The following is a 144,179-nucleotide window of genomic DNA, read 5'->3' as shown; positions in this document are numbered from 1 at the left end:
CTATTTAAGGACTTTGGTTCTTGTCCTGGGGAAGTTGAAGTGTCACGATCTGACTTACATTTGACTGGCATCACTGGCTGCTGGATAGAGAATAGATTGCAGTGGCAGTGGGAGGGGCAAGAAGCAGGTAGGTGTCGTAGTCAGCATCCAGGTAAGAGCTGCCACCAGCCGGGATGGGGAAACCTGTGGGGGAAGCAGGCAGAGAGAATGACCAGGAGTGTAGTTTGGAGTGCAGGGCAAAGATGTAAAGGAAGCAGTTGGACATAGGATTCTGGACTTCAGCAGAGAGGTCTGACTTGGAAATAAATATTTGTTGTCATCAACATAGAGATGGTGTTTGTGTTAGTTATCTATCACTGTGTAACACACTATTCCAAAGTTAGCAATCCAAAATAACATTCATTTACATGTACAGCTTCTGAGGTCAGGAATCTGGGAGCAGCCTAGTGAGACTGCAGTCAGGCTGTCGGCCAAGGTGCAGCCATTGCAAGGCTCCGTGGGGCTAGAGCATCCACTTCCAAGCTCATTCCCTCATTGCTGTCAGGCCTCGGTTCCTGGTTGGCTGTGGGCCAGAGGCTCCAGTTCCCTGACATGTGGGCCTCTCTATAGGGCTGCTCACACAACATGGTAGCTGGCTTCCCCCCAGTGACTAATTCAAGAGAAAGGAAAGAGGAAAAAAGGCAGAAGTTGCAGTCTTTTTTCATAACCTAACCTCAGAAGTGACATAACCACACTTCTACTGTGTGACACTGGTCACACACAGCAACCCTGGTGTGCTATGGAATCTGGGTTCCAGGAGGTGGAGATAGTTGGGGGTCATCTTGGAATCTGGTTGCCTTATTGTAAAGCCCTGAGATGGAAAGAGATCACCAAAAGTCCCTTTCCCCCTTCCTTCCTTTCTTCCTTCTTTCCTTCTGCCCTTTTTCTTTCTTTCTTTTTTCCTTTTTTATCCTCCATCTCTTCCTTCCTACCACACGGTTGCTGCCTACCTCCTATGTGACAGGCCTGTATAAGGGCACTGGGGTCAGAGGCGACTTAAACATAGTCCTTTTTCCTGAGGAACTCACGAGAATGGGGAGGCCGGCAAGTAAACAAATACACACCAGCACCATACTGACCCAAAGCTGGGCAGACAAGGTGCCCTGTGGCTCAGAAGGAGAAGCGGTGGATGCGGGGATTCAAGGAAACTTCACAGAACAACACAGAGTCGCTGAAGGGTGACCATGGGGGTCTGAACAGACAGAAACAGCTTAAGGGAGAAAGTTGGGGACCACAAATAAGAGGACCATTGTACTCCGTACTTATGGGGAAGGTGAAACCAAGATCTTCCCCTTCATCTCTGGGTCAGGCTCTGTCTCTAAGGGTGGGTTACTCCCCACTTCTAGAAACCCTCCTGTCAGGACACGGACGCTCACTGCCATCAGTGGTGGGGCCTGGGCATGCCAGGCTGAAGGAGTTTGTGAGGCCAAGAGCTGGGTGCACCTCCACACAGGTGGGAACTGCAGTGGTCTCAGAACTGAGCATCAGATCACATCCAGACCCTGCCTCTAACCCCATGACAGCCGGCCCCGCTGGAGCCCAGCCAGGCAGCCCCATCGATCCCAGACCACGCCAGAGAGCCTTTGAAATACAGCTGCCTCTTCCTGGGCCTGCTCCCCGCACCCCCATGGTGTCATTTCCAAATCCATTACATTCCAACGGCTTTGAGATCTTTTAATTACATGTGACGAAACCTCACCATTGCTGGAACGAGACGGCCTGTGCTGACGATTTATAGGCCTCGGCTTTCACGCAAGCAGGGTAATAAATAACACGAAATGGGCCCTTCAGTATTAAAAACTTCAGAGCTACCCACTAAGCCATGACAGAAAGAAAAAAAAAATGACTGGGGAAAAAAATACAAAAAACAATAATGCCTGTGTCTCATGTGTTTAAAATACTGTATGTGAAACAGGGAATGTCAAAAATACGGGGTGCTGAGCAATAGGCAACTCATAAAATTTTATCTCTGGTATGAGGATTTCCAACCACATAATGAGGACTTTCCTTTTTTTCTCTCTCTCTTTTAATCCTGGGCAATTCAAGCCTGATGAGGTGACTGAGAGGGAAAATTGCCTGGCACATACATTTGCTTCCCCAGATTTAATGGCAGGGTAAGGACTGTAGGGTGAAGCAGCCCCCCGCTCCCAGCTCCCCCAGCACTTTCCTCGTGGCCCCCTTGAGCAGGCTCGTTCCCTTCCTCAGGCTCCTGCTGGCAGATGCTGGCTTGGGGAATTACCAAGCCCAGCGGTGCTCGTGGGCCTTATCTGTCCTGCCAGAGTGGAAACTCCCCAAGGGGCGGGCCGGGCCTCCTGCTTCCTTTCTGTTCCCTCTTGGCACCTGGCACAGGTCTGAGCACACAACAGAAACCTCACAAAGCCTTTAAGATTAAGAAGCCAAGAATCAGGAATTCAGGTGGGTTCCAGTCCAGAGAGGCAAGAAAGAGAGAGAGAATGGTGAGAGGGAAGGGACAGGACTGGAGGAGAAGGAGGAAAGTCTCGTCTCAGCCCTGCGCACGGGGAGGAACATGCGCTCAAGATGCCTTGAGCTCAGTGGGGCCTCCTCACCCACAATACAAATGAGAATCGAAGAGAATTGAGATCCAAGGCCTTTGGGGAGGCAGGGATATTTTGTGTCCCGAAGCTGCAGAAGTCTTTGGTCTTCTTGCCACTGTTCTGCTTCTCCCATGATTCCGCTGCGTATGTGTGTCCTTCTCTGCTCCCACTCGCGACAGCCTGATGAGCACACAGCCCACTGAAAATCACGGCCCAGTGAAGTCACCTTGGCCCTTTAGGCAAATCTCTCAAACCAGGAGCCCCTTGTAGGTACCTGACCAGCCTGGAGACAGGCTGGCCCTGGATCGGGTGCCCACCTTAGTTCAATCAACCATCTGTAAGGGGTAGGTTTACAGGCACCAGCTTAGCTGCTCAGGGAAAGGAATGGACCAGACGTGTGTCCACTGGGGAACTGACGAAGGACAGGCTTCTCTGGGGTCTCCACTACAGAATGGCTTGCAGAAGAAGGTGAACTTTGTTTGAGTCTTAAAAGTTGGTCCCAGTGTAAGTAAGTAGAGGTAATTCTAGACCTGAGAGAGTCTAAGAGCCAGATCCAACCCTGTCTGATGGCCGTGACATCCAAACCTTGTGGATGAGAGAAGGTCTAGATTTTCAAATGTGAACGAAGGGAGAGAATTGGCAGAGGCCCCCAGGCAGGTGAGGGTGTGTGAGGCCACTGGGCAGTCTACTTTGCCTATGGCTGAGGCTTCTTGATGACGCATAATCTCCACGTGAACGGGAGTCACGAGTGCCACGTTCACTGCTGTGTTCCCAGGGCCTACACAAAATAGGTACTGATGTGTTGAGTGAATTAGTAACATTGAAAGGCAGAGCCCTCTTCCTGACAGCCTCTCACTTCTTTGACAGGCTTTACCAGGTGCATCTGTCCTCGGGGCTTGTTAGATGAAAGAGAAAAGGGTCTTTTGGTTTTGGGTCCCCCAGGCATCAACAATCAGAAAGCCTAGCTTAAGTTTTCAGCTTTCTTGCCTGAAATAGCCTCCAGGATTATTGCAAAGGTATATTTCCCTGCTTAATAATAACTTTCTAATCTCTGTGGGCTAGGAATTCCCAGAGGGCATGGCTGAGAACTGCAGTTAGTGGCTTTGGAGGTCCCAGTAGAACAGAGAGTAGATAATCAGGGCCAAAATATCGTCACCAAGGACTGCCTCTCCTGAAGGATGGGCAAGGGGAAAAAAGAGAATCAGGCTAACTCAGCAATGCCAGTATCTCAAGGGTGAAAGGTATTTGCTCACTGTACTGCCCACAGGGAGTAGACATGGCCTCTGACCTCTGGGCTGTTATTTATTTAATATTATTTAATATTTGTAATTTAATATTTATCTTTAAATTGAACCACTTTTTAAAATTAGACTTACCCTAATAATATCTACAGTAGCAGGGTTTTATGAAGATGATAGCTAGCTAGCTAGCTAGCTATAGATATACACACATATATATACACATAGTATCTATAATATATTCTAAAATATTGTATTATTAATTTTATATTATATATAACTGCATATCAAAATAAATATATAAACATTAAAATATGAAATATTCATCTATAGACAGCCTAAAATCATTCTGCATACCACTAGGGTATATGCTTGCCCTTTGGAAAATACTAGACTAAATGACTTTTATGACCCTTTTTAAGTTTAAGGTTCTCTGATTTCTGAAGAGAAGTTTGGTTTTGTGAGTATTTTGTGAACACCTAGAACACTTTTCCCTTTTCTCTCCTCTTTCCTAAATCATGGCCCTGCTCATATCGCACCTCCCCCGTGAAGGTTTCTGTGCAGAAAAGAGATAACTTAGAGGCCTGAGATCACCATCTTCAGAAAGACCTGCTTGCAAGGTTGGCCTTTGGCTGGCATTTGGGAACTTGGATTTTCGGAATGTTCCCACCATTCCTAACTGTTAAGCCTGGCTTCCTATGCCTAAAATGGTGTACAAACAATGCAATTTATGGTGAACACCTGCTTCCCTCTGGGGGTCTGAAATTATGGTATGTGCTAGGCAGAGGGTGTCTACGTGACCATCCCCAGTAAATACCCTGATCTCTGCATCTCTAATGAGCTTCCCTGGCAGATGACACTTCACATGTGTTGTCACAATTCCATGCTAGAGGAATTAAGCATGCTCTGTGTGACTGCACTGGGAGAGGACTCTGGAAGCTCACTCCTGATTTCCTCCAGACCTTGCGTCATGTGTCTTTTCCCATTGCTGTTTTTGCTTTGCATTCTTTTGCTGTAATAAATCTTAGTCCTGAGTGCAGCTATATGCTGAATCCTGAATCACTGAACCTGGAGGTAGTCTCGGGGACCCCACATACAGCTTCCTTCCATGACCATTCCACCCTCCGATTCTCTTCCTATTCTGAGCCCGTTGAGCAACTTAGATAGAATCATGCAACTCTCCCCTTTGTTTTGTCAGTTAATACATCGCTAGTAATACATGTTATCTCTGTCCCACTCATTAATAAGCTCCTATAAAACCAGGGACCATTTCTTACATGACTTTGATTTGTATTTGTGTTTTTGATTAATAATGTCTTCTTTATAGAAATTGTTCTAGGTTTCTTTCTTTAAAAGAATGCAAAACAAAACCAAATAAAAATTTTAGGTGCATTGGTTATTGTAAAAATAATTTAGAAAATACAGAGAAGCAAAAAAGAAAAATATTAAAATCATCCAAGATTCCCTATCCATAAATAACCATTTTAACCACTTGGTTATATATCCTTTTAGTGCCCTCACTATCCATAAAGGGTTTTTATGAGAATGGTATCATGATTTTTTGTTAGTTATCTTTTTTTTTACTAAATATTTCATGAGTATGTGTTCTTGTGATCATGTGTTTATTAATAATGTCATTTTCAACAGTTACATAATAACTCATTGTGTCCCAAACTGGTGACTCTCAAGCAAAACACCACCTACAGACATGCTTTTGTTTGGGGCAGCATAGTACTGACCTACACAATATATATAAATAATATGTTAAAATTAGTTGCCAGTATCTGAATATTGGGAGGCTTCACATAAAAAGTCTGTATTTTCTGCTATCCTTTAAAACATGACCTTTAAAACATTCCCATCAGGCCTTATGGATGGAGCAGGGTGGAAGCTGCCCTCTTTAGGTGGAGCTTGTGCCCCAGCCTCCCCAAAACTGAAGCTGTGGGTGAGTTGCTGTTTATCCTGCTCTTAAACTGATTATCTTTGGCTACAGTCAAGAAAGAAGAGAAATCCATCGTGTACTCATATGTCTATCAAAAGCTAGACCAAAAGAGACAAATAAAGAAGGTAGTTTTTTTCAACAAAATGGAAGAGAACATATTTCTGCAGTCCCCAAACTGTGTGCCCAGGAACTCCAGGGTGCCACAGGGAACTCACAAAGGTGCTGAAGGATATTTTTAATTATCAAGGAACACACCGTGATACCTAATCCTGCCAGATACTGTACGAACTACGGGCTTGTGGGAGTTCATATGATATCGTCATACCTGCAAAAGAAAGTACCACACAAAAATCCATGTGGAACAGGAAATGAGGGTGGCGATGTCCAACCCGATTCCAAGGTTTGACTAATTGAACAATGCCCAACAGGTGCATACATCCTATTAGTAAATAATTAGGATTATTTAAGAATAAAATATAAATATTATTTTGCTTTCAATTTATGTGTAATATTTTTTTCAAACAGCTACTAAGTTGTTAGGACTTAAATACTAACTAGTTTTCTTGGACCTACATACTTAAACCTAACTATGAGGCGTTTATTTTGGCCTAGGGGTGCTGTAAAAAATATTACTGAGACAAAGCTTGGATACCTTTGGCATATTCCTTGTAGACTGAAAGATAATGCACTGTGTGGTTTCACTCCTGCCTGACTGGTATCAACCCACATGGCCACTATGTCTCTACAGCCTGTAATGCCTGTATTAGCTACGTCTAGTGTCTGTCAGCTATCCCTGAGACCTTTACATTGCCCTTCACTATTTAATAAACAAAGAGAAGCTTCTTCATAGCTAATATTCCCATACATTCAAGATTATGTTCTTAGAATAAACTCCTAGAAAAAGAATTGCTGAGTCAGATTAACCATACTTTCAAGCCTTTTGAAAATTATTTCTGGATTGACTAAGTTTAATTTGAGAATCCCCAAGACAGAGAAAACTTCCTGACACACAAGTAGCACTGAATTTGTGGGAACTGAGTTCAATCAAATCAAATCACAACGAAGCAAATCCAATCAAATTGAATCTCTAAAAGCACAGGACTATGCTTTTACTTCTCTTTGCCTGAAGCTTCCTCTACCTGTGGTACAGGCTCTGGCCACAGCAGTCAACAGCCCTGGAACAGGAGAGCTCTTGCTGTGGAAAAGGAGTCTGTGGACAGATTCTTTTACAAAAGAACTTGTCTGAGTCCTGAAAAGCCAAAGAGCTTAAGACTTAAGTCTGGCTTTGAAGCCAGACTGATTTTAAATCCCCCATTGACTAGTTGTTGACTTCGGGCATATTACTTAAACTTCTGTGACTTAGTTTCCTCATCTGTATAATGGGAATAAAAATAGAACCTATCTCATGAGGTTGCGATGAAGATAAAAATAACACAATCTAGGTAAATGCTTTGTACAGTGTCTGATATTTTAAGTTCTCAATGATAGCCATTAATTTTATTTGTTCTCCTGGATGCTGTTGGATGTCCTCAAAGCAAGATGCACCTGGATTTCCATTGCTTCCTATAGGCTCTCTGCTCTTGCTGTTGGTCAAAAACGTAGGGAAGACACAGCAGTCTATGTCCAGCCTTCTTATCCCAGGAACTAATCCATTTCCTATCATGGTCCCTGGATCCTTTTGAGCCTCCCTGAACAGGAGGCACTTTCTAACCCCCTTCTGATTAGAATACTGGACAGGAGGTCCAGGGATTCTTGTCCTGGGTAGAGGCAGCTACCAGAGCAACCGGTTCATAGAGTAACAAAGCCAAGACTATTGCCACCTGAGCTAAGCAAATGGAAAACGAAAAGAAAAATCGCTATTGATTTTGGCTTAAGAAGAAGAAGGGTTTCTTTCTGGTCTTCATCATGGTTAGTGACCCATTGCTTTGAGCATTAGAGGGCTAGGTTTCCACATGTAACATGTACTCTCAGGGAGAATTTTCTCAGGGACATTTAAAGCCTGACTTTGTGTCCCTGAAATGCCCCATGCTTCATGCCTCCAATCCCCTCCTAGTCTGTCTCATCCTGCAGAGATTTCTCTGAAGATACCACTTGGGTATCTTCAGAGAGCTATGAAGTGGGAAGCAAGCTCTCTAGAATACACTAAGCCAGCCAATGGGGATGGCCACAAGCCCCCCAGATACTTGAGTTTCACAGCCTATGCTGCACCTGATACAGCTCTTAGCTTGGAACCCAGGAACTGCATGATTCCCTGCCCTGCGCCTTGTGGGCCCCCTGACGACAGCTTCGATCCTCATTTTATTCACTTTTAAAATGGGGGTGATAATGTCTATGAAAGGAAAAATGGAGATAACCTCCACGAAAGTGCCCTGTTAAAATATATATGTAACTATGAGGAATTTTAATTAAGAAAAAAAGTTGAAGCCCACTGTGTATTGATTGATCAGGCCTATAGGAAGACTTCTTGTAGAAGAGGACTTTGGATACCAGAAGGGCTGCATAGCAGATGGATAACGAGAAAGTCTATGAGGGCCAGAGGGCCCTGGTGGGGATTGGCCTGGGGTGGACAGGCTAAGACTGAAAGATGGACAGGGTAGGTAGGAAAATGGATCCAAATAAGACTTTGTAAACCAGAAATTGGAGTCTTTTCTGACTAATCAATCATTCAAAATATTGTGATTGAGAACATTCCAAGGGCTCAGCATGGTGCCAACTTGATTACAGCTGTCAGGGAACTCTATAATCTGTTTGTGGGAGGTGAAATTGTCAGAGTCAAAACAACCAGAGATGATCCAGTAGGGGTAGTGGATGCAGAGCTAGGGGTCCAGGGGTGCTCTCAGAAAGGAGGAAGCTGGCCTGAGGTTGCTCTCGTCCTGGGCTCAGGGCTGGGGACGGGGTGAGAGGGTGGGGCTGAGGCTGCCACAATGTCCCTATTAGCTTTTCCCAATAGCGTATGACCAAGATTTCCTTCAGTGATGGACAAGGTGCTGAGAGAAATGACCACAGGAAAAATGATTTTTGACGAGGAAAGATTAGTACAGGAAGGAAGTAAAGGGTTCACAAACTTTAGAGCCGGATGGAGTCAGTTAACCCCAACACAGGGCTCTCATTGCACACAGACTGGAGCTTTGATGGATGACGTCACTTAACCTGGAAGTGAAAAGCAGGTCTCCAGCCTCATCATTTGGCAAACTTTCTACTCCTTGATGATAACCTAAATGGAGCCAGGGCCTAAGACCCTGGGCTACTATGGGGACAGGCCTGGATGGCATGCTGGGACATCTGCAGTGGGAATTGTAAATCCCTAAGCAGCCAGACAAAGGTGAAAAGGGACCCCAGGGAGAGAAGAGAGAGCAACACTCTTGATCGGTCCTGTAATAGTGCCAAAGCTCTGCCTCACCCCCATCTTTCTTCCTACACAGCCAATTCCCTGTGCTACACAGCCAGGATTTGGGATAGATTATCTTGAACCTTGAGTGGAAGTAAAATGGACCAAGGGCTGGAAATACGACCACAGTGGCTCCTTTACCATTCTTTAGATTGGAGCAGGTAGAGAAATAGGAACTTGGCTTCTGATCCATTGATGCTCTGCCCCCAGTGGATACCTGGAGCCAATAAACTCCTGTGCCTCAAATGAAGGGCTATGATTTGTTGCGCTTACAATTTATGCAAACAATTGATATTCAGATGTGCCACAAGCATGGCAGGGCCAGAGCCAGCTGAGGTGTGGGAAGCATTTGAGAAGAAGGCTGGAGCAGCTGCCTTCCAAACTCCCGCACGCCAGCTCTGCACGGCCACAGCTCTGCCTTCCCCAGACAGGAGACAGCATGTTCCAGAGACACTTGTTAACATGAAAAGGGAGAGGGAGGTAAGCAGAGGGGAAGAGATCTGTTCCACCTTGCAGCTTTCCATCTATAGCCCAATGGAGTGTGGGTCATTTGTTATGCTTAATGAGCTAGTGCCACCTTATGTGGAGGCAAAAATGCCAGTGGGATGATTGGGCAGGTTGCTATGGGAGACCAGGGGACCTCCCTGAAATTTGTACAGCCTGGCAAAGGAGTTTTCAGAAGAGGAAAGCTCATCTGTCTCCTTCCGTCAAGGTAATAAGCCCTTGTGTTTGTACTGAGTTTTATGTATTTCAAGGCTTTTTTGCATCTATTGTTATAATTGAGCTTCATAACCATCCAATACACTAGGTGGGTCTATTGTTATTTTCCCTATTTATCAGGTGAAAAGACTTTGGCTCAGAGGAGTTAAAAAAATTGTCCAAAGTCATGAAGGAGATAGATGGATATATCTCAGAACACTAGTTTCCAGATGTTTTTCTATATGTGTCTTTTTTTTAAAGAACACATCACCAGGGACTTCCCTGGTGGGCCAGTGGTTAAGACTCCACGCTTCCACTGCAGGGGGCGCTGGTCCGATCCCTAGTCAGGGAACTAAGATCCCACACCACATGCCACGTGTGGCGTGGCCGAATAAATTGATTATTAAAAAAAAAAAGAAGAAGAAGAACACTGATAGCAATCGGGGGAGCTTGACCAATTATACCAAATCCCATAGCAAGATGGAAATGAACAATTTAAGGTGAATCAAGGGAAGTCCCACTTCATAGAGGACAAATCCATAGACCTCGTTACCAAAGAGAAATTTAGATAGATATCTGCACTCAATGCATCTGGAAGAAATGACCAAGGAAAGCTGGGGTGGGAGTCTCTAGCTGAGCAGGGTAGGGTTCCTTGCCCTGGCCCTCGTACCTTTCTAGGCCAACCTGTCAGCACTGCCCCAGCCATACAGAACCACAGCTGCTCCTTGAATCCATCAGACTCTTCCCACTTCTGTGCCTTCTTGCATCCTTTTCCTGAAACTTCAAGTTCTAACATCAAAAAATCTTAAAGCCTGTAATGAGTTCATTGCTCCCTACTCTGAAATCACATTGAAATGCTGGGATGTTCCCCATCTATCTCTTCCACTAGACTGTGAGCTCTTTGAAGGTAGGAAATGTGATTTATTCATTACTCAATCCCCAGCATCTAAGGGGCCTGACACTTATTAGGATCCTAGCAGATGTTTATTAATTGAATGGTTCCATCATCATCACCATCTTAATTTAAATCAAAATCATTCATTGAGCATCTCCCTTGAACTGTTCATTATGTAAGTGATGGGGTGTGTGATGTTATCTCCACACTCTAGGGCTTGTGGAGACCTTTGGCAAAGCAAAAAGAGCATGTGCACCATATTGAATTCAAATAATTTAATTGACATAAGAGTCTGAATGGGGTGAAAATCTGAGCTGTTCAAGGATCTGAGGAGCCTTGAAGGAAGAAAAGGAGTTCTGGGACAACCTAAGACTTGATTGAGGGCTCTTCCAGGGTAAGTTCTACGGCAGCTGCAAGATCAACATGAGGCAAAGCCCAGGTGTCACCAAGCTGAGAGGTACAAAGGCAACACAGCTGCAGCAAAAGAAGAAAATGAAGGACTATTCTAAGGAACTATTTCTGCCATGGAGGTATCAGAGGAGTGAGGACTAGAGTAATAGGGAAGGCTCCATGGAGGAGGTAACATGAACTGGGCTTTGGAATTTATTTAGATAAACAAGATAGATAGGCAGTCCTAGAATAAGGGACACCAGTGGGCCTAGAACCAGTAATTAATCAATATGGCTTGGAACAAGCAACGAGTAGCTCTAAATCTATCCTCTACTGTAGGACAGATTCCACTGCAGGCAGAAAAGACATGAAGATATGATACCTTTCTTCGCACCAAGGAGCTGTTTTTTTTTTTTTTAATATGAAGAACTGAAGAAAAAATAAGGCCTCCAGATGGATTTTAAACACAGTGAGGAATTGGGCGGTGTGACGGCAGATGGCTATTTCAGCTGCACATGGGTAAAAATAATTTCAACTCCCCAATACCCAGGACTGCTCGGAACTTGTGAAAACCTCTTCAGGAAAAGTCTCAGTGTGATGTGCAAAGCCCAGAGCTGCCGCAGATGGGGACCAGGGCTCAGAGCTTCCCGACAAGAAGAGACCTACCTCTTCTGGAGCAGTAGCACCCAGACCATTTAAGGAGGCTCCCTGCTCACAAGACTCTGCCAGGGCTGACCCTCCGTGTTAGTCCAGCCTGAAGCAAATTCTCAGGCGTTTCTTCCCTTGTGTTGGGAGAGAGGGAAGGGAGATGGGTCAACTTGAGGGCTAGGTGTGGGGCTGTGGGACGAAGACATCAGGAAGCAGAAACTATCTGAAGGGTATAGTGGTGCGTGTGTGCTCATTGTGGAGAAGACGGCCCTGGAGGAGGGCAGGGTGGTGACTTTGAAGGTTGGTACGTCTGGGTGTCTGACAGCTGTGGAGTTTGCCAGACTGGCTTTCCTGGGGCAGGCTGGGTTTACCCACGTTTACTGCCATCTGCATTTCACCCCAGAGATGGAAGAGGAGCCCTATGTGGAAGCTCACTTTATCCATGTGACTACCACCTTCTGGAACACTGACCTTTTGTCACACTATGCTGTAGAGGCTGCAGGAATGAGCCGCCCACAGAAGGCAGCCAGGCCACCAGAGCACGATGAAGCAAGCATGCTAGGGCTCCAGTGCCAAAGAGCAGACAGGCACAAGTAGGTAAAAAACAGGAAGGACATGGGTCTACATCCCCCAGGAGACTAAATTCCAGAGGAATCATGTAGAACAGGAATGATTGACAGAAGCTCTTGGCTAGTTGTTCTGTGGTCCAAGGTCCAGAAGGTCAAAGGTCCAGGCAGGAGACCCTGAGGTGAGCTCTGACCCTAAACGGAGACAGTGCTTTCTGCCCTGGGTAATAGGTCCTGGTGATTAGGGACCACATTCATATATGATGTGTGCCATGGTTTCCTGGACAATATGGACTTGGCTGGGCAGTATGCTAGGTGCATATTAGCCAGAGGACACAAGTCACAACATGACAGAAAGGCTGGGGGCACACTGTGACATCAGGGAAGACTGAGTTCTAGAAAGGACTCATTTACTTGTGGCCCATCCAGTTTGGCCTTCCCATTTAATGGTGGGAGGATGAAGAGGACGGGGCCATGGGTTTATACACAGCAGTGACTCTCAGTGACAAGCACAACAGGAAGGTCTCTCCAAGTGGACTCAAGGGACCCCAGGGTCAGGACCAACCCCAAGGAGAAACAAGTGAGGGGATCTGTCTCAGGGTCTGGCCTATGGACTGGACTGGGGCTGAGGGCTCAATTCCAGCTGAAGAAAAACGAGTGTGCCTTTCTTCACATGCCACACCATCGAGGGCAAGGCAGAGAAGTATTAACAAAAGGTACTGTTGCTTTGTTGGTTCAAAAGGAGCCTTAACGGCTCCTTGTGTTTACGTGTGTGAAGGATGCTGGGGACCTGAGGTGAGGGTTATGTCTACCATGCTGGCTCCCGTACAGCCAGGCTCCGTGTCCAGCTCGTTCTTATCAGCCATGAGATCCTGCTCTCCCTTCTCTTGCTCTCAGCAGCCTTGTCTGTCAGGTCAGGGTGGACCGAACACCCTCGAGAGGCTTCATGTGACCCGCTCTGCCCCTTGTCAATCTCATTTCTTCACTCTCTCCCCAAGGCTACTACAGACACTTCCCAGTGATGTCCTCTCTCCCTGCTTCCCCCAGGGTCAGGGTCAACCACCAAGAGGAGGCAATGCCTTCTGACCCCAAATGGCAGATAGATATGATACTGGGAACAGAGGAGGTCATCGGGTGAATAAAGAGACACTCAGGTATTGTGGGTGGTGGGGTTGGCTGCCCGCTAAGTCCGAGTCAGGGTGGGCAGTGCTGAAGCTGCCTCACGTGGGAGTCAAGGACCCGTGAGGAGGCAGAGGCTGGGGCTCCCGGGCAGGCTCTGCGGAGGAAGCAGCCCCTATGCAGCTGTGCACAAAGGGGGGCCTTCAGAGAGGTGGGTAAAGGGGAGCACAGTCACAGATTTGGCATTTTTCTCAAGGGTCCCTGGCAGTGCAGTAAGTATTACTGCATAGCATTCTCAAAAGGGCTTGGAGTTAATTTGCATCTGATATCCCAATTCATAATAAAATCAAACACTTAGATTTTGAGATTTTCAAGACAAATCCTTTCATCTTGTAGATTTAAAAACAAGACCCAGAAAAGTGAAATAATTTGTTTGTGGCAGATCCGTGACCTTTACAGGGCTCCCAGTACCAGGCTCTGGTCCATATATGTCCATCATCATCAGCTCAGCCTTGTCTTGAGCTTGAAAGGTACAGCAGAGAGAGGAGAGTGAAATGGACCCTAGCAAACCCTGTGTGACTGTCAGATGGGAGAGGCAAGGGCGTCTTCTCCACTTACGGACCAGGCGAGTAACTCCTGGTGCCCTTACCACAAAGTGGGCACCAAGCGTGGCTGGCTCTTCCATCCCCCAGGCTTCTCTCCTCCCCTCATGTGCGTGGTTTTCCCTCCTCCTTTCTTAGTCCCCCAGTGCCCTGGAGCTGGGTCCTCACTCATAGAGTACAGATCGCCTAAGTACACACTGTTTGCCTATCACACACTAAGGATTCAGCAGTGGACACCCCAGACAAAGGTCCTGTTCTCAAGGAGCTGGTAGTCTGTGGGGGAGATATGGTCAAACACAAATAAATATGAAGTCAGGAGGTGCTGGGTGCTGTAGAGGAAGTAAAACAAGGAAGAGGGACCAGGAGAGCTGGTGGTGGCGGGAGCTGTGTTAGACGAGGTGCGAGGGAAGGTGGCTCCAGTGAGGGATGACAGCAACCCGGAGGGGGGAGGGAGACCAGCCACTGGAACACCTGGGACAGGTGCACTTATGGGCAGAGGATAGCAGCAAGTGAGAAAGATGTGGGTGGTAGCTGGGCCTACATGTTTGAGGAGAAGCTGGGGGCTGGGGTTGGGGGCTGGGTCTTGGGCTGGGTTGAAGAGAGCAAAGGGGAGAATAATAACAGATGAGGCCAGAGCAGGAGGCCATGGCAAGGCTTTGACCTGGAGCAAGATGGCAGCCATGGGAGGGTTTAAGCTGAGGAGGATCTGACATCTTAAGAGCACCACCTGGCTAGAGTGTGGGGGAAGGGACGTGAGGGAGAAGCATGCTCAGGTAACAGTAGTAATCAAGGTGAGATGTGATGGGACCTGGATCAGTAATAGGGTAGACAGGGGCTCCCAAACTTCCCAGCTCAAAGACCCCATTTTTGCATTAAATAACCTCCCAGCATGATAACAGTTACCTTTTTTTTTTTTTTTTTTTTCGCGGTACGCGGGCCTCTCACTGTTGTGGCCTCTCCCGTTGCGGAGCACAGGCTCCGGACGCGCAGGCTCAGCAGCCATGGCTCACGGGCCCAGCCGGTCCGCGGCATGTGGGATCCTCCCAGACTGGGGCACGAACCCGTGTACCCTGCATCGGCAGGCAGACTCTCAACCACTGCGCCACCAGGGAAGCCCAACAATTACCATTTTGATATCTGTTGATCAGGCAAACACTTAAGGTCCACATTTCCAAATGAATATTCACATTTCAGCAGCATTTACATACATCTGAGAGAGCCCTAGCAGATGCCTGTGAGTTGCACTGTTTATTAGGTCTGCAGACTATTCAATGAGTAGATGATTTCAGACCTCCTCCCCACATTGTCACCCCAAAATTGAGCACTGAAACTTCACTCTCTCACCTTTCCCGTTGCTCTGGCCAGCCTAAGCCCTGCTTCCTCAGACCTCTGATAGAAGGCTCCAATAAGCTTATGTGGGCCAGGGTGGCAATGGCAATGATAACTGAGCAGGGATTCATGACTTGGAATTGATCCACAGGTGGGATTCGAAAGATCCAAAAACAGCCCAAAACTGTAAGCAAAATATCAGTGAGCTTGTACTATTTAAAGTCAGCTTCCATTCACTTCTCAATGGTCCTTTACTAAGAAAAAGAAGGGGGGAGGGGTAAGAACCACAAGGTAAATCAGTTATTCTTCCCAGATACTATATATGCTTTAACAGGGACTTTCAATGCTTAACCCCTAATCATGAGCACCAGATAGCAGAGGATAGACATTTTATAACCATATCCAGAAAGACCCACACAAGGTATAGATAAAAATGTAGTATCTCTGATTCCAGAAAGGCAACTTTCTTTCCTTCCTAAAGTCGACCTTGAACCCTGCCTCTAACATGCTTAAAACAATGTAGGAGATGAAAAAAGGCCATAGGAGTGTTCCCATATGAGAAACAATATAAAGGCAAAATCATTCATAAGAAACTCAAGTATTTGGAGCAATAAGTAAATAAATATTCCATCCAAAGCCTGTATGCTCCCTTTGGATAAATTATGCTTGATTTGAAGGTCAAGAGCATTACAATGCCCTGCTTCACCAAGGTGTTATGAAAGCTGAAGCTTGTGGTTTGCTAGAAGAATTTGCAGGGTATAACTATGCACCCCTTCAACATCCCCACTGCCTTCCACATGATGTGAAACAACGTGTCACAGTCCTATACAGTCAAAGCAGTAATTTACAAGAGTCAGCTATTCCACAGGGCAGGTAGGCCATATTTCAAAATGGGAAAGGGAGCTGTGGGGAAGGAGTGGGGGACCAGCAGATCAATTTACAAAGATCCTGTTTCTCTGCCAGTCTCTTGACCTTTCAGGCAAGACCTAATGCCAATTAGCTCAGTTATAAAGTCCATAATTCTTGTGGGGAAGGCTGTGTGTAGCACATGATCACTTTACAACGTTTGCCCTAATTTGCAGCCCCCGAACATGGACTCCTGGGGCTGCAAGGTGGGGGTGGGGGCAGTGTGTTGGCAAGCGATGGGAGCAGCTGGAAGGGATCACAGAGCACAATTACTGTCTGCGCATGGCCACATCTGGAAAACAGCTCCGTGCTGGCTTTAAAACGCTATTAATGAAGAATGGAACCTTGTGCTGGGAAGGATGGGGTGGGGGGTGATAGGAGGAAATAACGGGGGCGCCCTTCTACCCACCTTGGTGGGGATGAAAAAACAACAAAGGAAACAGCAGGCAGGGTATAAGACCAAATCCAAGGAGGAGTGGGTGTTGACAAGAAAGGGGAGGCAGAGAGATGCCGTGACTTTAGGGAGAGGTCTCTAATCCTTCTCATTTTTGCCAACTTCAAAACTGGGTATCCACACAGGACCGGCCCTTTCTGCATTGACTGGGCAGACATTTGTATATGGTGTGAGATTTTAGTGGCACCTGGAAGATTCCCAACTAAAAGAATGTACCCCACCAGTACCAAGTTCTACCACTAAACATTCAGTCCTGTGGTCAAGGGGTCCCCTCTCCTGACATAGATTTGAAAATGCAGATGCACCAGCTACCTTTGGGATCCCAGGCACATAGTATTTGCTCAATAAATATTTGTTGACTAGAACTGAATGAATGGGCTGAATAAGTCATTTTGTGACTATGACCAAATTAATTCATATCTCTGGTTTCTCAGCTATAAGGGTTACACTAGACCAGTGATGTCAATGTGAGGGCAGAGGGAAAGGGCAGCAGGTCTTTCCAAGGGGGTAAATCAAATTCCATGGGGAGGGGAGAAGGTAGCATTTGTGGTTTGAGAAAGACCATTCAATAGTATAATGTAGTTTTAGTTTGGAAAACTGAAGAATCTGCTCCTAATATTGATACAAGAGACTTCCTTAATATAATCCACAGAAATAAATGCTCGACCAAATCTTCCTGGCTGGTGAGGATTCATAAACTGACCTTAGAATTCAAAATGGGCACTTTCCATCCCAGCAAAAATCAGAGCATCTCTAGATCTCCCAGGGAAGGAGGGGGATTTATATTATCATGGATCAAAAAAAGGCTGAGGGCTTCCCTGGTGGCGCAGTGGTTGAGAGTCTGCCTGCCGAGTCAGGGGACATGGGTTCGTGCCCCGGTCCAGGAAGATCCCACATGCCGCGGAGCAGCTGGGCCCGTGAGCCATGGCCGCTGAGCCTGCGCGTCCGGAGCCTGTGCTCCACAATGGGAAAGGCCACAACAGTGAGAGGCCCGCGTACTGCAAAAAAAAAGGCTGAGAAACTCTGAGTAGAGGGATTTGAAGTTCCCGACTCCAATCTTTTTCATTGGGCTGTTTCATGTTCCCACACTGATCAGACAGATCAGCTTCTCAGGTTCCCAGGGACTAAGGTAAATTTAAAGGGACAGGGCTTCCCTGGTGACTCAGTGGTTAAGAATCTGCCTGTCAATGCAAAGGACACAGGTTCGAGCCCTGGCCCGGGAAGATCCCACATGCCGCGGAGCAACTACAGCCCACGAGCCACAACTACTGAGCCCGTGTGCCACGACTACTGAAGCCTGCGTGCCTAGAACCCGTGCTCCGCAACAACAAAGGCGACAACAATGAGAAGCCCGCGCACCGCAACGAAGAGTAGCCCCTGCTCACCGCAACTAGAGAAAGCCTGCGCACAACAATGAAGACCCAACACAGCCATAAATAAATAAATTTATTTTTTTAAAAAAACTTAAAGGGATAGTAAGAACACATTGCAGCGAGAACAGGGAGTCAGGGAAATATAATCAAACTTCACCTTCCTGGCCTTTGTGTCTGTTTCTCCGCCTGCCCGACACTGCATCTTTGACATTGCACAGGGGTGTGGAGGGCATGGCCCTGAACTTAGCATACGTTTCAGTGTTTGCCTGAAAACCCCGGAGGCCAGACCATAGACCTGTAGAGGTGAAAGGAAGCCTATCCACCCCTACCCGTGAGACAGAAATTCCCCATCAGTGTCTGTACAAGACACTCTACACCGTCTCATTAGATACCTCCAGTAAAACATAGAAACTAAGACCTTCAAGCAGCCTTGGGCTCAAGTCCTACCTCAGCCATCTACCAGAGAAGTGACCAGAGAAGGCCAATTTACTTAACCTTTCTATGTCTTGGTTTCCTTTTCTATAAAATGAAGATAGTAGTACTCCCCATCATGGGATTATCATGGGGATTAAATGAGATAATATGTGTTGTGTGATTTCCCTGCTGTTTGGAATTCTACATTATATGCAATCTGTGTGTGGTCACATTCAGGATGAGTTGAGCGTGTGTGCCGAAAATGACGTAGGCAGTTATTTCTGCTTAGAGTCGACCCCTCACATTTAACACCCATAGAGGGCGATGTTTGTGTCACTTTCCCACTCTTGAGAGCACAGGCTTCTGCATGCTTTTACCAATAATAAGTATAAAAGGTTTATACACATGAGAATTCTTTAAAATACTCTTACCAAAGAAAGCATTCCCCACATGTTCCAAATAAGCCCAAAATGACATATCTGCAGACCTGAGCGCAGCCAGCTTTCTGCTATAATGAAATATAGCATCAGGCCCCACCCATAAGTTTTAAGAAAAGAGCAGACAATACTAGTTCAGACAGCACCTTCGCTGGTAGTTCAGTTCTTGTTGGGAAACCTGCACCCTCTAAATGCCTACTTCTGCCCCCGTGGGAGTACTACCCACAAAAGGAGAAGCTCTCACCCAGATGACAGTTCACTAGATATGTGACAACCACAGTGCTGTGCTCTCCATCTCTCACCCCCATCATCATTTCCCCATGCCTCCCATTTCCCTTCCCTAACAGTTCCTGCCACCTCGATCTGGATGTTCCCTGTGCCAGTGTCTCTCTTAAAAAGGACGTGTACACTCAGGCAGGCTGCGAGCCCTGTTAACATGTCTAAGTTTGCATTTACTTTCCTGCCAGCCCTGTCATGCCACAGCTTCAGGGACTAAAGCTGTGCACACATAACTTCCTAAGGAAAAGGTATTTGGAAACAGCCTGGAGCAGTTGGGTTTGATTCACAGTCTCCTGTTGTCCCCCCAAAATGTCCCCAACACTGTTTCTTTCAGGGTCCCAATTCCCAGCATCTCTGGACTTGAATTATGGCCATGAGAAGTTCTTGCCTTCATAAGACATGTCAGAGGCCCCACTTGTTGGGTCTGGGGTCTGTGGGTAAGCATCACCCCAGTGTGGCTTCCTCTCCTACTTTTGCCTGTTTTGTCTGGAGAGCTTTCTCTCTTTGAAGCACTGGGAGCCCAGCCATAGTTTCTTGCCCACTTAGTTACTCTTGCCTAGAGACCATTCACACTCCTAAAGCAGGTAAGGCACATAGGTGAGACTATCCCCAGACCCACATGGGTATGGACCTATGAGGATGCCCTCTTCCCAACTCCCAGTGGGCTGTAAGAGTGAATTCAGCCTGTGTCTGACGATTTGGGTATTTCCAAGAGTGACACAGGCATAAACCAATCTGATTGTCCCTGGCCCAGCACAAGGTGGGCACTCAGAAACACTTCAGGTATAAATACTTTGTCAGTATGCATAATTCCCAATCCTGGCCCACCATCTACCTTTTTGACCCATCTCTTACAATCCTTTCCAGCCACTCTGTTAGTTCACTTTTCCCAGCACTTTTTGCCCTCTCGCTTCCACATCTCTCTTTCTCTCTCCTTCACCAGTCCAAACCCTGCCTCAAGGCTCAGATCAAGCACCACACACTCTGTGAATCCCAGGACCCCACCTGGAAGAGAGCTCACCTCCTTAAATAGCCATGCCTTGTGTCACTAGGATGACCTTGCCTCGAATGGTGTTAATCTATGAATCTGGTTTACTCGACCCCACCCCAGTGGAACTGCAAGACCTCGAGTATCAGGCACAATGCAGAGAAGGTGGAAATGAGAAAGGAATCGTGCTGAGGAAGACAGCCTCTGGGCAACCACCTTGGGCGTGAGCTTGTTTCTCAAGAGCCGGAGGAAGTGGTTAGGAATTGAAGGAGTGTAGAGGAGAGAAGAAGCCACAAAGGCAGCGTCACCATGGCAGGATCACAGAGGTGCTGCATGTTATGTAGGGAACAGTAATGAGTCTAGCCTCACTGGGATAGGGGGACGGGGTATAGGGAGGTGGGAGCTGAAGCCAGGTGATGGTCACGTGTTAACGCTTGCACCTTGGAGAGCATGAAAAGTTCTAATTCCCAAGTGTCCATTTGGTCACAGACACCAAGGGACAAGGTGTTAGCTGGTCACTAAGGACTCTATCTTCCCAAAAAGTCATCAAATATTTTTGGTTTCCCTATGTGCCCAGTACTTTCCTAGGTGGATTAAAGGACACACTGAATTATAAACCAAAATAGTCAGTGTCTTCAGAGAACTTAACGGTGTAAAAGAAAAGGTGAGGCACTGTGAAACAGCCACGATGCTAGTCAAGGAATATTGAGTCAGGCGGAGGTGGAGGCACTGAGCATTCCGAAGCTTAGGAATGGGAGAGTAGAGTGGTGGAGAGCAAAAGGTGCAGGTGAAGTTGAACCCCTTAACCCAGTGGCAAGAAGATGGGGTTTGGGTGGGGCTCTGATGATGGAACAGAGCGGGCTAGAAAGAGAGAAACAAGAAGGTGTGTTAAAGTGGGTTGGGGTGCTCAGCTCCACTCAGCAGAGAGGAGGTCTGTGCAGGGCGGCCAAAGTGGGAGGAAACACCAGAAAGACCTTCTGGCCGGTTTGTGGAAGGTTCCAGGGTCTAATTAAGAGGTTCAGATTTTCTTTCCCAGGGAACTAGGAAGTTGGGAATCCCAGATACATGAAGCCCTGTGGTATAAAATGTGTCCGGTCCTTACATTCTCCTCCCAGGTATTTCCATCCTGGATTTGATTCTGGGTCTTTCCTAATTAACTTTATGATTGCTGGTTATCTTCTAAACGTGTGGCCCTGGTGCTCTGTGTGCCATTTGACCAGATTACTAAAATCCAAGGGGCTGCTCTGTTTCCCATGTCCTCTGTGGAGTCGACTCAGTCCTGAGCTCTGATGGGGGTGCTTGAACCATCAGTGTCTATAGAGTCTTCCTCTGCCCGCATATCCCCACCCTGGGTCTCTAGACCAACTGTGAGCCATGCCCCTCCAAGGTCTTTCACTCACTTGTCGCTCGCCTATTCCTTCAGACTGGCCTGCGTTGGTCTGGCGTCCATCGTGCTGTCACACTGATGGCATTTATTTGTATAGCACTTGGGGTCGATAAACACTTTCACATATTTTACTTGTTTACATCTCAGCAGCCCAGCAGAGTTGTATCATGCCTTTTCTAAAAATAAGAAACCTGAGTCTCAGGGACGCTAAATGGCTTTGTCCAAAAAATAAAAGGTCAAAAAAATCTGTAACTTACCATTGCTACCCCACAGATGAGGACCCCATCCCCGCTGCCAGGACTTCCTCTCCACCCTGGTCTCCCCCCTCCCCCCCACCTGCCTCTCTACCTTTAAACCCCTGGGGCTTAGCCCAGTTCCCTCTCCTTCCCAACCATGGCCTCCCATCCTCTCCCCTGAGTCTTCTCTTCTCCTAAGACTGGCTGACGACTAGGGTGCTGATTCCTGATGTCTCCTCACCTTCCCAGCTGCCTCTGAAAGAAACAACACCCCTGCATTCTATGGGATCTGATCCAATGTCCCTCCAGAGAAGGGTTAAGAAACCCTGGCTGGAGATAACCTTGATCTTCTCTGAAATGAGAATGAACCTCAGCCTTAGCCTCAGGTTCGGAACCCTTGTCCCTAAATCTCCTCGTAGGGCCTTCCATGCTTCGCTCTCTCTTCCAGTCCTGCTTGTCCCCACCCCTCTCCAGGAAGGATCTCTTTTACGCCGACTCTAGAAATTCTGAACAATGTGGAGTAGGCCCATCAGACTTGCAGAGGACACCGGATTAGGCTCTGGTATTCTCGTCCCTTTGCTCAGCACAGAACCAGTCAACTTAGGTCCTTCCCTGACAGAGCGATACAAAGATAAGGCATCTTCCCTGTCACCAAGACAGAAGCGACAGCACAGAGCAGTTTGCGGTTAAAGCCAAACAGGCAGTGCAGATAGGAGTTCTGAGGACTGGAGGGGAAGGGGAAAGGTGGCATGTGGAGTCACAGGCAGGGCCTGGGCCAGGCAGAAGACGTTTATGGTTCAGAGCACTGCAGGGGGACATCCGGATGGGGAGCAGGTCAGGAACGAGTGAGGTATGTTTTGGGGACAGTGAGGAAGCCAGGCAAGATGAAAAAAGGGTGGAGGGCCTGTCTGGGGGCCCAGCCAGCAACTGGAGACTTCACCCTCATCTTGCAGGCCGCCAAGGTCCCTGGACTTTGCTCAGTGGTCATCTTCCCTCCCTCTTCCTGTTCCCTGCAGCCCAGCAGAGTCTGGGGAAGCTCCCTTGGGAGGTCACAGCAAAGTCAATGACTGGTTTGCTGCCGACCCAGCCCAGGTGTTCCAGGGCCAAGACAAGAAGTGGTATCTGTCCCTGTAGCCCACATGCCCCAGCCAGACCGAGGTCACGTAGCTGCAACTCACTACTGAGGAGGCTGGGAAATGGGGTCCGGGACTGGGCTGGGAAGAGGGGCAGCCCACTAAGAGGACACCTCTCCAGTCGCTACCTCATGGACAGCCATGTACTCACCAAGCCAATCTAGCAAATGTTAACATTCTCTTATTTGCTTCAGATTTTTATAATGAGAAGAAAATATCTAGAAGGAATTAAACAGTCTGGGGTCCCGTTCCCCATTCTCTCCCCTCCCTCTGCAGAGGCAAGCCCTACCAAGATTTACACGTATTTCTTTCTCACCTCTGTGTTCATACATGGATATATTCACATGGCTCCATAAAACGCTGTGTGGTATTGGTTTACGTGGCATTCAATCTACATAAATTGTATCTTAACCAACATATTGTTCTACAGTTTGCCTGTTTCACTCAACATTTCTGTTCTGGGAATCTATATATATTGATAACTCAACTCCATATTCTTTATTTTAATTGCTCTAGAGCATGTTATCATATACCATATTCTTCTTATCTGTTCCCCATTGATGGACATTTTGCTCAGATTTTTTTTTATTTTTTTGTTATTTATTATTATATTTTTTATTTTTTCTATGCAAACAATGTTGCATTGAAATCCTATTTCCAGAGGCACACAGGTCACTATCCTGTTGTAGAGAAAATGCTGAGACTCTCCATTCCAGTCCAAATGCAATTATTAAGCCTCTATCCCACGCAAAACACCAAACTAAATACAAAGGATGCACCCAGAAGAGTTCCCGCCTTGGAGGAGCTTACAGTCTGGATGTAGGGATAAGCCTGTTAGAAGTGTGTGTGTTAAAAACTCTAGGACAGATGCAGACAGCCCATATGCAATTAAGAGATAATGCGAAGTTGACTCAATACAGAGGAGCTGAAGGCAGTGAGATTAAGTGGAAAATCTACACGGAGATGGATTTTATCAGGAAAGCTTTCTTAAAAGAACTTGATCTTGATCAGGGCCTCAGAGAAAATATAAGATTGAAGTGCTCAGGGCTAAGTGCTCATGAACAGGAGAGAGGGCATTCCTGGCAAGGGAACCTTAGGAGCAAGTGCCCTGGGGCAGGACTAAGTGTGGAATGTGAGATGTCTGGTTTGGCTGGAACGCCTGGCGGAGATGAGCGGGAGCCGTTCTCTCATTTTCAAAGTTGAGCTCAGGCCCACATGCGGGATGGTGTCCACGTGGCCTGTTGCCTAGGGCAGCCAGCCCGGGTGGTATTTTTCCATTACCCTGAGCAGGGAAGAAGTTCAGTCACTTGTTGATAGCAATGTGACCATTCAAGGAGAAAACAATTAGGGATGCTGACCTCTGGGCCCTCGAGAGGAGGGAGGGAAGGAAAAAATTTTCCCCAGAGGGAAGGGGCCCGGGTGGGAAACATCCAAGAGGGTAATTGGTAAATATTATTGTTTCATACCATGTTTGCCTGCTCCGCTCAGGTCCCTCTGCAAGTGGTGAGTTTAAATCACAGTCTGACTTTGGCAGGTTTAATTGAGTCGCCACTGAAAAAGAAATTAACCCTGTGCTATTAATTTTTATAGTTCCTTAGGGCTTTTAAAAAGTGTTTGGATTTTCTAGGTCTTTGAAAATGAAAACATTAAATTTTATTAAAAGGAAACACAGGGGGGCTGGCAGGGCCCAGCCAGGCCCTGACCAGACTGTTGGTGGAAAGGTTTGGGCCCTCACAGGCAGCGTAACAAAACTTTTGTCCCATTTAGAATTAGAGTTAGATGGTCTCCAAGGATGTGTGATGTCAGCCAGGCCCGTGTTCCCCACCGGCTCACCGTGGGTGCCCTTGTCAGTGCCACCCAGACCCTGTCCCACATCCAGACCTCCTCCTGCTGGCAGCCACAGGCCTAGGAACAGCTGTGCGAGGGAGCTCCTAGCTGGGCCAAGGGGTACATAGGGCAGACCCAGCTTGGGGGGGTCAGAAAATTTTACAATTTGGGGGACCCTTTTGAAGAAAAAGCATTCAAAATTCCAAATACAAATTATGTTTGAAGGTGAGATTATATTTATAAAGAGAAAAAGCAGTCACAACAAATTACAAATTTTAAAAAGCTGACAAATTCCAGGCATCACAAAATCTAAAATAACTGTCTGACACTCATGTGTAATACTTTTCTTCCTACTTTTTTTTTAGCGACAAACTCTTTGATCATCTCTTTAAATGAGTATCATTTTTCAATCTCATTTTTATAGATAGAATACAAAGATAATTCAGTCTCTCCTCTAAGAAGTTGATCCAATTTTGTATTTTATTATTCACGGTTTGAAAAGGTTTCTTTCCGTCTCACAATTTGTCATTGGTAATGCCACGTGAATTTCCAGAATTGTTATCAACTTTGGAAAAACCTCTGTCAAGTACCTTTCATGCATGAACTATGAGATTTCAGGGCATTTCAACTTCTCTTTTTCAGCAACAAATCTAAGATACTCTGTGAATTTATGAAACTTACTACCAGATTGTCATCCAAGTCCTCATTGTAGTGGCGTATAATGAGTTTTATGTTGTCTCCGTCAATGTCACTATTTCCTGTCAAATCAGCAAGACATTTAAACATGAGAATTCTGATAAATTCGATGTCAGTAATTCCCATCAAAAAAGAAACAAAATGAATCGTGCATTTATGATTATATTACTTTGCATGATCAAATACATTCCTGACAAAAGAGAGCTTTCATTTTAAGGAGGCAGTGATGGGAACAGAATCCTCTGCCCACAGACCTGACGATTGGAGGAATCTCCAACCCACCTACTGGCTTCTGGCTCTGTATGTGTTATACTCTCCCATTCTCCGTGCACTTCCATGTCCCGGCACCATAGGACATGCTCACTCAGGTCTCCCTCTGTGGCCCACACAGAGTCTGTCTGCACAGGGAAGCAGGGTGTTCCTTGAAGACTTCCCCCACAGTGACAGCTAGCCACATGCAACTTACAAGAGAATCGACTAAACACCATGTAAATATGTCCCACTAAACCCAAACCAACACACCCCCAACTCAACTGCCCCTTAGGTAGTTTCCAAAGGGGACACTCTGATGCCACCAAAATGAGGATAGTATGAGGGGGATAAATCAGAGGTGAAAGAAACAGTGATATTAACAGATTATAACTGATATTTTTTACATTCACCAGCTACACGAAAATGTATGACCATGAAAACACACTGTGCTGATGGGGGCCCTGAAGTTGAAGTGTCATTAGCATCACAGAAAATTTACTTCTGCACACTATGCAAGATCTGGGGAGAGGACCTTGAATTAACTAACTATGCATCTGGAGACATAAAAAGAGCACAGGACTACACAAAACGCAAACATGACAAGGAAACTGAAGGGACTTGGTGTGGGGCTGCCGTTGAGGTGTAGACAAGTAGGTGGTCAGGGTGTGATGGAGCCCAGGAAGGCAGGAGGTGGACCTTGACCTGATTCAGATGGTGAAGAGGAGTGCAACTGTGTGTGTGTGTGTGTGTGTGTGTGTGTGTGTGTGTGTGCGCGTGTACCTGTGCCTCTGTGAGCCTGTATGCTTGGGCATGTGTCATGTGGCCACGTGAGCACGTGCAGGGAGGAAAGTAGTAAGGGATCAGCATGAGGTCTGCAGGGGGATCAGCCTGGCGTGATGGTGGACATCAATCCGTCACATGAGGAGGACTCTGAGGCCCAGGAAGGTGAGGGAGCTGGGCCCAGCTTCCACAGGTGGTCAAGGGTAGAACCCAGAGCCACACCAGGCCTCCCGACACCACGTCCAAGGTGTTCTCCTCCACTTCACACCCCAGCTTGGACTCCTTTCCAGGGCTGGACCAGCGCATCCTGACCTGCTTCTCCACAGAGAGCACCCTTCTCAGCACAGGAAAGATGCAGGTGAGCCTACAGTCATCCTGCCTCCTCCTGAGGGTCACTGTTGCCGTAAATCAACCAGCCAGCCCTGCCCTCTTACCCTGTCCCCATTTAAAGCCACAGGCACTGGGTGCCAGGTGGGCGTTGAGTTCAGGGGAGATGTGCCTTTTGCTTCAGTGGCAGAGTAGTGGTGTTTTGTGTACTGCTTCCTTAAGGAAACAAAGTAGGTGGGGGTCATTTCTGTCTCAGAAGTAAGAACTCTAGGTGATTTATGCATTGTTTCAGGTGAGGAAACAAGAATGTGGAATAACTCCAATATCAGTTCAGGTAGAAAGTAAAGGAATAATAGTAACTTTAGATTTCTAGCCCTGTGCTAGGCACTCAGCGTTCTCAACCCTATAACGGTAATTCTTTGATCATGCCCATTTTATAGGCAAGGAAACTGAGGCTTAGAGAAGTGAAGGTGTTTGACCAAGCCACACAGGTAGAAGTAGCAGAGGCAGGATTTCAATTCAGAGGGTCTGCTTTCAGAGCCTGTGTCTTAACCACTATGATCTACTGCCCTCAATGGAGAAAAGTGGGATAATGCTCTCATAAGCACAGAACATTGACCAAACCCCCTAAAACATGGGACCATTTAAAAACCCTCTAAACAGAAAGCTGATGTCAGCCCTCTCCCTGCTATCTCTGACACACACACATACATAACACACATATACCACACACACACACACACACACACACACACACACACACACACGTCCACATCACTGCCTCCCTGATCTGGCCAGACGTCCTCCCCGTGGCTGTCCCTATCCTGACAATTAAGGCTCCAGCCAGTCAGCTACCGATCTTTGACTCTTGTTTAATCTCCACATGAACCTTCAATACTTGCTGCTTTCGCCTTTTAATATTTCAGTGTATTAAAGGAAAAATCTCAGGGACAGGAGATTCTATCTCCATTAGCAGATAACTGCAGGACAGGGCAGGCAGAGAATACTTCCAGCTTTGCTCAGAAGGTCAGGTTTGCGAGAGATACCAGAGAGGGGGAGGGGGCAAGGTGAAAGGTTTTCAGAATGTGTGTGTGTGTGTGTGTGTGTGTGTGTGTGTGTGTGTGTGTGTGTTTTCAAGGTATTTTCATGTAACACTAAAGATGCATCTTTTAGTGGTCAATGGGAGTCTGGTGACTGATTTGGGTTGAGTATTTGAGAAAATCTAAATGTCAACTACTCTATTGTTCTGTCTCATTTTACAGCTGGTGTATGTGCACATAGCGTGTGTGTGTGTGTGTGTGTGTGTGTGTGTGTGTGTGTGTGCAACTCACAAGGAGAGAAAGGACCAGAGAGTTAGCCTGACACAGGCTGAGGGATACCAGTTCCAAATTTTCTTCGTAACTCTGTTTACCATTGTTCATGCCAAGAAGTAAAGGCCAACGCCTTCTCCCAGACTGAAGTCATAAATCTCAGGCCTGTGGGAACAGGGCCCACCCTTCCCAGCAGAGATAGACAGAGACACTGGCCCAGACACACGGAGTGTGGAAACTTCCACTGGCCTGCATTTGACCTCCTTACCTCCAAGTTCTTGAATCTTAAAGGGCCCCTGGCTGACAGAGAGCAAGCTGGCTGGACAGGCAGATCCATCTGCCGGTTTTGAGCTGTTGTCCTTGAGCAGGGGGCAGCTTCTCTGTCTTATTCAACACCTAGGATGCCTGAAAACTTCGGAACGACTCAGAGTGTCCCTTACATGCAGAAGCCTGAGCTTATTTTTACTCTACTTCTGAAAAAGCTAAGCTGTGTCTGGGGGTTAGCTGGGCGAGTGTGAGGCACACAGGGCATGTGCGGAGGCAGGACCCCTGGGCCTCGCTGCCCTGCTCTGAGCCAGCTGCTTGCCTTCTGGGCCTCCACCTTTGCCAACCATTTCATTGGAGAGTTGTTGAGTTCAAAGTCAAAGTGGTCAGTTATGTCAAGAGGAAGCCTGTTTAAGAAAAAAAAAAAAAAAAAACCAAGTAAGTGTAGATAATTCGTGAATAACAGACCCAAGCCACCCAGAGTCCTCTTTAGAAGAGAGCAATGAGGACATGGAGAAGGGAAGCTATGGTCTCTCAGAACCTGCCCCTCAGAATCACAGGGCTTGACCCAGGCTTGTCCTTCCAGTGTCCTGACACTAATTACTGCAGTTGAACCAGGGTGGGTGTTGAGCTGTCCTCATCCCCTCAGCCAGACACTCACAGGATGCCCAGCTTCTGCTCCTGAGAGGTGCTGGGGGACTGGGCCTCTCACAATGGCAGCGTCAGTGCCCCCATGATAATGGGCAGCCTCCTTTCTCTGTCTTACTGCTTGTTCCTCATGTCCCCAAACCCTTCCCTTCCATTGCCACCCCCAACAGGACCTTGCCCGACCCATTCCCTGCCTTGTCTGCCTTCTGCATTTTGTGGCCTGTGGCCGTGGGGCCATGCTGATTGGTGAGCTCTGTGGGTGTGGCTGGCACACCACTTCTCGTGCCTGGCACTGTGGCTGCCCAATACGGCACCTCTACCAAGAAGCAGGAGCCCGGCATGGCCTTGCCTTCAGAGAGCATGTTGTCTGGCTGGAGGACTGTGGCAGTCATTAGCACTGTTGGTTAAATATGCATGGGCCTCCCCCATCCAAGGCGTGTAGTAGGATTACTCTTCCTGCTGTCTGTGGAGCGTAGAGTTCCAGCCAATGAGTTGTGAGCAAAAGCGTCGTGTCACTTCCAAGCCAGAACATCTCATTGCTGAGGCAAGACCTCACAAACGTTCTCTTATCTTTGGCATGAAGACCAGCTGCTTCATCAGCCTGAGTCTCTGAAGAACAACGTTGATCAGAGCCCACCACCCCTAACCCCCATAAACCACGTCAGACATTTAGTATGAGGAAGAAATAAGCCTAGTTTTTTAATCCACAGAGATATGGGGGGGCTGTCACTGCAGCACAACCTAAGCTACCCTGACTGGTACAGAGACACTTGGAGTGGAGGGAGATCTTGGATGAGATGAGAGTAATAAAGGGATGTGCATGGTCATATTCTGAATGTTACAGAACTGGTGGTAAGTGCCAGATGCAGTGAAAGAAGAATTTATCACAAGCTGGCATGGTCTGAGAGCACTTCCAGGAGTCTGAGTAGGATTTTAATTAGGTTGATGGGAGAGGGAGGAAATGCTCATCTCCCCAAGTTCCCCTTAAAACTCAAGCGCTTATTCCAGCCACAATGCACTTGCAACATTTCATTAGTCAGGAGGGCATCAGGCTTCACCTGCATCCCTCATGACCCCCTGCCCCCATCTCAACTGCCTCTCTACAAACACCTTCAATCTTCTATGTATTTCTATCTTCTCTCACCCTTACCTCGAGTCTGAGAAAATGTGGTGCCTTCCTCCTGTCCACATCCAATCCACCCACCAACGCTCAGGGGCTCTACTCTCAATGATCCACCCTTCCCTTCTCCTGTGTTCATGCCTCCCTCTCCACTTGTTCCTTGTCAACAGCCTGTAAATGCTCTCAAATGCTTCCCTATTTGAAATAAAAATCACCTCTAAGCCTTGAATCAATCTCTGCTCTAGTCTGAATGATTAATTAATATACCAATTCTATACTTCCCTATTCCTTTAGAATCCACTATGAGCTTCCTCCTTACAAAATCAAATTCAAGATTTAGGAATCAAATGCTATAAAAGCAACTCAAGGTATATTTAGCCCAGACTTCATATCTCATCCCTGGCAAGCGTTAGCCACATTGCAATATATCTGGGAAATCAGTATTCTATAAAATAGGGATTTCAAGAGGAAAGTTTACTTTGGCTGGCTAAATGTGGGTAATTAGGCATGCGGTAATGACAACAGACCTGATTTACTGTGAAATGCTCATGCCATTATGGTAAAATAATTTGGCTCATTAAATAATCTGTCTACCAAGAGTACTGGTCCACACCCTTACCCACTCTCAATGACAGTGGGAGATAGAGCTCTGGGGTGGAAGTCAGGAGTCCTTGGTTCCCAGCCCCTCCACCAGCTAACCAGCTGTGTGACCTTGAGCCCATCATGCGCCTTCTTCAGGCTTCAGTTTGCAGCCCACCCACCTCCACCCTTAATCAAGAGAGCTTGACTAAAATCCATGCATTGGTCTTTAAAACTGCAAGACTATTTGATTCTTTCTCATCATTCTTTTCTGTGCTAAATTATAGTGTTGTCAAGAATGAAGAAAGAATTGGAACTGTATCAGTTTGTTCCAGATAAGCAGGAACAAAGTATCTTTCATCCTGTAGCAAGTGTGCCATTGAGGGGAACCAGCTGGTGAGGGATTGACATGAGCTGGTGTGTGGTTAATATCTCTTAATAGAGAGGAAGTATAGGAAGAGCACAGCACCCTGTTCTCGTCCCAGCAACACCCCTGTTAGCTGTGTGATCTTGAACTTGTCACTTAACCACTCTGGGCTGCCTTTTGGCTCTAAAATTCCATGACATCTTACATGTTCTTGAAGACCCAATCTGCAGTCTCCCCAAACCCTCACCTCACTCTCACCTTGAAATGAATCTTTTTTTGGATTATATAGTTGGCACTTAACCCAAATAATGGATCTTAAAGAACCATGGCAGAGGTCCTTCTTCTCATCTCCCAAAGCAGACTGCCTGGGCAACTTCCTACTCTAAGACCAACCATGCCTACATGTACCCAAATACTGGGGTCTGAGAGTGACAGGAGAGTAGAACAGCAGTTTAGAGAATTCACAGCTTACTCAGAGTCCACTGTTTTCTGGCACACAGTACATTAGTAACTTGGAATTATAAAATTCTTATAAAAAGTAGCCATCCTTCATATTTACATTGGGTTGAAGTCTGCAAGTAGTGTGACGCCATCATTTTAATTGATCCTCACAAGACTCTCCTGGGACTTTTGGCAGTATCACACGAAGGGCCAGGGACCTGGGCCATGGAGCCTCCTACAGCGCCGTTTGACACCAGAATTGTGAAGCAAGGGCAAAGAGGGTGTTAAGAAATTGGAAGATGTAAGTGTTTCCTTGTTTCTATATTAACAAATGCAGATAAATTAAGGAATTTACCCTATCTCCCTCCACTAGAGTAGAAACAACACAAGACCAGGGTCTTTTTATTGTTGTTGTTCTTTGTTGACTCCCAAGTGCTACAGTAGTGCCATGCATATAGTAGATACTCAGGAAAATTTTGATGAATGAATGAAGGCACATAGTATATGAATTTTTAAGCTCAAACTTGAGACTTTGGGGAAATGGTGTCATCAAAGACATGTCACTTTAAGCTCTAACCCTAGGCTCCTTGAAGTTCATTAGTTTATTTGCCCGAGCCTATGGGGCACTTCCTGAAGACTGGAAATTAAGAAGTGATTTATCCCACTTTACAGAGGAGGAAGCAGAGCTCTATGAATGAAAAACATGCTCAAGGATACACAATCCGGAAGGAATGGAAGCCAGGACTAGAACACATGTCAACTTGACAATCATTTATTTAATAAATTCTGTGTGCTGAGCATTGTGTAAGTTGCACTTTTAAATACAAGGGAGCCACGAGGGACTTCTGTTCCCAGCTGGCTTTCTTCCTGGCAGCCCTGTTCTTTTTATTCTCTTGACAGCTGTCCATACCCAGGCCTGGCCTGTGGGTTCCTGCCATTCAAGATGTTATGCCACAAAGCCTTCCATTTTTCCTTTCAGACCCTGACAACAGGCTTGCCATCCTTTTTCAATTCTAAAGATTTACTGGTAAATTCTATGGGGATACACAGAGGAGTATAAAAAAACAAACATGTGATAGTTATAAAGTCTAAGAAATTGGACAACATTTTTACAATTACAGTCCTGATCTGTAGCTCCTGACTGGTTATTAGGCATTATATGGAAGTCTTCAGATGCCTACACCCAGAGTCCTTTCTACTGCTCCACCATACCTTCTCTTTTCTTTTCTGGGTCCATATTTTTTAATATGCCAGCCAAGATCACTTATGTCTGCCAGACTCCCCAGCCTGCCAAGACCATGGCAATCTGCTCCATTATTTGAAAAGCCACCAAAACTCAGAGACAACTGATATCTGAAGCAACAGAAACATTTCCTCATTGAACACTATCTGTGCTGGACCCTCCTGGGGCAGCAGTTTACAACCCCAGCTGCACATGAGAACCACCTGGGGAGCTTTGAAAATATAACAGTGCATGGACCCCATGCTGGACTAATTAAATCTAGATCTCTGGGGTAGGATCCATTTGCTTTTCATTTTTATCTTTTTTTTTTTTTTTGGCCACACCATGCAGCTCATGGGATCTCAGTTCCCCGACCAGGGACTGAACCATGCCATGGCAGTGAAAGCCCAGAATCCTAACCACTAGGCTACCAGCGAACTTCCCTGAGGTAGGGTCCAGATATGAATTTCTTAAAGCTCCCCTGTGATTCTAATATGTAGCCAAGATTGAGAACCACTGCTGTGATGAACTTGCTCCCTTTCCTCTGGGGTATCTGAAATTTTGTGGTTAGACTAGTCTTTAAAACTATTAGGAGTTAAACACATAGACTGGCTCCATGGAGCCAGCCAAGGTAGATTCCAAGATAAGTTTCAAGGGTTCAGGCCTCAGACTCTGTCTTCTTTCCTGAAAGTATGTGATCAGATGCCCCCAACACAACACCAACTGAATATCCCTTTGACCTTAGAAAAATCTAAAATATTACTAGTGACCTATCATGCCAGTTTTCTCACTCGGAGTTTCCAGATTCCTTTGCCCACTAATAAGACCCTCAATACCTGGCCCCAACATCCTTTTCAAACTTTCACTCATCCCTCAACACAGACCCAACTGCTGGTAGATGGTTCCCATCTGCAAGCCCATTTTAGTCTATGTATTTAATCCTGGCATTCACCCACCTGGGCTGATCAAAAGTGCCCTTCCTCACTATCTGTCTCTCCACAGCTTATCTTTAAGTCTCAACTCAAAACCCATTTTTGATATGTAGCATTCTGTGTGACCATGCCAGCTCTCAGAAGCTGTTTTCTCTTTGAGTTTATTGTCCATCACATGTAGCATTTATTCTGACACTTCAAATACACTATATGGCCAAGTGAGTGTGCGTTCCCCAATGGGCTGTAACACCTACATGTGGTAGAAACCAAGATTTCTTGATTGTGAATCCAATGTAATATAATAAGAATCTGGGCTCCCTTGAGAATTCTGAGAGATTTTTAAAAGAATGCTGCTAGAGTGTACATGCAATGAATTATTTGATCTTTAGAAAACCTTGTAAATAGCGTTGTTATTTTCACCATGTCACCAGTCCAGAAAACTAAAATGAGAATAGTCCATCTTTATCCCCAAATATACCAAAACAGACAGAAAAACTGGCATGAGGAAATTAAGACTTAGAGTGAGTCACACAGGCTTTTAATAAAAGCGGCAGAACCAAAATTCAGGGTCTCCACTGCCAGCTCAGTATTTTTCAACTAATAGAGAGGTTCTCAGACTTTATCATACATCAGAATCACCTGAAGGGCTTGTTCAACTAGTAGATCTGGTTGGTGCTGATGGGTATTGGCTATCAGCAGTACCCATCAGATGGATACTGGTTCACAGATGGGTACTGGCTCACACTTTTGAGAACAACTGTTCTAATACAAGGTATTTCCTAAAAGAAAAACAGATAGAAACAGAGATTCTGTTAGAAACTTAAACCAAAGTCATATGGAAATAATAAGAAATAATAAATGACTGGGCCTATTTATTTCAACATATGCTTGTCTATGAGAGTAATTTGTTATAAATTGCAAATAAAAACTCAAATTTGTAATAAAGAAATCATTCTTATTAAGACTTCAAGCCAAAATATCAATATGTTCAAAGGGGTTGAAATAAATTCTAGCATGATAGATGCATAATGGAATAGAAATAAACCAATGGAATGATTTAAAAAAAAAATGGCAAGGGGAGAATGGAAGCCAGACCACCTGAGCTCTTTGCAAATTTCTTTATGCGGGAGGGAGGTTGGCAGCTAATCAACTGATCGCTCCACCAATCTGCCTGTCACTTAATCAGTTGAACTTTGCTGCATATCAACTTTTTATCATTATACTCTGCTGACCAAGGAGTGGAATATGAAAGTAGCCCAACAGAGAGTTCCTGCTCGTGAGAAATATGTGATCCAGTTTCAGATACAAAATCTACAACTAAGAAAATTTGGAGAGCGATGTAGAAATTTTGTTAAAATTTAGTCACAATAATGTTATACGAAGAAGAAATTAGGAAAATCAAGATCAGGGTGAGTTGAAGTAAAAACAAAGAAAGAAAGAAAGAAAGAAAGAAAGATAGATAGATAGATAGATAGATAGATAGATAGATAGATAGATAGATAGAAAATAGATAGATAGATCTTCATGGCTGTAACCCAGGAATTGGTACATGCCAGAGTTTCACTGATTAATTATTCAATGAATTAATTAATGGATAAAAAAAGTTTAAGAAGTTCAACTTGAACTAGATCGTTTTGGCCTTTCCCACTGCGGAGCACAGGCTCCGGATGCACAGGCTCAGCAGCCATGGCTCACGGGCCAAGCCGCTCCACAGCATGTGGGATCTTCCCGGACCGGGGCACGAACCCGTGTCCCCTGCATCGGCAGGCGGACTCTCTACCACTGTGCCACCAGGGAAGCCCACCCTGAACTAGATCTTTAAAACTGGGTAAGATTTGGATGCGTGGAGAGCAGGAGGAATGATATCTGAGAAAGAATGTGTCATGAGTAAACTGAAAGGAAGGAACCTGCTCACGTGTGTGTGTGTGTGTGTGTGTGTGTGTGTGTGTGTGTGTGTGTAGTAGAGGAGAGTAGGGAGAAGCAGTGAAGAAGTTTATACTTACACACAGAAGGTTCATGGAGGCAAAGAGGATAGTTGTAGGAAGTAGGTTTAGGACAGTAGATTAAGTCCAGAATGTTCCGTAGGTCTTCAGAGCTTTTCCCATATGAGAGGAGCCTTTGCTGACCCTTGAGCTGAGAAGATTTATGAGAGATACTAAAATTGAAAGCAACACCATCGCACACATACCATCCTACCCTCAAGGGAGAAGGCTGGAGAAAGGCTGAGCTCCCTGCAGTTGACACAATAGACTAAAGTCATGCTCTGTCTCCGTCCTTTGCACAGACCCTCTCCTAACATTTGCAGGTCAAGGCAAGAGTGCATATGGAGGCCCATGTGCGCCATATGGCTACATAGGTCAGAGTTATACATCAAGATAACAAACGTCAGATATTCAATACAATATGTCCCCTCCTCCTCCATTCACAGATATACCTTTATATCAACCTGAAAAACCAAGTTTGAGTTTAGAATACTCAGTTTTCTGTACCAAAGCCTAAGGAGGTATAGGGTCCAGGCTCCGGCCTATATCTCTTTCCTCTTCCCACCCTTGGCTCCATTCACATTTTAAGGGCCTTGTGCACGTGCATGTGAACATCCCAGACCATGTGTCCCAGCTCCTCCTCCTATAAATAGCCACCACCTGGCCAACCCTCAAGTCTTGGGAGGGACACAGCACCTGTGTGGTCTGTCCTCAGAAAGATGAACCAAAGAGGAGGCCCATGCAGCCCCTGGGAGTGGGCTTGGAGCCATTTGGTCAGGGAATTACAGATCCCAGGTACCCAAGGTGAAGTCTAGAAGAGGACAGTGGGCTACAAATGAGCATGTCTTTGTAGTCCTGTGGGTTTCTTGCCTAGGTGGAAGGTGTGGCTGGAAGGGGGCAAAGTAAGGAGCCTGGATCAAAGGCTCCTCTTGCCTGGGTCTAAAGGTGATTCAGCCCCTGACCTGCTGTGGGTCTGGATTGTACTGTTATAATCCACTGCCAATCAGTCTGCTTCCTCCACAATCCTGTCATTCTCTCCATGCTAGAAATTCCTCCCTTCCAGCTAATGAAGGAAGGGTCAATAAATCAGAATGCCAGCCTGGGCCCTCAGATGCACTGTTTGATAGAGAGCTCATTCTATGGGGAGCATGCCAAACAAAGCGTCCTGCAGGAGTCTCACCTGCGGAGATTTGTAGCCCACCCTTCACAGGGCCCCCTCCCCACACTCCAGACGCCTGCATATCGAGGGCTTCAGAAGCCCATCTCATCACTTCCTTTTTAATCTCCATGTTAGCACTTGTGCCCTCCTTCAAGTGTTCCAAGGTAATTTTAAAGAATACCTCATTTTGCTTTCATTTTGCTCTGGCCTGGCCTTCCCATAAATCAGGGCTGAGGCAGGACTTGAAAGGACTGGGCTAATCAAGACTTCAATCTCGAGAAATGTTTAAATATAAATCAAAAGACTTGAAGGCTCTCCAGATCCTCAATTTTCTTTGAAACCCTGGTTTGTCTCATTTTCATTTTCTCCCCTCTCCTTTTTTTTCTTATTGGCCACACTGAGCTCTGAATTTTATCCTGGTGCCCCTAGAAATATTTCTAAATAGTTTTAGATATTTTCTTTGAGGCATTGCACCAAGTGATACAAGAGGGCTATTACTGGTGCTCTGGGGTAGTGGGGTAGGGGCAGTCTATAGAATCTTGCTAGAACTGGAGGAATTTCAAATTTCAGGAATTAAATGATCCTAAAAGACATGAACAGTGATTCGGCAGTCAGAGGGAACAGGAATGAAATCAGCAGAACCATGACTTTGATCATGCCTCCTGTTTCAGATACCTTTGACTCTGTAACAAACCATCCAAACTGAGCGATACAAAATAATAGTCATTCTTTATAATTACCTCTCACGGGAATTGACTGGCAGCCCTTGCTAAGGGTCATCCATGAGGTTGCAGTCAGAAGGTGGCTGGAGCAGGGGTCTTCTCAAAGGCTCCCACACATATCTAGCACCTGGGTTAAGAAGGCTGCAACATCAGCTGGGTCTCCTTGGGCATCTCCTTCCCTCTCTATGTCATGTCTACATGTGGTCCCTCCAGCATGGTGCTTTCAGTGTACCCAGACTTCTTACCTGGTCTTTTAAAATGTAGGTTTTTTTTTTTAGATGTTGGGGGTAGGAGTTTATTAATTAATTTACTTATTTTTGCTGTCTTGGGTCTTCGTTTCTGCGCGAGGGCTTTCTCTAGTTGCGGCAAGCAGAGGCCACTCTTCATCGTGGTGCGCGGGCCTCTCACTATCGCGGCCTCTCTTGTTGCAGAGCACAGGCTCCAGACGTGCAGGCTCAGTAGTTGTGGCTCACGGGCCTAGTTCCGCGGCATGTGGGATCTTCCCAGACCAGGGCTCGAACCCGTGTCTCCTGCATTGGCAGGCAGATTCTCAACCACTGCGCCACCAGGGAAGCCCTAAAATGTAGGTTTTATTGTTATTTAGGTATGGTAAGATCAGGAGACAATTTCCATTGAAGAGATAGTTTAGTACACTCACATATCCCAAGAGGAGGGGGCACATGGAGAGCCACAAGAGGAAGCACCAAGGTCTGTTAGGGGTGGGGGAAGGGTGGAACGTAGGGAAGAGCCTCTATTGCATTTCTGTGGGAGGAACTGGTGGTGCTTAAGACTGGCTGGTTTAAATAACCTCAGCAGGCTCAAGGGCATAGGAGCTGTCCCTAGTTGTCTGGTATCAGGCACTGGTGTCATTAGAGTAGGTAAATAATGGCCCAGAATGTGAGAGCCCAATAAAGGAGGTGGCTGGGGACATGGACTGTATTGGTTAGTTTGAATATGAAGTATGTGCTCCCAGGTGATTTCCTTGCTGTCTCTAGGAATTAGCTAATTTTGGAGGGACAGCCCCTTCAGGGTCAGCAAGACATCAAATATCAAAGCATCAAAATGCAGAAAATAAAAAACACGGTTAATACACATGGTGACTCAGGGCTCCAAAGACGCATGTCCAAAGCTACAGAGAGCCAGGCAGAAGCTATACTGCCTTTTATGAGCTACCTTCAAAAGACCTGCAGTTATCACTTGTCACTTTCTACTTATAAGAAGCAAGTCACTAAGGTTAGCCCATAGTCAAGAGGAAGAGAATCAGCTTCACATTTTTTAAATTTATTTTTATTGAAGTATAGTTGATTTACAATGTTCTGTTAGCTTCTGGTGTATAGCAAAGTGATTCAGATATATATATATAAACATATATATATATAAACATACATATATATATATAAACATATATATGTATACATATATATATTCTTTTTCATATTCTTTTCCATTATGGTTTATTACAGGATATTGAATATAGTTCCCTGTGCTATCCAGTAGGACCTTGTTGCTTATCCATTCTATATATAGTTGTTTACATCTGCTAATCTCAAACTCCCACTCCATCCCTCCCCCACTCTGCCTCCCCTTCAGCAACCACAAGTCTGTTCTCTATGTCTGTGAGTCTGTTTCTGTTTCATAAATAAGCTCATTTGTGTCATATTTTAGATTCCACATGTGAATGACATCATGGCATTTATCTTTCTCTTTCTGACTTACTTCACTTAGTATGATAATCTCCAGGTCCATCCATGTTGCTGCAGGTGGCATTATTTCATTCTTTTTTATGGCTGAGTAATATTCCATTGTATGTATATATATATATATATATATATATATATATGTGTGTGTGTATATATATATATATATATATATATATACACACACATATATACCACATCTTCTTTATTCATTCATCTATTGATGGGCATTTAGTTTGCTTCCGGGTCTTGGCTTTTGTAAACAGTGATTAATGGCTTAAAGACTTAAAAGTAAAACATGGCACCATAAAACTCCTAGAAGATAACATAGGCAAAACATTCTCTGACATGAATTGTACCAATGTTTTCTTAGGTCAGTCTCCAAAGGTAAAAGAAATAAAAGCAAAAATAAACAAATGGGACCAAATTAAACTTAGAAGCTTTTGCACAGCAATGGAAACCATAAACAAAACGAAAAGACAACCTATGGACTGGGAGAAAATATTTGCAAACAATGCGACCGACAAGAGCTACCTTTTGATGGAAGGATTGCCAAAGAATTTGTGAACATGTTTAAAACCAGCACACCTCCCATAATAATCTCCAAAACTTTAATGGCTAATGGGCCCCTTTCCCCATACCTTATAATCCGGAAGTCTTAGACTCAAAAGCTGTGAAGTCTAATTGTCCCTCTCTGTTAGCATCACATTTCCCCAGCCACAATGCTAGGCAGGGTGTTGTGGTCAGAATAATCTTCAGGACTTCCTTAAATGGCAGGAGCCAAGGAGAGGAATTGTGATCCCAATGCTGTGAGTTACAGGAACTTGGCACAGTGAAATTCATCACGTAGTCAACATACAAGTGTCAACTCTCCCAGTAGACATCCAAACTGCAAGGATGACATAAAGAAAGGAGGAAGCCAATTCTGCCCTCCAGGAACATGCTCTCTGGAGGAGGAGAAAAGTCGTGAAACAATTAATGCAGGACGTGGAGTTAAGACAAATGATAAACTAGTCTTTGGAGAGGTATCAGGGAAGGCTTCATTGAGAATGTGGGCCTTAAAGGACTTCTCTGACATTGTCCCACTTTCATGATTAACTCACTCCCTTCCAAGGCCCAGAAGCCCTTTTAGCCAGAAGAACCAAACCTCCTGATCAGTCCCACAAAAAATAATGCTCCTACCTTCCCTGGAGCCATATCATTCTCCTCCCTAAGAAGGCTCTTCCCTCTCTCCTTCACTCATTAAAATCCTATCCTGCGTTTCAATGCACCTTTTCCATGACCCCTTTTCTGACTACCCTCAATCAACCACCACCATCTCTACCACACTCTGAAGACATAGAACTTCTACCAAAAATCTCATCACATACATGTCACCATTTTTATATTGTTCACCATTATTTCAGGCTTGATCTGTTTTTCTCCCACTAGATTGAGGTTATTGGCAACCATAAACTACACATTCTGCTTTCCCTGAATGCCACCAACTGTCTCAAGGCCGCGTCTAAGTAGTTTATATATAGTATACTGGGCCATGATGTAAATATACAGTTTATTTAGGGCCCTGTACCAGCTTGAATGGAAAGAGTGATCTTTTGACTAGTTTTCCATATTGGGACCCTACACAATTTGACTTGAACAAAGGACTCTGTGACCAACCAATTATTGAAAGGCATTGTTGTGGAAACAGCATTGAATTAGGAATTGAAGTTTTGGATCATCAAGCCTCCCCATCTATAACTGCCATTCTTGTCCTACTTCTCTCACAGGGAGTGTATCAGTTAGCTAGTGCTGCATAACAATCTATCTCAAACTTAGAGGTATAAAAAACAATTAGTTTAGCTCACAAACTGAAGATTGGATTGGGAATGGCTGGTCTAGGATGGTCCTGCTCATGGGTCTGCTGGCACATGGAGGGTCAACTACCAGTTGGCTTTGTGAGCTTGTTCATGTGGCAGAGGTCTTGGCTGGGATGAATCAGCTGGCTCAGTTCTGCTCCATGTGGCCTCTCATTCTCCAGTAGACTGGCCTAGACTTATCACATGGTAGTCACAGTGTTCCAACAGAGAGAACAGAAGCCACAAGGCTTTTGGCGGCCTAAACTCATGTTTAGCACAATGTCACTTCCACCAAGTTCTACTGGCCAATGCAAATCACAAGGCTGGCACAGATCCATGGGATAGGGAAGTTTATTCCACCTCTTTTTTTTTTTTTTTTCTTTGGCAGTACACAGGCCTCTCACTGTTGTGGCCTCTCTCGTTGCGGAGCACAGCCTCCGGACACACAGGCTCAGCAGCCATGGCTCATGGGCCCAGCTGCTCCGCAGCATGTGGGATCTTCCCAGACCGGGGCACGAACCCGTGTCCCCTACATCGGCAGGCAGACTCTCAACCACTGCGCCACAAGGGAAGCCCTATTCCACCTCTTGATAGGACAAGATACAAAGGCTCTTTATAAAGGGCACAGATACAGAGAGAGATGGAAAATTGGGGCGATTTTTGCAGTCTGTCTCAGGGAGTTTATGAAGATCACATGAGATCACACATATGGAGGTCTTTGAAAGAATATACGACTTTATGCAAGGGATAAATATTGTCATGGGAGTTTCCTTTTTCTCATCAATGGGTTGGCCTGGTAGTGATGATCTAAGACACATTCAGGTGTTCACATTAACAGGGATGTTCAGAGAGCAGGGAACTTCCCCTCCTTAAATGGTTTTCTAAGTTACAGTTATTCTCAAATGTTTTAAAATTATGTTTCCTTCTCAAAAAGGGGGAAAATATGCTTCCACGATTGCAGATTTGCTGTTGCTCAGTATATGTCATTGCCATGCCTGCAGCTTCCACGTTAGCAGCATAGGAGCAGGTGGTTCACCCATTCATTTACTAGGCATGGGCCAGGCACTAGCTCTGCACTGGGGCTGCCATAGGCACTAGAGCTACAAGGACCAATAAGACCCATCCCTACCCTCAAGGTGCTTATAGATTAGTGGGGGAAACACAGTGCAAAGTACTGGAAGTATAAACTGAAACCTGTAGGAAACATAAAAAGGAGCAGTTAATTTTTCTTGGGGGGAAGCAGGAAAATCTTTGCAGCAAAAGTCAACTGAGTGCTAGAGAAAGAGCCTATGCACCATGCAGAGAGCTGAGAGAAAGGTACACCTGATGGAAGGAGGAGTATGTGCAGAAGCGTGGGGCTGTGGAAGGGGATGGGGAGTTTGTGGAGCCCTGAGATGTGCCTTGAAACCGGAGTGTATGATGTGTAGGATGGTGTGTTGGGATATTGATGCTGGGGAAATAGATTGTGGCAGACCGTAAAGAGGTCACAATACCTCAATCTTTAGGCAGAGCCATGAGATCAGACCTGGAAGATGTCTGCAGGCATCAGGGAGGCTTTCAGTCATGTAGGAAACCAGACAACGTGAGCCAGAACCATAGCGGGGTCAGTAGGGGATAAAGTGTCCGTGAAATATCATCTTTCTGCACTGGGAACACCTGAATGTGTCTTAGGAATAAGAAAGGGAGCTGAGAAGAGAGGGCAGGAGGGTTGAGGCCCCAGAGAGGCACCTGATAGGCATGGGCCATGTGTATGCCCAACACTCCCAGCAGAGCTCAGTACCGCAGGGCAGGGCTGCAGGGTGGAAGGACAGGCATGGGATGACATGGGAGCAAGGGGGTCCAGCGTCCTCGAGAGAGACCCCCTGGGGTGACCCGGCTCAGGATCCAAGCTAAGTCGAGAGGCCACAGAGCAGAGAGTCCCAGAGCAGCAGGGGGACAAGAGAAGGTGCTGAGAAGTAGCACTCTTCATGGGCAGGCTTCACAAGAGAAAAGGAAAGCCAGAGGCTGAACAGGAGGAGAGAGTCACCATGCCACAAGCATTAGGCGGTGGCCAGAAGCCACACCCACATCTGCTCTGAGTCAGAGAGACCGAGCTGGAATACTGCTCGTACTGCAAGTACACCTGGGGCAAGTGCTGTATCTTCTCTTAGCCTCAGTTTTCTTGTTTGCAAAATGGATATAATAATAGTTCTACTCACACAGCTGTGGAGAAGTGCTTGGCACATAAGCAGTCAGTGTGGGCCTCTGAGTCCTGAGCCGGCCTCCGGGACAGTTATTCAGTCTAGTCTCCAAGTAGCACAAAGAGAACCACAGTCTGAGCTGCTCCTGGTCTTCCAGAGAAGCTGCCCTCATTTTCCTATGAGTCTGGGGAATAAGCCCTCCTGTCTACACTCCCTTGCAGACACCTCTGAGGGTTCTGTGGCGCCCACAGCCCAGGGCCCACGGGACAGCCCTACTTAGAAATTTCCTTCCTCCCTGAGACCTCCACTTCCTTCTGAATGTCTACAGCCTCCTTCCACCTTCCAGCTCCAATAAATCAACCATCTGCCACCCAACAGCCCTTAAGGTGTTTGAAAACAGCTTCCGTAACTGCCACCACCTGAGTCTTTCCGGTTTTTTTTCTTAAAAATATTTATTTATTTATTTATTTGGTTGTGCTGGGTCTCAGTTGCAGCACGCGGGCTGCTTAGTTGCAGCAAGCGAATTCTTAGTTGTGGCGTGCATGTGGGATCTAATTCCCTGACCAGGGCTCGAGCCCGGGCCCCGTGCATTGGGAGCGTGGAGTCTTAACCACTGTGCCACCAGGGAAGTCTCCCTTCCTTTTTTTTAACTAAACATGCTCAGTTCCAAACAGACCTATGTCTAAGTTTTCCTGTTTGCATGTTTATTACAGAAATAGCTTGAGGGAAACATCACTGGAACTACTGTCATGACACTTAATCCATCACTGAAGGTTCAGAGCACAAGGCCTGGAAGCGGCACCTGGATTCCACCTACTTCCTGGTCACTTACTAAGCCCTTCAGCTCCTGTTTTCTATTGTCATTTTGATCCTCACAAAATGTCTGTGAAGGAAGACAAGGAATATTATTCGCCTCTTATAGACAAAGCAGTTAAGGTGCCAATGAGGCAGAAATGTGTTCAGGGTCACGCGGCCCATTTGCAGGCAGGCCAGCACCCTACAGGATCTCCGCACTCCCAGACCCACTGTATGCTTTGGAGGGCAAGATGCGGACCGGGGGGACCAGGCAAGGACCCATAGCAAGCGTCTGTAGGTGCTCAGAGGATGTTCAGGGAAAAGACTTGAGACTAGGCAAATTTCACAAAGAGAGAACTTGAAGGAATTGAGAGTCAGAAAGGAAACGAGAGGTGTCTCTGGAGTTGGGTGGGGGGCCGGTGATCAAGTCATCAGGGTGAGGAGAGGAGGGTCTTGGGAGCAGCCTGAAGGATGGCTAGAGGAGAGCGATGCTGGAAGAAGAGAGCCTCCTTCACCCAGTGGAACTGTGCCCTCTGACTCCCCAGGGTGCCACTGATGGCTAGAGGGCAGAGAGAAAAAAAGCGAGACAAAGCTGTCATTTAGGACCACTTTCTGACATAGGTGGGCAGAGTGACGACAAGTGAGGTACAGATGAAAAAGGAAATGGTCAAATAGAACACCCGTGACCCCGTCCAGTTCAGAAAACCTTTGCTCTTGGCCCACTGGTTTCTGAAGCAGCACGAGCCCCAGCCACGGAGAGATGATGAAAGGAAGGGCCCGCCCTGGGCACCTGGTCCAGGTAGCTGAGTCTCTGCATCTAACAACTAAAGAGTGCAGCCCCTGATCTCAGGATAGACTGAGACAGCCCCTGACAAGTGAGGAAGGAAATGGTACTGGGCCAGAGATGAGAAAACTTTTTTTTTCCTTATGTGCTACTGACCAAAACCACAACAATAAAAAAGAAATTAGGGTTTATTTATGAGAAGTAGAAAATATTCTTAAAACTTAAGAAGAGGATACAGAAAATAATCAACAAATATCATAAATGTTGAAACATAGAATTGAATCTAACTTGCCCATTTTAGAGATGAGGAAACTGAGGTCCAAAAGAGGGGGTGATTTTCCTATTATAAACAGCGAGCCTCTGGCCATGTGCTCTTTTCACCATCCTTTACTGTAACATCTCTATGCTGTTCCTACGCTGCTGCTGGCACCAATGGACAGAGATCTTATTTCACATTCACTCTGCACTTCCAGTGAGACACCCCTGTATTCCAAAATTACCCACCCCCTTAGGAACACTCCAAACGATGAATTACCCCCCAACTTCCACACATGGAGTCTCTGAGTCCATTGCCCTTAGAGGGGTCCAGTCTGATCTCCTCACCACTCACCAGGGTCTGACATTTGAAGTCTGTCTCCTGCATGGAATCCCTGACCCCTGAGAGGTGAGGCTTGAAAGGTTAAACGCTGTACATTCCAATTTTCCATTATTAGGAAGAGACATTGGGGAAGGGGAGAAGAAAGGAAAAGAGAAAATATGTCTGAGGCTTCTTTGCGTGTTATACAAAGCCTTCCTTGTTGTGTTCCAAAATTCTCTTCCAGTCTTATCTAACATCACTCCCCCATCCTGTTTCCCATGCTGTGCCAACCCCAAGTTACTTGGCAACCTCATTCCCCCTGGAATGATCTTTCCCAGATTCTCTCCTGACAAACTCCTATTCATCCTTAAAGACCCAGCTCAAATAACCCTTCTTCTCTGAAGCCTTTCCTGCCCCTGTGTCTCACCCCTGTCCAGGCTCTGCAGGCTGTCCTATTTATTTGACCCCATCTTTACCACTGTCAGAGTGGTCTGCCCCAACTTCTGTTCTCACTCCCACTAGATCCTGAATTCCCCAGGAGCAGGACTGTGATTTATTCATCATAAATCTTCATGGTCTAAACCTTATACATAGCACTTATTCAATGATTGTGGATGAAAGAATAACTAAATAAAAACAATAGTACAGGCACTAGGGAAAAGAGACAGAGGAAAACACACAAAACTCCCACATTCAACCTGCACACCCAGAAAGGAAATCTTAGGAAACAAAACACCTAGAATAGAACTAACAGTGAAATATAATGTGAGGAGTGGTGTGTTGATAAACGAACTCTTTAAAAAAAAAAAAAATCCCTAATTTCTAGCACTTGCCAATTTCCATGGTGTTAAAAATCCCACCACTACTGATTCCAAGCCACTAACCTGACCTCACTAAATACAGAGTTGGGAAGAAAGGGCACACAACTGGCTCTCACAAGCTGGCATAAGCCAGTTCCAGCGACTGCTGAATATAAGCCACATATGTAATTTTAAATGTTTTAGTACTCCCATTAAAATTATTAAAAGAAACAGCCAAAATTAATCTTACTATCTTAACTCAATATATCCAAAATATTACTTCAACATCCAATCCTTATAAAAGATCATTATTAAGATATTTTACCTTCTTGATTTCATAATAAGTCTGTGAAATGCCAGTGTGTATTTTATACTGCAGGACACCCCCCACCCCCACCCAGCCCTGAACTGTACATGTGGCTGGCGACCACCGGTACTGACAGCACTCGTCTCGAATCAGAGTCAGAGCAACACAGAGTGACAGGGACATCCTGCCATTTTAAGATTTTGTCAATGGTGATGGTTTTTAAAATGGCCTTGTCTTTTTACAACTCAGGCAGAAAGAGTGCTTGTCCCGTGGGTTGGATTAATTCAGAGAGGCCAGATCTTCTGCACCTTAACAGGACCTCAGGCCTCCTCTCACCCACACGCCTGAACCCTCGGGACCCTGAGCGCTTACTAATTGCCACACATTCCTTCCAGCTTTCAGTATGCGAGACTGAAGGCTGCTAATGAACCCAGCTACACCCTCCCCTCCGCGGGCCAATTTATCATCAGAAATGGCCCTCCCCCTAGGGCTACTCCTCCCCCACGCCACTACTGGAGAGTGCTGGAGCCTGGGGAAGGGGACTGGAATTCTCAGAAGCTAGATGTCAGTGGAAGCACTCAGAAACGCACCTGTCGATTAGCCAAGGAGGCGAGTTACCGCGAGGAGCCCGCAGGGAGATGCCAGGCCTTCATCTTTGAAAGGCGGGTTCTGCGACTCTAAAGTGGTGGCCTGGCGGGCATTTGCAAGTCAAGGGTTCGGGCTCCAGCTCTGTATGACTTTCAGAAATCCCTTCGTCTCTGAAGCTCGGTTTATGCTCCTGTAATCTGACACTGAGAATCTGGCAGCAGGTTTCTGCATATAGGACAAAATGATGTTTGTGAAAAATGGTCTAGAAAATGTTACATGCTGGAATATTGAGATCAAAATCAGCAGGCCTTAGTAAGGGATGCACAGGCTGGAAACTGGAAAGCCTGGGCTCTTTTCTTGGATCTGTCAGAAACAGGCTATGGACTAGTCGTTTTACCTCTCTGGACCTTTTCCTTAGCACTAGAATGAAAGGGTCCGTCTAGGTGACCGTTGAGACAGACAAGACAAAGTTCTCTTCCCTCCTGTGACAGAGACAGACAATAAACAAATATGCTGATAAATATATAATACGCTATTAGGCGATGATAAATACTATGAAAAAAGTGGCATGATTTAGGTACAGAATGTCAGGGAGTGCTGCCCTAGATGCAGTGACCAGGGAAGACTGCCTTGTGAAGACCTCAGTGAAACAAGGGAGTGCATCACATATCTGGAAACAATGCGTGCAAAGGCCCTGAGGCAGGAGTGTGCCTGGCTAGTGCAGGGAGCATGGAGAATGCTAAATGGCTAAGGAGCGGAGCACAAAAGGAGAGGGGGCGAGAAGTTAGGCAGGAAAGATAGCTGGAAGCTAATTCTCATAAACCTTAGAGGCCTTAGCTTGGATTAGGGCCTTGTTCCCAGTGCATTGGAAAGTGATTGAAGGATCCAGAGCAGAGAAGCAGCAAGATCTAATGTTTCTTCTGGCTGCCGCATGGAGAATATTCTGTAAGTGAACAAGAGTGGAGGCAGAAGGGCAGGCCATCGCCATAGTCCAGACGATGCTCGGTGGGGGCTCGGACGGGGCCCTGACTGGCTGCACTCCCCGTGCCTACCCCAGCCTATTGCAGGCTTGTGCACCCTTTGAGGACTTGCTCTTCCTTCAGAGCCCACAGGTCTCTTCCCTCCATCCTTCAGTCATGTGTCAGTGGTTGGCAGGCACCGGCTACCTCCCCCTGTAAAATGAATGGGGCTCCCACAGACCACACACTCCCAGGTGAGAGGTGGGCGTCCCCAGGAAGGGATTGGTGGGGAAGGGTTCAGTTTTGGGGAAGCAGTGGTGATTAAATGCCAGCTATAACTTTGACCCTTTACCGCTTTAAGAACCTATAATAGAATGTGCATGACTGAGAATAATGTTATAGAAAAATATTCTTATTCTGCTTTATTTTTTTAATTACACACTCACAAACACAGTCCCTTAACTGTTACTGATAACACTTGGCTTGGAACATACCACTGCACAACCAGTTGCTTTCACCAGTGTGGCAACATTGGGAATGAGAATCCCCTTCCAGGATACCCTTTGGGGGTACATGGTTATAAGACGTCCTGCCCTGTCCTCTGATCCTGTCCTCGTTGTACCTCTTGTCTCATGAACCAGAAGGTAGGTTCCCAGCAGGCAAGAGCCACATCTTCTTCTTCTTGGTCTAGTGCACTGTCGGCACCAGTTGATAGATAAGCAGAAGGCAGTAGGATCAGAGATACAAAAGCTTCCAGGTCCTTGGCTCCAGTTGGCATCAACACCTGCCCTTGTGACCCTGTTAAACTAGAAGGAATCTTGGAAGTCATTTAATCCAGCTCTCTGATTTCCCAGAGGAAGAAGCCAACCCCCAGAGAGGTAAAGTGGCTGGCCCAGAGCCACCCAGCTAGGAAAGGCAGGTGAAGATGGTGAAGAAGGAGGGGAGGCCACCCCACTCTCACCAGCCAACTGTGTTGGTGCTGAAGAAAAATGCAGCAGAACAAACCTCCATGTCAGGGCCGTCCTCAGTCATTCTAGGCAGTGGGAACAAACGGCAGAACTACCCCTATTTTGTAGGTAGAACAAGCAAAGACCAAGATTGTGCTGAGTGGTCTAGACCATATATTGAATTGGGGTTGGGGGGAAGGAGTGACTGAAAAAGCTGGGCTGGTCCTTTCTTAATCCTTGGAAAGGGATGGTTGGGATGAATATGATAATAATATGATATGGATACAATGATACAATATGAATATGATAATATAATATGAATATGATAATGTGTGATATGAATATGACTGTCATTCAGAGGGATTGAATTCTATGTAGCTTCAGAGAACAAAATGAAGGCCAGCAAAAGCAAAGAATGAGAATTTGGATCTGGGCTCAATAGGAGAGACAGCTGTCTGATCATTAGAGCTCTCAGAATGTAGAAGAAACTGCCTGAGGAGATGGTGGGCTTTCGATTGCTGGAAGTCCTGGACACTGTCAAGAGGACCCCAGCTCTTCAGGCGCAGCTGGACTGGATGGCGCCTGAGGTTCCTTCTAAGCCTGATATTCAGCAGTTCTATGCAAAAGGAACTAGGCATTGGGTTTCCTCCCTTTGAAACCAGAAGGAGTTGCTCCTACCCGCTTGGCTGGAGGCAATCTCCCCAGTGAAGTCGTACCAAAGGATGACATCTAAAAGTCTTTCACTTCCTAAGGATGTGATGAAGAGAAATGGCCTTAGATCATGTGACTGCCAAAGGGCCTGTGAAAGACTTCCTATACTGTAAGCTTAGAGATGGGGTTCAGTTGCCAGAGAGTGTTACACAAACTCCTCTCTGGGTGATCTCTGAGGAGAGGTGGCTACCCATGGACCTCAGTGCTGTAGATAAAGCAGTGTGGAGGCAGGGGGATGGACTTCGCGACCTCTCTACGTTCCCGCCAGCCCATTCCAGCTATAATTCAATGATAAAACCATTAGAGGGTCCAGAGGTGGTTTAGCCTCATTTCTCTCATCCTGGTGATTGAACACATTTTTTTAAATCCCATAAACCCTAAGCCATAATTCTTTTACAGCAGAGGGAAAGACAGGACAGTCATGCACAGTTTGAAGCAAGGGAGTTGCGGGGAGAGGTTAAAGGAGAGGAAGTCTTGTTTGGATTGTGGTTGTCTTTTTTCATTTGGGGTTGATTGGGAGGGGATGTTAAATGTGAAGTTTGATGACCGAACAAAAGCAGAGCAAAAGAGAAAAAAGAATGTGAAAAAACTCAAACCTGCAGTTTTCTGATACATAGAAAGGAAATCCAAACTCCACTCATTATGGCGCATATTTCTGGCAGATCATAACATTAAATTACAACCCCGCAGCCTCGGCCAGGACCGGGGAGTTCTTCCCATGTGCTTCCAATTAAGCGCGTTTGAAGTTGCCCTGGATATTTATTTGTAGGGGATTTAATGCACAGAACGATTAAAGTTTGTTCTTGTTAGGAGTTTGGAGCTAGTTTGGGGGCCAGGGAGATGGAAAAGAAGAAAGCTAGGGAGAAAGGGGGACGTCCAGGGTACCCCCATGAATACGTGTGTATGTTAGAAAGTGCACAAAAACACATACACAAGCGCCCTTTGTTTCCAACATGGGGAGGGTCCAACATCTCTGACTGTGATTTTGTTTATAGGAAATCCTTTATAATGCACGTTTAGTGTTTCCATATGGAATTCTCTTAGGACATTTCCCCGCACCACCCTCCCCCCTCCCCTTTTTTATTTGGATAAGGCAAGAGAAAAGGGACTGTACATTCCAAAGATTCATAGTCATTCCGGATCAAATTCAATGGATTTTGGCAAGAGTTGAAAAACCCAGATGCAGGGCTTCAGTCTCCCGCTGAGCCGCCTCCAGCTGCGAGTGTCTGGTGGAGGTACTTTGTAAAATCATGAAAACCCTATTAAATTCATGAAATATGATATACTGTCATTTCAGACTAACTTTCCATTGAACTGTCCACGAAGAGAGAATTTGGTTAACTTGCAGAAGAAGGGGGAAGTGGCAAGGCTGGGGCAGGGTGGGAACAGGAGGCTCTATGGAGGAAAGTGCAGAGAGGTGCCGGGAATTCCTAAGAGGCTGCACATTCGGGTGGGTGTGGGGAGGTATGGGAGCTCCTCCAGACCCCAGCAGCACCAGGCTTCCTCAAGGTTTGACTCCTCCAGAAAGGGGGTGGTCACCACCATTCCTCTCCCTGTCAAGATGCTGACCAAGACTCCAGCTAAACCGGGGGATATTTAGGTTGCAGACCCTTGTTTTATACCTGAGGGACCCAGGATGGAGGGAAAGAGGATGATTCACCCGAGGTTCCTGAAAACCCAGGGCTCCTGAATCCACCAAAGCATGCCACCTCCCTGCACAGACAGGGCACCAGCTCTCTCTGTCTCAGATCAGAGCTGCTGACATTGTTTTTTGCAGGAACTCACAGACCCAGACTCCCCCCAACTATGAAATGACCCATCCTGAAGGAGTTGAATGCTCTTACTTCATTTCCTATTGAACTATAATTCACATCATAAACTGTTACATGTTTATTTTCAAACAAAACAGGGTGAGGACTCCCTGGAGATGAATTGGTTTTGTTTTCTGGAAACTGCCCCAGGACATGGCAATGGCAGGAGCTCACTTGTGTGTTCAGAGTTCGCCTTGCAGGAAGCCAAGTGGGGCCCTCCTTCCCCAGGCCTTGGCACCCTAGGGACCCAAAGTCCAGACCCCTGGAATGGAAGGGTGCACAGAGCATCATGACTCACTTGTCATTCAAGCGGTGGTCCCTAAAATAGGAATGTCACACTCTGCAGGCAGCGACATCTCTGACCCAGTTGTCAGGGGTGGCTTCATGCATGGAAATGATCAGAATAAAAACTGACTTTAATTAAGGATGTGCAGTGTGCTAAAGCGCTGTTCTAAGGGCTTGGCAAGAATTAAATCATTTCATCCTAACAACGACGAGATGATGTCGTGATACCATTATCCCCATTTTGCATATGAGAAAACTGAGGCAAATTGCCCTAGGTCTCAAAAGAGACTAAGATCGCGTAGCTGACATAGTCAGAGTCAGTTTTTGAACCTCAGAAATCAGGCTCCAGAGCCTAAGCTCTGAAACTACCCACCCCCCTCCCCACCCCACCCCCTCACCACCCCCGCCCAAACACAGACCTAATTACCAATGTCAGACACAGGTCTTAACTCTCCCCTTCTCACCCCATTGGAGGTATACTTTTTGAAATAAACACTTCACACTCTCTCCTTACCCTTTTGTTGTGTAAATACCCCCGAATGCAGCAATGAATTAAGTCACTAATACCCTAAACCAAGGCTTCGCAAGTTGTAATGAGCACACAAATTCCCTAGCAATCCTGCTGAAAGGCAGGTTATCATTCAGCAGGTTTGTGGAGGAGCTGAGAGTCCGCATTTCTAACAGGCTCACAGGTGCTTCTGCTGGGCCACGGAGGCACTTTGAGCAGCAAGGCTGCAGGCTATTCACCTGGCTATTCACCTATTCACCTACACCAACAGAGACTTCCCCACGAAGGCACACGCACAGGAGGCAGCTGGCAGGGCCAAAGCCATTTCACTAACGTCACGGCTGTGACCCAAACTAGCCCTACTGCCACCCGTCAGTAGAGCCAACAAGTTCCCAAGCTTCAAGTCTCGGGCACTGGGAGACCTGGGGAAGGTGCAGAGTCTTTGGGGCCATGAGAAGCCCTTTGACTGAAATCTTTGCAGCAGCTGGCAACAGCCAGGCACCGCAGGAACAGAGTCCAGTACCTCTACATCCCTGGCAGGGGTGGGGATGAGTGTGCTGTAATCACTGAGGTCAGGAACAGTCAGCACCAATACCTCTCCCACATCTCGAAGGGAAGGCTGCTCGCCAAGAGACACTGGCCCAGTGTGGCAGCTTCCACCTTCTTGATGGTGAGTTTGGGCAGAAGTTGAACCTTTCTGGTTCCATTATTTGACATGTAAAACGAGAGGATCATACTAGAGGATCTTTCAATCTCTTCTCTCCTTCCTATCCCAATCTATGAGTCTCTAAATGCCTGTACAGTAAATAAAACTTCAGCCAATTGTCTGCATGTCTAAATATTCTGATGTCTTGTTGTCAGTGCCACACATCAGGATATCAGATGGAACCAGGTTCCTTTCCATCTGGAGGCTGAGTACCATAAACGCAGCTCTCCCACGAACCTAGGCATCCCATCCCCATCCACATCTTGGGAAGCAGATGCAGGAGGTTGATTGCCACAGCCAAGCCTGCTGCCAGAGACTGGAAGGTGGAGCCTAGTCCCCAGGGCTCTGCTTCACAGCCCAAACACACCAACTGTATTGTGCCTACCAGTTCTGAAGGCTTCACTCAGCCAAGAGAAACAGGCATTTTAGATCAGGAAGGGACAGCACTTGACCCCTGGCCTCCTCCATCTGGCTGTCTCTGACAAGGAGCCTAGTGAGGGGCAGGGGGCCCAGTGGACGTCTGGTCCACCAGAGCTGGGCTTGGATCCTCACTCCCCCAGATCTCAAGCTCTGTGATCTCTGATGTCACTGTGCATGTCATTCCTTATAAGACTAGGTGCAGAGTAGGTAGGCAATAAGGTGAAGCTATCCTTTCCTTCACATGACTGTTGATAATAAATCAGACACTCCCCAGATCTGTTCTTCAAACTGACAGAGTCCAAGGGTACCCCTGGAACCAGCATCATCAACCAACCAACGATCCAGGGTTCTAAACCAGCACTGTCTAATAGAAACATAACATGAGCCATTGATGTGTGTTGCATACATAATTTAAAAGTGTTACTAAAAACAGTTTAAAATTTTTAAGTGTATTACATTTTTTAAAAGTAAGTTTTAATTAATTTTAATAATATATTTAATTGAGCCTAATATATCTAAACTAGTATCATCTCAACATGTAATTGACATTAAAACCTATTAATGAAAATTTTCACATTCTTCTCTTGTACTAAGTCTTTGAAATTTGGTGTGTATTTTACATTTACGGCACATTTCAATTTGGACTAGCTGTATTTCAAGTGTTCAGTGGCCACATGCGGGCAGTGGTGACTTACGAAACAGTGTGGATACAGAGAACCGGTGGGGGCACCATGCCAGGGGTAGCGTTTAGCCTTCCCATCATCTCTGACACCACGCCCCAGCCATTCCAAATAATAATCCTATTAATAACAATAAAACCCTAAGACTAATGTTCTTAGATACAATGACTAGGCATTTCCTCAATCTTAGGTAAAAGAATTTTTAGAAAAGTTTGCTATTTTTATTTATCTCTAGGATTCCAGCTAAGGAAAAACTCTGGGCTTGCTCTTCACATGCAACTGGAAGGTATTAACACCTCACCCTCCCAGCCAGACTATTGCCCTTAAGCTCCTTCAATAAAAAATGTTTGAAACTATGACTGACCAGTGGAGAAGGCAAAAAATGTACCTGCGGGAGCTCCTCACTGAAGTGTTCAGTGCTGTTTACTTTTTAAAAATGTTATTTAAATGAGGACCTCGAACACCAGAGCAGAGGACACTGGTAGGATAGACTGCATGGCTGCAGGGTTTACAACAGTCAGGGCACTGGGGGCAGAGGGAAGCGTTCGTGAATACGAACGGCACAGATTATTTGCTACTAAACTACAGATTTGAGAAGCACCACGGTATAGATTCCAGCACAGGATACCAGGCTAGACGACTCAAGGATGCAGAGTATTAGGGGTCTTGCTATAGCGATGAAGGATTGAAGTATAAGACACATCACAGAATATTGGGCATTAGATACGAGACTCAAGGGAGCCAGGGCCTGGGGTGAAGGGAAAGCAGAGTCTGAACAACCCATGGCCTCCTCCAATCAGTTAGTGGCAGCCTCCAGCCTCGCCACTCCCTCCCAGCCCTCCTCTCTCCCTCCCACACACTCTGCAGCATTGCAGGCAGTGTCCTTGTTCAAGCTGCCTGACTCAGTCCTTGGGAGCCAGCATCAGACTGAGACTGCTGCCCCTAGCAGATGCATTAAGGAGGTTTTTGCCACCCCGACAATCATGAAGACAGTGCAGAAATGGGATCGTGGGGCCCGTGTTGCTCATGCTTCATGGAGGCCCTCCTGTTGAGCCATGTAGATTACATCCAAGAAAAAGAAATCCATGCATCATCATGGACGGGGGGGTGGGGGGATGTGGGGGGAGAGGCATGGGGGGGAAGGAGGCCTCCCCCAGCTCACAAGGACCCTCTCCCTGCCAGCCCTCCTTTAAACTCCACCTATGCACCCAGTTGCCCTCTCCCGTCTCTCCATGGCAGCATGAGGCTAAATTAATAAATGTGGGTAAACCATGTGGAAATGTTTGGCTTGCCAAGCACTCTAAGTGAGTTTGAAATACTATTGGAAGCAGTGGAAATTGGCACCGCTATCTGGAACAAAACTGATCTCGCCCCCAGGACTCCTGAGATTGAGTTTGGTTAATTGAGGCATATGCAGATAGAGCAGGATCTTCGTTAGAAACTTGGTGGATATACTTCAAACCCTTATTGGGGAGCAGGGAGATATTATTAAAATATTAAAAGAGATGGAAAGACAGCGAGGATGGGGATTCTCCTGTGATGTGATAAACCCACAGGGAATTGCCCAGGAGTTGACAAGAGAAAGGGGGTACTTCTAAAGTGAGGTGCATTGGGCTAGGTTGATTTGGGTCTCTGAGAGCCAAGAATCATTCCTGCCATTGCAGGGACGTGTACTTTGGCACACACACACAAGGTGGGTAGGTACGTGCTTCCCTTCCCCAAACAGACTCATCTTTGCTACTGGCTCCTCCATGGGGCTCCTGATAAAGGAGGCAGGGGAAGAGGCTCCCTGGCCTGGGGAGTGACATGGCTTCAGGGAACCAAGAGGCCTTCCTCAGGTGAGGTGTGGGTTTTGTTTCCTCATAGCTGTTGTATCGATCAGGGTCAACCAGAAGAACAGAACCAGTAGGAGATTAGATAGATAAATAGACAGATAGACAGATAGATAGACAGACACAGACAGATAGATAGATAGATAAATAGATAGCAGATAGACAGACAGATAGATAGACAGCCACACAGACAGATAGATAATAGACAGATAGACACATAGATAGATACATAGATAGACTTATTTAAGGAACTGGCTTATGGCTTATGGGATTGTGGGGGCTGGCTTGGCGAGTCTAAAATCCATACGGGACTCTCAGCTGCCTGCTATCCTCACCAGTCAGCCCACCTCCTCTACTGTCAGACCCTCGACTACCTCCTGAAGCCTCCCCTCCTCAAGCAGCTCCTAGTGTCCTGGTCCCCTGAGAATGGCCTTTGAGCTGTCTGCCAACCAATCCCATCCAAACCTCAAACAGGTCTCCAAGGTGGTTGCCTGCATGCCTCCTTACTCATCACTTCTTACTTACATCAATTCTCAAGTGAGTTCCTGAACAGCCTCCTGGTTGCTCTCCATGCCTTCAAGTCCATGTTACCCAGTGTATTTCTAAGCTATGCACAGGGCCAACCCATTCTGTGCTAGGTCCCCTGAAGCTCCTGGTGCAGCTCCTCCCCTGCCCACTCTTTGCTTCAACTGTCCTGTGCTTTCACAGTTCCTGGACGATCACACTCCATCCTCAACCCTGATGAGGGCTATGCTCTCCTCTGACCATAGCCCAGGTCTTTGCCTCACCACCTCTTCCTCCCCATTAACGACTGGCTCAGAGCACAACGTTCCCTGGTGTGGGAAGCCCCTCTTCTGGGCTCCCTGAGCACCCCTGCTTCCCTCTGCCAGCACTCATCACTCTGTGGCATAACAACCTGTCCACCGCCTGCCCCTCCACAAACCAATGAGCATCGCACCTCTGCCCCCACCCCCTACCCAGCGCAGGTCCCGGCATCCACCTGGCTCACAATGCGCGTTTCATCAATGTTGGCTGAGTTAATGAACAAGATGTTTGCCAGTAAAATTACCTCAGTGCCCCTGTTTCATCGCCAGCTCTTCCAGCAGTGTTCCTCACTTTCCTCCTCTTCCCATAGCTCCATCTGAAATTTATTGGGGTGGGGAAATGATATTTTTCTTCTCCCTCTCCTTTGCCCGTCAATTTGAGAACTGTTTTGAGCAATAATAGTGTCATGATAATTTATGGTGTAAAAAAGTTACGACCTGAAACCGTGGGGCCAGCTTCAGGAACTGAAAAAGCACAGAATGGCTGTCGCCCAGAGGGCGAGGTGGGCGGGGCGGGCATGGAGGCTGGACCCTGGTCTGAGGGGTGTGCTGTTCCCTCGAAGGCTGCCGGGAGCCTCAGCAGTATTCTCGCAGGGGAGGCACGGGCTCTAGCTATATTTTAGAAATACTCTCCATTGGCAACATGTGGCTGGGGCAGGGAGACCAGCTACCCAACATTTGAAAAAGGTGAGGGATGGAACTAGGCAGGGGCCCCCATGAGACAAGGAAGAATCAGCAAGATTTGCGGTTCCAAATCTGGGATGAAAATGGAAAACCTGACCATACAGGCAGATGTTCAGACATTTTCAGAGTAAACTACTTTACAGTCCCAATCTTTTTTCCATTCATTCAACAAATATTATTTGAAATGTGATTTCTTGTAAGCCTAGAGATACAACAAGTAAGGCATGGTCCCTCCCTGGGCGGGGAGGGGGGAGGTGCTTTATCCCGATGGGAGGGACAAACAGTAAACAAATGGGGGATGTTAGAGCAGCAGGTGATAGTGAGTGTGTGGGGGAAAGTCCAGCTGGGGCTGCGATAGCAGAGAGGGAGCTGGAGGATGCATTTCTGAGGAGCCGTGACTAACCAGGGAGGGTATTCTAAGCAGAGGGAATGGCGCATGCAAAGGTCCTGGAGTAGGAGCAGGTTCCACATGTTCGAGGCAGGAGAGGAGGTGACAGGAAGGAGGTGACATCAAAAAAGTAGCCAGAGTCCAGGTCCTGGAGATGCAGTGGGCAGCAGAAGGACTCTGACCTGTGTCTGAGTGAGCTGAGCAGTCACCAAGGTCTCCTGAGCAGGATCCCAGCTACATACTCAAAGGACCACTCAGGCCGCTCAAGCTGGACTGAAGGAGAAACTGGAGAGACTGGTCCTGGTCCAGAGGCTGCTCACATAACACCGGAGAGACATGATGGTGCCTTAGGCTTGGCCACCTAGCAATGAGCTGATGACAAAAGCTGATTCCACATGTGATTTATAGGAGCAGCTAATAGGAATAGCTGGTGCACCTGGGTGTGGAGTGTGAGAGAAAGAAGGGCCTGAGCCTCTCTGGGCACCTTAGTCTGTTCAGGCCATATAACAAAATTGCACAGACTGGGTGGTCTGTAAACAACAAGCATCTATTTCTCACAGTTTTGGGGGTTAGAAGTCAAAGATGAAGGGGCCAGCAGATTCGGGGTCTGGTGAGAGCTGGCTTCCTGGTTCCTAGATAGTCTTTGCACTGTGTCCCCACATGGAGGAAGGGACTAGGGGACCCTCTGGGGCCTCTCTTATAAGGGCACTAATCCCATCCATGAGGGCTTCACCCTCGTGGCCTAATCACCTCCCACAGTCCCCATCTCCCAATTCCATCACATTGGGGGTTAGGTTTCAACACATGAATTTGGGGGCAACTCAAAGATTCAGTCTATTGCTGTGAGTGACAGTTGCTCTTACTGAGATGGGGGAGCCTAGAAAGTTGATCAGGTTTGAGGAGGTGCAGGCCAATCCACACACACCCAACCAGAGGTATGAAACACATTTTACTAAGTGGAACTTTCTATAAATGGGCACCCACACTTTGACATAGCAGCTGTGACTGGTACATACCCTGGAGACCCTCAGGTGCCTTCTGACCAGAACTGAGTTAGCAGGGGTTTGCTGCTCACTGTGTATTTGCTCACGCAGCTTATCTCTATCACTCTTTACCCATCATAACATGTTACTCAGAGCCCCTCTTCCCAGTTTGAAATGATCTTTCTGCAGAGAGATAGACAAAAACACATTTGAGACAAAAGAGTTTACTTATAAAGAGTGGTGTGGGGAGGGGGCAGAACCTCATCACCATGGGGTGGGGCTGATTCAGGAGGCTGGGTCCCCCTACCCCCAAATTTCTCCCACAGCTATCTTGGTTGGTCAGCAGGGCCACATTATGACTTGTGGGGGCCCTAGGCACTTGGCTTTCATAGGTCCCTTCTTCCATAAAGAAATATTAAAAATTATATTTTATGACTGCATTGGTAATGAGATAAATATAATGCAGGCTGGATTATGTACATTTTTTTCTTATGATTTTAAAAGAAATTAAAGCATTTCTGTGGACCCTTAAAAGTACTGTGGGCTGTGCCTGCTGTGCGCAACGGGGAAGTCGCGCTGTGTACAGGGCGGGTAGGAGGGTGGGTCTGGAAGAGCACTGGACATCAGGAGAGCCAGGCCCTCATCCTGACTTCTGAGCAACAAGCTATTAAGAGCTCTGATCAGTCCCTCCACCCCTCAAGGCATCTGCCTCCCCAACTTTCCTAGGAGGGTGGAACTTGACCATCTCTCAGCTGCCTACTAAGCAGTAACCTTCCAAGATTCTACCTAAATCGTGCAGACCTTGAGCTTCATTTTTAACTTTCTGATCCCAAAGGAAGGCTCTTCCCCACAACTACAATATTAAACTTGTTTTCCTTTTCTGGATCTCCTTCTCTCATCAAATCATGTGCTGGTGTGTGCAGCCAATGATCTCCAAAAAGCAGCCATAAAACCATAATGAGTGTGGAGATACCAACATGAAAATGACAGAGAGAAAGCCATAAACATTCAAATAAATATATAAACAAGTCTATAAACTAAACTCTGGAGGTATTTTAAACACATAGTATTTGTATCTCTTACTTTGCGCAGCAGAACTTTCAAAGGAAATTCATTTAATTCTATTGCTCACACCCCTAACCCCTATCCAGGAGTAATCGTTAATAACAAGCGCAATTATCACCTCCCTCCTGATCAAGAGTTCATTTCAGAAGCTCATTCTCGAATTCATTATCATGCTGGAAATGAGCTGAATTGCAGTGGATGTGACCACATGATGAGCCCCTTGCTCTCCTTCCAACTGAGTTCAGTGAAATGCCTGCCACAGCCCTGGTCCCGACCTGCCCTGTCTGTTGCAAACGTAGTTACCTGTCAATACCTGGCCCGATTTAAAGAAGTGTGTCTGGAGTTAGGAAGAGAGCAGACAATTCTCTCTTTACTGTGAGCTTGATGGGTGGAGGGACGCCCCCCAGGGAGCATGACTGCAGCCCTCCTGCTGCAGAGGAGCAGAACCTGAGCTGGTCCGCACCACCAGCCAGAAATGGACAAGAGTGCGCTGAGCACGCTTCCGCTGGGCCCTGTCCCCAGCACCTTCAGGTTCTTTCTCATCTAACCCTCACCACAGCCCTGAGGCAGATTCAGGGCCAGATACAAAGCCTGTGGGGCTTCGTGCAAAATGAAAATATGGGGCCCTTGTTCAAAAAGCAGGAGAAATCTACGGTTAAAGGTACTGAAATATAAATTTTTTTATTCTTCCTTGGGTAATTTTCTCGCTCTCTCACTCTCTTGCTCCCTCTGCCTCTCTCACCTTGGCCTGTCATGGTGTTTTCATCTGCTACTTAATGTTGCACTGGCCAGGTGAGTGCAGACCGTCCCAGATACCAGGAGCCCCACCCTGCATCTCAGTGCAAAGACAGAAGGCCCACTGGCTGCCAGGTTCCTGTCCCCCAGCCCTCAGACAGACACACCTGGTCCAGCGTGGAGGAGTTGAGCCAGGTTTCTCCCCCTGTAAGACGTCACCCCAGCCCTCTGTGAATGGTGACCCCTCCCCCTGACAAGGAATGGCAACCTCTGTGCCTGGATTCACTTGGTACCAGGAATGGCCAAGATTCCTCAGGGTGCACCACCCTACACCTGTGCCCATGTGCCTGAACGCACTTGTGCACAGAGGGCAGCAGCCGTCCCCAGACTCAGGGCAAAGAGGGAGAGGCTAGGCAGGGCCCTGGGCACCTAGAGACGGGGGAGCAGGCCAGAGAGATCAGGGGAGGTAGCAGGAGGCAGGACTGAGTGTGAGCTGAGGATCCAAGCCTCCCCCACTCGTGACCCATTGTCCTATCAGACTGCACTCAACGCAAATTTAAGATTTTGAATAATTGAAGGTATTTGAGTTATGAAGAATTTCAAGATGGCAATTATAAAGAATCAAACCCCAAGCCCAGACCCTCTTAAGCTCAAAACCATGTACAACTGCATTGGTCGTGTGTCCATGAAGCCGACTCTGGGCAGATTATACCACTGTCCTCATTTTGCCCAAGGGAGAACTCAGGCCCTTAGTCTGCCCAAAGTCATGATACTTTGGCGGGGGTGGGGGACACTGAGACTCAAACTCAGTCATCTGGTTCCAGAACCTCATTCTTCACCACTTCCTTATGTTGTCCCTTTTTCCATCAAATCTGGCTGCCCCTGTGCAGTACAGTACAGTACTACATGATCTTGCAGAACAGGCAAAAGAGAGTGCACGCCCCAATCTGCACTGTCTTATTCAGTCAGCTACCCACTGGCTGTGTGACAATGGGCAGTTCCTTAGCCTCTATTAGCCCAACCTGCCACATGGGGGCGCTGTGGAAAAAACATGGAGTCCTAAAGGTCCATTTATATAGAAGCACCAGTGTCACCTAAAACACAGAAGTGGGAGAACCTGACCAGAATCATCTCCTCCTTTCCCAGGCTTTTCCCTACCCCTCACCAGGCAACTGACCCCAACCTTGAATGTCCAGAGAGGAGAGCATACACGCTTTGTAAATGTAACTGCTCTGTAGCCCCTCAGTGAGAAAGGGACAAGGTTAGGCCAATTCACCACTCAGGCCACTTAGGGCTGTAATATTTTCGGAGTCTGGGTACAAATGCTTTGATTTCATCATCTAATTCCAGTGGGGTTTTTTCTCTATCTATTTAGTCCAATGGGGTAGCTCTCTCCATTAGTGATCCAGAAGGATGCCCCCAGCCCAGCTGACATCTGTACCACAGAACAGATGTTTGCTGAATGAATGCCTTTGGAGGAAAAGTCTGCATGATGTTTTTCCTCAAATGCATTGATCAGACTGACCCATTAGTAAGCACTGACTTGAGGAACACCAAATCTGTAGTATTGATACCAACCAGGGTCCTTGGCCTTCCCCGGTCAATAGAAATTGACTAGAGGCCAGACAAGAAATGCAGGCAAGGCTTTATTGGGCCCCCTGCAGCGGGGGGGGGGGGGGGGAGGGGCGAGAACAAGTAACAGTTTCCCTTGCTCACTCGTTCCCCAAGGGGCGCCGAGCTTGTTCCTTGTATGGGGTAAGGGTAGGGGTGCATCCAGAGGGGTGGCTTAGGTGTTTTGCCCACCCCTTTGTGGTGTTGAGTGCAGGGGGCATGCACAGTACCCTGCTTTTGCTCCTGACACCCAGTTTTTGCTCCCGGCTCTTCAGAAGTGGCAGTTGGGCATTTTTTCCTTTGGTTTTGTGTATCTTTTGGTCCAGAATTCACCCCAACTGCATATGCACAAAGTTATTTTTAGTCCCATATAGTTTCTTTATGTTTTGTTGCTCGAGGGGAGGTGTGTCCAGGCGCAAACACTGCAGCAAATGTTCCCAGGTCCCAGCCTGTCTCAGTATGATGAGACATAGCTTTGGTGACCCTCAACCTCTGAGTCTTTTCTGCTGAACTAGAGTGACATGGGCTTTCTCAGACAAGGTCAGAAGCATTTCCTTCGGTCTCATCAAAGAAGCTGCTACTTTGGCAGCACTGTCTGAGAGATCTGAACGGTCAGAGCCTTTGGCATCGGCCACTGCAATAACTCACTCTCGGTGAGGGTGTACATGGCCATACATGATACCCAAGGGTCTCCATCATTCTGGGATTCAGGGCCTGTTCCAGGAGTGCCAGTTCACTGCCCAGATCAGGCCAAATGCATCCAGAAATTTGCCAGAACTTCAATTCTAAACTGCCGCCCAGAACGTTAACTCATGAACTACCCAAAAGCTGTAGATGAGCCATATGATGGTCAGGGGTTGTTGGGAACAAGAAATGAGGTAGCATGTGTAAAGTGCTCAGCACAGACCTGGTACACAGTACGCACTGAAATGCCAGTCTCCGATGGGAATGTAATCTCTCTCGGAGAGCGTTAGTGAGCAGAGAGATTTGCCCCTCCTTCCTGGGGGGTATTAGAGGCTATTTATCCTAGAGAGGGACAGTATGAGGGCGTTAGACACTCTGATGAAGGAAGTAGGAGGGTGGAAAAAGTCATTTGAGGCAGGCTGAGGAGTGCAGATCACGAAAACTGAAAACTCATTTTACTGGTAGGCAAGGTTTTTCCATGGTCCGGCTCTGGACACCCCAAGGACAGAGTTAGTGTGAGGTCTCTGGTGAAACATAGAAAACATCTACCCTCAGGTTCACTTCTGCTGCTGCTACCCTCCCCAGAGACTTAAAACATGTAATTGTAACGGAGCACATAAGCTGGTCTTTCCTGGAGAAACTCAAGTCCTTACAGAGATCAGAAGACACAAAAGAATCACTCAGGTCTTTCAAAGAATTCTCCTCTCAGCTTTTTGTTTCTTGAAGCCAAACAGCTTGTACTTCCACCTTCTAAAACGCAGACACTTGAGTGCTTTCTCCAGAGCAAAAATTGGTTGACACTCCCTGCTGATGAATTCAAACATTTTGACTGAACTCATTCAAATTCCTGTCAGTTTAGTCAATTGATGTCATATCAGATATCTGTCAGCATAACCAGCCAAGTCAATTATATACCTGGTCTTTTTAGTTAGTTAAACTTATGTCTAAAAACAAAAATAAAAAATCAAGATAAAAATAACCTATCCATTTATTTAGCAACTGACTAATAACTTCTATCAAAAAAGTACATTTCTGTCAAACTACTTTGATTTTTTTCACTGAATCTACTGAATCAATCAGTTGTATGTGGCGGTGCATTATCGAACACGCAGGGAGGTGAACGTCAGAAATGAAATCTTCAAAACATGCCATCAGGACGGCCACAATATCACACTCAATCATCCACAATAACAGGGAGAAATGGGATCCTGCAAGAGGATAGGTAACCCCTAATCACAACAATTTTGTGCATTCAAGAGCATTTTTCTATTCTCCCTAGAAATTCCCCTTCCTGTCTCTTGTTTGTCCATAGTTGATAAGAAAATGGTGTGATTGCTCAGAATCTGACTGTGCCTGGATTGCCCTTCAACAAACAAGCCAATGCAAGTTCACTGAAAACTGGAAGTGGACTGTATTTATTGGGACCCCTTGAAGGTTATATTATACTGAATTAATTCTGAAAGATGTGATTCCTACCCAAGTCCAGAGGATTATGATAAATTCAGTGTTTGATACAGTCAGTTTTAAACCTGAGCTAAAGGGTTAAAATCAGGTTCTTTTTTTGTTACAAATGAAACCATTAAAGCTGGCTTTTGGTGCTGTGCTTCTCTAATTTCACTCTCCTCCCACTCGCCCAACCTCCTCCTACATCCCCTCCCAGGATGCTCAGAGCCCTAGTACTCTCCCAGAGCTCTCTGCACAGGGGGAACCATTTAATAGACCAAGACACACTGAGGGACCGTTGACTCTCTGTGCTCTTTCCAGGGCTGCCTGTTTTTTGACAGAAGATACCTGAAGAGATCTGGGTTTAGCTCAGAAGGGTAAATCACTAATGACATACAGTCGTCCCTCCGTATATGCAGAGGATTGGCTCTTGGACCCCAGTGGATACCAAAATCTGCAGATGCTCAAGTCCCTTATATAAAATGGCATAGTACCGTCTGCCCTCTGTATCTGTGGACGCAGATCCCATGGTATGGAGAGCCAACAGTAATTTCAGATGCCAGGTAACTGGGCAGAGTCCAAGTGGCAGCAGACATGATGTTAACAAAAGCAGGTATAGTGAAGAGCCATCTTGCTTAGGGAATCAGAACATACTCACTCTCAAAAATATTCATACAGAATTAAACGACCCACTTTTGTCTGATTCAAATCTTCCTCTGGTCAGATTTTTCTCCTGGTCACAGACATTTCTGCAATGGGAATAAGATGATTATTTATTGTTAGTCACTCACCACCTACAATTCACTTTTCCAATTCTCCTGTGTTGCCTATACAGTGCCACTTTGTCAATCCCTGCATTTTATTGACTGTGTTCTGATGGCTGGGGTAAACAAATTACTTCAAGAATGGCTGTGGTGCAAAAACGGCATTGCCTACTGGGTTCTAAATGATGCACGGGTGTGTGATCCAGTTGGTCCTAATGTCAGCAAGCAATTCACCATTACAAGGGTGCAGGTTGCCATAACCCATCCTAGCAGGGACATAATTTTGTATGGTATATAATAATTACCTTTTTTAATTCAAGGAAGTATGGGACAAGATCCAGATCAAATGATTTTACAGATAAAATACTCCAAATTTTCAAGTCTACTCCTTTAAAATACACTGTGAACATACTACACAGTAACAACTCCACTTTATAAATGCAATAAAAGCGTCAATAATCAAGAAGTTCACATTCTTGCATTAGGCCAGAGTTCATTAATTGGATCTAGGGCAGGTTCTTACAACGCCTAGACCCAAGTCTATGCGCAGCTCAGTGGTCTCCAAATTTCTTTACTGTGCAATTCTACCATAAAAATATTTTTGAGCAGGCACCCCGATATGTTTGTTTAATTATAATTTATACTCTTGTACTTACAGCAGCCAATATGTCAAGGCACAATACACACTTAGGTGAGGGTCATCTTTAATGACAGTGAATGTAAATCCTTTTTAAAGTCGACTTCATTATTTTTATCTTTTTTTGGCCTAATTCTCATTTTGGCTAATTAGGTTGTCATTGCCTTTACTTCCTAATATGGCTGATAATGAGTTTATAATCAGAACTGAGGAAGCAATAGCACCACCACTTTTTTGTGTGATTTATTTGGGCTTATTTTAGTCAATCTTTCTTTATAATCTGAAGTTTCTTTTTTTTAATTAATTTATTTTTATTTTTGGCTGCGTTGGGTCTTCGTTGCTGCACGTGGGCTTCCTCTAGTTGCGGCGAGCAGGGACTACTCAGTTGCGGTGCGTGGGCTTCTCATTGCAGTGGCTTCTCTTGTTGCAGAGCACGGGCTTTAGGCATGTGGGTTTCAGTAGCTGTGGCACACGGGCTCAGTAGTTGTGGCTCGCAGACTGTAGAGCGCAGGCTCTATAGTTGTGGCGCATGGGCTTAGTTGCCCCGCAGCATGCGGGATCTTCACGGACCAGGGCTCGAACCTGCGCGCCCTACATTGGCAGGCAGATTGTTAACCACTGCGCCACCAGGGAAGTCCTGAAGTTTCTTTACAAGAGTCTTATTAATTGACTGTCCATTTTGTGTAAATCCTTTTGCACCATGGGGGTTCCACTCTTTACCAGGATGATAATAATAAAATTAAGAAGAATAATATAAGATTAATAACAAATAAAAAGCACGTATCCAGGAAGTCTGACTCCAGAGCCTGCATAGGTGACCTGCAGTGCTGACCTTCACACATGGTACCCAATGTCCACATGTGACATGTGATGACTTGAAAAATGATCTGAGCCAAGACTCCTTATCTTAAATTCACCTTAATTTTTAGATAAAAATATACATAGAAGTTCTAGTATTTTCTACTCACACCCCAGTGGACTGTTTTATGTACCCTTCAGGATGAATGTCCCACTTTGGGAACCACTGGCTCTAGTTCACCTTAAGATACAGCCTATTCTGGAGAGAGGGGTGGAGATGCCTACTGAGACCAAATCAGACTTAATGTCCTGCCCAGGAGTTTTTGACAACCTGGGGGCACTGGGAAGCATTAAAGAGTCTTAAAGAAGAGGGGATATGACCTGATTTGCATTCTTACAAGATTATTCTGGATGCATCTAGAAGAATGGATTGTGGAGTATGCACAGATATCAGGACTTGTAACAGGAGAAATGATAATGGTCTGAGTTAAGGTTGCAGCCTTTAAATGGAGCAAAGTGGGCAGATTCATGAAATAGTTAAGATCTGGTTATTAATTAAACCTGCCCAAGGTTAAACAGCAGGTAGGCAGCAGAGCTAAATTTAGATCCCAGGTCTCCTCACTCCCAATACAGTGATTTTTCTTCTGATTTGCCATGTCAGAGAACACCTGGTCCCTCTGTTTTATCCTCCCCCAGGGAGACAGGTGATCAGGAACTGAGCCTGGACAGCAGCTTGCAGTTTCCAACGGGGTGATGGAGGAAGGTGAAAGGAAAGGAAAAGCACCGCCTTCTCCAGATGTATTTATCTTTGCAGGATCCATGAGGGGCTCCATGAGAGTCTGTTTTCTGGGTATTGAATCCCATATTGAAATAACACACTTCCCAGTGACAACAAACAGAAACTCCAAGAAACTGTTCATTCAAGTCTAGGCTTTAATGAAAAACATAACCCATCCTGCTGAAGGGTGGAAGGTGATAGAGAGGTACCAGCTTGGGAGGAGAAACAGGCTCTTTTACTCACTCTCACCATGGTGCTCTCATCTCTCCTCTTGGCTGTTTGAAATCCTTATTCCTTTATGCTAAAAATTTACCTCTTCCCCAAATTCCTTTCTTATTACCCCTTCTCAACTGTCCCCTGCTCTAATCTCTGAACACTGGGTTTTTTCTCTGACATCTATCAGTCAGGGCTCAGTACAGGAAACAGAAAACCTTGCAGGTATTGTAAGCAGAAAGGGATTTAACACAGGTATTTAGGGGCTTACAAAATTTGGGGCAGAGTTGTAGGAGGAAGCTCTCTAGGTTGGGCCAGAAATTACTCCCGGAAACTACAGAACTGATTTACCATAGGAGCTACTACCTCTGAGGCCACCACTGAAACTTGAGTTCAAGAACCACCACTGAATTCCAGGAATCAGGAAGCCAGAATCACGAAGTCACTACAGCTACTGCCTCTCAAACCCCACAAAGCTGGCGGCTGAGCACCGAGTGGCAGAGAACATCATATGTCCATGACCTGACTCTCATCAGAAAACAACTGAAGTCTTCTGATTCACTTACACCTTCTAAATATTTCCTAAATGCCTCTAATTGACAAAAGCTGATTTTCTTCTAAAGCCTAGCTTCAAGGGATGCTGAAAATTTTGACATTTAACTTTCCAGCCTCTTGGGTATAGTAAGGTACCCTAGAAGGAGGATTAGGCAATCCAAGCTACAGGTTCCACCATGGGAATTTTCCAAATAATACATCCTACGTCATTTTTACATGTCTAACCATCCTTCCGTCCCCAGAGGAAGGAAATCATGTATTTCACATTCTTCGAGGCTACAGCCTTGCAAATGAGAGGCCCTTGCTAAGGACAGCCAAATAATTAAATGATGGAGTGCTTTAACTCTGTCAGTACTTTCTCAGTTTGCTTTCTGATTCTGTTCCTGCATTTAAGTGTTGTCTCTGCCCCCTTGAAGGTAATACTGGTTAGTACTTCTCAGGCAGGTCCCCACAGAATGTGCCACAGGGCTGGGTATATACATTCCTCAAACACTGGATTGATTGTGTTTCACAGCCAATATTCACAGCCAAAACTATTCACAGTCAATATTTTTCCCAAAAGATATTTCTGCCCCATGATAATCAATAGGAAACAAATTTCCTGCAAAAGTGTGAGGCAAACAGATCTTTTTTATAGGTCCTGTCATCACATTTTGGCAGCAGACTACCTCTAAGCTGGTAAGCAAGTGCCCTCCACACTATTCTACAGGGTTGCTATAAGGATTAAGTAAGATAGCATAGGGTAACAATACCTACCACACTGTAGGTGTTCAATAAATATTGGTTCCTTCCTTCTCCCCAAGAACCTTTTCCTATGAAGAAATGCCTTTCAAGATTCCTGCTAAGAGACTGGCTAAAATCAGATCCTTGAAGAGATATTGATGGCTAATGTATTCATTAGCGATTGATGTGTAACAAATTGCCCAAAACTTAGCAGCTTAAAACAACAATAAATATTTATTATCCTCAGAATGTCTTTGGCCAGGAATCCAGAAGCAGCACAGCTGGGTCATTCTGGGTCATTCTGGGTCTATAATAAGACAGCAGTCAAGATGGCGACGGGGCTGCTGTCATCTGAAGGCTTGCCCAGGGCTGGAGGATCCACTCTGAAGGTGGCTCACTCACACAGCTGGTGAGCTGATGCTGGTTGTTGAGGAACTCCTAAGGCTGCTTGAGTGTCATCACGACGTGGCAGCAGTTTCCCCGAGAACAAGCGAGCCAAGAGTGCAAGGCTGTCTTTTATAACCCAGCCTCAGAAGTCACAGACCATTATTTCTACAATGTTCCACTGGTTACACAGGTCAGTGCTGTGACTACCAGCAGGCAAGGATCATTGAGTCCCATCTAATAATAGTCTAATATATTAGTTCTTTTTTCTCTGGATAAATAGAATTAGAGATAGAAGACAACTTTGAATTACAATTAAAGAATAAAATAAAAACGTATAAACCTTGACAAAGCAAAAATAATAATGGTAATAAAATTAATAAAAATTGATAAAAGTATGGAAAACCAATTTCCTCATTTTTCTTAGTGAAGAGGTAATCAACACTACCTAAAAATGAAACATGGAATTTTTTTAAAGATACTGAATTCTTGATTTTTTTCCAAATAGTTTTTCTGTTTTCTTAGTCTTAAAGGGTTATAAAAACCAAAAATATTTCCTGTGATAAACACTTATCTGAAGATCAGCAGTTTCTTTAGTTTCACTTTAATTCACTTTTCTTTTGTTAAGGTCACATAAAATTAAATATAATACTTTTAACTTTAAAAAATATTTTGTAAAGCATGATCCTATTTCTAGAAAATTATTTTTGTCTGTCCATTTCTCTGGCTGCTTGTGACTATAAGCAAAGAGTTGTTTGGAATGATAGATCCCCAATGTTTATGATGGCCTTTTCTGCATCTGGACAATGGAATGAGTTTTTGCTCTCTTCCTGTACTCTTCAGTAGTTTACGTTTTCACAATGAATGTATATGATTTTATGAACATGATAAGTATAAACATGGTTAAATTTTAATTTAATTACAATTAAATTAATTTTAATTTAATTCTTAAAAGAATATGATTATTGGGTGGGTTATACTGTCATATCATTTTTAATGTGTATTCCCAAAAATTTATGTCTTAGAACCTCAGAAGCCCTTGAAGATGTTATAGATGGGTCATCAGTTTTTAGAGGGGTTTTCCTGACTCTTGTCTTGTGAGTTAGCATACAGACATAATGCAGCCAAAGACAGTGTGTTCAGATCCACAATGAGCCATTTGTCTTCTCCCAAATCTGTGGTCCCCATCTGTACCCCTAATCAAAGCTAGACTCCTGGTAGAGGCAAATCGCTGATCAAGGGGGTCTGTGAATCCTAGAATCCTGATTAAACCCCACTTCTTAGTTCACAGTTGGTTGCATGAGCTTTGTGCGTGAAGGAATTAGGAATATTACCAAAAAATGAATGTAATCATTATATAGAAGGCAAGGCCCTAGGAGAAAAAGGCCTAGAAAATCTGGAAAACAAAAGAAACAGGATACAAGATCCCTTAACACCCAATTCAAAGATCTCTTAAAAGCTGATGTTAGGGAAATGATGATATTAAAAATATTTCTACCAGCAGGCAAGTTTTTGGTTTCCATGACTTTTTTCACACTTGGTCTATGATGGTTTCTCACCGAGCATTTTGAGTGGGACAATCCCTTGTCATATAGGCTTGTCCTGCATATTGCAGGATTTTTAGCCTCCTCATTCTTCCTCCCAAACATCCTAGTTATGTCCCTCAGTCTCTCAGGTCACCAAGAGGTGCTCCCTTGTTTTCACTTCCATAATCTACACTCCCGCCATGGGAACCAGACAATCCCATCCCTGGGCACTTACAGGTTACCTTCTGGTTTCCCTTAGGACAAGAAGGGCTCTTTCTTTCTCACTGTTGAATCTCCAGTGACTGGCACATAGTAGGTGCTCAACAAATACTTTTGAATGAAAGAATAACATCCGATATAAGACCTGCTATGAAGAAATTTTTGGAAGATTAACATTTCTAAATATTTACATCAGCCAATCCACTCTCTTAAAATCCCTGGTAGTTGGAGTCCTTAGAATTTGTGGACAACCCCAGAACATGTGGGTGGATAGAGGTAGAAACTGACACCGGTTGACACCCACCGCATGCCAGGCAGTGAGCTAGGCCCTCTGCATGTGGCCTTGCAAGGTAGTTACCAACATCCTGCTTCACAGTGAGGAAGGATCTGTGTCTGAGGTGGCACTGTGGTGACTGGCAGAGCTGGAATTTGGCTGGACTCCAGAGTCCACGTGCTTTTTGTTCCATCCCAGTGGGATTTGCTCACCAACACTCACCCTCCTTTCAGATGTTCAAGAGAAAACACATCTTCAGAGATTTCACAACAAGCTCAATTTACTTTCCAGTGATGTCCAGACAAATTCCATCTCTTCAGATTTTTGGCTGTTTAAATATAGCCGACTTAGCTCTCCCATTACCTCAGTCAAGCCTCAGGGAGTCAGAAAACAAGCAGCTCGGCAAATGCCTTCAGCCACTTCCAAATGCACACATTCCTTGACACCCAACTGATGCAACCCCAAGTGGCTTCTTTGGGCATCTGAAGAAAGATTGTTTTGTCAATCTGATGAGTCATATGGGAGGAGTGAGGGTGGGATGGAGCTGGAATTGTTAAGCTCCTCTTTTCCTTTTTAGATAGCTGGCCCGGGGGCTATTTCTGAGTCCAGATGATATGCCAGGGTGATGAAAAAGAAGCTCCCCGATTCCTCTTCTCTATCCTTCACAGGATTCATGGAAGAGGGGAGGAGGGGGAAGCCAAGCCAAGGGGTGTGGCAGCTTGAAGGCCGTTGCCGCATCAGAGCAGAGACAACTGGCTCAAGGGCTGCTGTCTGCCTGCCCCGCCCCGTCCGTCTCCTCCGCAGCCTGGTTTTGCCCCCTTTCCTTTACTACCAGCACGTCAGCGTCTACAGCGTCTACTGCGCTGTGACTTCATTTTCTCTTTTTTCCTCTCCTCAGTCACATCTTTTCTCCTTCTTCTTCTTCCTCCTCCTCTTCTTCTCCTTCTTCTTCTTTCTTGTGTCTAGAATTCTCCAATCCTTCCACTTTTTCCTTCATTTCTGCCAATCCCAGCTGTATTTCTCTTCTCACTACCTGCACAAAATGTCCCTTTCCACATCAGGTGGGGCTCTCTCTGTCCTCTCCTCTCTGAGAGTGCACACTAATCTCTTGATCACTGAGTGTTTTCCTCTTGTGTTCATCCCCACTGAAGCTTCTGGCAAGGCTGCATGAGGCCGCCACAACCGAAGCCCCCTAACTTCCACTCACCCCAATGTGGGTCCAAGCTTCTGTTCTCTTCGGGGATGGGCAAATCCACAACCCGTCTGTGTCTCCTCTTTACATTCTTGTATGGGCTTACAAGGCAAGGTGAGCATTCGATTTCGATATTCCAACAACTGAATGAGCCTCTGTTTCCATAGGCAGTACATGCTTATTTCTGAACTTGTGCAGCCCTTATAACTAGCTTCCTTGAGAGTAGGCCATTGCTATGACCCTGAGCAGGTTGCATGGAAAGCAGGGACTTAGCTTCTGCAGGCCAAGGCACACACTGGAAAAGACTGGAGTGTTTGCTACATCCTTTCATCTGGAGATAGAGGACATAATGACATTTAACTAAAGTCATACATCTTTTGTTTTGATTTTGTTTTGCTGTTCTTAAATCTGTCTGGTTTTGCTTGTTTACTGCATGCTCTGACCACTAAGCAAAAAAGTTCTGAATTGAATGAAGATCTTTTCCAGGCCCTCTCCTACAGCTCCCACAGCCCACCCCTGCCACCAGCTGAGACCCCTACATCTGTGCCACTCAGACCTGAAGGAGCAGACATGGGGCTCTTGTTCAAATGCAGATTCTGCTTCTGCAGGTGGGGCTGAGCTCCTGAGTTCAGAACTGGAGCTGATGCTCATCACACATCTTGAGCAGGTGGGAGCAGACTGTATGCAAAACAAGAACAGACTTAGCGACCTAGGTCAGCACTTCTCCATCTGTGCTGCACGTCAGCATCCCTGGGGAGTTTTTAACCATCCCAGGCTGCAGCCCAGACTACTTAAGTCAGAATCTCTGGAGAAGGAGTCCAGGCAGCAGCATTTTTAAAGCTCCCTAGAAAGAGACGATGCCCGTGTGCTGTCAAGGTTGAGGACCTTAGCTCTCAGGGTTTAAAGGAAGGGGCATTCACATCCGGCTGGAGGGAATGGGGAGGTGCTTTGAAAACAATTCATCCCTACTCAGTTCCCACCAAACCAGATGAAAACGGTGGCTTGGGTTCATCATGTGCAGAAAATGGCTTATGTGAAGCCAGTTTTGAAAACTGGGAGACTGGGGGAAAGCCAGCTCCTAAGCACGTTACAGCACGTTGAGAAGCGCTGCCTAAAGCCGTGGAGGATGGGGCAGGCGGGAGGCCGCACTGGGAGGATCCAGTCCAGTCGCCCCTTCGGCTGGTGCTTAAGAATGACCTGAGATTGAACACCGGCCCCTTAGCTGCCTCCCCTCCCCCTCCCATCAGTACCCCTCACCCCATTCTAAACGCCTCCACTCTGTCCACAGAGGCCTTCCATATTCACCTGACTCTGTTTTAGCTGAATAAGAGGCTCCAAGGACAGCGCCTGATGGGATCTGTCCCAGTTTCTGCACCCTCCCAGGGACAGGCTGACTCCCCTCTCTAATCAGTGTCGCTTTCAGAAAGCAAACATCTGTGCCGGGAAAAAAATTATCAAAGTTTGGTTGAAAAGAAAGGGCGTAGCTCAAGGGCCTTACGGACATGCCAAACAAAGCCTTTTGGAGAGGTCAAGTACAGAACTCTCTCCCTGCCACGGTGGCAGATGGGGCTACGCACCATCCCAGTTACACACGCAAAGTCCCAGCTCACACTGTGGTCCAGTTCATGAAAGGAGGCATGAGTTTGTACACACGGCATCCAAAGACCAAAAGCATAAACTATATACAGCCAGGCCCCTGGTATATGCATGGGAGGAGAGAGTCCTCCTCAGGGAAGAGTCCAGGACCCGTAGCAAGGGTGTCAGTGATGCAGAAAGAGCCCAGGTCTGAGCATGAGGAGGCAGGGTCAGCCCCAGCTCCTGTGTCAACCCCCATGTGACTTCAGGCAGCTAGCCTCACTTTGCTGGGCCTGTGAAGTGAGATGAATACACCATCCTACCTCTCTCCACACATCATGGGATCGTTTGAGGAGACAAATGCAGTTATAGTAAGGAAAGTGCTTTGTAAAGTATGAAATACTATGCGCATGAAGGCTTAAAGCAGTGCAAAATTTATAGTGTTCATAGTGTGTGCACGTGTATATGTGTGTGCAAGAGATATGTGTGTGTGAGTGTATGTATGATTGTGTGCGTGTGGCGGGGGCATGTACATGAGTGAATGTGTGGATGAGTGTGTGTGTGTGTGTGACTCTTGCACTGTAAAACAAATCCCAGCCACCACATGGGTCAAAGACAAGGTCAGAGCACCTCCGGGTGGTCAGGAAGGTACCGTAGTGATGACAGGGCCAGGCTGTGGGCAGAATCAGGGTGGATAATGGAGAGCACCACACATGACGCAGAATCAAGCCTGAGGGGGCCATGGGGCCAGAGGAGACCTCCTGCCCAAGCCAGGGGCACATGCTCAGGCACAGGGGGCCCAGCCCTCAGGCAGAGCCGCAGGGGAGCGAGGACAGTGGCCTCCTTCAGTGCTGCTTAAGTTTTCCCCCAACTGATGGAAGCACTTGACGCATTGTCCCCAGGCAGTCTGCAGACGTGCCCAAAGCAGCCAGCTACATCCAGAAATGTTTATCTTAAAAATTAAAATGTTTGCACGCTACTCTTTTATAAGCCATGTTTGCTTAAATATACAACAATTTCCCACCAAAAACAATTAGCATGTGGAGCAGTGTGCATATCCCGTCCAGAGGTAATGAGACACTCAGACCTGGAGCACCTGGGAAGCTTTTTGAGCCGTGGCATGACCAAGTAGTGTTTTAAGCTAATATATCCACCACCGATGGGGAGGTGGAAAGGGAGGTGAGCTGGCCTGGAGAGGGGAGGGCCTGGCCCAGAGGGAGAGAATAGACTGATGCAGACAAAGGCCCTCGAAGGGAGCTCTGACGGCCTGGTAATTGCTGCAGTTGGGATGGTGAGGCAGTGGCTCAGTACATAGCCCATGGAAGGGTCATCCCACTTGAAAAGTGTCAGCTGAGAAGGGTGTGGTGCGCACCTCTGAATGTCCTTCCAGACACAAGCTAGTATCTAAGGCGGAGATCAAAGGTCTGGTCTCTTACCTCCACCTCACATAGACTCCTGAGACTTTCAGCTGAGGGCCCTGGTTAAATTCCCAGCTACAGGCCCCAGCCCTGGCCCTGAAGGAGAGGCCAGAAAGATACGGCCCCCGGCACACTGGCCACCAGCCGTCTAACCCCAGACAGTCTGCTGATGGCCCAGAGGAGTTTTGCTGCCTCCTGACTCCCGTCCCACCCACCTGACCTTCTGGCCCCAGTGAGTCAGGCTCCTCTGAGCCCAAATCAAACTCATTGGGCTGGAGCTGCCAAGAAAAGCTCTGAACCACTCCTAACAAGAGGCAGCACTTGGACAACATCTTATACAACTGACCCTGAGAAAGGCACCTCTCACCTAGGCCCGGTGGCCTGCCAGGCCCCTTCCTTTCTTCCCCAGCCTATCTGTCTATTGACCAGGCCTCTCCCTGGCCTCCCTCGGGATGATCCACCAGCCCATGGGCCTCTTCTGTCCCCATTCCAGTGTCCACTGAGCCCTGCACAGCTGATTTCTCCCTTTCAGCAGCTGTCCACCAAGCTCAGGGATCCACAGAGCCCCTGGCCTAGGGACCCAGCCTGACTCAGCAAGGTCCTTCAGAGCGAAGTCCCTGCCTTTGATCCTGCTGTCACTGTGATCGTAGCAAGACGGCAGAGAGTCTGGGGGCCTTGTCTGCTGAGCCAAATCAAAGGAAGCTCAAGGGCTCTGCCCTAGAGAAAGGAAGGTTTGGACTCAATCTCTGAAGTGCTCTTATGTGGCACAGGGAGTGCGAGCATCCTGTGCCAACGTGACAGACAGAACCAGAGCCCGCGATGGGTAAAACTCAGGGGCTTGATGTCAGCTCCACAGACCCAAGGGTTTCCAGTAATCAGAGCTGTTCACAGTGAGAGCAGACTGCCTCATGGGATTGTGGGACCCCAGCCAACAGTCAGAGGCACTAAAAAATGGACCTTCAAAGTTTGAAAGAGGCAAAGGATATCCCTTTCCGTCCTACGGTTGTAGAAATTTATGGAAACTCTCCCTTTCCATAATTGTATCAATTGTAAAGTCTTGGGTAAAATTAATCAATTCAGTAAATATTTTGGAAAACGTACTAATCACTTTTCCTTCTCCAGAGCACTGCAACCTCAGTAACTCAGCTGGGTGGAAGATGACGTAAATGAGGCCATTTTAGATTCACTCCCCATGACAAGGTCACGGGCAGACTTAAACCCAACAAGCCACAGAGAGGGGGAGCTTCTACTGTGCACTGATTCACACCAAAAACTCAAGAAACCCTTCAAAAAAAAAAAAAAGAGGGGCTTCCCTGGTGACGTAGTGGTTGAGAGTTCGCCTGCCGATGCGGGGGACACGGGTTCGTGCACCAGTCCGGGAAGATCCCACATGCCGCGGAGCGGCTGTGCCTGTGAGCCATGGCCACTGAGCCTGCACGTCCGGAGCCTGTGCTCCGCAACGGGAGAGACCACAGCAGTGAGAGGCCTGCGTACCGCAAAAAAAAAAAAAAAAAAAATACAGAAACCCCTCAATCACAGGCCCTTTCCTCTCATAACTGCAGGAATATGCCAGGGAGGGTGCAGCTTCTCCCCACTGGGCAGAGGCATGTTTTTACATTGCTACTGGAAACAGTCTTTTAGAGAAAAGAGCTAGAAGAAGAATTTCAAAATTAGTACAGTAGAGTGGAAGCCACACTTTCTGATGTTGGGAGGTGAAATGGGGTCCAAGTATATGGACTGAGAACTCACAGTCTGGCTTCTAACACCCAGCTTCGCCTTGGCTGCTGGCTGACTCCGGCTCCAGCAGGCCCACAACTGGGATTTCCTGGCACAAAACAGGTGTGTATTTTTTCAGGCATTTCCTTGGCTGGAGTGCTCGCCTGCCTCTTGCCTGCTCAGCCAAGCCCTAACAGGAAAGCCTGGGCTGGTCTCCCTGAGGCAGGGAGGTTGGGGAACTGCCCTGTGCTTCGACAGCAGTCCCTGCATCCGCCCCACCCTGGCCCACTTTCCCTCCACACCGAGAGTCTGCTGCCTCTCTCCCTGCTTCTCTACCGCCAGAGCAGCAGCTCCGTGCCCCCTGGGATAGCCTAAGGGCACACAGTAGGTATTCAACAGGGAGCTTCTTACAAAGAGGAAGGAGGGCCCAGTCTATCTGAGAAGCCTCCTTGCGGAACGTTGAGGCCTGGCTTTTTGGAGAGATAGGAGGCTGATCCAAACAACCATTTCTGTCCACATTTCTGAGGGAGAAGAGGAGGTGCGGGCAGCCAAGGAGAACGTTCTCACGCCAAGCAGATAATTATGTGTTCTTGGAAGCAGGTTTCATGGACTGGCTCAGAACTGAACTGGGAATGGGCTCTGAGGGCTGCCGCCTTCTGACGGGACGTGGCTCGGGCAGCGATTTCACTGTCCAGTTTTAACAAGTGGCCGACGCCTTATGGAAACTTTTGAAAGGCATTCTGCTTCAGACCAGCCAGTTTGCACCTCATCTGGTTGCTTTAGCCATCTTTCCCTTCAATTTGGGAGAACACGAAGGGAGGAAAATAAAAATCACTGAGCACCTACTGTGTGCCAAGAACCAAGTCAGCAGTTTCACTGTCCTAAGAACCCGTTAAAGAGGGAGAGACAGAGGCCCATGCAGCAACTCCTGGCAGAGAAAAGAGTGAAGCTGGGCATCTCAGCTTCCACAGCCTTTACTCTTTCCAAACAGTGACCTTCTCTTTACAAGGCCATTTTTGCTGCACGTCTCGCCCCTACCCCAAAGCCAAAATTCCCCCATTTGAACAGGATAAACATTCCCATGGCAAAGGAACGCTGTGTTCCCCAGAGGAGATGCAATCACGTTGTGGGCTTATGAAATAGGACACTGGGCTGAGGGCCTGGCCCCAGGCTGGAGGGCTGCCTGCCCCCCCCCCCCCCCCCCCCCCGCCTCCCCCAGCTGTGCCCTGCAAGGCAGTTGGAGTAATAGAAGGAGCCCAGGGTGGGAAACTGGGTCTAATCTTGACTCTGCAGCAAGCTGGTGTCTTCCCTGTGTCTCTGCTCCCTGTAGCCGTCACAAGGCAGCAAGTTTGCTTCAGAAAGTGCAGAGAGTTAATCCACGTGAGAAACAACTCTTGCTTTGCTTTCCTGGGCCTTGATTTCTCCATCGGTAATTGGGAATATTATCTGCATACAGGAGGGACTCAAAGGAAGAGAAGATGGAGCCTTTTTGGAGACACTCTGGAGAGTATTTCCGTTGTGCAATCATTCATTCTTTCCATAATCATTAAACATATATTGAGGGTTTATTATGTGTCAGGCTTTCTGCTGAGCAATGCAAATACAGAAATCAACAAGGTAACAGCCCCTGTTCTTAAAGCGCTCATAATATACACACACATTTTTCATCAAAAAAATATATAAATGTTTGAAGTCCCGTAGTTAGAAAACAATTCCTACTCCTGAGTATTCCTGAGCCGCATCACTATGATTTTTATCATGTTTCCTTGATTATATAATATACATCTTTCTCATATTTTAACATTTCTTAACTCAGGGTGAAACCTGCAATTTTAATTGCCAGCATTTTCTTCTTTCTTGGTTATATATGAAACAATGATACATCTTACAGTTGATAACATCTTAGATTCAATGAAATATGTTTGGGGAAAAAACTTATTTTTCAACTGGATTTTTAATGTAATTCACAGCCACTGAATTTAATACACGATTTTTCCAGAACATTTCTAGTTCATTCAGATATATAGTGTCATGCAGATCGTGTGTCTAGATATCTCACTGCCCCTCACGTTTTCAACTAGGTGACTTGGAAGGAATCGTACCAACAGGCTGGGATGCTGTATCACCTCTTGGCCACCAGAGGGAGAGAGTGCATTGGGAAAGGACAGATTCTCAGGCTTGCGGGCTTTCCCTCTCCTAAACCTTTCCAGGGTGCCCCCTCCAGGGCAGTCTGAAACTCACTGAAACGCCACCTGCAAACTCAGAATAGAGGAAAGGCCCTCTTTCAGAGCCATGGCAGAACGAGAAAGAGGAGTTGGTTGGATCTGAATGATGTTTGCTGACCCATGCTAAAAATCACCCATGGTTCAAATGAGCTCTTCCTGGGAATGAGAACAAGTGCTAGACACAGCAGAGTTTTGCCTCAAAGTGCAGAGCTGGTGGGCAGGCCCACACCTTCTTAAACCATTCAACACCTGAGACCCACAGTGATTTGTAAAGTTCCCCCACTCTAGCAGTTACCTGTAGCTTTCCACCCTTCCTTCCCCCTTTTCTTCCTTCCCTCCTTCTCCTTCACTGAGCTACTTATTTATCGAATACCTACTATGTGCCAGGCTCTGTGCTAGGAGCTGGGATACAGCAGTATAAGGAAAAATACTGGGTCCCATGAGGACATGTGACAGGAGACCATCAGGGAACGCATCACTGATAGGTGATAATTGACACAAAGGGAAAAGTAGGAGTCACCCAGGTAAAGAATGAGGGAGAAGCCTTCCAGGCAGATGGACCAGCGTTTACAGAGACCCTGAGGTAGAAAGTGCTAGAAGGAGGCCAGTGTGGAGCCCAGTGGCTTTCCCTCTGTAGCCACTGAAGGGATTTAATCAGGAAACAGACATGAGTAGTCTTGAGTGTTAATACGACAACTCTGACTGCCTGTGGAGCACGGCTTGGAGGAGAAATTTGAGAAGAGGTAGAGGTGATCATTTGAGAGGTTATTGGAGAAGTGACAAGAAGTAATGACAACTAAGTGGTGATACTGTACATTAAGGTGTATCTTAGAGATAGAATTACTGGATTTGGAGAGTGGAAGAGAAGGGAGCATGAAGTTTGACTCCTGAGTTGTCTGAAGGAGCAGCTTGGAAGGGGGAGGGGACTTTTCCTGGGATGGGCCCCTTTGAGGGAGGAGGACAGGACTTGGGAAGGGAACATTATGAGTTGTCTCAGTGTATTAAGTTTAAGCTGCTTCTGGAACATCCACATGCAAGTATGAAGTAAAGAATTAAATCTATGAATCTAGTGCTCAAAACTGGGCTGGAAATGTTAGATTTGGGAGTTACAGGTATGTAGATGGAAGGTTAACCCATGGCAGCACGGACCAATGAGGAAAACTCTAGCTCATACTGAGATGAGACTGTGTGCAGATCCAAAACCACCTCCCAAAGAAGCAATAAAGTCAAAGTCAAGGAAGACATAATTGAGCTGGAAGAGGCCAAGGAAGAATGGCTGAGACAGGAAGAGGAGAAGTACAGAACTACGAGGGGGCAGGCAGACTAAACTGGAAACTAAGGACGCTGGGCAGAGGTTGTTTAAAACCAAGTCCTGGCATAAGCCCTGGCCCAGTGGTGAAAGGAAAAGGAGCCCCACATAGAGGGACCGGTGCACATAGCCTCCAAGAGATCATACCAGAGCTGCTTACTGCTCCTGGGGAAGGGAAGGGGGGAGGAGCTGGAAAGGGCACTGAGGGCAGAGGGGAGAGAGGGGGCACTGCAGGCCAACTGTCAGCAATATAAGCTGCACAGCAACTAAGAAAACAAATCTCTCTTAGACCCCCATTTTGTTGGAAGACCCAGATCCACATGTATGTATCAAGGGGAAAATATATGTACAACTAATTACCACAATAAGAGAGTACAATAGACGATATGAAAGGTAGAGAAAAAATATTTTAGTGATCAGAAAAAAAAAAAGAGATCTAGTCTAACTGGGTGGTCAGGGAAATCTGCACAGCAGAAATGGACTTTCTTCTGGGCTTGGAAGAATGGGGGGATTTTGAAAGGTACAGGTCACGTGGGTTGAGGAATGGCTTCAGGCCCCTCTGGAGACTGGAGGAGTAGGTCCCTTGTGTCAGGACAGACCTCAGTCCTCCTGGGGCCTCCATCCAGCCTTGGTCAAGTCCCTGAGGCCCCATCCTGACTCACCTGTTCTTTCCCTTTCCTTTCACCAGTCACATGATCCATGAGTGACCGCCGCATGGAAGAGATGTCTGACACTCACATTCACAGCAGTCCTCTCCTGCCAGAGCCTCTTTCCAGCAGACACAAACTCTATGAGTCAGAGCTTACCAGCCCTAGCTGGCCCTCAAGCCCCCAGGATACACATCCGGCTCTGCCCCTCCTGGAAATGCCTGAAGAAAAGGTGAGGAACGTCCCTCCCAGGGTGTTTCCCAGGTGGATAGTAGGAGAAAGAGTGTAGAAAGATGCTGCCTCCCAGCACATGTGACCTAATGCCATGGAAGTGTCGCCGCTGGGGAGATTCTGCCCCCCATACGTGCTCACACCCACAAGCAGCCCTACTTGGCCTTAGATGGAAAATGTGGCTCTGTGTGCGACATGATTTTTAAGGACAAGTAGAGAATGCACACACACACATACCAGTCTTCCAACCAGTCCCCAAAATCTTTCCCCTTACACCTGCACCCTTGAATTACTCTACTATCTCCAAAAGGAAGCCCTCATTCAAACACAGGCCTTCAGCACTCCTTGGACCAAGAAGCACCAAGGCAGCCTGGCTAGCTACAGATTCAGTGGAAGAGAACCCAAGACTGCTTAGGTTTTTTTAACGAGATGTAATTCAGGTACCGTAAAATTCACGCCTTTCAAGTATACATTACAGTTTTTTAGCATATTTACAAAGCTGTGCAAACATCATCATTATCTAATGCCAGAATATTTTTATCACCTCAAAAAGAAAATCCATACTCATTCGCAGTCGGTCCTCATTCCATCCTCCCCCCAACCCCTGGCAACCACCAATCTACTTTCTGTCCCTATGGATTTGCCTACTCTGTACATTTCATATAAATGGAATCATATAATTTGTGGCCTTTTGTGGTTGGTTTCATTCATTTAGCATAATGTTTTTGGGTTCTTTCAGTAGATCATTCCTTTTTATGGCCAAATAATATTTCATTGTATGAATATACTGTATTTTATTTATCCATCAGCTGATGGACATTTGGGTTGTTTCTGCTTTGAGGCTATATAAGTAGTAATCCCACTATAAGCATCTGTGTAGAAGTTTTTGTGTGGACACGTTTCTATTTTTCTTGGGTATATACCTAGAAGTCGTATTTCTGGGTCATATGGTAAGTCTATGTTTAATATTTTAACAAACTGCCAAACTCTTTTTCCAAAGTGGCTGCATTAGTGTATATTCTCACCAGCAATGTGCACATCGTGCCACTACACCTCCTCATCAAAATGTGTTGTTGTCTTTTTTGTTACAGCCTAGGTGAATGTGAAATGGCATCTCATTGTGATTTTGATTAGCATTTCCCTAATGGCAAATGATGTCGAACATCTTTTCATGTTCTTACTGGCCACTTGTATATCTTCTTTGGAAAAATGTCTTTTGACACCTTTTGCCCATTTTTTAAATTGGGTTATTGGTCTTTTTATTGTGGAGTTGTAATCATTCTTTTTATATTCTTGATATTAGACCCTGTCCAGATATATAATTTGCAAATAATTTCTCCCACTCTGTAGGTTATCTTTTCACTTTCTTGATCATGTCCTAGAAGCAGAGTTTTTCATTCTGATTAAGTCCAATTTATCTATTTTTTTCTTTGATTGCTTATGCTTTTGGTGTCATATGCAAGAAAACATTTTCTTATCCAAGGTCACAAAGATTTACTCCAATGTTTTAATCTAAGGGTTTTATAGTTTTAGCTCTTACATGTAAGTCTTTTATCCATTTTGAGTTCCCTTCTGTATATGATATTAAATAGGGGTCCAATTTTAATACTTTACCAAGTGGATGTCCACTTGTCCCAGAATTATTTGTTAAAAAGATTATCCTTCCTCCATTGAATTGTCTTGATATTCCTATCAACAATCAATTGACTATAAATGTATGGGTTTGTTTCTGGACTCTCATTTCTATTGAACTGATTTATATGTTTATCCTTATGGCAATACCACACCACCTTGATCACTGTAGCTTTGCAGTAAGTTTTGAAATCAGAAAGTATGAGTTCTCCAACTTTGTTCTTCTTTTCCAAGATTGTTGTATCTATTCTGAGATCCTTAAATTTCCATATGAATTTTAGGATGCAACTTTCAATTTCTGAAAAAAAATAAAAAGGCAACTGGCATTTTGATAGGGATTGTGTTAAATCTATAGATCAATTTGGAGAATATTGTCATCTTAACAATATTAAGTCTTTCAGTCCTTGGACATAGGTTATCTTTCCTTTTATTGAGTCTTTAATTTCTTTCAATGATGTTTCGTAGTTTTTAAGTGTACAGTCTTGCACCTCTTTTGTTAAATTCATTCCAAAATATTTGATTCTTTTTCATGCTGCATAAATAGAATTGTTTTCTTAATCTTATTTTTCAATTGTTCATTGCCAATGTATAAAAATAAATTTGTTTTGTATATTGGTTGTCTATCCTGCAAACTTGCTGAACTCATTCATTATCTCTAATAGTTTTTTGTAGATTCCTTAAGGATTTTATGTATAAAAGGATGTTCCATCTTCAAATAGAGATAGTTTAAATTCTTTCTTTCCAATATGGGTCCCTTTTGTCTGTTTTTTTCTTACCTAATTCCTCTGGCTAGAACTTCCAGTACAATGTTGAATAGTAGTGACAAGAGCACACATCTTTCTCTTGTTCCTGATCTTAGAGGGAAAGCATCCAGTCTTTCACCATTAAGTTTGATATTAGCTGTGGGTTTTTATTATTAGGTTGAGGAACTTCCTTTCTATTCCTAGTCTGTTGATTGTTTTTTATCAGGAAAGGTTGCTTAATTTTTCAAATGTTTTTTCTGTTTATCAAGATAACCATGTGAGTTTTTTTCTTTATTCTATTAAACAATCTGTTGATACTTTTTATAGGTTGAAACAGTCTCAAATTCTTAGAATTCTCTTTTGGTCATAATCTTTTTTATATTCTGCTTGGATTTGTTTTGCTAGTATTTTGTTAAGGATTTTTGCATCTATATTCATAAAGCATATTGGTCTATAGTTTTCTTTCTTGTGATTACTTTGTCTGGTTTTGATATCAGGATAATAGTAGCCTCATAGAATGTGTTAAGAAGTGTTCCCTTCTCTTCTACTCCTTAGAAGATATTGGTATTAATTCTTTAAACATTTGGTGCAATTCACAAGTGAAGCCACCAGGACTTGGGGTTTTGTGGGAAATTTTGGTTTGGTTTGGTTTGGTTTTTAACTAATTCAGTTGCTTTACTTTGTTATGAGTCAATTCAGATTTTCTATTTCTTCCTGAGTCAGTTTTGGTAGTTTGTGGCTTTCTAAGAATTTATACAGTTCATCTAGGTTATCTAATTTATTAGCATACAATTATTAATTTCTTTATAATCCACTTCCTTATAATTTTTTCTTTAAGGTTGGTAGTAATGCACCCTCTTTCATTTCTGATTCTAGTTATTTCAATCTGCTCTTTTTTTTCTTTGTAAAACTAGTTGAAAGTTTGTCAATTTTGATCTTTCCAAAGAACCAACTTTTCCTTCCTTCTACTTGCTTTGGATTTAATTTGCTGTTATTTTTCTAGTTTCTTAAAGTGAAAGGTTAGGTTGTTGAGATATTTCTTCTTTTTTAACATAGGTATTTATATTTACAAATTTCACTCTACTCAGTGATTTAGGTGCATCCCATAAGTTTTGGTGTGTTGTGGTTTTGTTTTCATTCATCTCAATGAATGAAATATTTTCCAATTTCTCTTCTGATTTCCTCTCTGATCCATGGATTATTTAGGAGTGTGTTGTTTAATTTCCACATATTTTCCAAATATCCTTCTATGTTTGATTTCTGATTTCACTCCATTGTGACCAGAGAACATATTGTGAATGATTTCAATCCCTTTACTGATATTTTTATCAGTAAAAATGTTTCACTTATTTATGGCCTAGTATGGTCTATATTGGAGAAGGTTCCATGTGCACTATAAAAGGTATATTCTGCTATTGCTGGGTGAAGTGTTCTATAGATATGTATTAGGTCTAGTTAGTTTATAGTGTTGTTCAAGTCTTCTATTTCCTTGATCTTCTGTCTAGTTATTCTATCCATTTTTTCAAGTGGAGTATAGAAGTCTCCAATTATTATTATTGAGTTGACTTTTCCTCCCTTCAATTCTGCCAACTTCTGCTTCATGTATTTTGGGGCTTTGTTAGGCATGTTAGTGTTTATAATTCTTATATCTTCTTCATAGATTGATCCTTTTATCATTAAAATTGTTTTTCTTACTCTCTAGTAACAATTTTTGTCTTAGCAAAAGGTTTATTTTGCTGATCTTAGTATAGTCACTCCAGCTTTTTTTTTTGGTAACGGTTTGCACAATATTATCTTTTTCCATCCTTACAATCTATTTACATATTTGAATATAAATTGTGTCTCTTGTAGACAAGATATAGTTGTATAACTTTTTAAATTCCATTCTGCCAATCTCTGTCTTTTAATTGAATTGTGAATCCATTTATATTTAATTTAGTTACTGATAAGGTAGGATTTATGCCTGCCATTTTGCTATTTGTTTTCTATGTCTTTTTTCTGTTTCTCTATTATTTCACTATGCCATCTTTTGTCTTAAACAGATATTTTCTAGTGTATCATTTTAATTCTTCTGTCATTGTTTTCTATATGTTTCTAGTTATTTTCTGAGTAGTTGCCCTGGATATTACAACTAAACATCTTAATTTATAACATTCTAGCTTGGATTAAAACCAACTTAATTACAATATTATCCAAAAGCTGTGTTCCTATGTAGCTCTATCCCCACCTCCTTTGTGCTGTTACTGTCATACAAATTATATCTTTATACACTGTATGCCCACCAACACAGACTTACAATTATTTTATGAAGTTGTCTTTACATCAGAAGGGGAAGAAGAGAATTACCAAAAATACATTTATACTGTCTATTGTATTTACCTATGTAGTTACCTTTACCAATGCTCTTTATTTCTTCTTGAGATACTAGTGTCCTTCTTAATGTCCTTTCATATCAGCCTGAAGGACTCATTTTAATATTTCTCATAGGCAGGTCTACTAGCAATAAATTCTCTCAGTTTTCATTTATCTCAGAATGTGTTAATTTCTCCTTCATTTTTAAAAATCTGTTTTGCTGAATATAGAATTCTTGATTGACAGTCTTTCTTTCAGCACTTTCAATATGTCATTCCACTGCCTTCAGACTTCCATGGTTTCTGAAATTGCGTGTTAATTCTATCGAGGATTTCTTGTATGTAATGACTTGATTCACTCTTGCTGCTTTCAAGAGTCTATACAAAATTACTCTTGTCTTTGACTTTTCATAGTTTATGATATGTCTAGGTGAAGATCTCTTTGAGTTTATCCTACTGGAAGTTTGTTGAGCTACTTTGATGTGTCTATTACTGATTTTCATCAAATTTGGGAAGTTGTCCAATATTCCCGCCCCTTTCTCTCTCCTTCCCTTCTGGAATGCCCATTATGCATATGGTGGTACACTTGATGGGTCCCACAGGTCTCTGAGGCTATGTTCATTTTTCATCTTTCTGTTTTCTTTCTGTTCCTCAGATTGGATAATCTCAATTGACTTGCCTTTAGGTTTTCTGATTCTTTCTTTTTTGTTGTTTTTTTTGTTGTTTTTTTTTGCAGTACGCAGGCCTCTCACTGTTGTAGTCTCTCCCGTTGTGGAGCACAGGCTCCAGACGCGCAGGCTCAGCAGCCATGGCTCACGGGCCCAGCTGCTCCGCGGCATGTGGGATCTTCCTGGACCAGGGCACGAACCCGTGTCCCCTGCATCGGCAGGCGGACTCTCAACCACTGCTCCACCAGGGAAGCCCTGATTCTTTCTTCTAAGAGCTCCAAGCTGCTGTTGAGCTCCTCTAACAAATTTTTCATTTCCATTTTTATACCTTTCAACTTCAGGATTTCTATTTGTTTCTTTTTTATAATTTCCTCTTTATTGATAATCTCTATTTAGTGAGATTGTTCTCATATTTCTCATACTCTCCTTTAGTTTTTAAACATGGTTTTCTTTTGTTCCCTGATGATATTTTAAGGTGATTTTAAATCTTTGTTTAATAAGTCTGGCCTTCCTCAGGGACAGTTCCTATTGATTGCTTTATTTCCCTTGTCTCATACTTTCTTGTTTCTTTGCATGTCTCATAATTGTTTGTTAAAAAACTGGATGTCTTAAATAATGTGACAACTCTGAAAATCAGATTCTTCCCTCTCCCCAGGTTTTGTCGTTGCTGGCTTGTTTGTTTAATGGCTTGTCTGGACTAGTTCTGGAAAGTCTTTATTTTTTTGTCATTTGTAGCCACTGAAATCTCTGCTCAGTCAGCTTAAAGTTTAGCTAATTATTGGCCAGAGATTTCCTTAAATGCCTGGGATCAGTAAGCTTCTCAGTCTTTGCCAAGGAGAGCTGTCTGTGTGTTGGGGCATCTTCAACACTCACCTAGGCAGTTTTCAACTCCACCTAGCCTTTAATTTCTGCTTTCATAGAGATTCAAACTAAGCCAGAGGTGAGAGCTTAGGGCATTCTCAGGTCTTTCTTGAGCATACATACTGTCCTGGGCATGTGCAAGCCCTACACATGCATGAGGTGTTCTAGATTCACAGCAATATGCCCAAGGCTTTTAAAGCCCCCTTTGGATGTCTCATTCCCCAGTTTTTCCTTTTAAGCTTTTTGATGAGCTTCTTGTTTTCCTCAATTGTTATCCACCACCTCCAGCACATTTTTTTCCAATGTTCTCATTGCCTTAATGGAGGAGAGAATTTGAGGAGGTCCTTACTTCACCATTTCTACTGACATCTTCAAGACATTTAAGTTTTGATGCAGTGATGAGGTTAGAGAAAGCTGTAGACCATCAGTATACAATAGTAATGTAATATGAGCCACACATGTAAGTTTAAATTTATATTAACTACATTTTAAAAAGGAAAAAGAAGCAGGTGAAATTAATTTATTTTTTATTTAAGTATGGTTGATTTACAATGTTGTGTTAGTTTCAGATATACAGCATAGTGATTCTGTTATATATATAACTATATATATATTATTGTTCAGTTATATATATATATATATATATGTTCTTTTTCAGATTCTTTTCCCTTATAGGTTATTACAAAATATTGAGTGTAGTTCTCTGTGCTATATAGTAGGTCCTTGTTGGTTATCTATTTTATACATAGTAATGTATATATGTTAATCCAAACTAACCATCCCTCCCCCTACTTCCCCCTTGGTAACCATAAGTCTATTTTCTAAGTCTATGAGTCTATTTCTGTTTTGTATATAAGTTCCTTTGCATTATTTTTTCTTTCGATTCCACATATGAGCAATATCATATTTTGTCTCTCTCTGACTGACTTACCTCATCTAGTATGATAATCTCAAGGTCCATCCATGTTGCTGCAATTGGTATTATTTCATTCTTTCTTATGGCTGAGTAATATTCCATTGTATAAATATACCACATCTTCTTTGTCTATTCATCTGTTGATGGACACTTAGGTTGCTTCCATGTCTTGGCTATTGTAAATAGTGCTGCAATGAACATTGGGGTGCATGTATCTTTTTGAATTATGCTTTTCCCCGTATATATGCCTAGGATTGGGATTGAAGGATCATATGGCAGCTCTATTTTTAGTTTTTTCAGGAACCTCCATGCTGTTCTCCATAGTGGCTGCACCAATTTACATTCCCACCAACAGTGTATGAGGGCTCCCTTTTCTCAACACCCTCTCCAACATTTATTATTTGTAGACTTTTTGATGATGGCCATTCTGACTGGTATGAGGTGATACCTCATTGTAGTTTTCATTTGCATTTCTCTTATAATTAGTGATGTTGAGCATATTTTATGTACCTTTTGGCTATCTGTATTAATCAGGTGAAATTAATTTTAATAATATATTTTATTTAGCCTAATATATATAAATACATATATTATTATTTTAATATTTAATCAATATAATGTATCACTGAGATCTTTTACACATTCTTTTTTCATACTAAACCTTCAAAACCTACTTCGAGCACATCTCAGTTCAGATTAGCCACATTTTAAGTGCCAAGAGCCATATGGATACTATATTGGAAAGCACAGTTTTAGAGCAAGGAGTCCTGACCCAGGCATCCATAGACAAGATTGACGGGGATATGAACTTGGATGGAAAAACTAATTTATCTTTATTTTCACTAACCTCCAATGAACTTTAGCATTTACTTCAATTATAAATATAAGCAAAGAACAACAGCCGTATTAGTAGTACCTGAGATTTTTGTCATTGTCACATGATTGGGTTCCCCGAGAAAGCTGACTCTGAGATGGAGAGTTGGATGTAAGAAGTTTACTGGAGTGTATCCTTGGGGTCAATACTTGTAGAGAAGTAAAGGCAGCAGAATTAGGCAGAAGTTGGGCTGTGATGCAGTCACAATAAAGGCCTCAGGTGAGCCTACGGTGAGTTCTGGAGCTAGAATGGCCCTATAGAGTTGTCCTGAGTTGTTATCCCCCATAGTCACTCATCAATGCTTTAAAATTGTAATTGGTGCCCCTATATGCATAGCAGGTTTTTTTTTAATACTGTGATAACTGCATTTCAATATAATTGGTTTTCATTGCAATCTTATTTATTTTATTCATTTACAAACATTCTGGAAGGAAGCCCACAGGCCTACCAAACTGCCAAAGGGGATCCATGGCACAAAAAGTTAAGAACCCTGCTATGAGGAACGTGTAGAAGTCCTGGGAAGAGCAGGCCTGCGTGGGGCACTCTAGACAGCATTGCACAATGGACATTTATTTGTCTCATGATCCTCTACCTTTATCAAAAAATCTGACAATCTTCCCTACCCCCAAATGCCCCTGCTCTCAAAAAGCTATATTATTTGATGTTTTGTCATGGCTTCTCCTTGAAGGATCTTCGGTCATCCAGCGAAGAAAGCCACATTGTGAAGATTGAAAAGCCCAATGAAAAGGGTAGAAGAAGAGAAAGTGGGGCAGCCCCTCAGGGCTCTTTGGGCCAAGGGGGCATCAGCCTCTTTCAAGCTGTGGGCTACCTCACAGGCGAGATGAAGGAATGCAGGAACTGGCTGAAAGGTAGGCCAATGCCCAGGGCAGAAGCAGCCAGGCCAGGCCAGAGAGCCAGCCCTCCCTCTGGCTCGGACTAAGGAAGCTGCTCCCACACTCATCAATGGCAGGGCCCCCACATTTGAGGTCCTCCAGCTCAGGGCTGGCTCTGGGTGGCCATAATGTATCCTACTACCTGAATTCCCATGGTTTCAAAATTCAGTGCATTCCACTGATTTTAGTTCTTTGCAAATTCTTCACTCCTACATGGAACAGATATAGGACAACCACATTAGCAACGTAGAAGCCATTTTCAAACAAACTGAATGGTCATTCCTTCACTTATTCCACAGTCATTTTCTATGTGCCAAGAAAATATTGGCCTCAGCCTCCCCAATGGTCCAGATTCTTCCCTTTTAACATCATTCTTCTCCTAGTTTCCCTAAACTAAATGTTGCAACAAATATACCTAACCTACCCTCCCCCACTTGCCCCCCACTTGTATATATTGTCCTGGAAACCAAACCAGAGAATGAGACAGAATGCATGTCAATACTCAATGTCAATACATAACTCAATGCTGATTTCACAGCTGGGCTAAAATCATTTCTTTCCAAGCCTTTTTTTCTCCAGACTGTATTCTTTGCTGCTCAGATACCAGCCCTCAACTGAGTCATACAGCTCTACACAAAAAGAGTTTCCTTCCCTCCCCACCTCTTCCTTTGGACCAATAAATTTCCCTTGGAATGTTCCTGGGGCTTCCTTACCAACCAAGGCGATGGCTGGAATAGCGTTAAATTGGTCTCAGCATGGTGCCTCAGTCTGTATGGCAAAACTGACACCACTGTGGACTGATTGTCAGGCCACGCAGAGATTCGGGCTGGGCGCCAGACTGAATGAGGGAAAATGTCCTGGCTAGTGCATCCCTGTCTGCATTGGTTGCCTCGCCAACCAGTGGTCCAGCAGGGAAGCACAGGCTGATCCCTGCTGATGACTCTGCTTATCTCTTTCAGATAAGCCCCTGGCCTTCCAGTTCACAGACTGGGTTCTGAGGGGGGCCGCTCAGGTGATGTTCGTCAACAACCCTCTCAGCGGGCTCATCATCTTCATAGGGCTCCTGATCCAGAATCCCTGGTGGACAATTGCTGGGGGTCTGGGGACAGTGGTGTCAACTTTAACTGCCCTTGTCTTGAGCCAGGACAGGTGAGTTCCTCTCTCTGAGGGTCTTGGGTTCTTGGGATAGACAGGTGGAGAAGTGTTTACTTGAGTGACCTTATCCTAGTATCAGCCAACCACAGTCTCCTGAGTATCAGCTTTAAACATGTCACTGGAGTTCTTTACACAGTTAAACTTCTCCTAAGTTCACAACAAGTGACAGTACCAGGCTCCATCTGACTGTAGAGACTTCTGGAAACACTCCCTCAAAGGCAGGTGCAGAGGAACACTTAAGCTGCTCTTCCTTCATGGAGCCTACAATCTAGTTGAGGGAGATAAGACTAACAGATAAGAAAAGTCTCAGAATAATACAAGACAGTATATACTGGAGAGCTCAGAGAAGGCAGACCTCATTAAGTGTTGGGAAGTTTAGAGAGGGCAGCCTTGATCTGGTAACATTGATGTAGGAGAGAGGAAGGCGAGAGGAGAGGGCAGTGAGGGCGTGGGGGGGTGGCATGGAGAAGGGAACAACAGGAGCTGAAAGGGGGCAGGTTGGGTCGGGGGGTGGGGGTCAGCTCTGCACCGGTGGTCACAAAGCCCAGTAACAACAACAAGCGCATTTTAGAGAACGGGACCATTTCCTCAGACTTTGCCATATGTTATTCCAATGGTTCCCAAACTTTCCTGATGGCCAGAAACACCTGGAGTGATTGTTAAGAAATGTAGTTTCTTAGCACCGCCCCAGTCCCCCTCCCTCCCAGAGATATTCCCATTCAGTGGATCTGGAGGTGGGCGATGTTTTAAACAAGATTCTCCTGGGTAGTTCTGATGATCAGAGAGGTCTGGGAATGCCCAGAGTCTCAGGTTTTTTTAAATTTGGCAGTCACCACTTCATTTGTAGATCATGAATTTTTAAAAACAGGATTTTTTAAATTAAAATAGTACAGTAAAATAAAACAGATTAGAGTAATCCATATGTAGTAAAGGTAAATATTATTTTGTGAAATTTTTGTTTCAATCATGTTGGGTGTGTGTGGGGGTGGTGAGAGAGAGAGAGAAACTGGGCCATACTATAAAATATGAACACATTCCTTCCTTACCATGGGGTACTGTAAAAATATTGAAAAACACTGTCGTGCCTTGTTACCTGTGATTCTTCCTGCCACTTCACAAGGCAGACAGTGAAGGTAAGAGGGTCCACATTTTGCAAGTGAGAGAAAGAAGGCTAGGAGGAGTAAGGTGCTCACGGAAGGAGCCACAGCCAGTGGATGGCAGGGTTCAGGCTTGGACATGTGACCTGCGTCTTCTAGGCTGGAGGTCAGTGCTCTCCCTGGCACGTGGACAGAGTGGACGGCAGATCCGGGGGCCCCTGGTGACCCCAGAGCCTGCGGAGTGATCCGAGTTGCTTGTGTTATAACCAACGCTGCACTCCTCCAGCCCCCCTGACATTCCAGCTCCACCAAGGCACAGGCGTGGGTTGACTTGTCTCCCATGAGAAGTGTCAGTGCCCCTCTAAGGTGGCCTTGGGGGACCACGCCAATTCTAGCTGGGAGACCATACGAGATCAGATGAATAAGAGGCTGAATTCTTTGGGGTGTAGGTCTGGTAGGTGACAGAAGAAATGGGCTCCAGCCAAGATTTGTGTCTCTGTTTCAAGCAGTGGGTTCCCTATTCCTTGCTGCCACTCACCTACAGCCTCACGGAGAGCTGGCATAGAAATGGCCTCCAACAGGATCAGCTCTTGTCCTACTGTTCCATCACTGTTCGCCAAAACTGCGCTGAGGTGAACTCCATCCAGCCCACCTACAGGTCACCTTCAAGAAGCCTGTGTCCCTTCCTGCTCTGACAGTCTAATTCGCCAACTTCCCTCCTGACCATAATCCACTGGAAAACTTGCCAAGCCATTCAAAGAGCTGCTCCATGGACTCTTTCTTTGCTCCCAGTTTCATGAGGGAAACACACACACATTCCCTGCCTAATCTTCCCAAATATCTTAAGAATCTAAGACAAGTGTGCATTAGCTAAAGACCCAGTCCCTCAGCTTGGTTTCCAAAGCCTTCTCTGATGGGTCCCACCCAACCTACCATGTAGCATCACGCTCTTCCCAACTGAGCACTTTTGCTTCAGCCTAACTAATCCTACCCTTCCTTCAAATCCCTCCTCCGCCAGGGAGCCACCCCTGACTACCCCAGTGCTCTCTGAACCCTCCTTTCTCTCTGAAAAACCACACACACACACACCCCTTCCCCATGACACACCTCAGGTTTCTCTTAGATTTCCCTCTATATAAAGCAGTCTAGACTCCCCTGAGAAGCAAAGGGGAGCTTAGACACAAAGTGCATTATTTAATTCTAGATCAGTAAGGGTAATCAAGGTGTGTGTGTGTGTGTGTGTGTGTGTGTGTGTGTGTGTGTGTGTGATCTAGAAATGTGCCGGCAGCTGTGTGACTACCCTATATTCATTGACTAAGCTGACTTTTTTCTGTGAGCAGCAGGAGGAACAGACCCAGTAAGTGCCAACAAATTCACACAGTACCTCTGTTTTCAACCCCAGGACCACCATCGCCTCGGGTCTCCATGGGTACAATGGGATGCTGGTGGGAATGCTGATAGCTGTGTTCTCCGAGAAGTTAGACTATTACTGGTGGCTTCTGCTTCCTGTGACCTTCACAGCCATGTCCTGGTGAGGCACCTCCTTCTTTCCACTCTCGGACCTACAGGGCCCCAAGGTGCTGTGTCTGACAATGTTGTGGGGCCCAGTGTCTTCATAGTCAACCTGGTTTGTCTCTATCTTGCAAGAGTCCCTGAGTTGAGTTGCAACAGAAGAGGATCATTTTGAGTTTGGAATAACACGGACCTTTCAAAGAGCAAACGTTACATTTTTTTTTTTTGCGGTACGCAGGCCTCTCACTGTTGTGGCCTCTCCTGTTGCGGAGCACAGGCTCCGGACGCGCAGGCTCAGCGGCCATGGCTCACGGGCCCAGCCGCTCCACGGCATGTGGGATCTTCCCGGACTGGGGCACGAACCCGTGTCCCCTGCATCAGCAGGCGGACGTTCAACCACTGCGCCACCAGGGAAGATTTTTTTTTTTTTTTTTTTCACTGCTACATTTTTTTTTTTTTTAAACTGTGCTGACAACCTCCTCTGAATGATAGGCTTAGTAATAAAGGTTAACATTTACTGAGTATTTTCTACATGCCAGGCACAGTGCTAGGCAAGGGAGGACTATTACTGTCCCCAATTTACAGAAGGGAAGGCTAAGGCATGCAGAGGCTATGCAACCTGCCCCAGATGATGAACCCAGAGTCTGCACTATTCAACTCCAGCCTACATGGGAATCGTCTATCCCATGGCCTAACCAAGACCCAAAAGCTGAAACTCACTTGTGATAGAATCAAAGAGCTTTCTTGAAACAAAATGTCTATATTTAAAGCGTAGAATCTTTGAACAAGAAGCATCAGTTGAGGTCTTGCTGTGCATTTGCCTCATTTTTCAGAAGGAATAAAAGTCAAGATGAAGGTGTTAGCAACAAATAGGCCTCTTACATATGTAATGTTCAGCTCACTTGAACCTACAGTGGTTCCTATAGCGTTCCTGTAGGTTCCTATAGGTTCCTAACCTATAGCGTCAAGGGGTCTGGTCGCACCCACTGTCACATGGTAGCAGGAAGCCTGAGGGGAGCCCATGTCCCCCAACCCCCTGAACTCTACCACTCTCTGACATGTCGACTGATTTTTAACATCTTTCTTTGGTTTCAAAGTCTGGAGTTACTAAAAACAGTTAGTTTAATTTAGTTTAAGTGCTGTTCCATTACTTTTTAGGAGTGTTTGCAAATAAATTACTACATTAAGCATTCTGGGCAATTTACATTTCTTCTTAGGATTTCTTCGTTAATCTATCAAGACAAAATGCTAACACAGTCATTTCTGTGGGGATTTCCTTAATGTCCCCCACACGCCACGCCTGAGGAGGAGGAGAACTTGTCTTCATTTGCATACATTTGGTTTATAACTACATAGATTAAGCCCCTCAGACACAGTGCACTGGGTGGCAGTGTGTCTGCCGTGCCCCCATCCCCACCCTCACTTCCCAATTTAAAGTGAAAAAAAAAAAAAGAAAAAAACATTGGGCCCCTACGCTGGCTGAGCTCTGTGCTACTATCCGGGCACTTCATGAATCCACTCACACAATCCTGGAAATCCAATCCACAGCGTAGGTACTAAGTAGTGCTGGAGTTATCCAACAAACAAAAATTTGCTGAGGGCCTGCTACGTGCAGAGACTATTCTAGATGTCGGGGAGAGCTGTGAGCAAGAGAAAGTCTCCATCCTCTGGGAGCTGACATTCTTCTTGGCAAAGATAGAAATAAACTCATCAATTGTTCAGTAAAATGATCGTTTCAAGATATGATATGTGCTTTGAGGAAAGCAAAATGGAGCAAATGGGACAAAGAGTGATCCCAGACTTGGGTGGTCAGGGAAGACCACTTGGAAGAGGAGACATCTGAACTGTCACCTAAATAAGAAAGTACCTGCCATCTGAAGATCTGGGTGAAGTATATTGCAGGCAGAACCAGTGGCATATGCAAAGACACCTACTGGAGAAGTATGATGTGTTCAAGAAACAAGACCAGAGGGGCTGAAGCCCAGTGAATGAAGGAGGGGTGGCAGGAGGTGAGGGCAGAAGTAGATGATGGCCAAGGCCCATACACCTTGTGGATCTAGTAAGCCTTTCTTTTAATTGAAATATACTTGCTGTACAACGTTATATAAGTTATAGGTGTATAATATAGTGATTCACAGTTTTTAAAGATTACACTCCATTTATAGTTATTATAAGATTGGTTATATTCCCCGTATTGTACAATATATCCTTGTAGCTTATTTTGTACCTAATAGTTTGTACTGCTCCAGTAAGCCTCTTGAGTTTTACAACTGTGATGAGAAGCAGTTAAAGGGTTTTAAGCAGAGGAGTGACAGGATGTGGTTTAAATTTAAACAAATCACTCTGCTGGTAGTGTGGAGAATGGATTTTAGCTGGAGTGGGAGTGGATGCTAGAAGCATAGTTAGGTCTGCTGCAATAACCCACAGAGGACAGGAATGCTTTAACCAGGGTGATGTCCATGAAGGTGAAGAGAAGTGGTTGGGCTTGGGGTATATTTTAAGGAAGGTAGTTGGCAGGACTTTCTGGGAGGCTGTGGAGTTTGGGGGTGGGGGTGAAGGAAGACTCGGTGCACTCCTATAATTTGCCTGAGCACCTGGGTTGATGGAGGAGACGGAAAGAAAAACCAGTTGATGGTGAGGGACAGGACACACGTCAAGAGTTCTGCCTGGATGTATTAAACTTCAGCATTCTGAGTAGAGATGCTGAGAAAGAAATTGGATGTGCAAATCTGGAACTTAGTGATTTGGTCAAGATTAGGAAGGCAGAAGCATATGGAAGATATTTCATCCTTGAAACTAAAGGTTATCACCCAGGAGGAGAGGATTCCAAAAGAGAAGATCCAAGACAGAGCTGTAGGATCTTCCAAGATTTAGATGCCTGGCAGAAGAGTGGAAGAACAACTGAAGGGGACTTGAGAAGGATAAGCTAGAGAAGCAACTAAGTGCAGTGTCGTGGTAGCCCTGACAGAAAGTGTTTCGATCCAGGCGGAGGATCCAACTGTCAAATGAAAGGGGCAGAGAATGACCACGGCAAGAGAGATGTCATCGGTGAACTGGACAAAAGCCATTTCTGTGGTGTGGGGAGAACATCCACCTGACTGGAGTGGGTTTAGGAAAGAATGGGAGTAGAAAAATTGGGGACAACAAAGATAGACAAGTTTTGAAGAGTATTGTTGTGCAGGGGGCAGAGAAAAGGGGCAATATTTGGAGCAGAAATAAGAAAGGGGGAGGATTTTTAAGGTAGAACGTACTAGAACACATTATGTATTTATGAGAGTGACCTGGAGAAAAAGGAGAGGTTGAAGCTGCAGGAGAGAAAGGAGAGAATTGCCAAGAATGAACTCTTTGAGAGACTGGATCCCAAAGTACAAGGAAAAGAATTGGCCTGATAAGGGAGCAAGGACACTTCCATTATACGAAAAAGGCAGAGAGGAAGAGTATGTGAGAACAAAGCAGTCGGAGTATGAATCTTATGGTCGGGAAAATGAAGCATTTCTCATCTTGTCATTTCTGTTTTCTTAGTGGCGTAAAGCAAGGTGGTTAGCTGAAACTAAAGGGAAGCAGAAAGTGAAGAATTGAGAAAGGAGAAAATGCAAAATTGTTGTCTCAGCAAGTTGGAGAGTTAATTTGCTAGGGACGTATAGTAGGGATTTCAGGCAGTCTTAAATGCCCAGTTGAGATTCATCGTACTTAATTAAAAGTGAGCCAATCAACTGCATCACATGAGTTCAAGTTTTGTCCTGCAGCTCACTGCTTGTGGGAGATGTAGAGTGTCGGGTGCCAGGTGGATGGCCCTTTCAGAGGAAACTGAGGCTAAGGAAGGTTAATTTCCTAACGCAGCTCACTCAGCCTGTAAGTGTAGGAGTTAGGATTTGCACCTCGCTCCATCTTTCTCCAGAATCCACTCTCTCCCCAAGGAAGACACCAGGAAGACAGAGGACACAGTCAACTGAAGATTTCATTTTCACATGGTGGCTCCTAGCATAATTCCAAGTACTTCAGCTGAATTGCTATATTCGTAGCAGCCTCCTCTTAAAAGATTATCTAAAGCATACAGTCTAAATGTTATCACAGCCCACGATACGTTGTGATGTACATTGTAATGATCCAAAAGCAATACATGACATTTTGTAAGGATAAGATTTTGTTTAGTTTTCTTGGTTTAAGAAACAAGGAAATATATAAATTATTTTATAACATTTTCTATTGAAAACAAGTTATAAGACTTTTAAGTTTTGTTTCCCAAAGATGTAGACTTATATTGAACACCTTATTTCCAGTCCCAGGTAAATGGACCACTCGAGTCTCAAGGGAGCCAGGAATGGCTGTGCCAAGGAGAGGGGATACAGAGCTGACTAGACAGTATAGACTGAAGGATGAGCACAGCGATTAATCCTTTGTCCCTTCCATCTCCAGCCCTGTCTTTTCTAGTGCCTTGAGTTCCATCTTCAGCAAGTGGGACCTCCCGGTCTTCACACTGCCCTTCAACATCGCAGTGACCCTGTACTTGGCGGCCACGGGCCACTACAACCTCTTCTTCCCCACGACGCTGGTGGAGCCCGTGTCTTCAGTGCCGAACATCACCTGGTCAGAGATTGAGATGTCTTTGGTAAGTCACCAGTGGCAGGTGTGTGGGGCCTTGTTTCCACTGCAGACCGTCTCACTCACCACTTTGTGGATTACTCAGGCTCTCATCTTCTCTAGATGCACCTCCAGCAGATGATGGGTCTTAGCAGAGAGGAGGACAGGAAACCGTCACTGCCACCTCCATATGTTCTTTCAATAAACCCCTACTGAGGACCTTATCAGACACTGGGAATACATGGAGAACAAAACATCATCCCTGCCTTCATGACGCCTACACTCTGCACAGGGAAACAGATAATAAACAAGTTTACAGATAAAGGTTAAGTTGACAAGACAGAACGGTGGGATTAAGGGGAAAATATTAAATAAAACAGATAGTTGGGTGAAGGGTCAGGACACTAAAATAATGTTTAAAATTAAGATTTTAAAGATATTATCAATAGAAGATGGGGTTAAATTTTTGTTTATTTTCCATATCAGCGGTTCTCAAGCAGGAGTGATTTTTGCCCTCCTGGGGAAGGCAAATGTCTGCAGAAATGTTATAATTATCAAGACTGGGGAGAAAGGGTGCCACTGGCATCCAGCGGGCAGAGGCGAGGGATGCTGCTAGATATCCCACAATGCACAGGTCAGCCCCTGTCCCACAGCAAAGAATTAACCAGCCCAAAATTTCAGCAATTCCAAAGTTGAGAAACCCTGCTTTATATTCTATCACACATGTACATATTCATTTATTCTACTGATCTCTAGACATCAGAGATCAAGGGATATAATAAAAACCTAACATAAGATTAGATATATAGAATCGTAAAATTTTGCCTTTGTTAATGAATATAGAGATAGCTAACAGCTTACACTAAGGCAAGTTTATTATGTATCAGACACTGTTCCAAGCCCTTAGCTTACTAACTCATTTAACCCTCATCATAACCCAATGCTGTAAGTTCTATCATCATCCCCTTTCACAGACGGGAAAACCAAGGCACAGAGAGGGTTAGATCCCTGAGGTCAAACTGTAGCTAGTGCCTCAAATATTGTTCACAAAATCTGATTTCTGAGCCCTCCCCCCGCAGCCAAGTCCTTTGTCTAGATGTGCTTAAACCTCTGGGTGGCCCTGGTGCCGGGCAGACACCAGGTGGGGTGGACAGCACAGGCCCTGCAGCGTCAGCCAAACTCCGAGCCTGAACCTGTCAGAAAAGGAAAGGCTCCCCTGCCCCTCATGGCAAACACTGCTGCCAGCAATGCCAAACCTTTTTCAAGCTTTTGTCTTTTTAAAAGGTTTACCTGAGGCTGAGGTTAGAATGGGATCAGAGGCAGGATTAGGGCCTAAATTCAAGACAATGGAAAAGACAGGAAAAGACAGAGCCCTGCATTTAAGCAAAAGCCCACCCTCTCAAATGGAAAACTGCTGGGGTCAGAGCAGGGACAAAACTAATTTTGAATCATCAATGATCAGCCATCTGGCGACTGGACACACACGGCCTCAGGGGCACAACCCGCTATCCCTGAGCCCTAGGTGTGAGTCTGAGTGACAGCCACAGGGACATGTGGCACTGCCAGAGAGAAAGGGCCACCAAGCCCCCCACCCACCCTGCACGGTGAGGCTGTACTGTCCTGTGCTGAGGGAACCAGAGTGGAGACAGCCACACAGAAGAGGTACCTCTTGTTCATCTTCAAAACAAACAAAGTGGTAGGAGCCAAATCCAGATACCCTGAGGCCCAAGCACACCCTCTGAATTCCCCACCACCACCACTCTGACCACTGGCTCCTTTTCTTCTGCACATCCAGATCTGAGTTTTGAAGAATCAATGCCATTTCCCTCTTTCTCTTCAAAACAATGAGGGGAGTGACTTCTGTTTTGTTTAACCAGCTTGTTGTTGTTACACAAGGATTATCCGGAGTACATAGGAGGCCGGTCCTTAGTAAATTTCCACCGCACACCTGACTGCACTGCGCACCAGGGTATTGGCTGTGGCCCGGAGCACAGCTTGGAGGGACCAGGGCCACCATTCGCCAGGCTGAAATTTGGAAACCGGCAGAGCTTCATTCTAAACGCAGGCTTCACTCCAAAGCAGCTCGTCCCCTCATTCTTCTCATTCTTGCCTGCTTGGGCTTTAAACCTGGGTCCCCAGTTGGGAAGGTGGGAGTCGGATTCCCCGCAGCATCCTGCATTCCTCAGATGTAGGGAAGTCATGGAATATTTACTGAGTAGATTTCCAACCTGTTCCCACTCTGAAGCTGAGCTCCCTGGACTGGTACAAGGGTTTTCAGGGTTTCTTTAAATAAGATGGGGCCCCCACCCTGTGATTCCTTGCAGAAGTCTATAGACTCTGGCCCAAACAGTGCTTGGTGATTAAAAGGCCACCCGTTCGGAGACAAGAATGGACATAGTTTAAAAGCTCTCTGGGACTCCTCAAATTCTCTAAAGAAATCATACTGACTCCAGAATTAAGTCAAGTTGTTAAAAAGAACAAAATTTCACCAAAGGGAGAAATGCAATGCACTCCCAACATCTACAGCAGATTGTCTGTAGCTAATCCATTGGTCCCCAAGCTCTGTTGTACATTAGAGTCACCAGAGGCCCCAGCCCTGCCTCCTGACCCCCCACACCAGTTAAAACAGAATGTCTGGGGAGGGGCCAGACATCAACATTTTTTTAAAAGACCTTTAGGTGATTCCAATGTACACAAAGTTTGGAAACCACTGAGCTAACCAACACATATTTATTAAGCACCTATTATGGGCCCAGGTAAAGGAGGCCTGTCCTCAAACAGGTCATGTGAGCTGGTAATGGAGAAAGGAGTTGGCAGAACCTTAAAGCTGGAAGATAGTCGGCTAGGACAGCCTCCCCATCTTACGGAGGAGGCCACCAGAGCCCAGATTAGGAGGCGACATGCCAGCGGTTACACAATGACCTCCTGCAGAGCCCCCTAAAAGCTAGAGCTCTCGGGCTTCCCTGGTGGCGCAGTGGTTGAGAGTCTGCTCGTGAGCCATGGCTGCTGAGCCTGCGCATCTGGAGCCTGTGCTCCGTAATGGGAGAGGCCACAACAGTAAGAGGCCCGCGTACCGCAAAAAAAAAAAAAAAAGCTAGAGCTCTCGACTCCCAAGCCAGTCCTCTCCCTGCCCTGTCAATCTCCCTCCTTTCCTTTTTGCCCTCAAAGAACTTTTTGCCAAGGTGTGAGTGGTTCAGCTAGGGCAAAAAAAAGGCTATCTGACATCACTGCCAAATCAATCACCTCCAATTCCAGCGCCACCCAATGACTCTCAGGCCCAGGGATTTGGGGCTCCATGCTGTTCTCCAGATGTTCCTCACGCTACCTTTCTGCAATGTGAAGTGCTCTTCCAGAGCAGGCGAAGTGGCTTCCCCTCCTTCCCAGGGTCCCACCATCCCCCAGGTAGCACTGAATGTGAGGCAGCCACCAGTAGACTAAGGGTCAAGCTCAGAGGCTCTAGCCTGGGCTTGGCCACAATGAGCTGGCTGACCTTTGGTCAAATCATTCATCAAAATGGCCTAGAATATTTCCAAAATTCCTGGAATATTTCTAGAATTTCAGAAGGTCTAGGGGAAATCCCCTAGTGCCTGAAATCCCCAGTGGCAGTCCAGGGAGGTATCCTCTGGTCCCCTCAAAGCAAAAGCCATGTGTCCCTCAGAAGCACTTCTGTCTGGCCTCTGTGTTGGGGGACCTGCCCGGCTTTGCATGAGGGATGCTCAGATGCCTGCCAGGTGGTGGAGTGAGGAGTTATTTGTTCCAGTTTGTGCCCTCCCACGTTCTCCCACACACTGGAGGGCACAGCCATCCTTCCGTTCCACCCCATTACCCACCCAGGAATGGCTCACTCTTGGCCCTAGGGCCTGGTCCTTGCATTATCAGCCCACGCTCCAGTGACCTGGATTCTATTGACTTTGCAGCTGCTACAATCCATCCCCATTGGGGTCGGACAGGTGTATGGCTGTGACAATCCCTGGACAGGTGGCGTGTTCCTGGTGGCCCTGTTCATCTGCTCGCCACTCATCTGCTTGCATGCAGCCATTGGCTCAATCGTGGGGATGCTAGCAGGTAGGACAGGGCCCCCTCTCTGCAGGGATCATTTTCCTGGGGTCATTTTTCCCCAGCACACAGCAAATTGTCTAGACTTATCTTCACTGGAGTTTTTAAACACTGTCAGGGCTTGAGAATTATTTTTCCATTTCTCGAGTCCGCAAAGGGAGCAGATTGCAGTAGCAAGATGTGTGGAGAGATGCAAAGGGACTGAGACGTGTTGGCCTGTAAGCTGAGCCCCTGGGAGCTGAGAGGTGGGAGGAGGGTAACCCAGTGAGGGTGGGGGCCAGTAGCAGACCAAGCAGAGGTATAAATGACCCAGCCCTTCGAAATTTTGACTAAGCTAAAAGGAAAACTTTTCTCAGAAATTGAATTGCCATTTGACAAATGTCATTTAATTTCTATATATGTGTATATATACACACTTATATATGTAACTGCAGACAGTAGAGTCAGAAATAGACGTCGGGCGCTTTAAGAATAGGAGCCTGTTGATTTATCGCAATATTTTTCAAAAACTTCTTGGAAGCACAACTTTAAAAATAAATTGTTTTATTTGGAAAGAATTTCAAACTTATCAAAAATTATGAAAATAGGGCTTCCCTGGTGGCGCAGTGGTTGAGAGTCCGCCTGCCGATGCAGGGGACACGGGTTCGTGCCCCGGTCCGGGAGGATCCCACATGCCGCGGAGCGGCTGGGCCCGTGAGCCATGGCTACTGAGCCTGCGTGTCCGGAGCCTGTGCTCCAGGACAGGAGAGGAGAGGCCACAACAGTGAGAGGCTCGTGTACCACAAAAAAAAAAAAAAAAATTACGAAAATAAAAATAGTCCAAGAGGCACCCACAAATTCTTTACCCAGATCACCTGCTGTTCACATCCTACCCCTTTTGCTTCCCATTTCTCCAACTGTATATATAGATATAGCTATATCTGTATATACATAATGTTTTTCAACCAGTTGAAGCAGAACTTTTTCAATTGAAATCTTTCTTGCTAAAAATGCAGCTGCTCTGGCCAAAGGAGTGGAGAGGGCCTAGAGTCCACCTGTTTGGCTTACCCTCACCATAGAAGTAGTCATACCTCTGAGTGAAATCTTTGAAAAACAGTGGAAACCACTGCTCTCCTCCCATTTTTGGTTTCCTAAGACCAGACACTATTTGCAGAGGCTCCTCTGATGAGTAGGGGTAGCAGGTGTGGGGGGAACGACGGAAGAGAGGCCACCTGAGACCTGGCACCAGCATGGGGTGATCTTTGTGCTGCGACCCTGAATCAGCCAGAAATGCAACACCTTGTCCCACAGCCCTGACGGTGGCCACGCCCTTCAAGACTATCTACCTGGGCCTCTGGAGCTACAACTGCGTCCTCTCCTGCATCGCCATCGGTGGCATGTTCTATGCCCTTACCTGGCAGACCCACCTGCTGGCCCTCATCTGCGGTGGGTATCTGGGAAAGCTGGCAACCAAGCCACTCTGCTGTTCCTTGCACTCCCCACTCCCCTGGTTATGTGACATCCATTGTGGCCACTAATCAGTACTGAGCAGTAGTGATGGAAGGACTGTGGCTGGGGTCCTATCACTAGAGGGTTTAATGGTAGGGTCCCTAACAGCTGGGGGATTTGAGGCTCCTCCACTGTCAGATGGAGTCATCACCACTATTACTGCTACTATATGTACACAGTGTTATAAATTTCACAAGGAAATCCCACACACGTTTCCTCATGTGCTAGTGGCAGTGTTCCTGCCCTGAATAACTCTTCATTCAACCACTATTTGTAAGGCACCACTAAGTTCTAGGCTCTTGGCTAGGCATGGAGAATACAGAGGTGACCACATCCTCATGAAGCCATGGTCTAGCAGAGGAGAAATAATTGCACAATTATTCAGGCTAAGATATCTAAAAAGATGGTTGGAAAGATCCAGTGAGATGATGTATGTACCTGGCAGCACTGAGGTCCCAGAAAATGAGAACATAACACTAAGGAAGCTTGATTTCCATAGAGTAAACAGAGAAGAGAAGAGAAATGGGCCATGATCATTACACCTGCACCCCAGCACCATGCTCTTAAAGGGCAGAGTATCATCTAGAAGAGCTTTTCCTGTTTTTTCCCCACTTACTTGTGGGGACTGTAAATGACTTCCATGTCTCTCGTATCCTCCTCAGCATCCGGCACAAGGCTGGGCTTGGAGACAGTGGGCTCTGTAAATATTTACCAAGTCAAAAGTGCCAGGTATTTTGAGGTTCAGACTGTAACTGTCTTTGTCCTTCAGAGGAGTGGCAGATTCTTGTGGCTGGAACCATCTGGGAAGGCTTCAAGAGGAGGCTGGGGTTTATCTCAACACTTTCAGGGTGGGATTTGGATAGGCAAAGATGGGGGAAAAGGTGTTCTGGACAGAGAAACAGAGCAAAGGTACAGCGGTAGAAGGAGCTTGTCCAGAGGCACCAGGGGTGTGGATGAGCTCCCCTAACTGTCCAACTACTCTCATCCTATGGGTGAACCCACATGCCTGGCTCAGGGACCCAATAAGGCCCAGCCGTGGTGGGACTTGATTAAGGTCCAACAGCATCACAGCAGCTCAGAATCTTGGACAGGAGGGACTTTATCCAGAGCTCACATAGTCTGACCACTCACCCCCAGACAGATCAGCCTGTGCCAGACCATCACCAAGGTCAGTGTGGACTAGTGAAAGATGCTTATTGACCCCTGACTCTATTCAAGGCCACCATGGAAGTGGGGAGGGGATAAAGGGGTATGTAAGCTTTAATCTCTACCCTCAGAGAACACACAGCCTGATGGGAGATGGGTCACATCTACCTGCAAAGATAAATAATAATGTCAGGCAAACATGCCAGATGTCAGGGTATGGTGCAAACACCAAAGCTGCTGGAGCCAGAGCGGAGCCCTGCTCTTGGGGAGGGCTGGGGGCGGACCCTGGAAAGCTGACTCCCGATGGTCCTTGTTTTTCCACAGCCCTGTTCTGTGCATACATGGGAGCAGCCCTCTCCAACATAATGTCAGTGGTAAGTTTGGGGTCTCCTGACACTACCCTAAAGTGCCCCTCCCCAGCCAGGGCTTCAGGACATTTGGAGTCTTGTGATTGTTTTCTGGTAGTTAGCACTCCATACAACACCCTTGTCAAGGTTTATCCAGGGTCTGTGCAGAGAAGGACTGGCAATAGCATACATGTGCCTCTGTGTGTGTGTGTGTGTGTGTGTGTGTGTGTGTGTGTGTGTGTGTGTGAAAGAGAGTATTGTTACTAGCAGTGGAGAACATGGATGGACAGATGGAGGTACTCATGTTTGGCCGGATATGGGAGATCATCCCTGGGGGATTTTCAGCTCCATCATTAAAAGATTCTGATTGTGCCCAAAGGTACCAACACCTCAAATTCAAACCAACTACTCTGACATGATAAATCCAGAAACCAATGCCCCATCCTCAACCCCTACCACATCCTTCTCCCCCAAGGTCCCCGGAACCCAGGAACATTTTCAGATCCCAGTGTTTTTGATTTCAGGTTGGTGTGCCACCAGGCACCTGGCCCTTCTGCCTCTCGGCACTCACCTTCCTGCTCCTGACAACCAACAACCCGGCCATCTACAAGCTCCCGCTCAGCAAAGTCACCTACCCAGAGGCCAACCGCATCTACTACCTGACAGTGAAAAGCAGTGAAGAAGAGAAGTCCCTCAGTGGTGATTAACCAAGTTACAGGCAGAAATGCTCTTTGCCTGGACTTGGGTCTGCTCCCTGTAATCTCAACTCTGGGTCAATCAGCTGCAGCACTCACTTTCTTTGCTTCTCTTTGTACCCGTGTGGAACCAAACACACCTGTAACTCCCTTTCCCTGGTGCTGATTTTCTCTTCCTGCCCAGATCACCTTAACTAATCATTGTGCATTGTTAGAGGAAGTTGGTGAGGAGCTTGCTGGCACTAGTAGTAAGGGATGTGTTTTCAATGTCATTGGCTTAAGTCTTTTGGAAAGGTGATTAAGAGATGATCTTCTTGGCATGTTTAACTAAATAATAGATGCTGTGATACTGAACTTGCTGAGTGGTTCCTGAGTGGGTGAAAATTCGGGGGATGCAGGCACCACGGTGCACGGAGCTAATGGCTGATGGGCACATACAGCTTTCCATTAAAGAGAGGAATTTCACACAGGTAGTTTTAAAGTAAAAACAGGGACAGCTAGGGCACTGGAAGTGTCTAAATAGGGAGTCTTGAATGTTCAGGGGTCAAAGTAAAGGACGAGAGGGTATTCCGTAGCAGGAAGGAATCAGTAAGTTAGAATCCTATATGACTCATGATGAAGGATAAGCATTTCTCAGTGTAGGTCAAGCCAGCAACTTTGAGCAGGGAATTCAGTTGAGGAAAGTACCTGAGCTCAGTATGTGAGAGGCTGGGGAAATTTATTTCATTTTCCTGTCTGCTTGTGGGTGTTGGAAGCTTTATGAGATTTATGATACTTTAAACAAAGGGTTAGGCTTGAGTAGAAGAAAAAAACTTATCCATGAATTTCATAATTTGCCTTCCCAATTATAGGCATTAGCTTACATTCAATCTTTATTTATATATAGATCGGGGTATCAACTTTTTCCCAGAAAGTGTCAAATAGTAAATATTTTTGGCTCTGGGGGCTATACAGTCTCTTACAAACACTCAACTCTGTCATTGTAGAGCGAAGCAGTCTTAGACAATATGTAAATGAATGATGGTAGCTGTGTTCCAATAAGACTTTATTAAGCAAGCAGCTAGATTTGGCCCACAAGCCATAGTGGGCTAGTCCCTGATGTAGATGATCAATATAACGATGCTTAGGAGCTGGAGATCCACATAACAGTTATAGGAGCTGGTGGGAAGTGGGCAGACCCAAAGGACACCACCATGTTCTTTACACCAGATAAACCACAAGGCATTTACATGCTGGGTGATAGTGTGAAGATCCTTAGGAAATGGAGGGCACTCAAGAAACAGTGATCAGTGTGACCGGAAGCAGGAAAATCTGCCCTGAGGCTCTTTCAGAGACTGACAGGCCCAGTGATGAGCACCAAGATGTGCAGTTTTACACGGGGACTTCCTTCCACACACATGTCTGGGAACCACCCCAAGGCTCACCCTCTCCGGCCCCTCGCTCTCTTTCCCCTCTGCCAGCAGGTGCACCACCACGAGAGGAAGAAGAAAACTCAGGCCCTTCAGTGCAGGGGTTTCTAGGCAGGAAGAGGAGGGGGGCTCTGGAATCTCAGGGTTATAAGGGAGCATGCAGGCCAGGTTGTCCCACCATCCTGTGATGAGTGATCCCCTCCACATGGAGGATGAAGCCTTCTGGGGCTCAATCACCCAAAACGGAGGGAGACACCCCACCCCCACCCCGGCTATTCTAACAAGAGATAGAACCAGAAACCCTATTCATTCATTATGGGCAAATTGTCGTAGGAAATCCCCTCTTCTCTCTGTTAAGCCCTTGAGAATCTCCATCCAAAGCACTGGATCTGATGGGAACAGTCCTTCAACCATGCTTTCTATTGGATTTTCAGGAGAGGAAAACTATTTGGATATGAAAAATGCTTTCAGCTCAACTGGACAAGATTATCTCTCCCCCTCCCTTCTCTCCCCACACCACTTCATAGTTTGTCATTTACAAGGTACCACTTTGGTCACTGGTATCTGGGTTGTTTTTCCCTCCCAAGTTCCCCCTTTAACCCCTACAGGAATTAAAAGTTAACTGTAATACAAGCTGCCAAACTCATTTGGAAAAAAATGGATAAAAGCTAAGTTATTCAGAGAAAGGAAAAAGTATGTCCAGCAAGTCTGGAAAAGCCACAGGACCCCAGAAACTCTATAACGCACTGTGATCAAGATGGCCAGGTTGTATACGTACAAATAAAAAAACACATTATCTGCTAGTGTGATGTAAGAAAGAACCGCCGGGGCCAAGTATTATTAATCACTGAATTCTCTGGCCAAGAGAAGTTGTACAGGAGTGATAAAATGTTTTAAAAAAAAAATTGGGGGGCTAAGAGGCCGAAAATTGATGGTAATTTTTCAAATTTGGTCAAACAATCTCCTTCCAGAGGCAGAACAATTCTCATTAAGCCAGGCTGGTGGGCAGAAGCGGCATCTCTCTCTCTCAAGTATGGATGAGGGTGGGTAGAAGTGAAAATCCCCACCCCTCTAAGAAAACTCTGCCCAGTGCAGGGCACTCTTCCCACAGGCCATAGACAGATGCCCAGATGTCCTCTGAAGTAGCCCAAATAGCCTTTCAGGACCTGAGAGCTAGCTCCCTGGAGTGATCTTGTCCCACCTTCACCAGAGCTTCGCCAACTACTGTCCCCTTGAATGAGTATGTCACGAGCCCTAACCTTACAGATTCTCACCACCAACATGGGGTTGCTTGGGAGCAGGCCCCCAGGAGGGAAGGAGAAGGGCTTCAGGGAGCATATCATAGCTGTTTTCCTACTATCACCCCAAACTACCAGCAGCAGCCCTTGGGTATACAAATGATAGTTGAACATAAGTATTTATGGATGAACAGAAATAAGCAGTCATTAAAGAGAGTAGGAATGTATGTGTGGGGTTGGGGATAAGGGGGCTTTAGAGGAGGCACTGTCTTAAACTATCTTTCCCCAACATACCCCTTTCTCCCTCTCTCCACTGTCTCTTCCCTCTGACCTGGCCATCTCACCCTCCCATTTTCATCTTCTCTCCTACAACACTGATGAGTTCTACTATCACTGTGAAATAGTTTTGTTCTATTTTTAGAACAAAAAATTCTATTTTTTGTTCTATTTTTGAGCTGTATTTTTAAATAATCTTAAATCATCTCTCCTGTCTCTTCTATGATAATTGACATAATAAATTTTTTTACTTCTTCTTGGTCAAACTTGGGAGTTTGCTAGGGAATAATCCATTTTCTTTAATTGTAAAATTTTGTTGCCATACTATTACTCATAATATTCTCATGATAATTTCTATCTCTCCTGTTATCTGTTGCTTTGTCTCCTTTTTCATTTCTAATCTTATGTAATTTTGCTCTCTTTTGCTTTATCAGGCTTGTGAGGGCTTCATCCATTTTATTGGTTTGTTTCAAAGAAACAGTTTAGAATTTATTTGTCCTTTTCTACTCATTTTGGTTTTTTTTTTCTATGTGTTTTTCCCATTTTTTCGTGGTTTATTTAAATGGTTTTCTTCCTAATGTTTTAAAATTCATATAAAGTTCCTTTATTTTAGATCTTTCTCTTTTAACAACAAAGACATTTTAAGGCTATTAATTTCCCTCTGAGTACAGCTTTAGCTGTGTACTGTAGGTTTTGGAATAAAGTATTCTATTTTCATCAGTTTTAAACAGTTCATAACTTTACTTTTTATTTCTCTTTGATGCAAGGATTATTTAAGAATGTGTTTTTTAATTTCTAGCACTTTAAACTTTTTGATATTTTTTAACTTCTTATATCTAGTTTTATTGGATTATGAGCAAAGAATATGGTCTGTTCAATCTCTATTTTAAAATGTTATGCATTTTTCTGTGTGGCCAAGTATTTGATTGATTTTGGACATACAAAATGCAGATTTTTGATTTGAAGGAAATACATATTAAATTCATTTATTAATTGCATCATTCAACTCTTCTATACACTTATTTATTTTTTGTCTATGAATCTTAATTCTGAAGTGTTTATTAAAATTCAACTATAATTGTATAGTTTTATTAAACTCTCTTTATATTTCTGAAATATTTGTCTCATATATTTAGCAGCTACATTGTTTGGTGCCTATGGACTATGACTGTCATTGTTTCTTCTTAAATTTTATCTTTTACTATTACAAAGTACCCATTTTTATACTCATTAGTGCCTTTAACCAAATTCCAGCTCAGCTGACATTTATGTTGCCATACTTTCTTTCTGGTATTTTCTTTTTTCTGGTGTATTCTTATCCCTTTATTTTAAACTTTATCATTTCCTTTTAACTTTATCATTTCCTTTTAACTGTTTTTCTGACTTCATTCACTCATTCATCCAGAAGATATTGTATGGGGAACTATTAATATGTTACTCAGGCCCCCCTGACAACAAACCAGGAAAGAATCAGACCAGTTCCTGCCTTCAAGGAATTCACTTTATGGGGATTTGCCTGAGCAGGTGATTAGTCTCACCTGAAGTAAAGGTGAGGATGTCACCACAGACTACCTGTGCCACATAAGGTCACAGCACCAGTTTCATGATTTTGAGTGAATTATCTTGTCGAGTTAGTCTTCTGTTTAGGAAAAGTATCAAGCATGATATTAAGGGTTTCAGGAAAATTTCTATGCCTCTTCTCCTCTTGTCCTCTATCTTGCCATTATCTGCTGCCCAAACATTCCCAGCCATCCCTTCAGTTCAAGTCTTTGAACCTGTTAAAATGTAAACAGTCCTGGGAAGGTAACACAGTAAGCATGATCAATCACTTGCATCTTAGTTTGAAGGAGTCATTTCTGAGAATAGGTTGGATGAAAAAGGAGGGGAGAGTACAAAGGAAAAAATGGGTAGCACATTCTGAGAGCATCTTTGGCAAGGGAGGGCATGCTGACATGGGGCTGGGCTGGGTGAATGAGGTCTGGAGGCCCCTTTGTTTCATCAGGAATGATGATGAAACTGTCATATTCGGCTTGGAGAAGAAACGTCTGGGGCCATGACTGTCCGTAGTATGAGGTAACACATGTGGAAGAAGAAGTCAGTTTACTCAACAATACTTCAGAGCATGGAATACGGACCACTACATGGGAGTGCTAAGCAAGCAGATATTGAGTCAGTGGAGAGGAGTGCTTTTTCACAGTGGAAGTTGCCTGAAAAATGGTTGTCCTCTGAGACCCTGAGCTCAGGAACAGGGCTGGGGGCCTGTTGGAGATGCTTGCTTTGGGTGGATGTAGACCAGCTGACAACTGCAGCCTCTCTTCCAGCTCCAAGTTTCAGTGATTCTATAGCCCTGAGTTCCTACAGAAGAATAAGGGGGAGGTATCATTAAGGTGGCAAAAAGGTAAGAACATGGAGATAAATATATCAAAAGTATACCATTGCTGCCATTATAGCTTTTCCTAGAGCTTGACTAGTTAGCCATTTGGTCAGTCTACCAAAATGCTCAACATGGCTGCTTGTGTGAATGCAAACTGAGGGGCCAGCATCACTCAACTGTGCCTTGTCCTTGACTTTCTCCCCTTCATCACTCTCCCCTCTCCAGGGATTCTTCTTCTGGTCAACCCTCTAAGATCTGCCCATCAAAAAACTTAATCTTCCTGGCCTACTTCTGTGGCTACATCAAACCTGTGTGCCCCAGTTTGTTTGTGCTTCCTGTATGAGTCTGAGCTTTGTCTCCTCAGGTCATAAATGCTGTGAGGGCCTGGGGACAACTATTACCTAAAACCAGCTAGGAGCTGGCAGTTTCAGTGTGGGTATGATTTCCACCCAATAAACCACAGTCTCACCTGACAACTTTAAAAGGTATTCACTTTTTAATGTGAGATTTTTCAACTTGCCTGGGCTTCTCTGCCTCTTACCATTCAGAGAAGATAGAAGAATCCATAGAGAACACTTCTGTCCCTAATGGAACTAGAATTCCAAGGCCCCAAGGAGGGAGGCAGGGGGCATTGCTAAATAAGTCCTTATTCTCTGTGAACTGATAACTAGGAGTTGCCAGCCCCTCCTACAGCTACACAGGCTGCTGGAACAGAATGAAGTAAAGGAAGTAACTCTCCGGGGAACTTCTAGCTTGGCTTTCATTTATTCCACAGGAACTCTAGGCTTTTCCCCTGGAGGAATCTGACCTCCCCAAGTTTGGCTCCTGGAGGTCAATGCAGGCTCCTCCCTCTACGAAGTTGGAAATGCAGAGTTGAAGCCATGAGCATTATGAAGAAGACTTAGTTCTGAAGTAAATTCTGATGACCAAGCCCTCCAGGAGATAATCTGTATGCATAGATTATCTTGGGGATGCCGCAGAATCTGAGCTGTGGCCTCTGGTAAGACCCTCAGGGGACAAGGGTCCACCTCAGTCTTCTGCTTTCCAGGAGCACTCGACTGCCCCTCCCTAATCTAGTGTGCGTGACAGATACTCACCACACTTCTGAGTACACAGCTCCATTTGGCTCATGGAACGTGTGAGAATTTCCTGGATGGCTCCTCCCTCCCAGGTGATCATTTCTTGTCTTTTCAAACTGTTTACATGTTGTACGTGGGTAGCATCTCCCTGTCACTTTTAGATGCTTAAGGGCTGGAGTGAACACACCACAGGAAGTTCAGGAGCCTTCAAGGAGAGGCTAGAGTAAGAGGTCAAGAGATGGGCCTCCAGAGCTGAGCCAAGAGACCAGCCAGCTGGGGGGACAAGGAACGTGTCCTCAGCAGACAGCCATGGGCCTTGAACTTGCAACACCAAAAGAAGGCCCCCTGTGCAGGAAGCTGACCTCTTGTCAGTTCCCCACCCCTCCCTGGAATGTGGGTCCCTCCGGGGCTCCTCCCTCACTCTTTTGTTTGCTTTCCTTCTTCATGAGGCCCTCCGTAATCAGGACCCCTCCTCTGCAGTTCCAAAACACCTGGCCTGGTGAGAAGGGGGCCTTTGACGTCAGTGGGGAGTTTGTCTACTCAGGTGTAGCTAATATCCTCAGTGTGAGGTTCTGTTTCTGAACTTGGGTAGCCACCTCACACCCTGTCACTGAGGGGGGTTGGGGGTATACATGTGCAGGGGTGGGGGTGGGTATACAGTTGATGCTTGACCCATCATACTCACAAAGCCAAACAAAACATGTTTGGATTGGGCCTCATCCCCAGACTCCAGCCCACCAGAGCCCCGCCCCCCCAAAGTCCTCATGGGACTTGGGAGGGCCGCTTCCCTAATATATAGAGCTCAGAGTCCTTTCTGGATGCGGGGGTTAGGTCATGCCCTTCTTGCTCTGAGACAGACCCCAGGACCCAGTCAGCAGAAGTCAGAAGGAGGAAAGGTCTAAAAATTTCCACAAAACCAGAAAGACAGCATCTAGTATTAGGCTGTGCAGAAATAACCATCAAGACGCTGATGGCAATACTGTTCCCCAGCCTGTGCCCTGCCTGTGGTGGGGGGAGTTAAGGGAGTTCATTGAGGTGGGAAGGCAAATTGGCACCCTGAGGAGACAACACTTAGGTAATTGCTTTAAAGGCAAATACTGGAGCAAGAATTCTAAGGAGAGGAGTAACTGGGAGGTGATGCTTGAGGGAGGACAGGGAAGCTATTATCAGGCAGTCCAGGCTCTGGCCCTTTAAAGGAAACCTGCCTGATCAAACCAGTTTGGAGGAACCATGGTAGCCAAACCAGTCTTCCCCGGGGAGTTTAGGAAGGTCGGAGAGTGAGCAAGCTGCAGGAAGAACGTTGTCTTTCCTCTCCCTCTTCCTCCATGGTACCCTTCCTCAAGTGGAAGGCGTGCACAAGGCATAGGGTTAGGAAACACAAAGGGAATTTACAGAAAGCCAGTAAGAGGATGAGCTGCGGGCTCTGGGAACCGAAGGGGTTCGGCTTTAGGGAGAAGTCCAGCACCTGAGTTGAGGACCAGAGACGCCGCCCAATTGGAAAGGAGCTTCTTCCCAAATCCTGGTGGTCTAGATTCCTCCAGCCCTGTGCAGAAAATCAAAAAGAGCTCAGGTAAGAGGTCCTGGGGGAGAGAAATGAATCAGATAGAGCCCTAGCCAACAGGACCATCTATCTGACTTTTCAAAGGAAGAGAAAAAAGGTAGGCCAATCTTTTTCCATTCCTTTCTTCTGCTGAGCTGCAGGAGGGTAATCCTGGGGTGGGGGACCTTATTAAGAACTCCAGAGAGAGTTCAGATCCTGGAAGCTTGAAGCTGGAAGGGCTCTTAAATAGTTATAGTTCAAACCCTTTACTTTTAGATGAGGAAACCATGGCTTGTCCAGGAACCTGCCCAGGTGATAAATGAGCCTGGACAAATGCCCAGGTGTTCTAACTCACAACCCTGAGCTCTTCTTGCTTATCTAGTGATGGATCCAAGTTAACCCATCAGCCCTCAAATCCCCTTACCACCTTCCTGCCCACTGGATGAGCCTTCATATTATTTATCATCCTTTCCACAACTCTGTAACCCACAGCTCTGACATCAGTATGGTTCCCAGGGCAGCCCCTTGTTGAGCTGACTGTGGGATGCTAATGAGGTAGATTTGAAAACCTTCTTCCCAGGAGTCCTTCCTTACCTGCTGCTTCCAGGGTGGAGGCACCTGGTCCAGGCTCCTTAGCCTTTCTCCTCAGGTCCTGTACACATTCCACAGACAAGCCAATAGAAGTAGAGCATCTCAGGAACCACAAATATCTTAACATCCCAGCTTAACAGCCCATCTCCTCAATGGCCCTCTCTTACATGGCCATCTTAGATTACTTTAGACATGTTGTGTGTAGCTACAGAGAGTGGATGTAGAAACATCCAGAAGGAAACAGATAGCCATGCCATGAGGAACAACATTCCAGGACATTGAAGTTATCTGATCAGAGAATGGGATCTCCTCAAAAACTGGCCCCAAAGGATATGAGCCTTGGTGAACTTGCTGAAGTTAGGCCATCCTGTGAGTCTCGGAAAGCCCATGGCCAGGCCTCTGCCTACTGTCACATACCCCTTCTCTCAGACTTGTATAGCATCCACACCCTCATTTAAGATTAGAGGGGAAAAATAAGTTTACTCTCAAGTGTCAACTGTGACTAACTGCTATTGGTTGTCTGGAGCTTTGTGTTAAGAAGGATTCTGAGGCTGTATTGAAACTTATTGGGAAAGAGTGCTATGATCAGTTAGCTATGTTTGCCATTGGTAATGCAAAGAAAGGGTGGCAGGGAAGAGGATGTGGGGAAAGGGTGTATGGAAACATTGCCACAAGAGAAGAAGCTGGTATACAATGGCCCAGAATTTCCTTGGGCTTTCATTGGATGGCACAAATGCAATGGTACACAGGTGGGTTCTTTTTATTTGTTTTTGGTGACTTTTGTTACTCCTTTTAGGGTATGATATACTTCATAATTTTTTTTTAAATAAAAAAGTCACAAGTCCATTGGTATCATTTGCGAAGGCTCCAGCTATCTGTAAAACACCTACACTACATGGGAAAAGAATCAAAACCAGGACGTCAAAATCTAGCTCCATGAATAATTAGCTGTATAGCCTCAAGGAAGCTACTTCTCTTTGGGCCTCAGTTTTTTTCTGCTAATGCCTAGACCTAAAGTTCACTTGGTTATAAAGGATTGATAATTTCAGGTAGTTTCATTTGATTGGAAAATTTTCATGTGCATTGTAACTATAAAAGTCCACCATGGCCCTAACTCCAAAAGATGGATCTAGGGTACCTTCTGCAAATAATGGAATGATCCATGTGGCCAAATAAGCCAAGGATGGCTTCACGGAGGAAGTAGAACATAAAGCAGACACTGAAGGGTGCATAGAAACTAGGCAAGAAGAGGCACAGAGGGCCAGAGATAAGGCCAGAATGCCAAGGCAGGGTGTGTGTTGGGCAGAGAAGGCTGAGCAGGTTGATGAAGTCAGCTGTATTGTGGAATACCTGGAAAGCATGGCAGAGGAGTTTGAGCATTATTGTACTCTTGGCAAAAGGGAGCCATGTAGATTGTTGAGTAACAGAGTCATGTAATGATATGGTCTAACAGTTGAAGCACAGAATGGATTGAAAGGAGGGAAACTGACAATGTACACAGGTAATGCTGAGGTGTGAGCTCGGTGTAAATAGGGGAAGGAGAGTGAAAACTCACTCTAAAGGAAGGTCAGTCAGGTGTTACCCCAGTGACAGAATGGGCACTCTGACCTTTGCACTCTCTTCAGCCTCATTCATGAGGTTGTAAATGAGGACCAACTCATATATGCTAATTAATATCTTCACGGCATGAGACAGAGACACCAAAGTCCCCCCAATACTCCAAGCCTTCATTTCCTCCTCTATGAGGGGGCGGGTACTCGGTGGGGGGGGGACTGTATGAGAGGGCTGGACTGGATAATCTCTAAAGCCTTTTCCAATTCTAACGTTCGATGCCTCTGATAGTTTATAGAATGATCTTTGAAAATGTCAGCTAAACACAACTTCACAGAAAAAGATAGCACCTCATTTACCACCCACAGGTATCTATATCACACACACACATACACACACACAGAGTAGCCTTGAAAATTACACATCACAGTGCAAAGCTCAACTTCCACATGGGGAAACATATGCCTAAATTGCGGCCAAAGTGTTATCCTGTAGAACTGGGTGTAGGAAGAAATCAAGTTATGTACTATTGTCACTTCAAAAAATCCTGCTGGCATAGTAGCTAGGAAATTACCTCCTGGTGTGTGGTTGTGTCTGCCACAGTAAGTTGGAGGAATAAGAGACCCAGTGATCTGGGGAGGGATGACAAAAGGGTCTTGATAGTAGGTTCCAGATCCTCTATATGTTGGGCGTTGCTAGTGATAGATGGACAGTATTGGTCCACCTCCAGGAGACAGGAAAACCTGTTCAAAACCTGAGAAAGACAGCTTGTAGAAGGAGTATAGGTAAAGGCTTGAGTAAAGGTTGATTTTAGTAAAATAGACTAGATCATTTTTCTTCTGAAAGGATGTCATATATGGTTTGGGTTTGTTTTTTTCCCTTCAAAGAAATTGCAGTAAGCTTCAAACTTGTATTTGACAGGTGGGCTCTTCTGTAAAATGTTTTTTACCCAGGGTATTTGAATGGATTGCATTTTCTGTATGTTAGCAGTCAGTAGAGGTGTGGGTACTATGGGATACTACTCTCCAGGAAAAAAAAAAAAAAAGTGCTTCTGAACAAGTCATTATGGCTCATGACTATTCTTTTCTTCTCTGAGTCAATGGGAGGAAAGCATCACTGGACTCTTGCCTGTTAAAACACAGGATGGTGGCAATCCTCAAGGGCAGGGACCATGCCCCTGAAATGGTCCTGAACAGCCCCAGTGTGAAGCTACACACATTGGGACACTTGAAAGGCTTGTTAGAGAAGGAGGGGGCAGCAGTTCCTACACCAGGTGGGAAAGCCGAGGAGTTACTCAGCTGCTAAGGTTTACCTGCAGGTTCTCAAGGACAGAGCTTCTCAGCACGTATGTAGCTAAGCCACGAGAGCAAAGCCCTTGGTCTTCGAAGCAGACAGAGGTGGGCTGGTGAGGCCAGAGTCCTCAGGCCCAGGCCGTAAACATCATCATCTGTTTTCTGCACCATGCCACACAGTATTATTTTTATGTGTGCCATGATGCTGGGGGGCAGGGGGAAGGGGAAGCTGGAAAGAACTCCCCAGGGTGAGTTATTGTCAAAAAAAAATTTGTTCTTGGGCTTCAGAACACCCAGCTGCCCTCTTCCAAGAAGCTTTGGGGTTTTCAACCACCTGGTGTAATCTCTTGTTAACCAAAGCAAATCCCATCAAGCAAGATCTCTGTCTTCAGTGGCCTGTTTTATTCTCTCTCATTAACTGGGTTCTTCTATCCACCCATGAAGGATTTCTGGGTTTCTGGTTGGTTGGTCATAGATGGCCAATCACTTTATCACATCTATAAACTTCCCTTCTTTTCTCCAGGTACTGCTGGAGATAATCAACTCTTGCCCTGAAACTTCTAAATCCCTACACAACTCAGCTATTACCATCGTTAACCTATGAAAGGCTCACTTTTATTTCAATATTTATCAAGCATTTAACATTTACAACGAGATATATTATTTTTTTAATAGTTCATACCCCGAAATAGCCAACGGTTGTTCATTTTACTATTCAGAAATTAAAATGTGTAGGATAATTATCCCTCATTAATGTATTCAACAAATACTTCTGAGTGCCTACAATAGGCCAGGCTCATGCTGGGTGCTGGAAGTGCCAATATAAACCTCTGTAACCCAGGCTGTCAAGGATCCCACCGTCCTGTGAAGGTGACAGACAGGAACACGAGGTAGGAGTGGGTGATGATAGGTATAAAATGCCAGGCCTGCCCTGACTTAAGGACCCACCCTGCCCAGAGCACAGGCTGTTCCAGAGACATGGCCTCCCTGAGGAGATACTGACATGAGCTCTGCAAAATTATTTTCCCCAACATTTTGCAAGCATTAATTTCATCTTCATAACAATATGAGAACGAAATAGCAGGTACCCTCCGAAATATCTGTCATCATTCTATAGGTTGGGTTTGCAAGGTCAGCTCTACGGGGTCTGTATATCTCCTTCTGAGCGCCGTGCTTGCAATGAGGGAAACTGTCGATGAAATTACTTGACTTGCAAAATGCCGTGCAGAATGAGCGATGCTGGTTCCCGGCCAGTGTTATCGTTGTTTTCTTTTTTCCCCACCACACCAATGGAACATTTATTTCTAGAGCATTTGATAGATGTGTTCATGATATTTTTGAAATTGCCTTTATCCATTATGAAAGCCCTGAGAATCTGTCCCAAAGGTAGTGGTAAGTTGCTATCATCTTAGCTTTAAGTATTTTCACAGCCTCAGGAAATGTGTTACCTTCCTCTCCAATCTTCCTTGTGGCATCCGTCCCACCTGTCATCCTCACCGCTTAGCCGGCACATCTGGAGGGGCCATCGCCCTCCCTGGGTGGTTGGTCTACAGCTCAGCACTCCCGTCCTGCCCACGGGAGGTCCAGGAGCAACACGATGTCAGACCACATTTGGGGCTACCTCCGCAATCACCCCAAATAAGAAAAAAAAATGTGTTCAAGGAAAAGAAAGATACTCTTCATTTTTGTTTCTGTGGCTGGGACATCGATTCTGGGAACACGTAGTACTGTGGACCCTGACCCACTTTCCTGGGCTCTGAGCAAGCAGCACAATCTAAGTGCTGAAAGCGAAGGGCCAGGGCAGGAAACGGGAGCCAGGTCTTCTGCGGCCATCCGTAGAGCAGCGAACTGGGAGTCTGGAGACCTGGGTGCAGCTCCTGGCTGTGCCATAATTAATAAGCTATGTGACTTGGGTGGGGCGAGGTGATTTCTCTGGATATGGGAGGTAGACTGTGATCTTGAAGATCCATGCAAGTCTGAACCTATGATGCTAAGGTCAAAATATGGCTCTGCGCAGGGCGTGGCTAGGGTGGCTGACCATTGGCACGTGAGAAATGAGAAGCATTGAGCCAGCAGAGGTGCCCTTCCAGCCTGGGAGGTGTACACTGTGGACTGGCTATGGGAGAATGCCCTGCTTTGCCAGATGATGCAATAATACCCCCTCGGTCCTCACTCCCCTGCCCAGAACCTATCTGCAGAGGTGCCCTATGGAAGGCTGACCTTCCACGTGTGTCTTAAGCGCAGGGTCAAGGGGGCTTCTCCAGCCTCTGGAGTTATGGCTCCATGGTGACTCACGGGCAGGGTGATGAGTGAAAAAGGAGCTTTTTTCCCATTCCGAGCCTAGAGGGAAGGGACACAGTCACATGTGTGACCTTTCAGTCTGAGAGTATAGACAGAATACCTTCTTTGCTCACACATGTCCCACATACTCCGGTTGTTGGTCCTGCTATATTCTCAGCTTTGCTAAAGTTGTTTCTACATGAGTAGTGTGAACTAGACCAGTTTTTTCAAACTTTAATGTGCACACAAGTCAGTTGGAGATCTCATTTAAAAAGAAAAAACAAAAAACTTATTCCAATTCAGTGGGTCTGAGATGGGACCTGAGAGTCTGCATTTCTAACAAGCTCCCTTGGATGTCCATGAAGCTGGTCCACAAACCAAACGCTGAGCAACAAAGCTGCAAAGAGGACTGAGGGCTGAGAGCCACATGGCTCACTGTTTGTAGGATGCTTCAGAAATCATCTGAGCCTCAATTTTCCATCTTTTGGTGATAACAATGCCCAAGTGAGTTAACTTACAGAAGTGTGCAAATGTAGTAACAGTGTGAAAGCTCTCCAGGCAGCCACTTGATCATCTAACTCTAGACTTCACTGGAACCACAAGTAGAAAGTGTCAGAAGTGTCTGTCTCGGGGACCACCACGTACTCCAATTAGTCAGTGTGGGCCGGGTGTAGTAGGGTTTGGGGCACGCATCATGACAAGCCGTCAGGTGATCTGACACTGTCAATTCTCAGACCCAGTTTGAGAAACTCTGTGCCACGTGGTAAGCTACTCTGTTCTCCACAAGGATAGAAATGTTTCTTGTAGCTGATTGCAGCTTCTTAGCTCCCCACAGAGCAAAGCAATGTGCACAGAAATCACCTGGGGAACCTTGTTGAACTGTAGATTCTGATTCCATCAGCCTGGGTGGAAACTGAGATTCTGTATTTCTAACAAGCTCCCAGAGGAGGCTGCCGGTCCAGGGACTACACTTTGAGCAGCAAAACCCTAGATGAGAGGTTCTCAGCCCAAACTGCACCTTAGGGCCACCTCCTAAAACATCTTGGGCATTAAAAACTCCAATTTTTAAAATGGGTCTGGGGTAGGGGTCAGGCATTTTTTTAAGCACCCAGGTGATTCTGATGTGCAGCGAGCACTGAGGACCCACACACACAAACTCCCTACTGCAGGCGGAGGCCAGGCCACCGGCTGAAGGATGGGAACGGGCAGTCAGCTCGGGCCCACCATCCACGCCAGTCCGAGACCAAGTGAAGGAGGTCTTAGAGCAGTGTATTACTGGGGAAACAAGGCAGGCTGGCCTGTCCATATCTTGACACTGATAGGTGTCTGGGATGCAGTTTCTGTGAGGAAAGGAAGTTTCATCGGGAGGAATGGAAAAGAGGGATTTTTCCGCAGATACTGGTGCACTCACTGCTGCAGCTCACGCCACGCTGCTCCTCTGGCTCTGCACATGATTTCCCTGCACTCTCTGCTTGCCTCTCGGGGGGTGGTCCAGGGTGGGACACTGACCTGTCTTGTTTTGCCCCCGGCCAGGCAGCGCTGGGGGGCCACCGCCCACGACGAGCCCAAAGGCAGATGAGGGCTCGGAGGCTGTGCACCTCAAGCCCAGGAACGTGTTCCACATCGAATGGTCATCCATTCGCAGAAGGAGCAAAGGTGTGCGCTTCCCACTACCCCCCACCCCTGACCCCGCTCCCGGGTCCTTGATCTGCTCACCTCTAAAATGGGGACCATGGCAACACCTCCATCACAAGGTAGTGGGGAGAGCCACAAGGGTGAGGTTCAGTCTCATCACCCTCGACCTCTGACCACAGCCACGGGTTCCAGGGTCTAGACGCCCTGGGGCAGGGAGACTGGAGCCACGACAAGCAGCTGACTCTGTCAGTCTAGGCCAGGAGTTTGCAAACTTCACTGCACATTGGAACCACCTGCATCTCATTCCCGGAAATGCTAATCCAATTCACCTGGGAAGAAGCCTGGGTGGCAGAAGGAGCTTTAAAAGCTCTCCATGAGGGAGTTCCCTGGTGGCCTAATGGTTAGGATTTGGCCCGTTCACTGCAGAGGCCTGGGTTTGATCCCTGGTCAGGGAACCATCCCATATGCCGTGCAGCACAGCCAAAATACAAAAAATAAAATAAAAATAAATAAAACTTTGCACTTTTAAAATGACCCCAAAAAAAGCTCTCCATGAGATTCTAATGTGCTGCCAAGTCACAACCACTGATCCTGATGCTACTGGTCCTGATGCTGATGCTGGTCCTGATGCTAGACAGTGGTGATGTCTAGAAAAGGGAACAGATGGAGAGCCCTGGAGGGGAGGGGCTCCCAAGGTCAAGAGGAGGGTCTAGAGGGCAGCCAAAGCGGGGAAGCCAGAAACTTCAATTTGGACGCTGAGGACATGTTGTGTCAAACAGGGAAGAGCTGGCAGTGGGGGAGGGGTGTGGGGTCAAGTGGGGGTCTCCCCAGTCAGATGCACGGTGGAGCAGCGTCATGAAGACCCAGGGCAGAGGGGCAATCTAACTTTGCCCTCCAGAGAAGGGAGGCGACTTGCCCAGGGTCACACAGCTGGTGAGGGCATGGCAGGGATAAAACTGATTCCTGGGTTAGCATCCTTTTACAGTATCACATGAAGCATGTGACTTTCTTGCCCCAGTTTGTCTGAGCCTCCTTGTTTTATAGCCAAAGTAGCCAGCCAGAGAAATGGCCTGGGGTGGTCTGGGAAAACCTCATACACTGGGGAGAGGGCACCAAATTAAATCAAGGACCCCTTTAGCCCAGGAGTTTGTGTTTGACAGAGACCCCAGGGCATCCTCAGGAAGAAAGCATAGTTTGCCTCAAAAAGTTAACAATCTCCCTGCAAACATATTCTTAGGATAGTGTCTGGGGACTGGGGTGAAAGAGGGCCTAGCAGAGAGCCCCACGCAAAGGAGCCTGGGAGGCGGGTTAGCAGAAGCTGCTGAAGAGCTGACGCTTCAGACAAGCAGAGAATCCATCAGGATATCAAACACACTAGCCTCACAGTCTAGAGTCATCCTCTTTGCTTCCTACTCTTCCTTTCAAACTTCCTTAATTTGTTTCTCTTACATAGTGTAACTTCCCAACCACACTGGTATTTGCAGTCCCTGCTCCTTCAGATGGGGGAGCTCAGAGCCATTGACGTATCTCTTCTAGTGTTTAGGTGCCCTGAAATCTCATGAATGCAGACAGAATGGCCAATTGAAGATACAGGGCATTCTGAGCCCAGACAGCCATTCTCACACTGGACCACAAGAGGGCACCAGAGCATAAACAGCAAAACCTCCAAGGGCCTTCTTTCATGTTACTTAAAACCTTTCTGAAATTACTCACCTTTACAAATAAATTATCTTGTTATAATGAAAAATACATTCAGAGCTACTTAATAACAGTTTTCTAGAATTACAAGGACATGCCAAAATCTGTTTCAAGTGACAACACGGATATCACTTGTCTTAATCCAACAAGAAGCTGCTGCTAAAATACCTAAAATTCTAAGACATACATCCTAAAAAGACCAAAACAGCTGAGGTTATCCAGTTGGAAAAAGTTGTCGTATAATTTGAACACAGACGTATGGTTCAGGCAGCTTAATGCTTTATGAGCAATAATGCCTCATAAATACCAATCTTCGTGTTCATGTGGAAAAAGAACCCTGGGTTCAGGGCTCACAGACAGCTTTGTTTCCTCACCTAAAAAATAGGGGAGTTGAACAAGATCAGAGCCTCTTAACTAAAAGTCAGCTGAGTCTCTGAATTCCCTAAATTCTTGTAAAATGTCCAATTTACATGAAGATGTGATTTTTTTTCCCCCGAAGAGCTTGCCCAATTGGGTGTGTGCAGTAGCAGAGGAGGGGGCCCTCCTGCCCCAGGCGCAGAGGCTGGGGCATCCTCACTGGGGTAGAAAGTGCTGAGTATTCCAACTTGAGCCTTGCAGGAAATTTGCTGCTAAGGTGCCAGGGTAGAGGTCCTAATAGTTGATGTTCTCCCTGCCAACTCCAGTATTTGGAAAAGGTGAACACCAGGAAAGGCGCACCAAAGACCCTTCTCCCCACCAATACCGGAAGCCCACGGTCGAGTTGCTGGTGAGTAAAGAGTGGCCCGAATCAGGGGCAGCGCCCACATCACATAGTCCGCAGCAAGGTAGAGAGCTGAGGTCCAGAAAAGACGTCCTCTGATTTAGGCAAACTTTTCTTGAGTTCATATTTCCAGAAACAAAACTATGTGGGATAAAGATGTCTACTTTTCAGTTTACTTTATAAAGTTTCATGTTTCTTTTATTTTGATTATTTCTTATCCATCTTCCTCTGAATCCAGCATTCAAGCACTTAGGAAATAAGCTGGTGCCAATTTTCAAAACAGAACATTTACTTGTTTAATTTTATGGACAGTTAAATTTTAAAGACTAGACATGCTAGGGTGGGAGGGGATACTTTCTTCTGGAAAGAGTATGGTACAGTAGAAGTAATATTTGTTTTAAAAAAAGAATCTAAAAATCTGTGGGTAAATCTAAATTCTATCATTTGACCTTGACTTTTACAAATGAGAACCTCTCCATCCATGCCTGAGACCTCATCCACAGAATGAGGATAAAGATGTTGTCTTGTTATACTACAGTCATGAGGGATTGGTTCCAGGACACCTGATGTGTACCAAAATCTGTGGATGCTCAAATCCTTTACATAAAATGGCATAGTATTTGCATATAACCTATGCACATCCTCTGGAATACTTTAAATCATCTCTAGATTACTTACAATACCTAATACAATGTAAATGCTATGTAAATAGTTGTAAGTACAATGTAAATGCTACGTAAAAAGTTGCCAGTGTGCAGCAAATTCAAGTTTTGCTTTATGAAACTTTCTAGAAATTGTTTTTGAGTATTTTTAACCTGAAGTTAGCTGAATCCATGGATGATACAGATGGCTGACTGTGCAAGGCTGTTGCCCATATTAAATGAGGTAAAAGATCAAACAAAACAAAAGATATTCTGGTCTACAGAAACAAAAATGATTAAATAGCAATTTCACTAAATACCAAGTGAAAATCTTAGCTTGTCCCCAAGCAAGCAAGTCACTCCTCAGTGTGAGAGCCTCAGAATGTGGGAGCTTCTTGCCCGTCTCTTGTCCCTGGACAGGATCTGGACACCATGGAGGAGAGCTCTGAGATAAAGGTAGAAACAGACATCTCCAAGACTTCCTGGATTCAGAGTTCCCTGGCTGCCAGCGGGAAGAGGGTCCGCAAAGCCCTCGGGTACATCACAGGAGAGATGAAGGAGTGCGGAGAGGGGCTTAAAGGTAAAGTTTCCGTGAGAGCAGCCCCTGCTCCTATCCCTAAAAATGTCCCCTCTGGTCGTCCCCCAGGAAACACGCTGCACAGATCTCTGTAGATGAGACTGAGTCCCATTTCCATGGATAGTATAGGATAGGATAGGATAGGATAGGATAGGGTAGGGTAGGATAGGAGTTTCACTCTTATGACAGACACGCAGTCTCTCAGGATGTAAATGCCAATACATGTAGGTATACAAGCTCTCAGTTCTGAACATAACAGTCATGTGCTTTCAAATATCCCCTCAGAATGTCACATTGTACACAACATTGCAAAGCAACGATACTCCAATAAAAATTTTTTTTAAATAAAGAATGTCACATTGTAGGACTGGGATTCTAGAGCCAGCATTCTAGAAAAATGCCTGCCCTAGAGATGGATCGTGGGAGAGCCGTGTCTACTATTCCAATAGGTTCCCGTTAGCAATCCTTCAGACCTCAGGCCATGGGTTTGATGCCTGCTGGGCTGCAAGAGTTTTCTTTCTGGATCCCTCCTCTTGAAAATTCATGCCACTCTCACAGGGGCACAGGTCGCACGGGGTACCCACTGCCTGAATGACAACCTAAAGACCACAGCCAGCTCTCAGTGGGTCTGAAGGGTTTTCTGGGCAGTCAGATGCCCCCTCAGGTTCTCGGTGTACCCTCCTCTGTGGCAGGTGACAGCAGGGAGCTGAACCCACCTTGGACACCCAGCTTCCCTAACCCCCTTGCCCTCTGGGGCCTCGCCTAGAGGTGTAACAGCTGAGCCTTGACTGGTTCTATTTCAGACAAATCCCCAGTGTTCCAGTTCCTCGACTGGGTCCTCCGGGGCACATCCCAGGTGATGTTTGTGAACAATCCCCTCAGTGGCATCCTCATCGTCCTCGGCCTCTTCGTCCAGAACCCCTGGTGGGCCATCTCGGGCTGCCTGGGCACCGTGGTATCCACCCTGACAGCCCTCATCCTGAGTCAGGACAAGTAAGTCCCAGGAAACCCAGGGTCCAGGCCTGAGACCACAGGTAGATCCCCGTGGGGACATTCACCAGCCTCACATCTTCACTGCCTGGCTCCCGGCTCAGAAACCCCTCACAATAAGGTCACTAATCACTCAAAACAACCATTCCCTGGTTACTTTTAACAACCACACATTGTCTAGGGGGCTGTGAAGGGTTGATGGTTTGAAGGGGTGTGTGTGGTCAGGCTCCAGCTGAGAAAAGCCTGACTCAGAAGGAAAATCAAGAAGGCAGTGCCCTGCGTCAGGCCTCGGGGAACCCCTCCTTCACCAGCCCTCCCCCCCAGGTCCGCCATCGCAGCCGGACTTCACGGCTACAACGGGGTGCTGGTGGGGCTGCTGATGGCTGTGTTCTCGGACAAAGGCGACTATTACTGGTGGCTTCTACTCCCCGTCATCGTAATGTCCGTGTCTTGGTAAGTTTGCTTCCAAGGCTGTGGGTGTAGATCAGCCTTTCTACCCCAACTCCGTGACTGTCTGTCCAAACTGGAGTTTAAAGAAGCATTTCCTTAGCTTGCACATCAGAAACAGCCACTAGAAATAATTACTGATGTTAGACAGCAACAGCACCACTGTGCTAGGTGGTCTGTACACAGTATCTCATTACATACCCTCCTTTACTCTTCATTTTTGTAAGATCTAAAAGAGCCCCTGGTCCTACCCCGGCAGAGCACAGGGAAGAGAACTGAGGCCCACAGAGGTTAAGAGCATACTATGGGGTCCTGTCAGTGTCTGGAGATCTTCCCATCCCTCCTGCTCCCCCAGTGCTACCCTGTCCTTGGGCACCCTGACCAGACAGGGACAACCTCCCAGTGTGGGCTGCAGGCCCAGCCCTGCCCAGAGCCCTCATACGGCCAGGCTCCAGGTCCTTACTCACCTGCAGAAACCACAGGGCACGCCGGCCAGGAGTGCTCTCTGCCTCAACAGACATTTGCTGAATGATTGAATGAATGTGATTCCCCTCACCATCAGCCCCTTTCCCATGCCTGCGCAGGGAGCCATGTGGCTCTTCAGGGAAGGTCTGTGGCTCCCCGCCTTAGGATCTCCCCTGAAAGCCCTCCTTCTGAAGTTGAGTCTGGGCGTCCACCCTGTTGCTGTGCAGGGGCAGAGGAAGGAGGTCCAGGGGAGGAGCTGCCCAGGGCCAGTCAGGCTGGGAGAGGGAGCCAGCCAGCTGCTTTTCCCTGGGAAGGCACAGGGGGCCCCCTAAACCCACTCAGGCTAGTGTCAGGGCCAGGGGGCATCTTGAACAGCATCTCCTGTGCTTCTGCCCTCAGCCCCATCCTCTCCAGTGCCCTGGGCACCATCTTCAGCAAGTGGGACCTCCCGGTCTTCACGCTGCCCTTCAACATCGCAGTGACCCTGTACCTGGCGGCCACGGGCCACTACAACCTCTTCTTCCCCACGAAGCTGCTGCAGCCCTCCTCCTCCATGCCCAATATCACCTGGTCGGAGGTCCAAGTGCCCTTGGTAGGTATCGTGGAAGGTGGAAGGGCAGCGTCTGTCCAAACTCAGTGTTAAAGTGGCATTTACTTATTTTGCATGTCAGAAACACCCATAAGGGGCTTTCCTGGTGGCACAGTGGTTGAGAGTCCGCCTGCCGATTTAGGGGACACGGGTTCGTGCCCCGGTCCGGGAAGATCCCGCATGCCGCAGAGCGGCTGGGCCCGTGAGCTATGGCCGCTGAGCCTGCGCGTCCGGAGCCTGTGCTCTGCAACGGGAGAAGCCACAGCAGTGAAAGGTCCGCGTACCGAAAAAAAAAAAGAAAAGAAAAGAAAAGAAACATCCATGAGTAACAACTATTACCAATTATACAGTGCGAGACACTCTACCTCAATATCTCATTAGCCACCAGCTTTTTCTTTCCTCTTTTTAAGAGCTAAAACGGCCATTTTTGGCCGCACAATGTCCTATCATAGCACAGGGGGAGAGACTAAAGCCAGGTTAAGAGACTGCCTGAGGTCACATGGTTAATCAGTAAGGAGCAAAGTCAAGACTAGAACTCCCGCATCCTGACTCCTAGACTTGGGTTCCTTTATCTTTTTTTTTAAAAAAAAAAAGCCTTTTTGATGCTTTACTCCAGTTTCAATCCAAGCGACTCTGTGTATTTTTGTCCTCCTTCAATGTCATTGAATCATTGAAGATGTGCACATCACACACACTGCCATCTGTTGGCTCGACAAGTCTCTGCTCCAGCCTGGGGAGCAGCTTCCCCTTGCTCTCTGGGGCATCCTCACACTTTAAAGCACAGGTGTTGCTCCACTAAGAATTATCTATATAACAGAGATTTTTACGCTTTTGGCAAGTATTCTGTATATACTGCTGGCCGCTGGAAGTCTGCCAAACTAAATAAGAAGCTACTCTAAAAGCGTTAAGTCAGCCTGGAGAACTATGCCCATCAGCCTTCTTTTCTAACTGGGCACATTTTCTCTGAGGTCCCCCTACTCTCTGTTACACTAAATGACTCCATAGGCTAGAGCTCACTCTGAACTTTGTTATTGGCAATTCATCATCTAACCACAAAGCCACCTGGGCTTGTTGAAGGGAATTTGTGTCAGAAATAATGGTGCCTAGTTTCTCTGAACAGTTCAAGGAGACAGCAGCATGGCAGGGCAGAAAGAGCCCTCCGTTTGTCCAAGACGCATTATCTAGGAAGAGACGTATTCACATTAGCCCCATCCTTGTTGGGGTGTGTGTGTGTGTGTGTGTCTGTGTCTGTGTGTCTGTCTGTGTGTGTCTGTGTCTGTGTGTGTCTGTGTGAGTGTACCTTCATGAGCCAAAGGTGAGAAAAGATGCTGTTAGCAGTTCAGCCCCTCAGGCTTCCCTTTCACGATATTAAACCAATCAGTATCTTTTGAAGTCAAAATTGCTCTAATTGTCATGCTATGGGGAAATGATGGTAGAAAAGGCAAGTTTAAGATATTTTGCATGCTCCAAACCACATTTTCAATTGAAAAGATAACCAGGAATTTTGTAAAAATGAAAAAAATGGAAAATATTGTACAAATGCTTTAGAACCCCCAAATTTCCAGGAAAGACAAATTCAACGTTTGGTGGTTATTCTTTAAGAAATACTTTTCTGGCCAATTTTGAATGGATTATGGTAATAGTGAGTATGTTTTGTCATTTTGACAATTATAACTAGAGCCTTGAGTTTTGGGGAAACAAGTGGTAGATGTCAGAGAGAGGGTCTAAAGCTCCCAACGATTTTGAGGCCCCACAAGCTCCTCTGCTCTTTGGTGAGGGGAGAGCGTGCTGGAGGGTGCAACCGGCTGGAGACCAGAGGAACCAGCACCACTGCCTCTGCACCAAACTCTCTGCCTGTCCCGCCATCCCCCGCGTGGCGATGCCGGAGCCCAGTCTTGCTCTCTGTCCTGGGATAACGGGGGACGGAGCCCAGAGGGTTGCCCACAAGACTACCCTGCAGTCCTGTCACTGCACACTCTCGTGTGGGGCGAGGGCCCTGGAGCTACAGGACCTCCCTCCCCTGCACCCCAGGAGGAGTCCTCAGAGGACTTGGGCTGAGGGAAGAACTGCCTTATCATGAAATATACACAAGGGGAAGGATGGACCCCAGTGCATCCCAGCAGGGCCCAGAGCCCCTCCTGTAAGCGTTTCTTTGCTCAAGGGCCTTTGGCCAACCTTCCAAAATACAGGACCCAATCTCAGTTGCTGGGGAAGCCCATGTGCCCTGGATCCTTTTCCCAAACTCCAGAGTACGTGTGCAAGTGCCCACTCGACATTGCACCCTGGCCTTCCTGTCTCATTCACACACAGGTCTGCTACCTGAGACACACGGAGGCCTAACACATCAGGGTTCTCCTCCATCAGCCATGTGACAGGTTCATCAATAAAACCCGCAGATGCCAAGATACCACCTGCCCAGGTGCTGCTCTGTGGATACGAGTCCAGCTCCTCGCCCAGACGATGGCACAAACGTGACCACAGCCCAGACATGCTGTTCTTGGAAACAAAAAGGACCATTTTTCCATCTAATATTTAGCCTTCTAGTCATGTTTTTAGCTTTAAAAAAATGTTACAAGAGTTTTTCAACCCCAACTTTGGTTAGACATCTATTACTTTTCTAATGAATAACACCCTCATTTGAAGTATTCAGTTTCTCTTCACTGAGAGTTTAGTGCCTTACACTCATGTTTCTAAATAAAGGAAATGACATTTTAACCCCTTACTGTTCTAAGAACTTAAGATTAAAACAATAAATCTTGTGTGCCTTTTAGAGTGAACCTATTTGAAAATATCTTGGAAAACTGTTGCAAAATATTAGTGTGGAGGGTTTGGCCCCAAACCTTTTCCAGCCAAGCTTCAAGTTGTCTCTTTTGCCTCCATAATTGCATGTGCTCTTGTTGGACCTGCAGCTTTTGAGAGCCATCCCTGTTGGAATCGGCCAAGTGTACGGCTGCGATAACCCCTGGACTGGAGGCATTTTCCTCATAGCTTTGTTCATATCGTCACCTCTTATTTGCTTGCATGCTGCGATCGGATCCGCCATGGGGATGTTAGCAGGTTAGTGTCATTATTAATTAATGGGCCCCTTATTAATGGGCAATAAGGATGCTGTATCTGGGGCCTGCTCCAAAGAAAATGGTGCCATGTGTCTTCCATGCTCCACCGGCTTATTCCTATAAACTCTCCCTCCTTCCATTACACCTGTCTTTCCATTTTGGGTGCCGGTGCCCTCCTACTCCCCTGAGCAAAAGCTGTCCTCAGGAAAGGCTCTGGTGTTAGTCATTTCCACCTCAGTATAAATTAAAAGCTGGGGAGGAGTTGCTTCCAGGCATGTTTATATTTTAAGTCTTATCTCTAATCACGATAAGAAGCATTTGTCCTCCATTAGAGAACATTAAGGTTCTGTTAACCCGCCTTTTTCTGGCAGGGAAGGGACCTTCTCTGGACTGCTCACTCAGACTTCAGATCACTACTCAAAAGGGTCTCTTGTACCCATACCAGCTTAACTACTGATATGCATGTGACCAAGGCCATTTGTTTCCTTTAGATGTTTTTTCACTGAATAGTCAGAAGTCCTTTTTATACATACTTTGGTGTTGATAACTGGTCTGGGTTGAGGACTGTGGAGGGCTTTGGGGCTGGTGGGTGGGCCCACGCGACCTGCACAGCACTCAGCCTGTCTTCTCCCCCAGCCCTCACTCTCGCGACACCCTTTGACTCCATCTACTTCGGGCTGTGTGGCTTCAATAGCACGCTGGCCTGCATCGCCATAGGAGGCATGTTCTACGTCATCACCTGGCAGACGCACCTCCTCGCCGTCGCCTGCGGTGGGTACTGCCAGCGGGATTCCCTTTCCACCTCCGATGATGCCGGGGTCCATGCCCACAGGGAAACCGCCCCGCAGAAATTCTGCTGGTCCTCCAAAGATAAATGGGAGGATGTGTTTGCTTTATAAAAGCGTTTTTATTTTAAGCTGTTTTGAATGGTCCTTTAGTGATTAGTACATTGAAAACTATTCTTAGTGAACACTAAGTGTTCAGCCACATGGAGGTTGTTCGGTTGTTGCCCGTGGGCTGTCTGCTGTGGTTGCTGCTTCCCGTGCTGGTGATTGGAACTTTCCGACAGAGCAAGTCTTATGCAAATTAATCTTTATATGTGGAATTGGGCAGTTTACATCAGATACAGCAGTTAACCTTATGCACCCAAACATTAACCACAGAACCTTCAAATAATGCTTGTAGGAATGCTGAAGAATGTGGTCAGGGCACTCAGTAACTCTCTGATAAAGGTTTGCTGTTGTTAATATCCTAGGGACCATTGGGATGGTTTTAGTGGAGAAAGTGAGAGCTCAGAAGCAAAGCCAAATTACTGTGGCCCGTTTTCACGGAACCTCACCTCTCACCAGCACTTGGGTCTTCCCAGTGGCCAGCCTAGTGGTACCCTCCACACACAAAGCCCAGAAGATGAGGCAGTAGGTGTATTTGGTCTTCCTCAAGCTTAAAGAATGCTGTTCCTCCCTGGAAACCCATATTATGTTAATAACTTGTGATGAAATATCACAGCAGGGAGTTCTGGGATTCATGTGCCTTGGCTGTATAGTAAAATGTTCATTTACGGTTTATGCTCCTAAACGTTCCTTTGCTAGAATGCAAGGTGGTAGGACCCAGGAGAACTGTAACAGCTAAATTCTGGTCCTTTTCAACAAAGTTCATCTGCTGTCTTAGTTGTGCTGGAATTTGCATGGAATTTAACACTTTTCAAAGCTGCCAAGCAACGGAAACATAACTCGATTTTTTTTAACCTGAGAGATAGCATTTGTGGCATGAAACGTATGGGGGGAGAATATGTAAACTCGAGACACTCTTAGTCACCTATTTCTTGGTTCTTTTGCAGCTCTGTTTGCAGCCTACCTGGGTGCTGCCCTGGCTAACGTATTATCTGTGGTGAGTCAACATGGGCTAGGAATGTGCATTACACCCTCCTCTGTATTCTCTCAGCTCCCCAAACCCCTCCTCCAGGAACCCCTTCGCAATCCATCCCTCATGTCTCAAATCACGTTTCCCTCCTTCACAGCCGCAGACAGAAAGAGCTGGGCCTCAAAAGTGTTAATGTCAACACTGGTCAATCAGATCCTGTGGTCAGTGGGCCAGTGGGGCTCCGTATAGAAGGACAGTCTGAAGAGCATTATCTTGTAAATCAGACTCGTTTCTTGTAAATCAATCCTCTACAACTAGTTTTAAATCTTCATATTTAATTTTTTTTCCTATGTTTCTAGATCATCTACCCAAGTAGCTTGTGGGCCAGTGTACATCTTTGTTCACCCCATAGCAACTACCAAGGAGTCAGGAGTCACGAGGCAAGGCTTCCAGGAGGACAAGGCCAAGCCCGAGGGAAGCCAGAGCTGGCGGCTGAGGGCCTGTGCAGCAGTCTGAGAGCCCTTCTCCGCCTGAGCCCCAGTGCAGGTTGTGTGTGAGGTTGGGGGAGCCACATGGCCAGCCCAGCCCCCAACACACACAGGAGGGACACTGGCCCCATCGCAGAGCACAAAGGGCTCAGCCTACAGTCTATGCCTCCCCCTCCATAAAGGTTCAAGGCCCAGCTCACACAGGCAACCAGGAAAAGTCCCATTGGTCCTGCAGGTGGAGGTGGAGATGGGCATTCCACTAACCCGTGTTTAAATCCCTCCTCCATCCTCAGTGAAATTGCATGGTTTGGACAGAGCATAGGAAGGAATTTTGTAAGCAATAGAATTCAACTTCCCTAATACCATCCTGTGTCCCCCAGTGGACTAAGTCCCTCTTCTGGGCCACATCACATTTTGTGTTTATATCTGCTACGACGCTTGACAACATTGTGACAAGTCTAGTACACACCAGTCCTCTTCCACCTTCAGCCCTTTTGCTCCTTCGAACAGGGGCCCGGTTGTATTCTTATCTTTATCTCTAGTACCTATTATAGTGCCCAGCTCATTGTAGGTGCTCAAGAAATGCAGAATGAGTGAAACCCTAAGGTAGTGAGTCCCCACCATGGGATACATTAGAGCTGGGGCTAGATAGCCGACCATCAGAAACAGGACGGAGCCTGGCCTCTGAGGTTCCTGTCTGCCCCAGGCTTTCCCACCTCTTCTTGCCCCCATCCTTTCACCCAGCTGTCCATCCAGTAAATACGTGTCACGTGCCTTCCTTGGACAAGGTACTAGAAGGGATGCAAACGGGATACTTTTGTTCCTGATCATAGGAATTTACAGGATAACTGGCCCCTTCATCTTGTGCAGAGAAGTTACAGGTTATATCACTCTACCTAGACATTTTTCAAAACAAAATCATGTTTATTTTCTGTGTACCTACTATGTTTAAGACACTGTACTGCCCACTCTCAGGGATACAAAAAAAGTGCAAGCTATTAATTCACTCTGAAGGAATTTCCAGTCTCCTTGAGGAACAGGATATAAAAATGTTGAATGACATTTATGAGACCCTTCAAGCCTCTACAGAAGAGGGCACTTAGGAGCCGCACAATTTTGCTTTCTAATCGGCTCCTGCATGTGCAGCCCCGTATCTTCAACAGCACTGCCCTCTGCCTCACGACAATGACCACAAACTGAGGACCATTTACTGAGCGCTTAGTATGCACTAGGCACCAACTCTGAGTAGATATCTTTATCCCTATTTTGCTGTTGAGGAAATAGTTGTCAGAAAGAGGAAATGGCTCCAACAAGGTAACCAGAGCTGAGATTTGGATTTGGGTCTGTGGAACTCCCAGCCCACATCCTTCTCACTGTAGGACTTGAAGGAGATGCTTTCCAAAACACCCTATGCAGTCTTAGCAGGGCTTTGGTAAGACTCACGGAGTGGAATTCTTCAGTCATGGGTGTTCCTTAAGGCTACAGTTCTGGTACCAGGCTGTCATTGCTCCTCCTAAAGTCCCACCCAACAGGGCCATCTTTGACCACACACCAAGTGGAATCACTCCTTCAATGGTACTCCCTGAGGCTTTTACTGCTTATGATAAAAGGATGTTTGGGGGAGAAGGGGCATTGATTTGCTCCGCTTCATAGTTGACTTTGTAGGCTCTTTGCTAACAAGCTATCCAGGTTATCTCAAATGAAGAATGGGGAAGTGTATGTAAAAGCCTCAGGGCATCTTAAGATACAAAAAACAGGGGAACATCATGAGAAAGGCTGTTGGGAATGGGAGAGCCCTTGAGGAGAGAGGTAGCTACTCCTGATCTCCAGCTCCCTGGGACTAGGATGTGACATCTCTGCCTCTCTCCATATGTCTGTTCTGTTTCTGTGTCTCTCTGGGATGGGTTTCTTCTGCTGCACAGAGGCCCCCAAATATCCACCCAGCACTGGTTGGCTCTCTAGTTTTTTCAGATCGAGTCTTTGGATGCAGTCTCTGTATCTCTTAGCTCAAATTCTCAAGACAGGGATTCTATTCCCAGGTAGCCTGCCTATGGGAAGCTGCATTTGGGTCAGGCGCTTATCTCTAGTGCAAGCAGACATGACCAAAGAGAAAAAGGTTTTGAACGAAAAATGGCTGCCGATGCTATTCCTTCCACAGGGGCTTTGGGAGAAGGTGGGGAATGGCCACAAGTCCTAGAGTGGGAGGTAGAGCCTGGCCAGACACCCAAGACAAAATATGTCTTCCACATAAAGGCATATTATAAGAGGGTTCCAGCGGCTGCATTTTGAAGAATATGTGTCCCCTGTTACAATGCAGACTGACCCCAATGGAACGATTTGATTTATGTTGGTCATGAATTAAGTATTATTCTGCTCAGTGCCCACCAAGCCTCCCCTCCTCCACCCAGGACCCTAGGTGATTGTGAAGGGCCGATGAGACGAGCACAGGCATCTGATATAACCAAGGCTTCTCTTGTGATCCGCCTCCCCCCAGTTTGGATTACCGCCCTGCACCTGGCCCTTCTGCCTCTCGGCACTCACCTTCCTGCTCCTGACGACCAACAACCCGGCCATCTACAAGCTCCCGCTCAGCAAAGTCACCTACCCAGAGGCCAACCGCATCTACTACCTGTCCCAGGAGAAAAACAGAAGAGCATCGACCATCACAAAGTACCAGGCCTACGATGTCTCCTAAGTTGCCCTTACCAAAACATGTCACTGTAAATTCAGCCTTCAGCAGGCTGTCCAGGTCCCCAGGCTGAAGGCCACTTAAATTCTCCTTCTGATGGTTCTGTGATTCTGCCCCCAAGCAAGCCTATACCCCAGTTATTCCCAAGAACAGGGAAATAAGCGTGCAGTCCCTATTCAGGAAGTTCTATGTTCTAAGATGCACAATACTTATCAAAAACATGGTTAATTTAGACCTTATACCTATAGCTCACTCCACAAGAGCTCTCTTTGTGGGGAATTTTCTCTCTTTTGCAAAATAAGCCACACCCCTAAAGAGAATTCAACAGGAAGGGGACAGAGATGGGTGACATTGTTAGCCAACTCAGTCATTTGATGCAGTGACGTAATGTCAGGAAATCAGTCTACAAGGCAAAAGGGCAGGTCTACCCCCAGCTCTGCCATGAGTGAACTCCAACCACTTGGGTAGGTCCATCCCCCCCTCAGCCTCAATTTCTTATTGGTTTCATGACGAGGAGGGGCCCTACAGTCCCTTCCACCTCAGAAGTATTGATTCTTCTCTTTCCTATAAACTGACAAAATCAGCATGACCAATAAATAATTACTTTAAGTAAAAGATGAAAGGGCTATCTGGAGAAGAGGCAGGACAATTTTAATGTTGTGTGGAGATTTATTCTTGAGTCATGAGATGTTCTCCAGACTTGGGATTAGGAACCTAAGTTCACTGGAAATTCCAACATGCCTTCCTTTACGTAACAATTATTACTAGAAATGTCATCAGATGAAAATTGATCTTTTTCAACATTTAAATCATATTTTAAACAAATGTGTTTCCTTTTATAATATTCATAAGCATACTCTCATTAAATGTTTAAGGTTGCAAGTTGGTGTCAGGGTTTTCTTAAAATGCGGCTCAGTTACGTTGTCCACGCCGTGCTCATTTGAGGGGCTTTCCACGGTCAAGGATGTGTTTGAAAAGAGATGAGGATGAATAGATAAAATGCATTCTTACCTCTTTCCACAGAATCACTTGCCACCCATTCTGTCTTAACACTGAAAAAGAAACAGCTATGTATTCACTGTAATGACTGTATTACATAAAGTCCAAAACAATAAAAGATACCTCTTCCAAAAAAAAACAGAGAGAGAGGAGGGTGGGTTGAAAGTTATCAGAAGAAGGTTTGATTTGCTTACAAAGGGAATTATACAGTAATGACCATGGTCATTGTTTTCTGTTTCAGTTGAAGTGCAAGTTGTTGCAACCCATCTCATTTCTTAGGGGATAGTCTTGCACCCTAAAATTATTAATCCAGCCCTTCTTGAATGGCCAGTAACTCTTGTTATTTAGTTGCTGTGGTTATAGCATTGAGCTCCTAAAACACAGGGTCCCTTTGCGGGAAGCCACGTGGCTCAGCCTTCCCACCCCTCCCCCAAAAGACAGGGATGAACCACTTATAGTGCCTCAGTGCCCACCCCCTGCACCCTTCCAGGTTAGCATTGTGGGGTGAGGACATAAGGCGGGAGATGAGGGAAGGAAACAAGGGGGAGTGGACAAACTATAAATCCATCATTTAGCAAAAGCTGGTGTCTACGTTTATATTTTCTTTCCTCTGTCAGCCCTGAGATCCCAGCCCTCTTCCATCAGCCCAAAAATACTTGGCTGCCTATTTCTCTTCCAGATTATATCTATCCAATTATGGCTTCTCCAGGAAAACAGAACACTTCTCGCTGGAAACAAATGCCCCACATAGGAAATGGGAACAAGTCACACTCCAGAGGCTACCTCTGAGTTTGTGATCACACCTTGAGGCCAAGAAAGTCTCAGGCTCTATTTTCATGACCAGTGAGTTATGGCTGTCTGAGGATCAAGCATCCGAGAATTTCACCAGAATGCTGTTTATGCTCACAGCTCGCTCAGCTGCCCCAGAACCTCTAAGTGATGACATAGAACAATTAAAATACCATTTTTCATGCATTTTCCACCAAAGTGTTATAATCTGGTTTTATTAAGAGCAGGAAACCCTCCACATGCATGCCATTCTGATTATTGACCACTAACAAATCCATTCAGCTGTTCTAAGTATTTCAATATCCTCACCTATAAAGCAAGTTGAGTTGGCCCAGGATACCAAGCAAGGTGGAAATAGATGGGATAAAAGAATTTGATTTATGAAATGTATGACATCTAGAGGTTACCAAAGGATTTCTCCTCCAGCCCTTCAATTCCATGTCAGCAGTGGAGAGGGGAGACAGCTCCAACCAGCTCCTGAAAGCTGGTTACCCAAGTGAGCATATCCCTCCAGTGCCACACTTAGTGACATCACCTTGGTAGCTGGAAATCAGAGAGGGTGGGAGTATTTACACCCCAGAAATTACAAACCTGATCTTTGTTTTCCCGGATGGCCAGTTCACCAACACACCACTGACACATCAGTTTGGTGAGAAGGAACTAATGTAGGCTTCCTAACAAGAGACTCCAAGACTAGGGCCAAAATATTCAATCCAGCGATGCTACATGGATGCCACTCTACATACAGGAGGCAGCTGAGAGAATAACAAAAGTGTTCTCAATCATAAGATTTACCCACAGAAGCCTGTACTGAAAACACTTTGAGTGGAAGCATCCAAATAAGGAGAAAAATGAAACCAGGAAATGCTGCAAAGGACACAAGAAGTGTAAGGTGATCAAACATGTTTATTGTTTATTAGGACCAAAGGGGAAAAACAGAAGAAATAGACCTACAACTGGAATATCAAATGATGGTGGCAGGGTGGGTGGGGGAAGAGGCAGGAGAGCCTATTAGAGTATTTAGCTTGTACAAAAATTCATACGTTTACAAGGTCCACAGGGAGGAATAAACATGGGTGATAAGGGCAACCACCATGAGAACAAAAGCAGAATTATAAATTTTAAACCAGAGGAAAATTCTCTTTGCAATGGAAAGTAAAAAAGGAGTAAAATATTATAGAAAGTCTCCCTTCCAAAAAAAAAATAAGCACAAGAAAATAAGCAGAAGGTAGAAATTAGTCATAATATGACCTTAATTGACCCCCAAAAAAAGTTAACTATTAAATTCACCACTGAAAGACAGACTCTCAGGCTGCATTTTTTTAAAGACTGAACAATTTTCTATTTACAATAAACATTTAAAACAGAAAGACATAAATGTTTGAATACGAGAGGATGAAATAAGATATACTAAACAAATCCGGACTGAAAGAAAGCTAGGGTATCAGCCATAATACCTTGAAAAGTGAAATTAAAGCCCAAAAATAAAGGACAAATAATGATGTAAAGGGAACAATAAGCCAAGAGCACACACTCATCATCAACACTTGTGACCTAAACAGTCAGTCTCAAAATACATCAAGTAACAAATGACTGAACTGCAGGGGGAAACAAACAAATTAATAATTGTAGCTAAGATTTTACCAAAACCTCAGAAACAGATCTATCATGAGAACAAAAAATGAGCAGAGATATCAGGGCTATGAACATTACAATTAATAAGTGTGAGCTCTTATGTACATGTAGGATTCTAAACCCTCCCACTCAACACCCCTCAAAAAATGTGTTCTCAAATAGAGAACAGATGTTCTTTTAAAGCACTCATGGAGCAAGCTTGGGGTCCTCATGAGATGCTGGTGGGAAATTGAACACTGTTGCCTTTTGGAGAGCAGGTCCTCAGAATTCAGTCATGTTGAGTATCTACACACCTTGTGGCCCAGAAATTCCTGGCCAGAGTATAAACAGTTCCAGATGGGGCTGTTCACCACGGCCTTGGTTGCATTGCAGAGAGCTGGAGAGAGGGCAGAGGCTGAGTGGGGTGCTGCACACCAGGGAGCCAGCACAGCAGGTAGAAGGCCAGAACCACACACAGAGCCATGAGGATAGATCTTAAAAACATAGTGCTGGCATAAAGAGGAAAATGACATTTATAATCATACCAATTCATAAATTTAAAATGCATGGACACAAAATAATAGATATTTTGCAAGCATGCAAACAAAAAAAGAGGTACACTGGAATGTGAGAGAGAAAAGAGAATGGAGCATAGAAATGAAAAGACACACAGACCTTCACACATTCAAGAGAGGGGCTTGCACAGACCAAGAAGATAATATGGAGGGACTAAGCCACATGATTAACTCAATCCTCGGTCAGAAGAAATTATAAAAGGGGTGGGGCATAGTGTGTGCTCTGCTCAGCTCTGTCAGAGCCTCAGAGTGAACGCAGAATTGGGTGGGGTCAACCTGCAAAGCCTGAGAGCATCCCATCTACCTCTGCTAGCATATGGAAGCACTCTGGCCACACTACAAACTGAGATAGATAGATGATAGATAGATGATAAATAGATAGATAGATAGATGATAGATAGATGATAGATACTTAGATAGATGATAGATACATAGATAGATAGGTAAATACATGATAGATAGATATAGATAGATGATAGATAGATAGATAATAGATAGACTGATGATAGATAGATGGGTAAATAGATAGATGATAGACAGGTAGATGATAGATACATAGATAGATAATAGATGGATAGATAGATATAGATAGATAGGTAGATAGACGGATAGATACATAGATGATAGATGACAGATAGATGAGAGATAAATAGATAGATGATAGATAGATAGATAATAGATAGATGATAGACAGATACATGATACATAGATAGATAGATATGTATTAGATAGACAGATGATAGATAGATGGGTAGATAGATGATAGATAGATAGATAGATGATAGATACTTAGATGATAGAGAGATGATAGATGATAGATAGATGATAGATGATAAATAGATAGATGATAGGTAGATGGATAGATAGATGATAGATAGATATAGATGATAGATAATAGATAGATAGATAGATAGATGATAGATAGATAGATATAGATGTGAAGATTTTGCACTTCACCTCCAAATTAGTTGAACATATTTTAACCCCTAGAAGAACAATAGTAAAGAATGTATGTTTTATTTCTTCTTTTAGAGTGTTTTAGAATCTCTGATGAAATGTAGGAATAAGAGGAAATTTCTGTTGCTGTTGAGATTGCAGAAAGGTGGGAAAGAACATTTCTAAAAATGAAAGATGTAGGAATTGAGGATATAAACTGAGTTCAGAAAGATCATGAACCTACGAGAAAGATAATAAATTCACAACACCTCCTACAGTCATCAAAACTAGTTGGTGAGTCAGAAGGTAGGTGTGAAGAGGTCCCAGCTGTGAACTAACCTGGTTTTGAATACAGTCCTTACAGGCTGGGAGGTTATCTCAGAGCCTGCAGCTCATTGTCTATGAAACGAGGGCTGTACCTGCCTCAGAGCAGTGTTCATGTGAAGGCTATTTAAGAGCCCTTGGGGTCAAGATGGCGGTGTGGGAAGACGCGGAGTTTGCATATTCCCACAACTAGGGCACCGGCCAGATGCTGGTGGGGACTTCGACACCCAAGGAGATGGGAGGAACCCCCGAGTGACCGAGTAGAATGTTGGGGGGAGTGAGGGGGAGGAGAAGTGAACACCAGACAAGACTTGTGCCCCTGAGTGGTGGCTGGAAGAGGCGAGGGTTTCCCATGCCTGGAGGGACCCTCAGGGGCCTGGAAGATCAGACGGACAGGGGAGAGCACAGCTAATATTTCCCCTGCCCAATTGGACCCCGGGAAGCCTGCTGGGCTCCCAGGACTGGTCCTCTGCCCTCCAAGGCCAGAGGCACTCCTGGGCCCCTCTTGTGGCACTGAACCTAAGCCCCACCCCCTACCCCCTCCAGGGCCGCCTTTTCGGGCAATGTGGGTATTAAGCATAGGCCCTGTCCCCCACCTAAACTCCATCCATGCCTAAGCTCCACACCCCACCGACCAGGCCTTTTCTGGCTTTCTTTTTTTTTCCTTCGATAGCTACTTGCAAATATAATAAAATGCTTAAGAGTAACAATTTTATTTTTTTAATTTGAATTTTATTTTTTTATACAGCAGCTTTTTATTAGTTATCTATTTTATACGTATAAGTGTATACATGTCGATCCCAATCTCCGAATTCATCCCACCAAAAACAACAACACACCCCCAGCTTTCTTCCTTTGGTGTCCATACATTTGTGCTCTGCATCTCTATCTCTATTCTGCCTTTCAAACTGGTTCATCTGTACCATTTTTCCAGATTCCAAATATATGCATTAATATACAATATTTGTTTTTCTCTTTCTGATTACCTCACTCTGTATGACAGTTTCTAGGTCCATCCACGTCTCTACAAATAACCCAATTTTGTTCCTTTTTATGGCTAAGTAATATTCCATTGTATATATGTACCACATCTTCTTTATCCATTTGTCTGTCGATGGGCATTGAGGTTGCTTCTATGACCTGGCTATTGTAAATAGTTCTACAATGAAAATTGGGGTACAAGTGTCTTTTTCAATTATGGTTTTCGCTGGGTATATGCCCAGTAGTGGGATTGCTGGGTCATATGTAACTCTATTTTCAGTTTCCTAAGGAACTTCCATACTGTTCTCCATAGTGGCTGTATCGATTTACATTCCCACCAACAGTGCAACAGGGTTCCCTTTTCTTCACACCCTCTCTGGCATTTGTTGTTTGTAGATTTTCTGATGATGCCCATTCTAACCAGTGTGAGGTGATACCTCATTGTAGTTTTGATTTGCATTTCTCTAATAATTAGTGATGTTGAGAAGCTTTTCATGTTCCTCTTGGCCATCTGTATGTCTTCTTTGGAGGAATGTCTATTTAGGTCTTCTGCCCATTTTTTGATTGGGTTGTTTGTTTTTTTAATATTGAGCTGCATGAGCTGTTTATATATTTTGGAGATTAGTCCTTTGTCCGTTGACTCGTTTGCAAATATTTTCTCCTATTTTGAGGGTTGTCTTTTCATCTTGTGTATAGTTTCCTTTGCTGTGCAAAAGCTCTTAAGTTTCATTAGTTCCCATTTGTTTATTTTTCTTTTTATTTCCATTACTCTGGGAGGTGGGTCAAAAAAGATCTTGCTGTGATTTATGTCAAAGAATGTTCTGCCTATGTTTTCCTCTAAGAGTTTTATAGTGTCCAGTCTTATATTTAGGTCTTTAATCCATTTTGAGTTCATTTTTGTGTATGGTGTTAGGGGGCGTTCCAATTTCCTTCTTTAACGTGTAGCTGTCCAGCTTTCCTAGCACCACTTATTGAAGAGACTATCTTTTCTCCATTGTATATCCTTGCCTCCTTTGTCATAGATTATTTGACCATAGGTGCATGGATTTATCTCTGCACTTTCTATCCTGTTCCATTGATCTATATTTCTGTCTTTGTGCCAGTACCATATTGTCTTGATTACTATATCTTTGTAGTATAGTCTGAAATCAGAGCGTCTGATTCCTCCAACTCCATTTTTTTCCCTCAAGATTGCTTTGGCTATTCAGGGTCTTTTTTGTTTCATTACAAATTTTAAGATTTTTTTTAGTTCTGTAAAAAAATGCCACCGGTAATTTGATAGGGATTGCATTGAATCTGTAGATTACCTTGGGTAGTATAGTCATTTTCAAAATATTGATTCTTCCAGTCCAAGAACACGGTATATATCTCCATCTGTTTGCATCATCTTTGATTTCTTTCATCATTGTCTTATAGTTTTCTGAGTACAACTCTTTTACCTCATTGGGTAGGTTTATTCCTAGGTATTTTATTCTTTCTGTTGAAGTGGTGAATGGGATTGTTTTCCTTAATTTCTCTTTCTGATCTTTCATTATTACTGTATAGGAATGCAAGAGACTTCTGTGCATTAATTTTGTATCCTGCAACTTTACCAAATTCACTGATTAGCTCTAGTAGTTCTCTGGTGGCATCTTTAGGATTATCTATGCATAGTATCATGTCATCTGCAAACAGTGACAGTTTTATTTCTTTTCCAATTTGGATTCCTTTTATTTCTTCTTCTTCTCTGACTGCTATTGCTAGGACTTCC

At 45.5% G+C, this 144,179-nt stretch overlaps 1 protein-coding gene across 2 annotated transcripts; it reads left to right on the top strand.

The window, feature by feature from the left end:
• Nucleotides 1-81,492: 81,492 nt before the first annotated feature.
• Nucleotides 81,493-137,093, top strand: SLC14A2 (solute carrier family 14 member 2). Of its 2 annotated transcripts, XM_067699218.1 has the most exons (21): nt 81,493-81,672; nt 90,405-90,585; nt 91,569-91,758; nt 94,264-94,392; nt 98,790-98,982; nt 102,872-103,019; nt 104,301-104,435; nt 105,969-106,018; nt 106,516-106,690; nt 111,980-111,985; nt 116,940-116,967; nt 121,881-121,972; nt 124,333-124,415; nt 125,471-125,630; nt 126,431-126,620; nt 126,942-127,070; nt 127,929-128,121; nt 131,028-131,175; nt 131,811-131,945; nt 133,012-133,061; nt 136,017-137,093. In XM_067699218.1, exons 1-21 carry the CDS (start codon nt 81,493-81,495, stop codon nt 136,215-136,217), a joined length of 2,796 nt encoding a protein of 931 aa, XP_067555319.1. In that variant the 3' UTR covers nt 136,218-137,093. The 2 variants fall into 2 exon arrangements, with proteins under 2 accessions (XP_067555319.1, XP_067555317.1); XM_067699216.1 differs by lacking the exons at nt 111,980-111,985; nt 116,940-116,967 and having other exon boundaries at nt 81,503-81,672; nt 121,850-121,972.
• Nucleotides 137,094-144,179: the final 7,086 nt, after the last annotated feature.

The sequence above is a fragment of the Pseudorca crassidens genome, chromosome 12 (genome assembly GCF_039906515.1).
Source record: "Pseudorca crassidens isolate mPseCra1 chromosome 12, mPseCra1.hap1, whole genome shotgun sequence".
Lineage (NCBI taxonomy): Eukaryota > Metazoa > Chordata > Mammalia > Artiodactyla > Delphinidae > Pseudorca > Pseudorca crassidens.
This window is presented reverse-complemented; position numbering and strand designations above follow the sequence as displayed.

Coding starts and splice junctions, on each gene's coding strand:
- SLC14A2 (XM_067699218.1), top strand. CDS start 81,493: ATGAGTGACCGCCGCATGGAAGAGATGTCTGACACTCACATTCACAGC. Junction 128,122..131,027: donor CGGAGGTCCAAGTGCCCTTG/GTAGGTATCGTG, acceptor TTGGACCTGCAG/CTTTTGAGAGCCATCCCTGT. Junction 131,946..133,011: donor CCTCCTCGCCGTCGCCTGCG/GTGGGTACTGCC, acceptor GTTCTTTTGCAG/CTCTGTTTGCAGCCTACCTG.